This window comes from Calypte anna, chromosome 2, assembly GCF_003957555.1.
Source record: "Calypte anna isolate BGI_N300 chromosome 2, bCalAnn1_v1.p, whole genome shotgun sequence".
Taxonomy (NCBI): Eukaryota; Metazoa; Chordata; class Aves; order Apodiformes; family Trochilidae; genus Calypte; species Calypte anna.
The window spans coordinates 27,953,453-28,097,631 of NC_044245.1; the positions used below are offsets into that span (position 1 = coordinate 27,953,453).

A 144,179-nucleotide genomic window follows, 5' to 3' on the forward strand; every position below is an offset into this window, starting at 1 on the left:
TCAGTACCCTTCATCTCTGTCACTATCTGACATTTCAGTTTTCTGAAATCCTGGATCACTTCAGACCCTCCTGTTCTTTTCTTATATACCTCTAAAATTGACAAAAGAAGTTATACTACAGACTGAAGTTGGAACAGGACTGAGTGCCAAGGCTGATTTTTTTTTTCTCCCCAATGTCTTTTTTTCATGCCTCCTGCAAGATTTTCTTAATAGGTCCCTATTAACAGACAGACGAAGTCCTTAGCTGAGGGAAAGTTTTCAGAGATAAAATAACATTAAAAAGAGCTGAATGGATGGTACGTCTTGCACTGACACAGTCCTACAAGCACAGGATATGTTGGACCATGCAAGATGAGACTGACTGTGGTGCTGAGGGGAAAGATTAAAAAATACTGAGGTGTCATTTGGGTTGGGAATGAAGAATGGATCAGCTGGGAGGAGCGGCTCAGTGTCACAGAAGGAGAGACTGATGCCTGCTGATGGACTGGGAAATTGTTATATCTTTTATTTGCTATCTAGCAGGTTTTAAGAAAGTATCTAACCAGTGGTGAAGTGGTATGTAGCATGTATATGGAGCAAGTAGATGGAATGTGCAATCCTCTTGGATTGCATTTCATATGGATTGCAAACCTAAAGGACAATGATGGCATGAAAAGCCTGTGCTTGGTGTCATAATCTTTTAATAAATACATATAGAGCAAAGTTTATTTGGAGATGCCTGAGGACTTACTTTATAAGCTTTCCTGGAGTATTTATTTGTTGACCATTTTTTCATGCTTCTGCATATACTCTTTTGTGACTGTATTTTAGCTGAGGCTTGTGTGTGATTGAATCAATTTTTTTGCACATTCTATCAAAATAAGATCTTACTAAAGATTAGATCTTACTAAATTTAAGAAAAAGTGTTTGAATGTAACTCTGTATCATTGGTTGTGTGTAATTTTTTTCACTTTTTATTCCCTTTCACAAAGGATTAGAAAATATAAGATTAATTCAAAGCACTTATGGGAAGGGGTTACACAGAAAACAAGAAATACAGATTGACACTATTTGGCACTATTTATAAACAGAAATTGAATGATAGTCCTCCTGTTTTTCCAGGTGAATGTTAATTTATCTAAATGACTTATTGTAGTTTTTAAACTATGGTAACATATCTGTTCATATATGGAGAAGAAACATACTTCATACTTCAAGTACCATACTTCATTTACAGTGTAAATATGAAATACCATAAAGAAGTGTCCTCAGCTTTGCAATTCCCTCAAAGTTTCTTCTATCCAGTAGATATCCTAAAGATACATTAAGAATGTCCATGTCTTGAAACATTAGAGAGAACTAGAAATGAGTGAGCCTAGTCCTGGAAACCCTGCAGTAGCATTAGTGTAAAGCTCTGCTCAATCATGTTATTTGCACTGTGCTCCCTCTACCATGTACCATTTACTCTTAAAAGGAAACAGAAATTAAAATTTGAAAACTAAATTTAAATTTCCCAGTTCTTTCTTGGACTTGCTGCATGAATTTGTGTTAGTCTGATCTGTAGTTTATTTACAGTATTTATAAAGGAGGATGTTATGTTTTTTTAAGGCAGCTCACTTTACAGCAAACACCAAAATTCCCTCATAGAGAATTACAAGCAGTGTAAAATAATTTTATAAACCCTTTGTGTGAATAGGTGTCACCTTTATCCTGGCCCAAACCAGGACAATAGGCTATAAGAAAACAAGGAAGATCTCAAGACCTACTGATGTAACAGGTCAAATCAGAGTGGCTTCTCCTTGTGTGAAAACATACAAATAGATCAGTTTTGTAAAGCAAAGCCAGAAAAATAGCCATTAGAAAAAGCAAAGTATATTGTTATACTACATAATTAGGATAGAATTAGGGATATATCAGAAAGTATTTTTCAGGAAATCACTATTTTATACAAAACTAAATATGAGTATTTTATGTCTTAAACCATGTTTTTCTTGGCATACTCTGTCTGCAGCTTTGTTAACAAATCAAAATGTGGCCACAGGAAACTGAAAAAAAAAATCACAGATACATAATTATCATCACAAATAAAGGTCACTTTCACAGGTGTTTCAGGTCAGAACAGGCAGGGGTGTTGGTTACTGAGAACTGATTTTTGAGGTGCCCTTTGCCAGGGAGCTGTAAAAAGCTTTCTGATGTTCACCAGGCTTAGTTATGTGGATTTCAGCTATGGACACGGATACGTAAGAACAGGAACTATTCAGCTGTGAACTGAACTCAGATGTGAACCATGTTATGAATCTTTTCACCAAATTAGTTAAACTTAAGCCTTTGACACTGGGAAGCTTTTACTATTCCACTGACCATGATATTCCTAAAACCTAACTTTGAAAGGTTATACTTTATGTATTTTTCTAGTTTTCCATTCAATTCACATTGTGTAAAAGAATTACATTTAAAAGGAATGGAAAGATTGTATTATGATTTCCACCTTGATAAACATATCCTCCAGGACTTGGGTTTTGCCATGGAAATGAAGAGCACGATTTTAACCATCTACATGCACGTAACTTGTCCATGTGAGTATTCAACTGAAATATATTCTGTGTAAAATTCTGGATTTATTAGTCAGTAGAATGGAAGCTGCAATATGTTTGACAGGAAGCAAGTACTCTTTTTTAAAATAATCAGATTAATTCCTGACACAGTGAACCATAATTTCATGATATGTTGACTTAAGAAGTTCTCATCATCCATTCAGTTGTGTCAAGACAGCTGTTCATGGGATCTGACAGACTATCTTGTTTGATTCCTGTACATCACTGACTGATCATGTGGGAGGCACATTTGACTTAGAAGTAACACAAAGTCTTGTTTGACCCGGAATAAAGTGGTTTTGTTTAAGCATAAATCTATAAAGAGCTTCAGTTATATCTCACACATTCTTTTTACTGCATTTTCATGTCTGGTTGGGATAGACACGGGAGAAAGAACAGGGGCAAGTTGTGCTTTCTGGTGAAGCTGAGTAACAAGCATAAAAAAAAAGATTTCTCCAATGATTCATATGGAGCAATGGTCTCCATAAGATGACCCAGAACTCCATCTCCCTGGAGAGTTGCATTCACTGACGGATGGAGTCAGCCCACTATTTTTCATTCTGTAATTCCTGATTATTCCATTCCTGGTTTCTCAGTGGTCCAAATAGGGTACTCACTTCCTCACCCCAAGTATGCTGCAGAGTGCCTGGGTCTGGAGATATTTTACACTGGGAATGCTGAGGTATGTGAACAGGTATAACTGTGCTTAAGTTTCTGGAAAGGTCAGAGCCCTTTAGCTTGTTTAATTAATCCCTGGCTTTGTGCCAGGTTCAGCTCAAGACACGAATACAATTGCAGATGTGATGCTGACCTGCACATACAGAGCAAATGCAGCCCTCACCATAGAACTTGTTAGGCACCCTCTTCATTCTGAAGGAGGAGGCTTTGGGCAGCATTCTCTGCCATACCAATCACTGGTACAGAAGTTCTGCATAAAGCATGTCATGAATTTCCAGATGATTTTTGACATGTAGTGGCTTCATCCTTTCTTAGTTTTAAAACCTATTTTTTCAAGATGCAGCACTTAGGGAATATTCCAGAACATCTGCTAACTGGACAATATCATTTGAAGCCTCCCAGAACAGGAACTGTTTATATTCTAAAGTGAGGTATATTTGTAATTTGCTTAAAGAGCAGCAGTTCAAATTATGTCTAGGGAGGGATATAGACCCCAGATAAGCCTTGCCTGTCAGATGACACATCCCAGTCTGGATTTAGGGCTTATTCTCTGTGGTTTCACTCCTAAGATTTCACTGAACTCTGCTCTGCTGCCCTGGCTTTCAACATCTAACCCTCTACATCAACCCTTATCAAAGGAAGTTAGTCTATCAGTCAGCCATACAAGAACTAAACCTTAGTACAACAAAAGAATCCTGATTATTATTTGATCTCCATTAGCATTAGCATGCATAACCTCTTAGTTTTCAGTGTAAGAATTCAACTGTTTTGTTTTTTTTTTTATATATAAATATGCAGTATTCTGAGTGAAAAAGATTATCTGTTTTTTTTAAATAGCTTTCATAAAATTGTAGAAACAGGGTACATCCTTTCAACAGGGAGTGCACAACTAACATGAGGTAAAAAGCAGTGTCAGGAAGAGAGAAATACAACATGAAGGTGCAGTAGATACACAGTTTTGAGTACAAACCAGTATGTTCTAGTTCCACATGACTTTAACATCATTGAGATGATACAAGAAAGCATCAAAATTGAACATTTCAGACAGAGGAGGATGTTCACTTGGGAGAACTGTAGAATCTTTGATAGAATCTGTAGAATTCTTTGAAAAAAAGGTGTTGATTAAGATAAAGTAAAAAAAAAAGAATGGCTTCCCTGAAACTTACTTTTCCTTCCTGCATCTGCAGCAGTCCCTGTACAGTGAGAAATAAAAACACACATTCAAGCACACTAAGCAAAGCTGTGCATCTAATTTCTCAACATTCATCTTAGCCAAGAAAATAGGTGCCCATCCTCTATAGAGCCACCGACTGATGCTAGACCATCCTACCAGTCCTGTGGTGAAAGAGAATAAAGTAAAAGGAAAGGAAAAAAGGACCTAAAACTAAAGCAAAAGGAGAAATAAAGCCAAAAATAATGACCAGAGATACAAGTCAAAATTAGTATTTCAGCAAAGGATAGTAGAATCTATCTGTTTTTCTAAGTTCTGTCACAAGGGAACTCTAATACAAAGATCTCGTTCCTAAGTGTGAGAGTGCTTATCCCAGACACTTTTTCCATGAGAAATAGGTTGTGACTATAAGGCAGAGAGATAGATAAGAGAACAAAAAGAACATTTGAATGTTATTAGGTAAATATTTCCTTTTAAAATTTATTGAATTAATAACATTTATATAATTTAATAAGTAATAAATTTACTTTAATTATTAAATATAATTTAATAATAGTCAGGCTTCTTCACACACTGATCCACCTACATCAGTCTGAATAATTATTGTTTTCCATTTTGGGGGACTGAGCATATTGAATAATGAACACAAATTCCACCCACCTTCATGTGAATATATTGTAAGTCCTACAATGTGACACACTGTTGTAATATAGTGGTTGAATTACTGATTTCAGTTTATTAATGGATTGGTGATTTAGAGCTCTGCATCTACACAATCTATCTGAGTTGATATTAAGCCTCTGGAAGCATTGTATATTTACTAGCAACTTTGTAGTAATGCAAATTGTACTTGATATGGTTTCTGAAACACTAAACAAAGAATCTTGGGAATTCAAAATTTTTAACTTCTTATTGTACAGCTTACAACTGAGCATGCTGTGAAATGATAAGTCACTTTGCCTCAAAGAGTCCTGGCTGACTGAAATAATATCCAGCCTGTAATGCTAAAATTTGCTATTTAGACTGTAAAGCATTCTGGATTGCAGATCTGCATTACAGAGACAACGTTCATTTGGCTGTTTCATGAAACTATGCTTAGCTAAAGGAATGTAATGTCTTAAAGTTATTTATTTAGCAGAGCAAATGTAATTATTCTCATCCATTAGACAAATATGGGGATTACTGGAAAATTAATTTGAAAGATTAAAGGACTTATTATATAATGAAACACTTGTCTTTATGAAGCAGTTGTTGAATTCTAGTAAAGTTTGTCTGCTGTTTAACTTCCTACTAGGAAAAAACATGATACAGAAAGTTACTTTCATCTGTATTTAGCAAATGAGGACAAGGTAATGACTTGAAACTGTCTTTCAAGAAAGGTTTGCAGGTAACATTTATTAGATTACTACTTATTCATGGTAGCCAGAAACAGTAGATTTTCTCTTGTTCACTGTCTGCAAGAAGACTGAATACAGGGCTAGTCAAGACTGGTCTCAGTTCCTCTTCCATATCATCCATCTACATACATGGTGCTCTCTGAGAATAGTCCATTCCCCTTCCCTTCTCTTTAAACTCACACTTTCCCCCGTTTACATCCAGTTAAATGCACTGGTAAGGACACCACCTGTGTCTCTGTCATATGTGTTGGTATTCAGATACCTTCCATCAGAACTGCATACCTTTGTAGATATAAGAAAATGTAGGAAAATAATATACGTAGAAGCATTTTATATATACTTTATGAATACTGAAGAGTCAGCAGGATCTGTATCTTAGGACTCACATTTCATACTGCTCTAATGCTTCCAGATTAGGTACCTGGCTATAAAGCAAGTACCTGAGGTAAGATATATTGAATGAGGAGAGTTATGCACCCAGGATTCAGTTTGCAGCAGTCCACTGGGCTCTATAAACACCTAATTCAAGAAGAAGTATTACCCATTTCTCCCAGTGTATTATCTCTTCTTTTTAAAGGAAATACCTTTCTTGATTGTATTTCCATGAAATTATGAAATTTTTCTGCATTGCTCTCGATTTGCTGAAGCTGGGCTGTCACAAAGCTCTGATACACACTTCTATAAAGTTCAAAGAAATCAAAGTCTGGAAGGAGAGGTCAGACCCTTGTAATCCTGTATACTTAGGGATATTATTTCCTACCCCTCCATTACTCAGTTCAGGGGGAAGGGATGACATTACAGTTTTTACTAACATACAGCCCTCACAGAATTGCAGGTTCTCAGGATATTTTACACACAGTTCATATGTTGTGCTTAATAAGCTTTAGCAATAGCATTCACAGAATCAACTGGGTTGGAAAGGACCTCTAAGATCACCAAGTCCAACCCTTGATCCTGTACTGACATGGTTCCCAGACCATGGCACTGAGTGCCACATTCAGTCTCTTCTTAAAAACCTCCAGGGACAGAGAATCCACCACCTCCTGGGCAACCCATTCCAATGCCTGATCACCCTCTCTGTAAAGAATTTCTTCCCAATATCCAACCTAAATCTCCCCTGGCAGAGTTTAGGTCCATGCCCTCTTGTCTTACTGGTAGCTACTTGGGAGAAGAGACTGACACCACCACACACCACCCCCCCCCCCCGGCTCCAACCTCTTTTCAGGGAGTTGTAGAGAGTGATGAGGTCTCCCCTGAGCCTCCTCTTCTCCAGACTGAACAGCCCCAGCTCCCTCAGCCTCTCCTCACAGGACTTGTGCTGGATCCCTTCACCAGCCTAGTTGCCCTCCTTTGGACCCGCTCCAGGACCTCAATCTCCTTCCTGGACACAGTACTCAAGGTGTGGCCTCACCAGCGCTGAGTACAGGGGCAGAATCACTTCCTTGGACCTGCTGGCTACGCTGTTCCTGATACAGGCCGGGATGCCATTGGCCTTCTTGGCTACCTGGGCACACTGCTGGCTCATGTTCAGCTTCCTGTCAATCCAGACTGTAGTGAAATGAGGCAGCCAGGTGCCACTAATTGTCAGGTAGTGGGCATGAGCTTGTGTTAAGCCCACCTGTGCCTGGTTAGGGCGGACCCCCACTGTGCATGAGCAGGATTAGGGGGCCAATAAAAGGTGAGGCCTGAGATACAAGCTCAGCTCATTCCTGAGCAAGCCAGCAGAGAGGTTGGCTGGTTCTGAAGCAATAGCACCAAGCCAGGCTAATCAGCCCTGAGGGCAATAGGCTTAGAGCACCATTTGTGCACTTCTGCTGGAACACCTGGTTGGACCTCAGAGCCCTGTGCCCTAAGAGAGGTTTCATCTTGCAACACCAGGCTCCCAGGTCTCTTTCCGCCTGGCTTCTTTCCAACCACTCTGTCCCCAGCCTGGAGCTCTCCATGGGGTTGTTGTGGCCAAAATGCAGGACCTGGCACTTGGACGTGTTGAACCTCATCCTGCTGGAATCAGCCCAACTCTCCAGTCTGACCAGGTCCCTCTGCAGAGCCCTCCTGCTTTCCAGCTGATCCACACTCCCCTCCAGCTTAGTGTCATCTATAAATCTGCTAATGGTGGACTCAGTTCCCTCCTCTAAATCATCAGTGAAGATATTAAAGAGAATTGGGCCCCACACTGATGCCTGGGGGTGAGCGGCCACTTGAACTTGTTAAACCAAGTCATCGCTTATGAGTGTTGTGATGAAGCTCCAACAATCATATCAAGAAGTCTTCTCTGAACAGAAACTTCAGGACCCCAAATTTATGGTACGGATTGAGGTGAAAAAGCGTCCTGCCACCGTTCTGTTTGTTGGCTCCCCTAGCACAGGGGTAAGAGGAGGTTTTTTTGATGTATTGTGATGTACTGGACTGCATGCTGCATTTTTACTGCTAGGCCTGAGATCATTAGAACATGAGAGTTTATATATAAAAAGCTTTCCTCAGTGTTGGTGTGTGGGGTTGGCTGTGAGGTGGCCTCTGTGAGGAGAGGCCAGGGCTGCCCCATTCGGGTCACAGCCGGTTCCGCCACAGGTCACAGCTGAGCCAAGATGGTGGCACCTCTAGGAAACTTTATTGAAGAATAAGCAGACAAGCAGAGGAATGAGGGGTGAGAAACATCAGTATGGATTTTTCTAGGACACACTTTTAAGAACAAATTGCAACCTCAGACATCCTGTTCTCTCCCCCGTTTAAACTGTTTCCAGGGCTTTTCCTCCTATCCCTCTGTAAAATCTCTCTCCTCAGTCAAGACTTTTTTCCAAAGTGAGCTCTTCCTGCAGTTCTGTAAAAAGTGCCAGATGGTTCCTACTGACTGAATAATCTGACTTGATAACATCAATTGGCTGCTTCAAATGTTTCCATTTCCTACTTCTCTGCCATTGTGAGGTATTTGCCTACAAACTAGCAGGGCATAAAAGCTCTGAAGCAGGATTTTGTTGGTAGGAAGTGTGCAAGTACAGACTAAAAAGCATGTTCCTGTTGGGAGAATTTATATACCCCAGCTGCAATACTGAAGTACTTTCAACAAGGTAGCAATAAACAGCTAATGGTAAGTATTTATTTTTAGATATAATTTTTATGACTTTTTGGCTCCAGACTTCATTATCAGTGTAACAAAATGGAATTTCAACCACTCAACATTGCCATTCATGACAGAATCAGCCTTGTACGAATTATTAAGAAAATGTTTTGTGAATCTCCTTTCTCCTTTATTTCCTAGCAGATGTTGATGCATTATGTCCTTCAGCTGAGACAATTTATCCCACTCATACCATCTATACAAACATAAAGGTCCTGGTTGCAGTGGTTATTTTCCAGCCTCCTAGGTGGATGGCTTCCAGCCTCATGGAGATCATAGAATATCTAGGAAAAAATGTCTGATTTCAGAAAAATTGGGACTAAAATTAAAACACTTGAAGAATGGGAACAGCAAAATAAAAGCATTGTGTATGATGACAAAGTTAGCTAGCTCATTAGAAAAATATTAGTTATTTAACCAAATAAATATAAACTCTATATTCTCAGTCACTGAACCTGTCTCAATCTTCTCAATTTTGATAAATTCAAAATTCAAGGAATCCTATCCCACTGGACTCAGAATTGGAAAAGGGAACATCATTACTTCATCAGCAATTCATGTAATGACTCAAATCCACAGCAAAGTAGATTCCTTCTTTTAGTTATGTCAGGAGTTTGGGTAAATAAGAACCTGTTAGTGAGGGATGTAGAACTTGGTGATAAAAACTAAGGCCATAACTTGACTTAAACTGCATCTGTGGAGCAGTAATTGTTTTAAGGTGTAGGGATACCAAATATTTACAAGCTATTTACAAGATCTTCAGTTCTATGTTATTTGGAAACAGCAGAATGAAAGATTGCTATCAGAATGGATTACAAAAGGCAAAATAAATTTTGTCAGGGTTTTGGGGTTTTTTTCAGTCACTTTCTAAATGTTCCATTTTTGTGGTGATTCTCACAGCAAAAGTGAGAGATGAGGCTTTAAGTTTCGTGTCATACAATATCTAATGTAAACTGTAATGGAGATGTTAGAAGGCATAACAAGATAAAGAGAAATTTATCAGAACTGAGATTTGACAGCTGTGAGAGTTGGTTTTCAGGTTTTGGGGTTTTTTTGTTGTTCTAGATATCTCAGCTGTTTTCCCTGACTATTACAATTTAAAGAAATAGCAATGCCCTTACCTAGCCTTTGAGACTGCTCTCTGTTTCGTTCATCTCTGTGGAAGGAATGATGATAAGGAATTATCCTCACAACTCCTAGTGTAGTGCAGAGAAGCCTAAAATATCTCTGAGCTGGCTTGCATTTCTGCACATTGACACTTGGCTGCAACAGAACTGTTTACATGATGCACCAAGGCTAATTAGCAGAGATGGATGTGTCACCTTCACCTGGACCTGCAAACATTGATACTGGAGTGAGCTGTAATATATCAGAGTTTTACAGCACAGGGTAGACATGCCTTTAATTTCTGGGCTTGATGAACAGCTACTCAGAATAAGGGAAATGAAACAGGTTTTTTTTACTATAAACCAGGATTTATTCTACTCAGTCTCTAATAAGATTTCAGAAGGAAGAAGTGGATTTATGAAATCTGTGGGCTTGTTTCTTACGTAAGTGCAAGGAAACACCAGGCCATCATTTGCCTTCAAGCACCACTCTATATCCTATCCTACTTGAGGAAAAATTAAATATTACCTTGTTATCACATACAGCTCAACATTTTGTGCAGTAATGCAAATCTCTGTAATTTAATCTTTCTTTATGTTGCTCTGACAGTAGTCTTAAGTAGTTCCTTTTGATTCACACTGCTTTTATGATGACTTCAGTGGACACACTCAAATTCTGCATGAATTTAAGAGCTAAATCAGACCTACAAAAACCTAGTGACATCTTTCTGGGTGTTTTGAGTTACCACTGGAGCAGTGCTAAGATGTTTCCCAAACAAGGGCCTTGAACCTATTCAGTTCACAGAAATACAGGAAAAAAATTATGTGACTATCCCAAATAGCTGAGAGCCTGGGGAAAAGAAAGGTGCTATTGTTAACAGAGGCTGGAAACTGATGGTAATTTTTAAAAATCTGTTTTAAGAAGTAAATCTCCTGGGTTTTTTTACTCTTCAGAATCAATACAATGTAGAACAATCCAAGTTTAAAAAACCCACAGCATGCTCCAAAGGTCATATTAATGGTCCTCTTAAGTGATGTGGTTTTCTTTTATATTTTGACAAATAAAGCTTCTGTATGATACAATGATTGAACAAAATATTTTTAATCCCATTCTCTTTTATAATTTATAAACAGAGAATAAGCAGGTTGTCTTCCCCTTCCTTTCTCCCTTCTTTTTGAGTTAGAAAGTATAGATACCATTGGTTATGGTTTCCAAGGATATTCCTTGTCCCTAAGAAGATTCTGCACCTCAGACTAGGATCCTGACTGGCTTTACTGCTTTTTCCAGCTTGCACTCTTAAGGTCCCCCTAATCTTATTTCAGTCTACAAAGGGCTTATATTTAGCTGAAAACATGAGGTAGTTTTGTGTAGGAAAATTTCAAGCCTTCACGCTATGCTGCTGTAGAGCAAAAGGATTTACTCCTTAGCGTTCTGGATGTCATTGCTCCTTTATCTTGTAAACTAAGTAACATGCTGCCATCTACTGTCCAGGCAACATGATTTCATCTCTTCAAGTGATAATAGGGAATTTTGTTTGCTGATACTTTCTCATCAGTAAAAAGGTAGGTATCTCAGCAGCATAAACTTGCCAAATATCATCCAATTGTATCTTATAATTTACTCCTGCATCACTGTGAGATCTTGCTGCATTTCAGCTCATACGAAGTCTCATCACAAATCTCATCTACAACCTCCTCTTCCTGTTCAGCTGAAAGCCTTAGGAAATGTTAATTTGTTTAAAAATACATAAAACACATCAGTATACAGTGCACACTCTCAAAGGATTCTGAATGCCATTCAAAATCAAGCAGGGGAAAAAAAAAAGCAAATGTGTTTTCCCTGGTACTTTTTTGGACTCTGATTCTGAGCAGTTGATTACATCAATATAAATATTGGAGGAACTGCATGGAAGTGCTTCAAACTTAGAAACGTCTAGGGAAAATAAGGTTTTAAAATTCTTTTATCTTTTGGGAATAGTGTACTTATAAGAAAAAAAAACAATGGGAGAAATGAATGTGAAAACTGTTCTCATAGGTCTAGGTGATTTGTCACCACTGAATTTTTCTTCCTCCTTAGTCTCCAGTTAAATCCACTATGTACACTGTCATACCACGCAGATGAAGAATATCTCCATGATTTTATGGTAAAACATCAAAAAAGAAAAACAACTGAGCCTTGTTTATTCAGCTGAGAGCTATAACTCCATTCAAACTTGGCCTACTCTGCTAGAATCTTTTTCAGAAATCTTTTTCAGCTGTGTAGTAAGTTCTGCAACCAGAAGGAACAAATCTTTCAATGGAATAGTTTCTTGAACCAATGTAATTTCCAGTGGCACATAGTAACCATTTGTTAAGGTGAAAGGGTGCTGTAACATATTTATAATTTTAATATATTTGTGCTGTGCTATTATTTATGTTTCAGTTGCACATAAGCAAATATATAAACCACTTTATGTGTATGTGATTAAGTAATTGTTCCAAATTATACAATCCATGCTATTTTAAGAGTGATCATTTCAAAGTGTGTGTAGCAACTATTAAATTATTCTGTTTTAAGAGTCCCTCCCAGTTCCCTCCCAGTTCCCTCCCAGTTCCCTCCCATTCCTCTCCCAGTCCCTCCCAGTTCCCTGCCAGTCCCTCTCAGTCCCCTGAAATGCAAGATGTAAATTAATTCTGCAATCCTGACTCTTGTGTTGTCTCTTATACTGCCCATTCTGGGAATGCCCATTCTTATACTGAGCGTTCTGGAAATACTGGTGTAAATATTGGTCCTGGTTTCTATTTGCTTCTTAGGGTAAATACAAACCTGCTCAAAGCATGGGATAACAGAGCATTAGGTCTTAGAGTTCATGAAAGCATGCTTAGTAAGATGGTTCCATCCCTTAGGATAACTGGTGATATACCAGTTCTGTTTTGTTTTCAGATTACTGTTATCTTTTCCTCAGTCATATTTTCCTCCTAATATCCCTGTTTTCTAACATGTAAGAGAATCACATTGAACTTGTGGCCTTGTTGCTAGGTTTCAAGCTGTATTTATCCAGTCTACTGAGACACTATTTTTGTTTTTGAATTCTGAATCAAGTCCCAAGGCAACAGCGTCCTGTTTCTTAGCAACACAGATGGGTAAACTGTATATTCTTGCTCTTCTGTACGATGGAGGAATAAACAGCTCCCTGAATAAAAGTGTGCTGCAGATTCATCCCTTTGCCTAATTTCCCCTAAAAGAGAGGAAAGAGAAGGCTTCTGTGATGCAGCATATGAAATTTGTCAGGAAGTACCTGCTTTTGCAGGGTGGTGAGTAGTATGTCTCTCTTTCCTGTTCACTACACCTCTGTGGGATCCTTTTTTGTCACTGTGCACATGGATCTGTAGGTATTTTGAAGCAGTGAGTTTCAATTTCCAGGTTACAAACATATGCATGGAAAATCAAGGGTAATAAAGCTGGAAGAGGTGGGATGTGTGAAAATACACAGACTTCATGCTTTGGTTAAACTAATGGAATCACAGAATTGCTCTAGAAGCTGTATCTGGAGGCAAAACCTTGGTTTTATTAAAAAAAAAAAAAAAAAAAAGAGTGGAGAAAACAGGTGGACGACAGAGAGAAGGAGTAAATAAGTAGTCATGCAACTAAGAAATTAGTGGTGTATTTTATTCAGTGTATGAAAAGGAGAAGAGTTGCCCTCTTTACACAGCCTCAGCAAAAGGTTGCATAGGTTTGAGACTTCTTGGCACTGAGTCAAAACCTGAATTTTGCTGTCCTGGCTGTAGGACTGATGTTGCCACTGAGGAGGGAGGAGTGCTAGGAAGAGGGATCAAGACAGAGAGTTTTATGCAGCTCTGTGGGGCTGAACCTTTCTGCTCCTGACACCTGTGGAGGGACAATTATATACATAAAGTTTCCATGATGACAGCAGCAATGACAAGTCTGGGTTATTACCATTTTGGCACAGTGTAAAGCATACATACTATAGATCATCCAACCCTTCTCAGATACCATGAAGAAAGGGAAAATGCAGACTGAAGATAAAATTACCTCTGACCCCAAACTGGATGATTACAGGCAGACAGTGTCTGGCAAACACACTGAGATAAAAAGATGCTCAGGGCTCAGTAAGTGAAGCCACTAGATGTCAGCCTCACTGGCCAAGAAACCAGAAAACTCAGCAGTTAGTACTGCAGCTGGGATCTAACTTTGATAAATAACTGTTGTAGTCACCAACTATTTTCCAAAAATACTTCCATAGGGAAAGCTGATAAATACAGGTTTATATCTCTATGTTTAATGTGCTTTTATCTGATAAGATGATTTTTATCTTGGCTGAGCAGATTGGAGTATGGACATCAGGCCTAAGCAGTTCATTTTTACCTTGCTCTCTCTGACACATCTGCCTGTAGTTTCTGCTTTCCCCAGATTAATAGGTAGCAGTTCAATCATAGAATCATAGAACTGGCTGGGTTGGAAGGGACCTCAGAGATCATCAAGTCCAGCCCTTGAACCACTACCACTGCAAATTGCTTGACACACAGAATGGAAGGATTTTTGTGGTAATTACATCATCTAGTAGCTCTAACTCAGACCAGAATCTCATTGTGCCAGCTGTTGTCTATGATATATGGAAAGAAAATACCATTTTTTCCACAACAGCTGAAAATAAAATTATATACAGAAAGGCTGCAAGGAAAATTTAAAAATCCAAAGTACATTTTGAATTAGTGCATCTCTCCAAAATCCCTGTGTGTTACAGAAAAACATCTAAGGAAGAGAAACTTCCAATCTAAATGGGTTTTATTCATATTTTTTTAAGATATATATATTATTATTTTTTAATTCATTTTTTGGTGGCTTATTGTGTGGTGTTTTTTTTTTTTGTTTTGTGTTTGTTTCTTTTGTTTGTTTGGTTTTCTTATAAGATCTTCTAAAATAAGATGCCTTAAAAATCCTTATCTTGTATTAAGATTCAATTTCTGTCCATATTCAGTTAACCTTTAATTACAAAACTTCCTATCTTCTCTCCCCTGAACCCCTCAAAGAATCTTGCCCAAACAATTCATCAAACTTACGATTTCTAAAATAAGACACAAAACCCCTTCTGTTCTCCAAAGCAAACATTAATACCTGGATATGGAGTTTATTGAAGACTCACATGAGTGGCATTAGCCAATGTTATATTTTCATGGGAAAAAAAAAAAAAGATAATTTTTTCCTCCTTTTGTCTTCATGAGAGTATGAATCATGTCTTCATTTGTTTGCCAAGCTGGTATAGCAGGAATTTAACTTCCCTGTTTTTGAATTTACCTAAGGTAATTAAAAGCAAACTTCCAGTTATCTATTAAAGCCAAAATAAATTTGTCTAAAAATATTCTGTTTCAAGGAAAATTTGTTTTATTTCAGGATGATCAAGTTTCCATAACAGTAATTAAATGCCAATTTCTCTAAAACCTTCTGAACAAAACCTTTCTCTTTAAGTAAATGTCTTATTTTTTCTCAGGTCTTTACCAGTAATATAAATTTGCACTAACAGTGGAAGGGGAAAAAAAAACCAAAACAAGTCTGGCCTGCAACTCTTAATTTTCTTTCTAAGGTCACCACTTAAAAGGGCCTGAGTATAGCAAGATAATCTATAGCATCCATATTTTAGGAAATGTTCTCAAGGTTTCAGAACCTCCCCTTCTCCATTTTAGGGGAAAACTAATGATTTAATAATCTGATTGGCTCCAAAAGCTAATTCTGGAAAGTTCAATAACTACATGACCAAGGTATTTAGCTGTGAATGTGAAATCAAATTTCAAATCAATTGCTCTATTACAAACCAGGCACTTTGGGGACTTCTGTCATCTGTCAGTGCTCTAATGGTTTCCTTTAGTGAAATTCTACCTGAGTGAAACAAGTAATTATAAACCAGCACATCTGAAAAGAAATAAGGAAAAATCAAAACAGCAAGTTGCAACCAAAAATTCCCAACTGAGTTCCTGATAACAACAAAACATTCTGAGAGTCTCTTCAGTACCTGGTCCAGAGGCACAGGGGGATCTCCATTGAGGTCTGGAGGAAAAGGGTAAATATTTGTCTAATTGCTTCATCATATTAATTTCTCAGCCAGCTGACACTTCAGGCTACTTAGTTCTAGCAAGATACATACTTCACAGTGATATCAATTCAGTAGAAGAAAGGACTTGCTTCTACAGGAGTATTACTCTTTATTTATTCCAGTGAAAGGTCCCCAGGGGAAAACCCTGGGTATATTGTTAGGAACTTAAAAGGAAGCGAGCAATCTCAGTGCAAGATCTCTGAATAAAAAATGTACCTTAGGACTAGCTGAAGTGGTCCAAAATTCTTAGGAATAGATTTGATCTTACAAACACAAAAAAGAGGCTATTTCTGTGTTCACTTTGATGAGGAGTCCTTTTTTCATCATTCAGGCCAGTGGGAAATGCGTCATTAAATGGAAGTCAGAATTCTGGAAAAAAAAAAAAAAAGGTAAAAAAGGGTGTATTAAGAGAAAGGCAACAAGTAAAATCTGTGAAGTATTAGTGTACAGTGTTCCCTTCTTTTTGTAGCATCCTCTCCTATACATGTCTGATCTGCATCACACACATCAGCCCACAGTTAAACGTTCATCACCATCAAGTTTTCAGTGTGTAACTTCATGCTCCATTTATGTTCCCTGCTTGATTTCACAGGGTACTTACTCATCCTGCTGCCTAACCACACCATTTTGATTTTATCTTGTCAAGCTAATCAAAGAAACATATCTTTCTATTCATGTAGATGATACTGATACTTCCAGAACTTCATGGTTATCAATTTTACATCTTGTAGCTCACAAGAAATCAACTGTTTTATGGCAACCATTTCAACCTGTGAAGATCAGAGAAAATTCTCAGCTTTCTACCTAGCACTGTAGTCTAATATAAATGATCTGTAGGAAGAAGGAAATTGCTTTTCAAGAATAGGCTGATGGTGTGTACTCACCCTTTTAAGACACCTTGTCTCAGAAATATTTTAAGACAAATGAGCTGGTGTCCTATCTTGTCCTACACTTATCTGACTCTGCAAAATGTGGTTTATTGAAGAGCAACACCACCAGCAGCCAAACTCAAAAGTTCTGGCAGAAAACAGTATCAGTTATTTTAAATCCTTCCGACTCTGACTATCTCATTGCTGTTAAATGACCCCCTTTTTTTCAGCTCTCCTTTTAACCCTCTCACAAGTTCTCCAGCTCTTCAGCTCATTGTAATGCAGATGACCACAGGGTATGTTACTGATTAGTTCAATTCACTAGGAAGGTTTGAAAAATAATGCAAATAACTCCAGGCGAGTAATTCCAAGCCATGTAACGTATTAATTCCAAGAAACTGAATCCCCTGTGTTTTTAGTATCACAGTTCCTTTCTCTGGAAGGATGTTCTGTTTCTGTTATTATTCCTCATCTGTACTGTAATAGGAGGGCACTGGACCCACTTGAGATCAGGACCATGGTGAAAACTCCTTTCATAAATGTATAATAATACATACATGTATAAATTAACTCTGGGGTAATGGAAAGGCTTAGCTCTTGTCAGCTCAACATCTTGACTTTTTAACAACTTCATTAGCAGTTAATTAAATCTCCTAAACTTTGCATTTTATTTTTACAGAAATGTTACAAGTATATTTCTTACCATACCTAAATCCAAGACATAATATTTATTCTTCAGTTAACTTCCATGTTCTTGATTCTAGCCATGGAAGCTTACAATGTATTTTCCTTTTCAACCTCAGCCTGCAGCTAATTTACCAAATTCTGTGGCAAGGTTCTCCAGGGATCCTTCAAATGTGAAGTTGAAATCACAGCGTTTAAACACAGGTAAGACCTTGATTTTAACACATTGACTGTGTTACAAAAAAAAAAAAAAAAATTAGAATTAGTACATAAACAGTTGGGAGCAGGAATAAGAGTGTAGAATCCCTTTACTGCCATGTAGCTGGCTGAAGTGGCCCCAGAGGAAGATAAGCAACCAAACAGCAATACCTTCCCCTAAGTTTCAGTGTCAGATAAAGTCTGCTTCCTAGCTCTAAACACAAGACTCAGGTGACCAAAAATACCCTGGTTCCTTTGTGCAAAGACACTGAGTTTGAAGGATGCCTGATACAAACAGGATTATCAGCTCAAAAATCTGCCTGCCAACGCAGATTTGCTGAGAAAGCTGCAATTTCAGCATTGTAATGGTGGTTTATTCCCAGGCAATTGAATCAAGTCCAATGGCTGCTGCCCTCATTGTAGGTAAAATAGTCCATATCCATATTCCTACTGTGCTGGATAGCCTGGAATGAGATGATGGCCCTCTTAGTTTCTACAGCTGCACCTCTTACAAGGACAGCTCATTTGAAAATAATTAACTACACATTAATTAGTACTCACCCACACATACCATATAGCATAAACCACTGTTTTCTTTGTACTTCTACAGCAAGGAGATTAACAAAACATATTTTGCTCATAATGTTTACCATTTATGTATGGGTGATCCTTTTTTTGAATCATATCTGATTAACAATAAACACAGCTTTTAAAATTCTAGTGTCCAGGCAGTTTGTCCTCTACTGTTTGCTTAATATTTTCAAATCCTGGACTGGTACCACTGAAAGGAAAGCTAAAGGACTCCGATTGATTTCTTACATACAAGCCTTATGAAAAAGCAAATGGGATCCACAGCTGCTTCTACCAAGGGATCCCTGGACATTTAAATCTGCTTCTTAAAGTTAGTCAGATTAAAAGATAACTTCCTGCTTTTTTTCTGCATCAAAAGCTTTAAAAAATGTATTGTTGCTATTGTTATTACTACTACCACTTCTGAGTTAATTTCAGAGTGTTTTGGATCACGCAATAGCTGAACCTGAGGGGACAGCTGTCATGTCCTAAGGGAAATATTACTGTTTCCAGCTTTTGTTGACTTTGATGGAGTCTGGAAAGGTATTCTCTTGGGGAACGTGTTTCATTTCAACCTGTAGTGGGAAATTATACAGCATTGCATGCTCCAGTTCATTTGTAGGAATTAAGATGTCCATATTACACTGTTCAAAGACACAGTTTCAGAATATGCAGGCACTAGGTGGATGCTTTTATAAAGGATCTAGGTGCACTAGGTGGTGCACTTATAAAGATACATCAAACACTTAAATACAGAGATCCCCAGAAAGAGAATGTCTGTATTTTAACTATAAAGCATCTGCCATTAACATTACCAAAAATTAATAAATTGTAAGTTGAGGATAATTGGTATAGGTGATGACAAGTTCTGAGTCATGAACATAACTCTACTGAATAGTGGCTAGTCAGAATGCCTAGTTGTAAAACCCATGAATTGGCTGAACACAAATATCCCTAGGCATCTGGATGTTTTGTGCTCTGATTCAAGTCTGAAACACATCTGAGAATGAGTTGTTTTATGAACTTGTCAAAGATCATTCTTCTGACAGACACTCCTGGTGTATGGAGCTCTGGTGTATGTCTACTTCTTTGCTCTTGCAGGCCCAGATGGTGGCACAGTGCCCTCACTGTGGTCTTTGACTGCATGGAGGAAAAGTGGTGCCAACTCCAGCAAGGAGAGGCAGGTAGAGATGTGGATGTTCATTCTGCTAGAGGAGGGACACTGGATCTAGTCTCAGCCAGAACCAAACATGATTTTGCTCTCCTGTGGTCTTAGATGAGAACGGATTGATGGGTGTTGGAAGGACTGCCACTGATTTGGGAGGGTCAGGAAGACATTGACACCAAATTAAACTGAATAAATCCAAGACTTTCTTTGAGTCCAGGGCAAAAAATGTAGGCAGCTTGGCTGATCTTTCCTTATGCTGGCTTGCATTAGGAAAAGTTTATTGCTAAGCAAGGTTCTTGCACCATTCAGGGTGTCTCTGGCTCATATGGGTTCAGTGTATCCATGCAGGCATTGCAGCATCAACTGAGTCTGCTCTGCAGATAATCTGAGTGAGATGAAGCAATGAAATTGTGCTGGTCATAACACTGACACTGGAGTAGCTTTTGCTTCTTGGAAAAATACACTTGTCTGCGCAGAGCCCACTGCTGCTGTGGCCAGGATGATTTATGTTTCCATTTGTTAAATATCTTCAGTGAGAATACTCTTGGGGAGTATTCCCCACTTTACCATCCCCATCAATGTAGCCCACATGCCTGGCTCTCAGAGCCCCAGGATGAAAAGAAAAATGTCCGCAAAGTACACGATTTTCTGCTTCCATCTTATCCAGAACAAACTTCTCCCAGGGTAGAACTTTATTTTCTCCCATTATGTTTGATATTAGCCTCCTGTGACCTTGTAGGGTAATGACTGGATTTAAATTACAATGTCTGTCTTTACACAGGAATCCCAGCCTAGTCAGCACAGTGCTGGGAAGAACACATTTACATACGCTCTGGAATACATCAGTGGTCTAAAGCTGTGTCTTGAGACAGTCTTCTGAGGTCAGATATGAGCTCTCTGAGAGTCCTGGCCCACTGTAACAAAGCAGGCCTAGATCCTTCAAGCAGTACAAAATCTGGCACAGAGAGCCCCCTTCATCAATAAGATTCACATATATTAGCAATATTTTTATTTTATTTACTTATTTTTTCTCTGTAGATACCAGCATGGAATAGAAACACACTTTTTCTGAAACAGAAATACCCAGATGCACTTTTTTCTGGTTAGCCAGTAGTATTTGACCTCTTTTCCTTAGGTCCTGATTTCTGAAATATCACTGAAGGCAGCATTATGTTCTCTTTCTACTTAAAACATTCCTCTCTATGTATGTATCTTGCTGTATTGCTAAAAATTACCTACCAGTTACTCCAATTCATTAATTCTTTTCTCTAACCAGTCCCACAGTTACCTGGAGGTAAAAGAAATGGCAAAGTCCATCACATTCCTGAGAGGATGAGAGCCATCATGAGCTTACTTTGGAAACTCCCTGCCTTCTCCACTCAAGAACTGGTGATCAGCAGCCTGTACCAGAATGAGCCCTCCCACACTTCTTCATTCCACAGAGCAGCTGCTTTGCTCCTGACTCTAATTATCAGGAGTCTGACTGCTGAAAGCTCAATGTGGTCAGGTACTTTCAATTCCTTTTATAAACAGTGTGCATGTGGGGTGCTGCATGTAAAAGGGGGAAGCACTTTTTAGTCGTTGTCTCCATTGCTGAACGATTTAGAGGCATGTAACCCAGAGCTAGATTGGGACTCAGATCTCTAGATTTAAACTGTAAGTGTGCTGCACAGTAAATGCACCTCATACAGTGATTTAGCATTAGAAAATTGCATATTGGATTGTTTTGCCCTTTCTAAAAGATAGTGAGCTACACACAACTGTGGAAAGCTTGAGGCACAAGTCAGGATCCCTTAGGCCATGGTCTCATAGCTCTGTTTGCACTGCTATCGAATTTGGTGTTTCGCCACCATTTCCCAGATGAAACACTTAGTGGAAAGAAAAATTGTGTGAGATGTTTACACTAAAAATACTTTTTGTTGAAGAAAGCTTCCTGCCAGTTAGGGAGCAATTGTACTGCATCTCCAGGTGGCTGTTTGAAATTTGGAGTTTCCCAAATTTTGCTTTGGAAAGAATAAAATCCCCAGTCTTCCTGGAAATTCACTATTTTCTGAATGCCAGGCAAACCCATCCCAGACCATGGTGTGTTCTCTGTGCATGGCAAATGCAAGAGTTTAGGCAAATTCAATTTCAGAAGTTGTAAGGATCTGGACCTCTTGACAGTAAGCATAATTATAATATAATATAATATAATATAATATAATATAATATAATATAACTGTATCTGTGCTAATCATGGATAATGATAGAATTTTAGCTGGACAAGTGATGCACATAATCTGCTGAAGGAAAGCTATTGACTTTATTTTTTTACAGATGGGAAAAGGAGGCACAGAGGATGTAAATGAAATGCCCCAAAAGCAGGAGGAAAAAGTTCAGGCAAACTCTTGCAGGTATTCTTGATCTCTTATAATGCATTTCCAGTGTTCCTGAGGAAAAAAAGGAATTTGTCTTAAACCTCCATGCATTACACCTCTTTTTTAAAATGTGTATGACAGAGATAGCCCCTTGTGTTTGTGTGCAATGGGGAATGATACATGACATGATGCAGGCATTAATTTTCCATTTTAGGCAACTTAGTTGTTTCATTAGAGGAGCCTCTGCAGTGAGGAAAGTGTAAGTTTCTAGAGCCTCTAGGGTGTAAAAACTATTAAGGAAATTAAGGTATCTGCAATAAATCTATGCAGGGATAGTGCTCTTTACTTCCAAATATACAGTAAGAGATATCATAAGAATCTAAGATGAGAGTTGTGAATATAAGAGTTCTTTCAAAAAGCTGGCTCAGTTTGTTCACCTACCTTGATGTAACTATTACACATGCTATATACCTTTACCATACACAATATGTATAAATAAGAAAAAAATACCAGTTTCTGTTAAGAACACTGAAGAAATATAGTTTACTTTTTATCCAATATGGCACCCTTGCTCGGAAGCAGCTTAAAGAACATTATTGTTACTGACAGGACAGATATCTTGTTCCCATATTTTCCAAAGGGTATGACACTGAACTGTATCTATTGTGACACGGTGCCTCCAGGCAGCTGTGCAGCTGGACACCCCTGTTACCCTGCCAGGCTTACCAGTACAATTCAGTGTCTTGGGCTGTCAGAGATGGCAATGCTGCCACACAATGTGGAGATTTCAGTGTTCTCTAGAGAGCAGCTCTGCCCCAATGGCAATGTCAGCCTGGTGCACCCCAGCATCCACCAGAGCCCCTCAGGAGGGCAGTGTCACTCACCAGCCTCTTGCTGTACCTCTGTGCAACACTGCCCGTTGCAATGGTTCATAGGTGCATGTGGAAGAAATGCCCACTCAAGAAGAGTGCTGTGGCAGCTCTTCAAGCTACCCCCAGCTTAGAACTTCCTTGTGCCTCCATTTCACACCCAAACTCTTTCATAGTCCAAAGAGGGACTGATAGCCCCTTTCAGCAACACCATTCAGGCTGATCTCCATGTGATGTGCTTCACAAAGCTCTTAAATCTCAGAGAAAGCAGAGCATAATTTTGGAACCAAGGACAGGCTAAAAGGATGTTCTCATGCCTCAGCATCCTTTTTACTTTTGCATTCTCATTGTGGGAGTGCAACTGCATGGTAAAACCTTGTTGACTGCTATGTCAGCAATTTGAGCACAGTCATCTGCAGTGTGGACACCCATTAGTGCAGCATACGAGAAATCACCATTATCCATTACCAAAAATGTCACTGAGCTAAAATCTGTTCCAGTCAGTCAGCATTTTTCCATTGTCTTCAGTGCATTCTAGAACAGACTTATGGACTTATCCTTTTTTTTTTAGGCAGCAGTATTGGATTGTTCCTTTACATTAGCTTTAAAATAACTTCTACAGCTTAAATACATGCAGAGAGTGAATTTGGATACTTTCTGAAACACTGGAAGGAAGAAGCATGCTTACAGTTTATCTGTGAATACCATGATCTCATAAATGACCAGAAGAAGCATAACACGTAAGTATGTTTAGGTCTGCCACCCATGCATACTAATTCTATAAAGAGAAATCAATAGATACTGTACATTATTTATACAGATGTTTTGTGTAAGTCTAGAAGTTACCTTACATATTTTTATTATAAAATAAACAGAAAAATTTCAAGGTCTCTGTTCAGGACATCCTCTGCTCCCCTACCTCCCCATATACCCCAAATTCAGTATCAAGCTGTTGTACTTCAGGCTAGATTAGCTACATGTCCTGTGATTTCTTGAACTGAAATACTGTTAATGTGTGTGACTACCATGCAGTTTAAAATCAATGTTTGAATTATACACAGGACTCCCAGTTCTAATCTAAGATTTGTCAAAAAATCTATATCTTTGTTCATATTTTATATGCCATTAATGTATGCCCAAGTTCAAATAAAAGCCACTTTTCTGTATCCTTCCCCCATGACAAACCTGTACTTTTGAAAAAAAACCAAGCACATCCACACGGAATACTCAGGTGGTCAGCAAATTTTAGGTACTGTAAGTGGTCCCAGGACCATACTGGTCACACTGAAATGTTATATCCTTGTCATACTAAGCCTTTGAAATACCAAATGTTATGCCTTTCCTGTGGAACAAAATCACAATAAGAGAGAAAACAATCAACATGAATAACAATAGACAAAAAAATCTGAAGTTTAATTAATTATTACTGATTTGTTAAGATCTTTCTGAGACCTGATTTACAGAAGCTGGTGAACATAACAGATTTGTTTGCTATAGAAAAATCTTGTACTGCCAGATACTGTTATGGCCCATTAAACATGGCTTTGAGCATTGCATTGTACCTTAACACATTCTAGTGATAGCAGCAGGGTAATTTTATTACCTTAATAATGCAATTACAGTTAGCTAGCACTTTACAGAAATATGCTGTTTAGTTCATATAAGGAAGAAAAATATTAATTTGTTTTACATAAGGGACTGTTTTTAAAAAGGTACTAATTGCATCCAAAAAGGCATATAGAAGAGCTATGCAAAACCAAATACAATAGTGAAGTCCAAATGAAAAATGCTGTGGGATACCTCATTTCATTTAGATGAGACTAATAACCTCTTTTACTTTGCCCCTAACCACTGTAATAGCTCAGAAAGTGCTGAAAAGGTTCTGGCTAAACTTTGTGCACCATGTGGTGAGGAGTAGAGAGGAGACTGTAGAGAAGGGAGTAGGGAGCTATAGAGAGAGGACCTCAGAGGAGGCAGCAGAAAGGCTGCTGTTGCTGCAGGACATCAATACATGGTTCTTTTAATAGAGTCATTTTAGTTTTAATACCATGGGATTTCCTCAGAGTAGAAAACCAACAGGCAGAGCATGAAACACACAAAGTCTGTTCTGTGACTGTTTGGAACATAAAGCATTATAAACATTGAAGTGCTACTTTTCCTCCACAGAGGCCTTTTCTTAGTTGGAAAAATAAACCAAGGAAGTGCCCATCATGTAGGTTGTGCTAAAATTATACTTAGCACAGTAAAATTCTCTGTAATAGCATCCTCTTCAGCTAACTCCTTACCTATCATCATTTACTTTGTAAAAAGAAACAGTTTATTTTCACTTGCTTCCTACGTAGTTGAAAAAGATAGTGGTGATATTTCTTGACCATACATCTCAAGAGATGGACAGGAAAACTGCAATCATCTGGCAGCCAGTGGAAAGTCAAAACATGGACCCATAAACAAATGTTCCTGTGCGTGTTTTCCTGAGAGGATAATTGTTCTTGTTGATGGTTACGTACCTTCGAAAGTAAAGAACAAACAGTGTTAGTAGTGAAAATAACAAGAAACAGAGAAAGTCCAAGGACGCCAAAGGGTTTTTTTCTTTTCCCAACAGGGGAAATTCTCTGGCCTTGTGGAAAAGAAAAGAAAGGAAAGGGAAAACAATGGTTCAGTTGTACAGTAAAGTACCCTCACTAGTCCAGGGTACTTTAAAATCATGTATCAAAATGCACCTTTCCCACAAAACTGGTCTCTCAAAACGGGTTGGCATGCCCTGTGTGAAACATGAGCCCAGGTTTAGAGGGGTCATGTAATCATATGTTGGGTACCTTCCAGAAAAAAATTCTGGAGTCCAGAAAACACTGGACAAAGCCTTAAGTAACTTCCAGATCTGGAATCTCAAACACATAGTTCATGTGCATGGTGTATTGTTGCTGTGTCATTGAAGAAAAAAGAGCAAAAAATCTATCAAATTTATTTGTTTATTTTGTTGACCTAGTTTTTTTAGGGGATGGGAGGAGAGAGTTTTTTTGTTTTTCATAGCACCACACAATTTATCAGTGTTTCACAACATGGTGCTTTTACTCAGGCTTTTATTTTTAGAAGTAGAAATTAGAGATATATACTTCCAGAAATCAGATATGTAAAGCAAGGTAAGATGAATGGTGGACAATGTGCATGCTGGGCTTCTAGACAAATTTAGTCATGAAGGCTCAGGAGGAGAGCTTAGAAACATAGAAGAGGGGAGTACCAAAGGCCTCAAAGCATTGCACCAGGATAGCAGCATGGGATTTACATTATCAGGGTAAATATCAGACTCAGGGAAAAGAGGTACCTAAACTATTGATTGGGGAGAGAAGCTGAAGGGTGCTTTGTAGCTGTTCAACTCTCTTATTCTGGAAAGAGTGAATACTGAATTTCTGTTTGGAAGCACAAGGATACAGAGTATTATTGACATGAAGGAAACGAGGGGATGATAAATATTGAAGACATTAGCTCTTTTTTACAGTCAGAGAATTCATTTATTCTAGGAACTATGCCCAATGGTAGCTGGGATCGAGGGTGTGTAAATAATCTGTCTCACATCAATTATGCATTTTACCTCCCTCTTCATTTTGTCTGGTATCTGCCCTTTCTCAGTGGACAAACAAACATCAGTGGAAGAGGAGTCAGGAGAACAGACTCTAAAAAGACAATATATTTTTGTCCCTGAGGACACACCTTCTCTAGAATTATAGGTTTCTTAATGTAAGTCATTAAGGAAATGTATTGATTCCCATAAGAGAGCTGAGAGAGTTGCATGATTTGCTAATTAGGCTGGAGTTGATGTGAAATATGTGTTCTTCAGACTCTAATGAAAAAATTGTTCCTGATAAGTGGAAGAAAAACTAAGAAAATATTGCTTCTTGTCTTTCCTTACCACTTAGATTTATTACTTTGAAGTAAACATAATGTTGACATTACAGCTTTTAATGTCAAGGCATCTCAGTGCTTTCTACAAATAGTGCTAATTGGAAAAGAGAGAGCATGAGGCCTTTTCCAGTAAGTATGTCTCAGACTTCTGAAACAGGAATCAGTCCCAAGATTTCATTTAAAATAGATCTTTATGTAGACCTCTTGAGCAACATCAAAACCCCTCTCGATCAGGTGCTACCAAAATATAACTATTTTAGAAGCTGCCTCCAGCAAGTTTGCTGATCTCAGCAGCTTTTTAGTGATTTAGTATACTTTCTGTATTTCAGATAAAAGGAAGAAGTTAATTTTATAAGTCTGGTGACCCTGATGTAGAAACAAATTGTTGGATGCCTTTGTTCTCCTTCTGACACCTTTCTTTTTAGACCTGCTAAATTCAAGGGCTAGAGCCCCAATAAATATCAGTGGTCTTAGAAACTACTCACATAATTTGGAAAGGCTCATCAAGGAAACTCTACTGCCCTCTTCAAAGTGAAGCAGTACTGAGCATATTAATTTCAAAATGCTGTGACAGGGCTCTGGTTAGTGATTTTAGTGTTTTGTGATGGCATAACTAAACTTGTCCAATGCATAAAAATTGACACACAATTAAAAAATTCATAATTCTCAAAAGTGTTATTCTCTGAGAATTTTAAACCACCTTAGCCTTTTGTTAGCTGAAGTGTAGTAATACACTTGTGCTTTAAGAATAGAAGTGGGAGGCACAAATACTCTCCCCTATGGACATGGTAAGAACTGGACATGTGGAACAATCTATAAAATGTTTATTTTCCTAGGTTGGTGAGCCAAATTCAAGAAACCTTCTTCAAAGAACAGCATGATTTATTCCTGGGATAGATGAAATGAGAGGGAATTGTGGACAGCAGGACAGTGATAAATCATTGATGTGAATAATGACAGAACTTTTTTGTGTAGATAGCCAAGGTGAGTGAAATGACAAGTCTGAGATTGTTTTTCTGAGTCTTGTTTACTCCTGTGACCATGCAATGAAATGCCATGTCAGATAATAAACACAAATGAGACCTTCTGTCTCTTGGAAGACAGAGGATTGCTGAAGGGGTGCTTTAATTCCCTCTCTCTGACTCCTTAGGATGTAATAGACTGTGTAGAATTATAACCAGAATTTCTTGATTGAGCTTTTATGCAGGTCATTGAATATTTCAGGGGAAGAACATTAGAAAAATGCAGCCACCTATGACATACTTCATAATTAACACTTCACTTCTCACTAGCCCAGGGTCAAAACTACTTTCCCTGTTTCTTTGACATTCAGATTGCTTCCTCTGCATGCCTGACTCAGGCAGCACCACAGCTAAAGAATGAATTCAGAGTCAGAGCACCTCAGCTGCTGGAAATGTGCTGTCCTTACCTGCAGAGCTGAGAGCAGTGGGTGCCACTGAAGAAGCCCTCATTGCCTGCACAGGGAGCACTGACACTACCACAGCAAGTGAGAGGGTGCTCACTCAGGCAGAGCTGGGTGTAGGTAGGAGTTATCCAGTTGTCAAGTGGAGCACATATCCTAGCTGTGTTCCTACCCTTTCTATGCCCTATTTACATGCCTCAGACCAGGCCCTTTATTTGCTCTGGCCGTGGAGGATTAAAATCAGACTCCTCTCTTGAAGGTAAAGGAGGAATTAATACTTTTTTGACAAGGGGACTGGTTGAGATTCTGCCTACCTCTCATCTGGTAGCCTTGTTACTCAGACTTTGCCAGTGAGGATGAAAGGTAGTCTTCAACCTGTCTTCAGCATGTTCTGGCTTTGCTAAAACCTCTCCTATTGAAGCTGAGCTACCGAGCAGAATGGTTTGAGGCACAATGAGAGAATGGAGGGAATTAGCAAGTGGTGGTAACAGAATTCTATAGACTGCTTTTGATAACTTGGCTTTTAAAGCTGCATGATCTAATTCTTCTTCTCATTACAGTGTCCGTGGTTTATTTTTGGGGGGAATGTATTGGAAATCAGAGTTTAGCTCAATTTTTTTAACTCAGTGTATTTGGTATAAATGTGAAATACCTGCTGATTCATGATTCAGCAACACAACAGGTGAGAACAGGCTTGACCTCTGTGACTGTTTGGACAAGACCATACTTTTGACACCCATATTTTGTGTGCAGCAAACTTTGTACTGTGTTTAGGAAAAACTAAACATCTGTTTAAAACTAAACATCCCATTATTGTGGTATGGTCACAGAGTTCAGGAGGGTATTGGCCTATGTGGTGAAGTAAAAATGAACTTTGTAGAAGGAAACACTCGTGTCATTTGAAAATATTATCTTTTCACATACCCTTTTCATTCCTTACATTTTGAGTTCCTAGCACTCTAATTCAATGCAGGGTATCAGTCTTATAGAAGGACTTAAGCCTTAGATTTAAACAATCCATACTGAAAGTTATTCTTACTAGGAAAGATGCTGGAGGCTTTTTGAAATGTGTGTGCATCACCTGGGAACATCCCCTTGTTTTGTTGCCACCCTGGTAGGTAGAAAAATCAGAACCCAGTTTATTGCATTCTGCTTTTTCATATGTACATACACACCCACACGCTGCATATATGCAGTCTATGAGCACAATACTATAAGGGAAGAAGGTCTCTTAATGAATATATCAAAAGATTATGGAAGTGAATTTGCAAAATTAAATGGCAAATTTTTTTTAAGTCTTCAAGTGTTGTTTTGTTTTCATATCCAATTACTACATTGAACAATATGCAAAAGCACTCAAGAAGCAATTCAAAATATTCTTTCTGAATGTGGAAATGCTAGCATATTTCTAATTTTTCTCCAAAATTTCACTTTTGAATAAGTGCATGTTAGAAAGCTTTTGACACTTTGAAACATTATGAAAATCTGTGAAATGTTAACAGTGTCAGTTCTTATTTTGGCTTCAAAAAATAGATGGAAATGCATCATGACAAAACACTATGACTTTCAGAAAATAACAGATGTACATAATAGCAGTGAGACTGCAGAAGCAAGAGTTGAAGACAGTCAAAAATTCATGTTTAAGAGTGCAAACAAATATCCTGGCACATATTATGCAAACTTCAACTTGAGATTTTCTTTACTAGCAGCCAGTAAGTGATTACATAGAATGTAATTCTAGTTCTCATGAGAAAACCTTGTCCTCAGTGCTAACATTGTTTGTGCCTTAGTAGTGCCACAAACTTCAAGAAAACAATTAAATGTCTCATGTCCTTAACCTCTGTCCACTGGTGTGAGAAACTGGGCACAGTCAATGCTGAACAAACAGCTTGAGTGTGCATCTTAAGAAAGCTGAGAACAGCATTTGGTTTGTTGATTGAAAACTTAAAGCTAGAATAAGAAGATGTGAATTTGACACAATTGGCCTGTGCAGTCTGCACACAAACAGTCTTAGCTAGGCAAGGACAGGCAGAACAGGTAGGAGACATGAAGTTGCATAACACTGGGCTGGTTTGAGCTTGTATGGGTAAAAGGCAGCAGGCTTCCAAAGTGAGTGCAACTTGCCAAATTCAGAAGAAAGAGTAAATACATAAAATTATAGAGTTTGTGTTAAGTTCTACTCACACTGACAAAAGACAATTAATGCACAAGAACCCAAAAAGTCATGAAATGAGAAAAAAACTGTTTGGTGTAAGTAAGTGAGTAAAAATGACCAACTGGTGTAGATAGAGAAACTACTTATGAATATTTCAAAATATCTGATACCAAACTGAATCTGGAACTGCTGTAAATTTTTAGCTGCTCTTCCTAAAGCTGGTTTGTTTCTTTGTTTCATTTTTTTGTTTGTATATTTGTTCGTTTGTTTGTTTGATTTGATTTGTGTTTTTTTTTTTTTTTCACATGCTGAACAGTCTGGAGAAAAGTATTTCATTGGAAGGAATGGTGGGGCTTCATCAAGCTGGCTCAGCCTCACCAAGTCCTCAGCCCTGGCAGAATGAGGAATAAAATGCTTGGCCATGAACTGGTGAAGGTGGTCTGCAACATGTTCAGCTGGACCTTGGACAAAGCAGAGCATGATCAGGTTCCTTTTTAAATGGTAAGGGTGCATGTGTTCCTCTGTATGGCAAGCTGATAACAGGATGCTCACCAAAATGGGAGGTGGTAGTAGGTATAGATTGTGCAATGGCGTCTCTTCCCTCAGTAGCTAAACTGTACACCAGAGAGTATAAAATGAAAACAGGAAAGACAGTTAAAAGAATTTCATAGAGGTGGTTCTCTTTTTTTCCTAACTTTTTGCCAGAGAAGATGCTCTACAGCTGCTCTGCTGCATTTAGCTCTGCTCACCTGACTGAGGTAGCCCAGATCCACACACGGGTGGGCACTTGCACTCTATGCAAGTGGAGAAACAAACTAGTGGGGAAATCATGAGCCTCAAAATTATTCTCAGTTGATAAGATAGTGGAACTAAATACAACCCTCTCTGAAATGTACTTTTTTACATACTGACAGCTTAAGCTTTACATATCTGTATCCCATACAGATTAGTCTACCCCCAGACAGTATGAGATGAAAACAGTGATTTGCTATAATTTTCATGTTGTAATGATCTGGCAGGGTATCATACCAACCATTTATAAAGGACAAGCAGGAAGTGGATTTAACCCTTTTGGGTGGTTGTCAGAGATTATGGGCTTCATCTGGAATCTTAAAAAAGAATTAAATAAATACAGGATATTTTCCTTCTCTACAAGAATCCTGGCAATAGTGGATAAATAAGATTAAATTACTGGATAGTGAATGAGAGCTGTGCTCTGCCATTCCAATCTGTGGTAGGAAAGAAGACCCCATCAGGAAGCATAAGGTATGTATAAGCTTTATATTCTTGTACCAGCAGCATACAAAAGAGCAAAGCAAACTTGATAATTATACAAACAGGGTGCACCCCCATAGCTACTGGATTAGACCAGTTGAGCTTTTGCTTTCTTGATTTTTTTTTTCCCTTTTTTTTTTTTTTTTCCTTTACTTCGCACTTTAAAATAGAGGAAAAATATCTCTTGGTAGCAAGGCGGGCTGATTATAACATCTCAGCAAAGGCTCTGGGGTCCAGGAAGGTGTGCCGGTCACTTTGGGGGGAGGAAGGGGGGGGTGTTAAAATCTAATAGACAGAACCTCAGCCGGGTAGGTCCGGATCCGCCAGGTGGGTCGCTGGAGCTGAGCGGGGGGGGGGCAGCGGGGCTGCCGGGATCCACACCCGGGCGGGGCGGCTGCCGGGCGGGGCTCTCCCCGCTCCTCCCGCGGGGCCGGGCCCGGCCCGGCGCTATAAAGGGCGCTGAGGAGAAGCCAACGGGCTACTTCTCGGCTGATTAATATCGGCTATGGCTCCCGATCGTCCCCCGCCGGCTTTCGCCGAGGCTGGGCGGCAGAGCGGGCTGCAGGTGTGGCGTGTGGAGCAGCTGGAGCTGGTGCCGGTGCCCGCCAGTCGCCACGGCGACTTCTTCGTGGGGGATGCGTACCTGGTGCTGCACACCGCCCGGCCCACGGGCGGTCCCGCCGCGTACCGCCTGCACTACTGGCTCGGTAGGCAGTGGAGCGGGGTTGGGGTCTGCACGGATGGAGGGTCTTGGTGGGCTCCAGGGGATCGGGAGCTGTATTTTTCCTCCTCCCTTTTCGGAAGGGCTGTGTCTGTGCAGCGTCTGAGGGCTGAGGTGCTTAAATAGCCCCAGCTGGGCTGCAGCCAAGGAGCGGGGCGATGCTGACCATCAGGGCTTTCTGATCTGGTGGGGGCTAAGAGGCTCTGGAGGTGAGAAAATGGGCGATGACGGGAGAGTGAATATTTCATTGCTTTGTGATACTAATTTGGAAAAGGGGTGAAGGGTTAAAGTCAACTCTTGGGTTGACTTTGTTCATATGGAGAGTTTTCTTGTCATTGTTTTCACTAAGGCTAAAATTTCTTCTCGGCCATCTCCCTGTAGCGGTGTTGCAGTGTTTTGTGTCTAGATATTGCCTCATGCAGTTAGACTGGTTTTATTTTTTGATCATACAGAGATTGGAGGCAAAGTCACCAGGTTTTCTGTAAAACCTCTTGATAGCAATCTAACAGCCTACTAAAACCCCTTCTGAAACAAGGGAATGCTGGAGTTGGGCTGATGTATTTTGCCTTCAGTCTTGACTAGCATAATGTATACTGCAAAACAGGCATCTGACATAAGATGCATTTTGGGTGACTTCCTGGTCATTTGGAAGTTTCTTGAGACTCCCTTGTTGGGTCACCAAGTCATCATAGTGGGCACTGTGTAGCTGCCTGCAATCTACTCTGTTCTTGTTTCACCATCAGGTTTGTGTTTGAAGATGTTCCTCTCTTTGAATTAAAACAAAGAGAGGCCAATGTGTGTATTAACATTAATGTGTTTGAGTTGCTGTGGTTCTTGCTGTAGTCTTGAATGCATTGAAAAAGAATACCAGATAAATCTGGGATTGTTTCTGCATAAATGCCTGAAGCTTGTTTAGTTTTGCATGTGTTATGAGTTACCCAGCTGGCATGTAAGATAGTGTCCATCTCTGACAAGAGTATAATCATAGATGGCACCGTAAATGAATTTCTGGCAGATGCCCTTATGTCAACAGCATTGCTGTTTAGTAACAGGGATTGGCTTGTTAGACCTTTTTTTAATGAAGTTAGAACTATTTATGTAATAGTTAAGGTCGAGTAGACAGTGCTCAGGGAAAGATTCAAGGACTATTTGCAAGTGGAAGTGAAATCAAAGCAGTAACTGATACTTGCCCTAATTAAAACTTCATTGTTGGCTAAAGAGCTTCGGCTGTACACACTGATGCACATCTTGTGCTGATATCAGATATTGTAAATAGCTTAGGTGATCTCTTAGGCACTCATTGTTCTGGAGTGGGTGGCTGGTTGGCAGCAGCATGACTACGTTCTGGGAAATCCCTTCCTGCTTGTAGGTTACTCTTGTAGTGGGGTGGAGATGCACAAACACTGCTGCAAGCTTAAAAGAGACAGCAGACCAGAACTTCATACACAGTTTATAGGACAGGGCAGTGACACCCAGGGCAATAGCCTGAATGATTTTAGTATTTTTGCTGAGTGATTATCACCATGGTTATGCACACTAAACCTTTCCCTCACGAGCAGAGAATGTATAACCTGTAGACTAGGAAGACCTCAGTAGGATCTTTCTGAAGACTTCCCATAAGCTGTCTCTGACCAGAGACAGCAGTCGTTATCAGTCAGACTTTGGGATGGAAATGACTTCTGTGAAATCAGGTTGGTGGAAACCCTACAGACTTTGAGCTTAGATACATAAAGGGCCTTGCCATTTGATGACATCTTTCTGCTCCTGCCTATGTCGTATGTTATTGTTTGGGCCTCATACAGTGGCTTTGAGTCTGAATGGATTCCAGCTTTACCAAAAAAGACCCCAAATTCAGAATAAAGGCAGAGCATTGAATTTTCTTATTTTACAGTGGCAAGCTTCTTCCTAACACCTTTTCTTGAGCATATACCAGGTGTTAGGAGGAGGTCTGGACCATGGACGGATGGTCTGTGACCTTGATGTGCTGACACTTCTCTACTGTGACAGTGGCCAAACTTTTTTTCTGTCAGCCTCATGCCTCCTATCTCCAAGCCACTGTTTTACCCAACATCTTGCATCCAGTGAAGTGCTGTCCAAGTTGGAGAACTTGGTGCTGCAGTGGTGTTGGCAGGACCATGTAATTGTTGATCTGTCATGGTAGTTGTATCCTTTTTTTAAACTTTGCTCAGAGATCCTGGCTTGGTTGTCTGCACTGGTACTTAGGGGATGTTTTGGTAGCTAAACTGCAAATCCTAAGGGAACTAAGTTTCAACTTATATCTATCACTAGTGGAAACAGCATGTACTGTGCCAGAGTGAGGCTACTTGTGGGAGCAAGACTGGCTGTGCCCCACTGAGGATCTTAAACACCATGCATTATTTTACTAAAGTATTTTTTAACCATTGGCTCCAGAGATCAAGTGATAAAGCCTATCCACATGAACCAGAATATGGTCTAGTAAAAATTCTCTTCTCTTTCCTGTATACTCTGGCTTTGTTTGTGCCCCTGACTGAAGGCAAATTTGTTTTTCATACAAACTTGAATAACCTACTCCTGGATTGATGTTCACTTGTGTTGTTTTTTTCCTTAAACAGGGTTTCATTGAGTATTTTATTGCATAGCAGCTGTGAGACCGAGCCTGGTAATGGTTCTTAACTCTAACACTGTTCCAACAGTTGCTTTTTTTTGACTCTGAACCCTGCTGTGTAATTGCAAGCAATAAATTGGAAATGAATAACTCTTATTTGAAAAACAAACATAACTTTACTGCCAACTTCAAGCTGGTACCCAGGTCTTAGAAGGCATATTGCCACACAGCAAGTTGTATCACTGAGTGATGGGATTTTTTTTTTCCCAGACATTTTTGTTACATCCTGCTTTCAGTATTTTTTTTTTTTTCTTTTGTATGTGCAGATGTCACGGTCTTCTTTTCCCTATGCCTCTGCTATGCTTTGGATCCCTTCCCTATTTTATAGTTGTTGCTTCCTGGAGGCTTCCTCTGCACCCGTGTTCACACAAGAGCCATGGTAGTGTCAGCAGTGATGCTGCTCCCGTGGGCAGAGAGCAGCTCCCTTGTGTGTGACATTTGCACTGCTGGGCAGTGAACAGGGCACTGATTCTTCCGGAGACAGGAGTTAGATTGGTGATCCCTTTAGACACTGTCCTTCCCCCCATCCACCTACTCCTCCTACACTTTATTCTTTCCTAATACCTTACAGACAGGCGTCCTGTGACACTGGTGACTCACAACACCCGCAGGCGACACTGAGACCTCACTCCACACTTCCCCTCTCCCAGAACCTGAGGGATTTTCTCTGTGGGGTTTTTCCACTCAGTGACTTAGAAGCAGGGAAGTGGTTAATCTAAGAAGCTGCTCCTAAGAGCTGTTGCTTGCATTCTTGCACCTCCCTGTTATTTAGAAAAAAAACACTAAAGGGAAAAACCTTGCTTTTCATTACTCATCAAAAGTTCTTCAGAAGCCAATTTCTTGAGACTTGATCCTACTTGCTCTCTAAACAATCATGACTGCTGAAAATGTTCATCAGAAATGTGTGGGCCCATGCTAAAAGTCTTGTTTTAATCTACAGCCTACTTTGAAGTGTGATTAGGCTGTCAACACACTAGTTGAGGAGGCTACATTGCCACGGTCTAGGAAGAGTCTGATTTCTGAAAGATACAGATAAAAAAAAAGATACCTGAGCCCCAAAGATGCTTTTCTTTCTCTCAGATGTACCAGGCACTCCAATAAAAGACATCAAAGCTTGCATTATAGTGTTAATAGGACTGCTGTTATTTAGTTTTCTGGCTTGGCAACTTGCTCTTAGTATAAATATATGGTTTACATCTATGACCTTTCTTGGTCTTGTACTTCAAGTTGAAGTCCAAAAATCATTACTGTAGACACTTCTCATGGTAAACCCTCTTAATTAAAATGGTCTATTGTTAAAATAAAATTGAGAAAGAAACTTGGTTATTTATAATTTTTTTTTTCTTTATGTTGGCAGTCCTACAAGTTGTTAAGAATGGTCTGGATGGTCACACATTTGGTGGTGAGCAAGGTTATGATGTAGTGCTTTGTTGTAACATACACATGGGTTCTACAACTTGCTGAGAGCAGTGCCCCATTGTCATGAATAATTTATGCACCAGAATTTGAAGTTATATTACTGCTTTATAAACATAATATTCAATCTTTTTTCAGGGAAAGAATGTACTCAGGATGAAAGCACAGCTGCAGCTATCTTTGCTGTTCAAATGGATGACTATTTAGGAGGAAAGCCTGTGCAGAGTAGAGAAATTCAAGGAAATGAGTCTACTGAGTTTGTGAGCTACTTCAAAGGAGGAATTAAATACAAGGTAAAAGTTCATCTGTCAAAATAAATTCTAAAAATATATAACATTGTTCACCAAGTAAAATAAAATCTGCTTTTTATCTATTACTGAATGTTTAAAAAATATTTCTTAATGTTTAGATATGAACTACTTATCTTAAGGTAAAGGAGCCCCAGTACTTGTGCAAAAAGAAGCATCTTGTTTACCAGTGTCTTGTCTGATAACTGGAAATCTGCCCCTCTAAAACTCCTGGCTTTCCCCTCTCCAAATCAAACTATCCTGGGGTTTCATCCTTATGTGTCTAAGGGCATGCATAGTAGGATCTCTCCACAACTGGGAGTCAGTAAATTTCACAGAAGCTGTTTCTGTGTTGTAGACTTAATCATCTTGTCAAAATGCAGAACCCGATGTGCTTAAGTGGTTTAAAACATGATCAGAGTGGAAAACACTGAAACTTCACTTTAGTCTAAAAATGGTGCTTTTGTAGTCCTACTTCAGTTTCTTTCTTTGAGGTAAGTAAAAGAAAAACAACTTCCCAGATACTTTTCATTAAGTTGTCTCTTTAAAACAACTTTGATGTTATCCTCCTTGATGTGTCACTTTTTCAGAAGCAGTCTCTGTGGAAGGAAATTTGAGACATCTGTGTTTTTTAGGAGTAAAGTAATATATTTGCTGAGAATCTTGTAGTTGGAGCTCTGTGAGAGCTCATTATGGAGACTTGCAACTTGTTGCAGGCTACACAACCAATTTGAAGCTTTTAACCTTGCTTCTGTAAGAGTGCTTCACAGTGACTTATTTATTTAGTTTTAAATATTAGTTAGATAGTTTGTAATTTCAAGAGACATGACCCATCCCAATCCAAGATTTGGGTCTTGTGGAGTACTGGAGAACGCCTCACAGAGGCAGACAGACAAGACAGTTTACAGGAATAAGTTGGGCTTAAATTTACATTGTGTAGATTTACAATCAGTAGTGGGGTCTTGCTTTCCCTACTTGAGTGTTCTGTGCTAGGTTGTCTCTGAAGTTGCAAATATTCCTTTCAGAGGAGTACAGAGCTGCTGTAGGATGATTCTTCTCTACATATAACCAGGCACTAAAAATGCCCAGACCTCTGAATTTAAGGAAATTACAAACTTGTACAGGAGCTGCATATTGCTCTGCTCCTTCTCAGTCCTTAGTTGATATCCTACTGACTTTTGTCTGGACAGTGTGGTTCAGCATTGCTAGATCTTCTGGATTATGTAGGAAAGTGCTGCAAATCCTGTGCTTTCCCTTTCCTTATTCATCTGAAACCCCTTTGAGGCCGGGTGACATCAGCTTCCTCAGATGAAGGCTCACACTTAAGCTCACTGATTTTTTTATTTTTTAGTTTTAAATTTTTTTTCTCTCTGCTAGCTCCTCAGCTGTAGAAAGATGTAATTTTGCAGAAATCAAACTGAAATAAAGCTTTTTTTTTTTTTTTTTTTTTTTTTGCTTTGTTTTATGCAGGCAGGTGGTGTTGCTTCTGGATTTAAGCATGTTGTTACTAATGATCTGAGTGCTCAGAGGCTTCTGCATATCAAGGGCCGGAGAATTGTGAGAGCCACAGAAGTTCCCCTGGCTTGGAGCAGCTTCAACAGAGGAGATTGTTTCATTATTGACCTGGGAACTGTAAGTCTGAGTACTGCAGCAAAAAACCCTCAAAAATGAGATACAGCATCCCTCCTAAAATCTGAATCATCCCCTAGAATGTGCAGCTGATTTTGTCACTCACCCAAAGTGACAGAAAGACTCTTCTTTAGTAAATCAGTTTTAGTGTTTCAACACTTTGAAGGTTCAAAACTGCCCTAACTGTTTTCTGGAGTTTTCTTTAGGAAATGGTTGTCTTTCACCCCCAAGGCACTGGGATTGTTTTGTTACTGATGTTAGAACTTGAAATTGTTCACTCTAAGTCCTGTCTGACTTTGACACTCTCAGCTGAAAGGAATCAGTGTTGGATTGTGAGCAGAATGCAGACTGGACTGTTTTCTTGCAAGCATTTCCTCATATTCATAAAACTTTGATCCTGGCAATTAATCATGCAAAAGTAGTTGTAATAATAAAATTGTTGCACAATGTCTTATAAAACTACTTAAATAGTTCAAGACTTAAGAAAAATACCTTAAAGCTTTCTGCTGAGGCCAAGTAGAGAGACACAAGTCTATGGACAAATTATCTAATTTTGCTTAATTTTGCTTTGGGTAACTTAAAGTATATTACTGTTGCCTTAGTATCAAAAAATCTTAAAGATGAATTCTAAAAGTAGCAGCTGTGATATGGTGCATGCTAGTTAGATGCTGATTATCAGTTTGAAATTATTCCCATGCCTGATACACTGCTGTGTAAAACTAAGAGCATATGAAAGAAAACCATTTATCTGCAAGGCAGCAGCTGCAATTGGTTTTAACTTTTGTGCTTTACAAGGAAGTGGTCAGATATTTCAGCAAGATTTTGGAGCTGTTCTGAACTCATGTTACTGGTTTGGCTGTTTCTCTGAAAAGCATCCTCTAGTGTGATAATTGAAAATATGGGTATCAAGTAGCTGTACTGATTATGTCTGTTAGAATTCTATCATGCTTAGCAGCCTTAAGATAGAAAAATAACCAGTGTTTTCCTAACATTTTCTGACTCATCTCGTGGCCCTGTGGTCTAATCCTATGAAACATCCAAGTAAGTGATCAGGATCCAAACAGCAATCTCTCAATCTCACTTTGTAATTAGGATGTGTAGAAGACTTCCTTTTCAGAGTTAACCTGTGGGAAATAGGAAGGTTGGAACTAAACATTGGTAGAAAGTGCTGCTTTGCAGTCAGGCTGTCACAGGACTTGAGTTTTCTGGTTTGGGGTTAACCTCCCATGGACACCCTGTGGCTCTGGGTACACTCCATGAATTTGACTTGTCCTTACCCTTGTATTGCCACAGTTACCCACTTCACCTGAAGTTATTTGTCAGTTTACATTGCTGACATGGCAATGACACTGCTGAAATACACTATGGGTACATAGTGGTGTTATATGTGTAGCCCTTTGAGGTTTGTTGCATTTTCACCAAACAACTTAAATGTAATATGGTGTTAAAGGCTTGATTTCCAATACTGAATGTACATCATGAGCCATTTACAACATCACTTTGGGCTCCGAGTGTTTGGCCAGACAGATCAAGTAGCAATGCAGTCCTTTGCCTTTGTAAGAAGAAAAGTTGGACATCTAAATGTCTACAACAGCAACATCTAGAGCTCTTCTTTACCATGCTATGGGAAATGACAGGCAAATCACATGGCTAAGAACAGTTCTTGGGCTTGCTGTGACAGTGGTATATAAAGGATGGGTTTTCTTGGATATACTAACAAGTTAAGGGAAAAAGTGTTTCAGCATCCAGACCTATGTAGTAACTTACATGTAGGTTATGATGTAAACCAGACCTTTCTTATGGGAGATGGAAAGGCAATGTGTGACATATTTCAAAATGCAGTCTACTGAAGTGCCCACTGAGAAATAGGTAAGGTAGAAAATAAGAGTCACAGTGGAAATCTTAAGCAGGTTTTATAAGAACTATATTTCAAGCTGAAACAACTATTTCAGTTGGTCCATTGTAAATGGGCAAGTCTTTACACGAGCTCTTAATTGAATTAAGGAGTACTTCAAAAGAAAGAAGGAAAGGATTCAATCCTTTACTTAATTGCAATAAAATCAATCTTAAATAGGGTTGCTCTTGAGTCTTGGGATTCATTACAGGGTACTACTGAATCACTGTCTGAGAATAATAGGCAGTAATTGCATAAAATAATGAGCTTATGGTCAGTGCTTTAATATCAAATTATTGTAGCATGTCAAATAAGATTAATTTCCAAGACTTACTTTCCCCGGTCTCTTTGCTAACCAGAAGTATGGTCTCCATGCCACTGTAAAACTTCATGCAGTCCATTTCCTTTTACATTTTATCAAGCCACTTATCTAATGTAATGCAGAATCATTTCAGTTTTCCCACTGAGCTCAATTACAGCAGTACTTTAAACATGTGGAATGAGTAGATAAGAAAATTAATAAAGGTAATAATTATCAGGAATAATAGCAGTAAAGTTCCTAAAGGTTTCCCTCCCCATGATAATACCTGAAGTAGAAAGAGTCTGTGTGCATTTCCAGCTAGGTTCACATATTTACAGTTCAGGTTCTGATGGATACCTCATACCTATATATGTTACTGAACCACATTTACAGCACTTCAAATATCCTGCCCAGGTCTTTGCTTCCCTCCTTTGAACTATCTAGGCTGGAACAGAAAATAGCTGCAGATAGCAGAGAAGACACTGTCTTTGATAGGAGGGGAGTCATTAGCAGTGGGTAAATGCACAGACTTTTTATTCAAACAAGATTCTGTAAGACTGTGACATGAGTGTGGTGACCACCAGACTGATGTTTGAATAAAAGGATTAATCCAGGAGGTGTCTGGTGTACCAGACCTTGATATGATTTTTAAAAATACTCTTTCTACAAAAGATTTTCATCTCCTTGATGAACCTGGGACTCTGTCTGTAAGGAAGCCTTTGGGGCAGGGCTGGCAAGACAAGTGCAAGGCAGTTGCTGAGAAGGCTTTGTACTGGCCTGGAGTAAAGCACACCTAATCTTGTCTGGTGCTGCTTAGTGGCCTGAAGCCATGATCTGTATACTGCCTGTATTTCCTATCCCATCCTTTTTGCTAGAGGATTGCTAGACACTCCTAACAATCTCAGGTGCCCTACCTGAGAGGCACCAGGCTGGGTTTGTCAGCCCTTGGTGGCCATACACTCTCTGACCTATCTGTGCTATCCCCTTTACCTCCAGCTGCAGCTCTACCTGCACCACCCCATCTTCCAATCACCTTTCTTTAGCCACTTCCCTATTTCTTCCTCCATCACCAAGACAAATTCTCAGAATGGCAAAGGAACATGAGACGGCATGGAAAGTAACTGTGAAAGTGAAGGGAAAAGATCAATCATTGTGCCATTCAGTGAATAACATACATACTGTTTCCCAGAGTATTTTAGTATTATCCAGATGCATAGGTTAATGTAGCTTTTGTGCATACCTAGTTGTGATAACATGCTAAAAACTTTAATCAATTGTCAATTTTCTTAGTATTATGAACTTCACCCTATGTACATTGGTAATGCAGAAAAAGTGAATTTTGAGATGTGTTGATAATTTATCAAAACATGGAGTAGAAATAATGGGAGCAACAATACAATGAAGCAACACAAAGTGATTGGCTGACTTTACTGACAGCTCCTCAACTCAGCTTGCAAAGCCCTGCTATATGAAGGCTGTCTAAAGTTGTATCCTTAGTGATGAGCAAAAATATTCTCTACGTGTTTGTTCAGATAGAATTTTGTAAAACATAAGACTTGGTTCTTTCTTTTCTGGGCTGACTTCTCCCTAGATGGGAGGCAGCAGCAGCCCTGTGAGCCAAATGAAGTGACTGCAAAGGGCAGGGCAAGAGCTGTGTACCCCTTAGCCTCCTGGAAGTAACCAGGAAACAGTGCTTAAAATAAAGGGAGGGCAGGGAGTGATGACTGTGTGATAAGTATCAAGCAGTTCTGAGTGTGGGCCTGATTGTAGTGACAAAACTTGCCAGCCTCAAAGGTCTGCCAGTGAAACATTACCCTGCTTACCAAAGGAAGAATGTAGAAGGTGAGATGGTAACTATATCTCAAGTGAAGACTGAAGGTAAACTGCATTCAGCTCTCCATCCTTTGCATTCCTGTAGGGATCCTTGGAAACTTAGAAATGGCCAACAGGTTGCTGGTTGGAAATTGAAGAGCCTTCAGTGTGCTTAAAAATAAGTTGGGCCACCCAGCAGTAAATGTGGACCACAAGTGAAAATGATGATGTTACAACTAAAAAGTAGGAGACTGAATGCATCTGTTGGGATCATGGATCTGTTAGTATGCTCTTACCAGAATTCCTGACTTAACAGGTATGTCAAAAGGAAAAAGACTTCTGGCTTGCACAGACACTAGAAAAAATATATCAAGCAGAAAGGCTGATTTTTCCATAAAAACTATTAACGTGCTGTAGATTTAATTATTTTTACAATCAGGAAGTTAACTTCTGCTTTTTAACAGTGACAGACCAAGAGGACAGTTACTTCCTTTATGATTATAACTACAGGACATGATGCAGCCTCATAATGCAACCTTATGCAGAGTTGTAGGGTAGTTTTGATCACTTCTGTAATCTCTCTGCCTGCACTATCTTCTAGGTTGCTTTGCTTCTCTTCCTTCAGAAAAATCGTGTCACAATCAGCATATCAGTTGCATTAATAAAGTCACTGTTTGGGTGTAAAGAGCCTTTGAAGAATGGATCTTTGAATGCTGGAGTGAATAACTCTAAGTTTCTCCTCTTAGTTGCTTTCATAGGCACTAACAACCAGCCAGTCATGTCCTTTTCCTATGTTTTTCATTCCTCATGTTCCTCCTGCAACTAACCTCTTCCCTAGTTTCCCCCAGCTGGGAGTTTAACAACTGCTGTAGCAGGGTGTTGCCAAACAGGTAGCAGAGCTTGAACAACCTAGCTGCTTTAGTTCTTTATTAACTTTATGGACTTGTTAACAGCTTCAAAATATGGTTATATCTATGCACAGTGTAGCATAGATATGTAAAGGTAACTCAGAGTATTCTGGGGAGGTAGTTTTTGTTCATATTCCATGGACTGGAAAGCATCCCAAAGCCCCTATTTTTAAGAAGAAATGTGGCTGAAACAAACCAGCATTTAGCTTCAGGTGGACAGGCCACACATGTATGCACAAGGATTCAGATGACTTTTCTTCCTGTTGCTGTGGGAAAAGTGGATATTTTGCTGCTTGAGCTGCTGTTATTTACAACAAACATCCTCCTGGTGCTCACCCTTCAATACACTGTGGTATAACAACAGCTATTCCCAGAATATACTAGCAAAACAGGTGTGAGAGGAAAAATTAATGTAATAAGTGTCTGACTGTGGTACAGCTGACTTATTTTTGTTCTGAGAGTTTGTTCCAGTTGAATTAAAGGGGAGTCTCCAAAACTGATTACAAAGACACTATTGTAATTGTACCAGGGCCAGGCTTGTGGTGGCCTCAGCAGCATTCTGGCTCAGTGAATCCAGAGTTTGTTTTGGATTATCAAAACTCCACAGCTTTCAATGGTTCACTGTATTACAGTTTTGACAAATAGAAAAGGCAGATTGGATGAATATGTGAAATGATTTTTCTTTTCCCTGACTGTATCAAGAACCAAACACTCAAGACAGAAGAAAACTGTATAATTCAGGGAGAAAAATTTCTGCAGTAGGCTATATTAATGATTAAATTCAAACATTCTTCTCAATCTGTATGGCAGTTCCTAGAAAACTAAATGTGTAAACTGACAAAGTGGGTTTTATCCTGGTAATGGTTTTACTGTTAATTTATTTTCCCCACAATTTGGACTTTGTTTTCATGATTTAGCACTCTTTTTTTTACTTTACTTTTTTACTCCACTAGCTTCTAAAACCTCAGTGTTTGTATAAACACCAAGGTATTGTGCATTTGTTTTACAAATACTTGTCCTGAGAACTTAAGGCATGGGAAGCATTTCTGTTGTTTGCAGTTTGTATGAGAACTTGTTTCCAAGTCCACTTGTGTTTCATATTGGCATTTTTCCTTTAAATCTGTTGAGACTAGATTTAACAAAAACCAGTTTCAGCAAAAAAGTTTCAGCTCTTGCCTTATCAGAACAGCTGTTTATTAATGACCATGAGAATGGAGTGCATGTCAATTGTTTTGATGCAAGCCTAGGAGTATGATAAGGTATATATAAAACCTTTGTCAGGTCAGTCTGCCTCTAGCTTTGCTAGTTTGTTGGTTTTTTTTTATACTTCCCTCAAGAAGTAGTATCTTAGGTTCACTCACATGTGAGCACTGGGAGTGCAGCATCCTTTGGGCACTCCTGCACCGCAGCTCTTCTTTTCCTGACCCATCTTTCTTTACAAGCTTCATCAGCCTCTCTTCTACCATTTCAGGGACCTTCTGTGATGTGTTTTTTTGCACAGGCTCTGATCTAATTCTATGGAATAAGCAGGAGCAGTTAATCCTAAGAGAAGACTGGAATTAAAGCAGTAGTACCTTTACAAACCTTATTTTCTTGCGTTTAGGCCTTTTGTATGAGTTGTGGGAGTCAGGAGAACGTGGTACAGTGTTTCATGTGAGCAAGCAAGTCTAGCCAAAGATATTTTTTGCACCAAGACCCTCTGTTTCATAGCTGTGTTTCCATACCTAATGTTATGGTTCTGAGGAACAGGAGACAGTATCCTGACTGACATAAATTAAGTTAGCTGTGTCATGTTGACCTGACATTATCCACATGGTAAATTTATAGAATCATAGATTGGTTTGGGGTGGAAGAGACCTTAAAGATCATCTGGTTCCAGCCCCCCTGTATGGGCAGAGACACCTCCCACTGGACCAGGTTGCTCAAGGCCCCATTCAACCTGGCCTTGAACACTTCCAGGGATGGGTCCTCCACAACTTCCCTGCGCATCCTGTTCCAGTGTCTCACCACCCTCAAATTAAAGAATTTCTTCCTCATGTCTAACCTAAATGTCCCCTCTTCAAGTTTTACCTGCCCCTTAAATAAGAGGAGTAGGGTTTTTTTAATTGAGATGCAATTACATCCTGGGAAAATGTTCTGATGCACATGCAGGCAAAAGTGGACAAGTTTACAATGCATCAGGGCCTGCTAACCAAGAATGGAGGGACATCAGCCTGTGATACTTGACTTAAGGTCCTTCCTTAATGAATTTTAAAAAATTACATTTTTATTTCAGTATTTTTAAGATTAGTGAGACTAAACAGTGAATTGTTTAAGGGATTATTTTCTACTAAATTTAAGGGATTATTTTCTACTAAATTTGAAGTTTTGTGACAAATTCGGTTTAAATAAATTATAGAGATTTCAGACTTCTGTTTAGCTTTTCAATGCCACTTCATGTAAGAAAATGCAAATCAGCAGTTACGTTATGGGCCTGGAGATCAAGAGGTACTTCACCAAAGATAAAGGATTGAAACCCTTATGCTGTTCTAAGGCTATGTTTGTTAAGGACATGCTTGTAATAAGAAAAAAATTGTGAGTTCTTCACAGATTTTTAAGCTTTTTGGTTTTGCTTTCTTAGTCCCAGCTAAGATTCATAGAAAAGACACCAGGACACAGTATGTTTTCATTTGCCTCCAAACTGAGCAGGCTGCCAGGTGAATACAGAGGTGTCTGTGTGTTAGGAAAATTTGTTTTCATGTCGGTTCTGAAATAAGCACATTTTTGGGGTGTATTTTTCCTTCTCTTGCTTGGCATGCCTTTGGGGCTGGAGCAGGAAGATGGGAGGTGTACTTTTACAATCCTTCTCCATACAGAGGAAAGTGCTGAAGTGCTCTTAACAGTTACGCAAGCCATGCATTATAATTCTGCCACACACTCTTGCAGAGAAGCTAAAGGTCAAGTAATTTTTAATATTCTGTAGAAATCTCATGTGCTCAAGGTCACTCTGCAAGCCAGAAACTATGGGGAATAAAAGCAATGAACCCTGCTGCTCTACAACTACAAGACCAAACCCCAAAATGTGTAGGTGAGGGGAGACCTTGCTGTGACCACAGTGTGCGTGGCACAGACCCAGTTTGCTTTCCTGACCTGCCCCAGGAACTCCAGGGAGCTCATGGGGTTTATTTATCATAACAGCTGCCAGTTTCCCCACTGGGATCCAGCAACCATGCTGGTACCAAGAACCATTAATACAGGTAGCAGAATAGTTCTATAGCATCTCTCTCAAACTTTCTTAAAGAGGTTAAAAAAAGAAATAGTGCTAGCACAAACTTCTGAAAATAAACTGGGCTTGGCATAGGAATTACTGGTGAATGAAGGCACTTTTTTTTTCCTGATGGGAGTGAACACTTAAAGTCTGTTTTCATTTTAATGGAAACATTTTGTCAGGCTGGCAATTCAAAATAAGGTTAGCAAAACAAGGCTAAAAATAGGGAAGGTGTAGTACAGCTAACAAATTGTGAAAGGACTCAGTGAGCTAAAGCTAAATACCATATTATGGCCCTAGCTGAGCAAGTTTTATATATATTTGTGTCTAAAAATAAATAATGAATTAAAAAAAAAGTCAAAAGCTCAGTGGTCTGTTGGATGTGATTAGATAACTAGCTGACTGTATTTCAGGTAAATCCAGTTCAAAATATGAGCATTGTCAAGAGTGGCTTTAACTTTTAAAAATATGTTGTTTTAAATGGTTAAAAAACCAGTTTGGATAGAGATTGAAATGGGTAGCTTGCATCAGGAAGACAAGCTTGAAAATACTCAGGTTAACTTCTACCAGGAGGTAGTGAAATTAGATACATTTAATAATAATTGTAATGATTATTTTACCTTAGAGCAGAAATTTAACTAAATCTGAGCTTCTGTAGGCTTTTAGCTTAAATGCTTAAGATACAGTGAAATATTATATGTTTTGGGACACTTCCATGATTTGTGGCTGAATTAAACAGTATATGATATTTAGCTTTCAGGGTTTTAATAAAGAATACTGTCTTTAGTGCTGAAGAGAACTGGATTGTCTCTCTAGCTTTTAAAATCACAATTTCTTTAAATAAACAGGGAAGATGGAGCTTATATGAGTGGGATGGCTTGTCCATGTGAAGTCCAGATCAAGGATGTTTTCAGACACTGCTTGTTGATTCAAGTTTTTTTTTGTGTGTTGCAGGAGAAAACCTTACCACATATAGTTTCTCTAGGTTACACAGCAGCCAGCCAACAAACATGTTTATTTATTTTATTTTAGGACAAAAGTATTTAGGCCAGATGGGGGACTGTTTCTGTAGTTTAGGACTCTGTAAGAAAAACAGTGAAGTCTTCAAATCAAAAAGCTGAAACCATTACTGTAGATTTTTAAAGGTCTTTCTCTTTCCTTAGGTTGATTTAAAGCTTAGAGCCAGTACTGTAAGCTCAGTTTAGTCACTTGCTTATTTGAAGGCAAAGTGTGAAAATATACTGTGAACGTAGGGTGCCCAGGGTGCATTGTGCAATGGGGCCTTTAGGAGTTGCTAAGAAAAGAAAATGTGAATTTATTGTCTTTGTAATTTGTAGTGACAATTTAAGTCTCACAGTGTCCTTTGTGGTCAGTACAGTACTATTCATTTTGTGTATGAGAATATGTGTTGGAGGTTGCATGGCCAGTTACAAAAAGCCCAAGAGAAGGCTGGCATGTACAGCTGGAACTGAACTTTTAACCTTTCTGAATGAGTAATGTCCGTGAATTGCAGCATACACACTGAGATAAGGCAATAGCTGCTTATCTCATCAGCAAATTCTCTATGTATGTCTCCTTCCTCTTCCGTATTGTTTCTATAGGCTGTGGAAAATAAAGAATCCCTGTTTACTGTGCCTAAATCTCTGTTTTCTCACAGTTTCAAATAAATTTGATCAGTAGGAAGTAGGCCAAGATGAGAATGAGTAAGCTTGAGTGTTGAAATTCTCAAAAACTAAAGGAGTCTGGTGTTTGGGAATTCCCAAAGTTTGGGAGAAGATGGCTTAAGCAGTGCATAGCTGTAATAACTATATTTTAATATCTGCTCAAATGGAAACATTTCACTTTCTGCACGATCAAGGCAGTTATCCATTAATTATTTAGAAAATTCTGTTTCCCTGAATAAGCACAAATACATTTTTTTCCCTGTGGAAATGTCAGAAGGCAGATTTAAGATAAGGTTAAAGCCAAGATTCTGGATACTCAGTAAGCTAACAATATTAAAAGCAGAACTTGGAAGCAGAGTTTTTTTGTTTGTTTGTTTGTTTTTTGTTTTTCAGTCTTAAGACTATAGTCATATTGGTAAAGGCAAGCTGAAAACCTCATAGCTTTTATTGCATAACATCTGAAAGGCATCCAGTTCTGTGAATCTGTGCCATCCTGACATAAGCTGAAAACTTTGTCTTTGAAGAATGATTCCAAAGGGAAGGGAAAGGAACTTGGCAGTGAGATCACTGAGTTTGTATTTTTGTTGGGGTTTTTGGTTTTGCTGTTGTGTTTTTGCTTGGTTGGTTTGTTGTTTTGTTGGGGGTTTTTTTAAGTGAAAAGTAAATATCAGATGTTACTGGTGATGTTTCACATGCAGAAAGTGTCAATGTTAACTGTCTTCTAAAAGCTATCTGCCAGTACTGAGAAGCTGTGCTTTACCTCTCACCTGTCTGAAGCCACCATTTTAATTACTATTAAGTTACTATTAAGTAGTGGTCAGAAATAGCTTAAAAGGCTTTTTTTTGTTTTTGTTTTTGTTTTTTTTTAGTAAAACAGGTTTTCATCTGAAATCCAAGTTCTGTATCATTGTATTGGCATTGTAAAACTATGACCTCCCCCAGTAATCTACTTAGTGAGGGTTCTGATTAAATCTTTGTTACTTGCATTGTAGATGAACACAAATCAGTTCAACCTTTTTTGAGGCTGAAAATGACCATACTTTTATTGCTGCGCTATTTGGGCTATTTGATAGAATCCTGTGAAGGAGGATCAAGTGTGTTTCTTCAGAAGAAAGGATAGGAGAGGGAAACAACCAGACAAGCTGATTAATTTCCTTTGACTCGTTCCTTCCAGCTCAGCCTCAAGCAGCTCTGCAGCTTATGTTCTGCCTCTTAGTAATTTTCATCAAGACTGAAATAGAAGTGCTTTAATCTGAAATGCTTTGCATTAGTCTGAAATGCTTTGCATTGAGGATGAATAACAGGACTTGCCAAAGCTGGGGGTTCTGGCATGCCTGGATTAGGTGACTTGTTTTAGGCTGGCTGTAGTGGCCCTCCTTCCCAAAAGGTGCCCTGGGAACATGCTCCACTCTGCTCGAATTGCACTTTTCCCTGCCAGGCAAGGGGCATACCTAGGTGCTACCTATCCAGCCAGATGAAAGAAAGGCCCTGCAGTGCATAAAATAATATCTAGGAATGGGCTGCTGCTTGCTTACCAACATGAAGAACCCCAGCTGCTGTCTGAGGAGTTCCTTGCAAAGGAACACCTTGCAACCACTGTGGGGTGGAGTGTCCCTGGGGTAGCAGCTTAGTCCTAGTTGCTGTGTTTCCTGAATGGAGACATCCTTTACAGATGTGTCTTTTGTATTTTTTTTTTTTTTTTAATTAATTCCTGAGGCAAGAAGAGGGACCAGGTGTTTGTCCAACTCCTGCAGGGAAGGAAGTTGGTGGTTTAACTAACCAGAAAAATTGTATTCCTGAGCTGCAAGTCTTTAGAAGTAATTTATAAAGGCACTTCTGATAACTATAGTTGGAATGACTTGCATTAATCTGAAGGTGATAAACTTTTATGAGCGTTGTATCAGCTGTACACTGAGCAAAAATCTTCCAGTGCAGAAGACTTTTTTTTGAGAACACCTGAGTCATCTGTTTGTGCTTGATCTGGTTTTGTGGCTTGGTGGAGCAGAGTGCTTGACAGATATTATTATAGAAAAAAAAGTTGCCAAAATAAAAACTGAAAGATCTAACTTTACTATTGAGTAGCTGATACAGTCAGGGTTTTCCTCGGGAATGTGCAGTTTGTTTCTTGCCACGGATGAGAACCAGCACTGCTGAAGTACCATAGAAAAGGAACAGCCAGATAGAAAATAAAAAAACAACTAGCAATAGCAGATTTAGGAGTTTGTTTGTTTTATATAACTAGTATCTTCATTTGGGATAAAGCTCAGTCAAACAAATACACTGACTATTCTGAGATCAAGCAATCTCTTAAGATGTGGATGCTAAATCACATTACATAAATATCTTGCCTGTTACAAGTATCTATGTGACTTAGCACATCTTTTCTGCAAAGTATTACTGAAGATGTAGCCTCACTGATGTTTTGGTCATTTAGATCTAGCAAGATAATTATTTATAAAATATTAATTTAATAATTTTGACAAATGTGGAATCTCATTACTAATATGTCTGTGCTTTAATTATTTTAGGAAATCTACCAGTGGTGTGGCTCCTCATGCAATAAATACGAACGGCTGAAGGCTACTCAGGTTGCTATTGGCATTCGGGACAACGAACGAAATGGAAGGTCGAAATTAATTACTGTGGAAGAAGGGAGTGAACCAGACCAGCTCATAGAGGTATTGTAGTATGTGTACCAGGTACTGAAATAGCTGTAAATAAAATGTTTTTACACCTCAGGAACTAAACAGGATTTGGTTGAAACTGTATGTTTTTCAGGGACTCCAAGAAGTCAGATTTAGGTTGTGATATGCCAGTTTATACTTCTTTTCACTCCCTATCAGAGCAGTGTTTATTGAGAGGCAGAGTGAAACAATCTGAGGACACTTTTTCAAGCTCTAAACATTTTCTTTTTTGAATTAGCAGTAGGGTGACTGAATCAACAGTATAGCTGATACCTAAATCACACTATCAGCTCTCTATGAATAAAGGACAGTGTTAAGGTGGGACAGGATCAAAGAGGAGAAAAGACATGGAATGAATCTGTCTAGGATGTAAGAAATGTAGCAAATTGCATGGGGGCAAGCACACTGCGTTGCAAAACCACTTCTGTAACCAACTCTTATGCACCTAGCCTCGTGTAACTCTGCTGAGCCCCTTCCTTTTATGTTTAGAAAGTTTAACTGTTTACTTAAAGAAAAAAAAATTGATTTTTTTAACTGACTTGATTAAAGTGGATTGAAAAAAAGATGAAGTTTCTAGAGCTTGAAAAAATTAATGAGCACTCATGTTGCAGGCCACATACTAAGAAAAGCATTGTCATTTGGCATCTGTGTTCTAGACTAAGCTTTTTCCATTCATTCTCTAAAAATAAGGAAGAGAGAAACAGGGTCATAAAGCAGTCCTTCAAAAAGAAAGGAAAACATACAGTTAGAATATTATCTTGTACTTCAGATTAACTTTGGGAAGTAGCACTAGTGGTGCATGCAGGTATGCCATTATTTTGGTGCTTACGTTTGGTTTTGTCACATGGGCTGTAACAAGCTAAAGCAGCAAAACGTGCCAGGTGCTTAGCTGCCAGCCCTTGGTCATGCTAGCTCATGTGACCTTTTTGGATGATCTGTCCATCTGCCTGTGGAGACTTTTTACCTCTGGGTATGATTACAGATGTGCCTTTGCACAGAGGTAGGGGAGGTGTCACTGTGTGCAGCAGATTTTTTTCAAGGAAATAAAATTTTAAACAGAGTCCTCCATCTGGATTTTTACTTCTATGTACAGACTTCTTACACTGGCTCTGATGTAGCTCATATTTTACACCTACAACTTTTAAGAAAAGAACACAGGTTGACCATCAGAGCCCCAAATGGATGAACCACTGTGGCAGGGCAGCATGGTGCCATTTGCTTGCCCAAGGGGAAGGAAGGTGGCTAGGTAGTTGAGTAGTTTCAACAGCAGCAAGCCCTTTTTTTCATCTGCTGTAGTGACCATGTCCACTTGGGAACACACAGTGACCATCCTGCACTCACACTTGAGAAATGCAGCACATCTGGAAAGTACAGCCCTGCAGTGAGTGCACAGAGGTCCCAAAAGGTGCTGCAGGAATCACTCGTTACCTTTGTGAAGATGAGGCAGACATTTCCTGTGCAAGCACCTCAAAGGCATTTAACCTACCCAGTTTCACTTCTGTGAAACTTCTGCACTTTAGGTGAGGTACTGACTGGCAGGTTTAAGTAAGCAGGGCTGTATATTACTGCCTTGGAAATTTAAAAAATAAACTGACCACCTTGGACAATTGCTGCTGTTACTTGCTCAGTAGCTGTGACAGGTCTCCACAGTTGCAGCTGCACATAGTAAAATTCACCAGATGCCAGCTCTGCTCTGATTTTCTTACATAAACAGCTGAATAGAGTTACTCATTCTGCTAAATCTTAGGACTGAATGTTCAAATTGTGTTATGGGAAATTTTTCATCTGCATGGGACCACTCAAAAAAAATTGGTCTTGGTAATGTTTGATTCAGTGTGGTTGCTTTAAAGTGACCACATTAGGGTTAAAGCAAATTACACAAATTACACTTTTTTTTTTTTTTCCCTTTGACCAACGAGAACACTGAATATATAGTTTCAAAGCTCCCTAAAACCAAAATCATCTAGGGCCAGTTGCTAGCCCTGTCAGAAATCCCTTTGAGGCAGCTGCACTGACACTGATTCTTGTCCTGATGGCTTGTGGTTGCAAGCTGAGATCTCACAGCATCACATTTATGATGTGATTTGGCTATCTTCTTTAATTCTGCACTGGGGACAAAAGTGGAAGAGTTGAATTTTAAAAATAGTTTCCCATGATCTCATTATTTATTATTATGGGGAATAGGGAGTGGGATGAATGAATGACTGAAACCCACTTTCCTTTCTCCAGTGAAGTTGTCCACTGCTTGGGTAGCCAATGTGTAAGCTGTGCCTCTGCTTTCAGAGTAATGGCAAATTAGACAAACAGGGAATAAGAAATGTCTTCTGATTTCTAGTTTGTCAGCAAGCTGAAGCTGCCTGCAGTAATTCAGGAAATGCAGAAAATCAGTTTTGAGTCACCCAAGGAAAAGGTGCAAAGCCTCCAGTACTCCACACATAGCACCTTTATCTGGCCTCGTAGCTCTAGACATGATAGAGGAGAGGAGGAAAAAAATCTTAGTGTAGTTGATTTACTACTTTTTTGTAATTTGAAATATTACATGCCCTAAAATATTTTTCAGCTTGGTACTACTGTTCTGACTACTTAGATTTACCTCCCCTGTGATAGATTTTAAGTATCTGGGACAACTGCAACTCTCTGTATGCAGGGTTTATGACCCTATGACAAAGTAAGAGAATCTGAATTTTAACTGAACTGAACTGAATTTTAACTAAACTAAGTACTGAGTCTGCATCTGCATTTAGTCAAGAAGTGTTCAGCTAACATCAGGAGGGTTCTAGTTCTTGTTTTCTATGCAGTCCAAACAGATTCTTGTGACTGTAAGATAACTTCACCACAAATGGCTTCTTTAAAACTGTAGCTCTTGGTAGCCTGTGTTTGCTGCAGTTTTTTCCTCCAAGGCTTTTGTATCATTTTTGTAATGGTTTTTGATGTCATGGCTGAAACAATAAAATCTGAGAAATGTACTGCTGAGGTCCAAAACCACAATAAAATGAAGGTTCATGCATGTTAGTACACATCTTTGAAACCACTCTTCTGCCTTAAATAAAAAAAAAAGCCATGACTTTTGTTTACTCAGCATTTGTAGTTGTCATGTGTCTGGTTTTGTCAGAGTTCTAGTGGCCTTGAAACAGATGAGAGCAAACTCACTTCTTATGTGTAAATATTCACCTAGTTTATATCTGTTTACTTACTGAGCAACAGAAGGAACGTCTTCCTCCTTTCTGATAGCTCAGCCTTTCTCTTCCCTTCTTTTTCTTTCAGGCTCCTAAGAGATACTTAATCCTGGGAATTCATGAATGTCATTGTGTTCAGTGATAGTTTTGTGTGTGGTGTGAATAAATACTACACGTGGAGTTATGGGAAGGGCTTGCTTATGTTGCAGTCAGTCACACCTTTCCACCTGTGTGAGTGGAAAGGGACTGGTGGGGCTACAGAATGCTAACACAGTGCTGAAATCTCAAGAGCACAAAACTAAGACTCACCCATCACAAATGCAGGTTACAGAGGCTTTTCTTGACACTCAAATAATGCAAACAACACTAAAACATTGAGCTTCTGTAAACCTTAAACTAGCTGGGTAGGTGTCTGGGCGTAGGAATGTAAGACCAGGACCTCCCCATCCTTTCTTGTTAAATTCAGGGCCCTATGAATTGCTCCAAAACAAAGGTGATTTGCAAGGGCAGCACAGAGCACAGTGAAGTAGCTGGAAAAAAACTAAGGCTTGCTGTGGCTGGTGAGTAGTATAAATGGGTTGGACAGTGCAAGGGCTTGCTTCTGTGAAGGAGCTAGGCAGGTTCCTGCAGTCTTTGGTTCTGTCACATGGATCATTGCATAAGGTTCCAAGAGCAGCGTGTGATTTGGAACCTTTGGATTTGCTGCGTGCAGCAGCAGATGGGTACCTGCTCCATTCCCAGAGCCAGCAAAAGTGGGATTTGCCATCACAGCTCTGTAAAAGCAAAAATTGCTATTGCTGCTCTCATAACATTTGCATTTCTTGTTGTTTTCCCCTTGCTTTTGGTTGTGTTACAAGGTCAAGTCATGCTAAGAAGTTTATTTGTTTTGTATACAGAGGAATGCAGGAACCAGGGGGGTGAGGGTGACTCAGGAGGGAGGAGTAATCAAAAGGCATTTGTTAGAGATTAAACAATTGTTTAATCATGTAACTTGTAAGCAGTTTTACTCAAATCCTATGAATTTGGAGGCTTTAAATTGCATATAAGTTATGGTCCAGCCTGACCTGTTCACTAGCAAGAAAATGCCCACTATGAAAATACACTAATGAAGTCATGTTAGGCCAAAATGTCCATGGCTTTGGGAATATGTAAGCCAAAGTAGTATCTCTTATTATCTAAAATGAGGCAGTTGGAAAAAATGGACAAGTGTCCAGGGAGTTTTGTGAAAGAAATACTACAAATTAATTTCAGTCCCAGGGCAGAGGCAGTATTGAACGTACACGTAGAAAGAAGAATAAATGCCTTGAGAAGAGGGGTGAGGACAATGGAAATTGTACCAGTTCCCAGTGCAGAGTCAGTGATTCAGTCAAACACATGCACAGAAGTTAACTACAGTTTCATGAGAGTGCAAAGACTTTAGAAAACTAATGGGCAAAAAATAGCTGACTAATAGCTGTAGTTGCATATCTATTGAGATGGACAGACAGTTCTCAGGCTGCTTTGAAATAATGGGTCAAATTTATGCCTCAGGAAAACAAACAGACTTCTTCACTGGAATGGTTTTGGATATATGCAGGTGTCAGCAAAAACAACATTTGGATCTTCAGATTTTGAGCAGTTAGAGTTCATAATAATCCAGGGGGAAAAATACTACATGTGCTCATGTGCGTTTCACAGCAACATCTGTCCAGTCTGAGAAGTGGAAGTTTATGAGTCATTACACTGCTTAATTAAAATTTTGATGGGGTGTGAATGTGGACACAAACCCCTTGCTCTACAGGGAGCCAGTTTCAAGCTGTCAAAACCAGGCGTCCGGTTTTCTTTCTAATTACTGAGTGTTTCTACTTCATTAAGGACAGTCCTTTTTCTTGATGCAAATTTCTATTTAAGGGACTTAATTATGCAGCCTAAACTCAGACAAAACCCCAGTGGCTTGGATTTCAGTATAGCATAGCTGCTTTGCACCAGATGATCATTTGGCCCAACGATTTCCCCAGGCCCAGGCAGAAAATCATCAGGGGTTTTGACTGAGAATGGCAGAGGGTAGTAGGACGACTCAGCAGCAGCATCACGAGTTACCCATAATGTTCTTCCAAGGTGCAGTTTTCACTCTTGGCTGCCCAAAGCCAGGTATTTAAATGACAGTGAACTGAATAAGAGCTGCAGGTGACAAGTTCCTTGGAAAGTCAGGCTTTTAATTAAGTCTCTAAATATGAATTTCAGGGCATGCATTAGAAATTTACTTTGGGAAATGTTCAGGCATATTGTATGGCATGGCTTGAACAGCCCAAATAACAGGTAGCTGAAAACCTGATTTCTTGTGCTACGAGAGAATACCTATGCTAGGTATGTCAGTGAATTTCTAAAATCATCATGGATTTTTGTGTGTGCTTGTGATTAAATTATAACACGTCTCATTTGCATGCTTGTGAGTGAGAAAAGCACTCATCTTTGTTAAGTTTCCTTCTTCAGCAGCTTTAGAGCTCGCAGGGTTACCACATTACTCAGTTATAATCCTATAATTACATAATAGACTATTAATGGTTTTGCAATGGCTTTTTTCCTTTCTGTGCTAGACTATCACGAAATCTACTGATGAAAAAAACCCTATAATTTTCAGTTATTAAATGAGCATAATTAAGAAGACAAGGCCAAAGAAAAGAGTTGTTAGCAGTTATCTCTACATGGAGTTGTTAGCAGTTATTGCCATGTACTTTCCAGCAACAGGAGGATTTTGTGGAGAAGAACTTAAATGGCAGTTTCTTTGCTTTATAAAAAACTCAGAGATATGCTGTTCCTGGAATCCCTAAATGCATCTCCCTAAAACAAAATACCTTGAAAGGAATTTTTTTTTTTTTCCTCCCACCAGGTCTGCCTTATCCCAGCCCCTGTTGTTGAGGGATCTATGCTCAATGTTACATTTTAATTTACTTCAGTGAAAATTCTGCAGAGCAGGAAGGGCTCGGGGAGCAAAATTTTGTACTTTACAGGGGAGTCTGCATATGCACATATTGGTGTTCCCAAAACGGGTGATGTAATGAAAAAAGCCATAGAAAAAGTCCTCTCACATCTGGGGAAGAGTGAGCAGCTGTGTAGGAGAAACTGTTCCACATGCTGTGGGATCAGTTCAGTATTTCCACCACTGAGTATGTAATGCTGAAAAAATATGTAAATATAATTACTGTGTTTACTGCAAAACATGTTATTAAGGCCAGGCTTTTTGCTTACATAACTGCCTATGACTTCAATACTGTCTGACTTTGCCTGTAAAAAACAAGAGGTAGATAAAATTACATAAGATGGATTTAAATATTGTAGTAATCAGTGCTGCAACTTTTAATTTTTAAGAGCTGTAAATCGTAGCCCCTATTTTGAGCATTCTGGCTCTTTTACACAAAATTTGAGGAGATGTAGGAACTTAAACCCAGGAATCAGTTAGTAGAGGGAACCTAAACTGTCAGGAGGAAGTTACTTTCAAAGGGTTAAGTAGGATGTTTTCTCCTGTACAACCAGCTGAAAGACACATTCTTGCTCTCTCTGTTTCTGACTTAATAAATATTTAATATATGTAAAGATTTAGCCAGAGCCTTTAAGGAAAACCTATCAAAAATAACATCTAATCTGCTTTTTTTAAACATTAGAATCCCTGTCTTTGCCCTGCCTTGGGTGCTAAAGTTTGGGTGTCATACCAGAGAGGTGATTCTCTGACATACCTGCTCTGTTGGGCTGTGTAGGACTGGAAATTCTGAGCTTGTGAATACAGCCAGTGGTGCCACTGGGAAAATATTTCAGTGCTCTTAAGTAGCTTTTCCCATCTTCACATCTCATGGACTGCATGCTGAAAACACCTTGCAGAAAACATCTCCCTCTGCTCACCCTGATGCTGCTGTGTATCAGTGCTGTCTGCCTCTCCCTCTAGACCCTGCAGATCCTCTGAGATCACTGGTTTTATAGCAGAGGCTCTGGCTGCCCCATCATCTGCTGCTTCCTCCAGCTCATTCCTTGCTGTTTCAAGCTTTGCCATGCTCCTTTTTTTTTTTACCCAATGTTGATGTGGTCCAGCCTACCACAGCCTCGGGACCTGCCTGTGTGGTACTGCTGCAAAAGTGAAGGCACTTCAGGAGCAAAAAGCTGGGAGTTTTGTGGATTTTAGCGGATAAATAATCTTTGTGTCTGAGGCTCTGTGCTGGAAGTAGTTACTGATTTATTTCCAACATTTTCTAAGACATAACCATGCACTGTCATCCAGTAATTAAGTTTTTTAATCCACAAGGCTTTCAAGTCATGATCTGCAAAGCTACAAAGGCTTCAGTGTGTGCCAAACTGTATGTCCCAACAAGGCAGAAAACCAGGCATCTCTAGCACGTGTTGGTCCCTGCAGGATTTGGGTCTCACTTTTAATGCCTCTCCTGATATAAAAAAAAAGATTAAACAAAGGAGTAAGATACCAAAAAATGAGTAGAAAGGATTAGTGTAAATGAAAAAAAAAGAAAAAGATGTAGGGGTGGCTACTTCATGTATTTTTAATCAAGCTCCACTGCACAGCTCAATTCTCAACGTTCAGCAGCAGTAAGGGTTACAAAAAATCTGCATTTGCAGTTACTGCCATTCACTCTCCTGGTTTCTGTAGTGTGTGTGTTCACAGTTCATCCTGGGGGCACCCTAAAACCCAGACATTTGAAGGTAACACAGGCTGCCAGTTTCCTCAGCTCACTTCATGCATACCTGATCTCAGTGTAAATAGCTACCTCAGATACTGCCAGCTGTGCAGTCCCAGCAGGACAGAAGGTAACTTGTTTTACCTCAGAGGCACACTACTGAAAAATATTGAATTTATAGCCTCAGGATGAGATCTATGTACTTTTTTTTGTGAACATGTTACACATCACCTGTTTCACATCACCTGTTTAATGTTAGAATATTGTTATCATGCCACTAAAGGTTTTATATTTGAATTAACCCAGACAGATATGCGAAGTTGCAAATATTGTCCAAAAAGCTGACAAAGCCTAAAGCCCTATTTTTTAGGAAGTTAAACATAGAGCTGTGAATAAAATTAGGATTTGCATTTGAAATTCCTGAGACAGCAGCAACTGACTAAAAATGTAGGCCATAATTTATACATCAAAAAGCGCCAGGAGCAACTGATTGGTTTTGCTATTTTATAGCAAGCAGATCAGTCTTAGACCTTAGTACTTAAAAGCAATTTTGATAAATTACGTGGTAAAACACAGCAAACAAAGAAAAGTGAATGTGCTGGAACTGTTTGTTAGCATAAAACATCCTTGTGTCCACTTCTCAGTACATTATGGCTGTTCCCATTTTCAGTCTCTATTCACAGAGGTAGGAGGACTCCTGCTCAAGGTGAGCATGTGATGACATCTGTTGTTGCTGGAATTGCTATTGAGAGGCAATTTCAGGCAGAAATATAGTGAAAGGATTTTTTTTTTCCTGTTGGGAGTGTAATTTTTTGAAAGACTACGAATTTTTGCTGAGATTGATGTAAAGAATGTGAAAGAAACATATTCGGCTGTTCATAATGTCAAAAGCTTTTTTTGCCTCAACCAGAATATCCTCTGCAGTGGTTGTGCTCTGGCAGGATAACAAGCAAGCCAAAGTTATTAAAAATTAGGCTATGGTTGGCTATTTTAATAGCAAAGCCCTAAAGCTACCTTTGCCTGATGATCCTCTGAGCACATGTCTGTGCTGGTACCCAGAATAAGATAGGTGGTTACTGACCTGCATCATGTACATCCCATCCTCTCTCTGTTGGATTTTTTTCTTTTACTGGCTACTGGAGTAGATCTATTCTAAATATTTAAGTAGTTATATTCTAAATATTTGAGGCAGCATTTCTTTCACAGAGACATGCCCTGTAATGTTGTTCTCTGCTTTGAAGGTTAATAAAAATCTACCAATGAGTTTACACTAAGCCTGTAGTTCAGAGGTGTTGCAGAGAGGATTTATACTTGTCACAGCATACATGTGTACCTTGAGTTTGCAGGAGGAGGATATACTTGCTTTTGTCAGAATGTGCAAGAAAATAAATGATGAGCTACTAATCCTCTAGACAGCTTTAAGTTGTCTAAATGTCTCACTTTTTTTTTTTTTTCCCCTTTGGGTTTAGCATATAAAGAGGGGACTTGTGGTTTTGAGATCTCACACTTGGGATCACAGCCACAACAAACAGCTCAGTTTCAGACCCAGAAACCTAACCTAACCTGTGCTCAATAAGAAGAAACACAAACACAGTGCTAGTGTACACAAGTTGAACTGCACAAAACTCCTTTTCTCTCTTAATTAATCTTCACCTGATGTGTTCTTTGAGACCTGTTTTCCTAGTTGAATTTTTGGCCTCACTGAACTCTTCAAACTTCTTGCTCCCATTAAATATCAACTATTTTATGATGCAGTGCTGGTTTCTTCAGTTATGAAGACAGTATTACTAAATTTCTTATTTCAATGAGTTTATTTTAAATTATTTACTTTGTCACATCTCTACAGATTAGAAATCATTTGTCTGTTTTTTTCTATTCTTTTATAAGGACAATGAAGTGGAGTTTCACTTGTCAGTGAAGGCTTTGACTCTGTATTTTACACTTCTCTGAGGAGGTGATATTTATTATAGAGAAAAGCTTGGGCAAATGAAAAGGGATTATGGTTTTGCAGACAGAATAAGCTACATTGCATTTACTGCAAGATAAAGGTGCACTTGGGCAGTTGTTGTAGAGGAACTGATGTGTTCTGTTGGTTTCCACTACAATATTCTTGCAGAAACCTAAACATGTCAACAGAAAGGTTTAACAGAAACTAAAACCCCAGAACTTTTAAAATTAATACATGTTTACTTCCTACTAAACACCCCATAGGAAAGATCTAAAGGTGTGGAATTAATGAGTAATTTTGATAAATCAGTGGTAACTCAGCTGTCATTGAAACATAAGCTGGCATTAGGCTACAGCCATATAAAGCAAGGGAAGCTCTGCCACAGCCAGCTGTGGATATTTCTTATTCTGAAATAGCTGTAAAGGAGATAAAGGCTCCAGTGGTTGAACAACTTCATATATACCAGGAGTCTAGACTATGCACACTAGGTCACTGTAGGTCACTGTAAGTCACTGTAGGATAGCAGCACTGCGCCTGTGTACACCTTCCCTGAGCAGAATTGCTCATGTTTGTCTACAGGACTCTGATAAAACTGCATGCAGGAAGCAGTGGTGGGGAGAGGATAAGCCTCAGTCTGTAGCTGATCAGCAGAGAGCAAAGGAAAGGTGGTTTGACACCTTCATCTGTCAATGGCAGATGAGATGAAGTGATAAGAGTTTCCTGTTTGGAAATCAGTAGCTGCAAGGAAAGATGCAGCTCAAAGCATGAGGAAGCTGTGACATGGATATGGTTTCAGAGCCTCTAATTATTACTTAGATTACTTCAACCACAGTAAATAAGAATAATGATTTTTAAAAGTGGTTACAAAACCTGTATGTACACCTGTGTGTGAGGTGTACCTATGAGAGGTATCATTTGGAGTTGCCAATATGGTTGGATGTCCAGCAAAAAAATGTGGCTAGGCTGTGTATCTCAAAAAAAGGCATTGCTATTTTCTGAAGTCTAGAGTGGGTCTGTGAATCTGAATTCTTTGCAGGTTTGTGAGTTGGGGTCCCAAACCTCAGAGCACCCTGGGAGAGCCAGGCTTGGGCTGTCGGTACACTGGGTCATAAGATGTAAAGACCCAGTGGAGCAGCCTGACTGTGTCTATAACAAGAATTACCTGAGCAAGACCCTGTGGATAGCTACAACAGGATTCGTGTGAAACTAAGAGTATCTGGAAATAGGAAGACTCAGTGTTCTTTGAACTGTTGGTTTAAATATTTTTATTGGGAAGCCTTGCTGAAAAGCTGTGGTAGCTTTTGGCTGCAGTCTCAGCTGGATGATGTGTTTCCATTTTTGATGGATCATATGGGAATTCCCTGTATAAAGGTGAGGTGCTCTGGAGAGCTACAGCTCAGCCAGTCGTATGCTAAGTAATGACACAGCTCTACCCCAGCATAGCAGTTTGCTGCCGTTCGGTACACACTTCATAACCTTACTGATAAAATGATCGGTTTCATAACATCCAGGTGTAAGTGTGGCTGTGTGAAGCCACATGAGAGTTTGCTTTAGAAGGAGGAAGGACAACTTCTCTGTAAGGCACTTCTTTGAGACAGACTTCTTTTTCAGCGTAAGTTGCTTTCTGTTTAAGCACAGAAGTTTTTTTTTCCTTCTGGGATCTGTCTCATCCTCCAGACTAAAAGAAAGACTGGCTGAAATTAGTGCATGTTGGGAATGATGTCAGTTGTTCCTAGCAATACACATGGCACTGGCTATATGCATTTCACACTCTATCACACTCTATCACTTAATGTATTGAATATGTATATTGTATACTGCATTTCTTCACAATTGGTGTCTTCACATGCTTTAGGTGATTTTAACCTTGTATGATCTGGTTTTGATGCCAACACACACAGAGGTATACACAAGTATACTTTGCTTTACTTTTAGTATTTTAGTATATTTTAAGAGTAGTCATTCCAAAAATTGTAAGATGGGCCTACAAAAAGTTTTAATTACAGTTACTCAGAGGAAAAGGGGAAGACAGATATATAAACACAGAGAGAACAGGATCACATAAACCTTCTTACTCTGTGTATCTGCGTGTGTATGTATCCTTAGAAGCTTTTCTCTATAAATCATTTCCTATCCTAGGCTAAAGATGACCAGCATGTTGGCCTGCAGGAAAGACAGCATGCAGGTTTAAAGCTGTTGGGAGGTCTGACACAGTTATTTAAAATTACCCCTATGTTTGTGAACAAGTCACCCATGTGTTCGGGTTTAGATTGGATTAAATGTAAAGAGGATCCCAATTAATAGTTACTGTATCCAGGTATTTATACTCCAGCACCTACTCTCTGTGCTGAGTTTGTTATTCTCTGTTGTACAGGTTTTAGGGAGCAAGCCAGAGCTGCCAGAGTGTGATGCTGCTGATGATGAGCTGGCTGATATTACAAACAGGAGAAGTGCTAAACTGTACATGGTAAGTTATTTATTTCTTTACTTGCTTAGTTACTTTAATTAGGTACACTCAACAACATTGGTGCATTCATTCACCCCTCATATATGGAGTTGTGGCTTCAGTTACAGAACTGCAGTTGTGTTAGTGAATTTGCATCTAATGGACAAGTTTCTCACAGGATGCCAGTCAAGACAGATCAGATAATTTGAGGGGAAAAAAATTATTGTAGTTCTGCTTACTCGGGAAATAAGTTAAGCATGGCCTATGAACCACTCAGTGCAGGATAAAGAATTAAATGCTCTTAAATCAAACCGTATTTCCTGTCTTCTTGATTTTAACAATGAGAGTTTTAGTAGTCATATAACATGTAGTTATTCTTAGCAAAGTTTGAGAGATGGACAGTATATATTTTATATATAAATCCAAAGGAATTAAAATGAGAAGCCTTTTGCAATTCCCTTTTCCTCCTTTCTCACCTGCAGTAGCTGAGCATTGACTAGGATAGTGCCACTGCCAGAAAAATTGCCTATAAACAAAATAGATGAAATATTTACTCCATTGAAATCAGTAGAAGTTTCATGACTACATTCAGTAAGGTTATGATTTTTCCTCATGTCATGTTCTTTTCTAGAAGAGGCATGAAAATTATTCTTTGAAATAGCAATATAACAATATACTATCTTACCTATGTCCAACAGCTGTTTTGTTTTCTGAAAACTATTTCCAGACCTGCATATTCTCTCTTTTTTTTCTTCCTTTTTTTTTCTACAGCTCCCTCTTTTTCATATTCTTCCACTTGAGAAAAGAATTGAGAGAGTATTTAGACAATGGGGATGTTTTTAATGAGATCTACAAAAGGCTTTATCCTCCCCCTCCCAATAAAAAAAGATTATTTCCTCCTGAAGACTGCAAGAAGAGTGGGGTTTTTTTACTAGCTCTCATTGACACTGAGATCTGGACCTTTCTCTTAAGCACTTTGTGCTTTGGCTCATGCAGTGAGGTTGCCTTGTGTGACAGGATCTTTCTCTGGCATGCGATTTATTTTCTTCCCTTCCCCTAGTCAGTTGACAAGAAGGGTTTGGTCAGCAAGTGGCAACACCCTGGCAGCACTGAGTGCTCCTGGATCCTCAGTGTGACATCTACTGTAGCTGTGAAGCTGCTGTGATGGGTGAAGGGTGAGTCAGTGCCTCCTCAGGCCTTGCATCCCACAGACTGAAGCAGGATGGAGCCACCTCTCTCCCTGTTTTGTGTTTTTAAACCCTACCCGTATGCGTGGCTGGGGTTTACAAGAAGCCTGTATGAGGTGATCATTCTCACAAGGCCATTTTTAGACCTTGTTGTCTGTGTGCTGTGTTTAGTTCCCATTAGTCATTCCATACTTGCCAAAAACTCTGGTGCTTATTTATCTTTATAGCAGGGCTTTAGGAAAAACAAAACAAAACAACAACCCCCCCATATATATATAAAATAAATATAAATTAGAAGAAAAAGAAGCCCTGCATGTATGATCAGCATTATAGTAGTGAGACAATACTTCAGAAAAGTGCTTGCAGTGAATTTTGGAACCCTAAGAACTCTCAAAAAATGATGGGAGTAGCTAACAAAGTTCTTTAAGTACATGGGTCCTACCAGCAGGGCTCTGTTAGCTAAATCTAAATGTGAGTGTCAGAGTCAGGAGACAGTTTTACAATGAGCCTTCGCAGTAGGTATAATAGTTGATTTTTATTCATTGTATACAGTGGTAATTCTCATCATGTTCTTCCATAATACGCGATTTAAGATATAATGGTGTGTTTAAAATTAATACCTAATTATGAAAAGAAATAAAGGCTGATATAAAAGGTATTAAAATAGTAGTAACTTATTTTCAGTAGTAATACCTGGTCTTTTCAGCCATGCAGGAGTGAATTTTAAAAGGTTTTAAAGGTCTATGTACAGTGATAATTGAGATTACAAAGCAACTTCTGCAGCAGATCTTATATTACAGTTTCCAGTTAGAGAACTGTAGGTTATAAATGTGGGTATTTCACTTCTTAGTATCGGCGTAGGACTAAATTATATTCATATAATATAATTCATTATATATTTCATTATAATTTTAAATGCTTTTGTTCAGCATGTACATGTACCTGTGGCTTCAGTGCAAGTTCCCTGGCAGCAGAATATGACACAGAGGGACTCCACCAGTTCAGCTGAGCATATAGTAGAGGCTGAAGAAAATACAGAATTTAAACTGTTGGGAGTTCACTAGTAAGCACTTAAATTGCAAGTGGAAGATAAATGGATGTATTTTAAGAGGTTGTGAGGCAGGGATCCAGCAAACTCACTAAAATTAAAACTACATCTCCCTCTATTGGATATAAAGTGAAATGAAGGAAAAAAAACCACAACTTAGCCTACCTTACCTTCCAACAGCACACAAACTTCATACAGCTATTTAAATAGGAAAGGCAACTGATTTTTCTAGTAACTTTGGGAGCATAAATGCATTTGTTTATAAAAGTCAGAGTTGATCTAAATTTGAAATTATTTCTTGCTTAGGTATCAGATGCAAGTGGATCCATGAAAGTGTCCATGGTAGCAGAGGAGAACCCCTTCTCCATGGATATGCTTTTGTCTCAGGAGTGCTTCATTTTGGACAATGGTGCTGCAAGGAAGATCTTTGTGTGGAAAGGTAAGAGATCACTTCTGTTGCTAGTGCTGAAGCAACACGGACATATCTAAAGAGCCAGCACAACACCTTTGAGACCCTGGCAAGAATTTCATACTGGATGGACAGGGTACCCTGCACATAGTTCTTCCTTGGTGAAGTCAGGGCCCTAGAATTCCTCGTGTGAATAAGGGCCTCAAGACCAATTCCTGTCTATGGATCCTGTCAATTTTTCAGACATCTGTAAGCCTGAGGTGCTGAAATGCTTTTCTAATTGCAGTTACAGAGCAAACATTAAAATTCCTACACATTTTGTATATTGCCATCAGATCCCTATCTCTGGGACAAAATCTGGGCATTGAAGGTTTGGTAATGGGTAGGTGCTACATTTCCATACATTACTCCACAGAGGTGTGAAATTGAAAGCTGAGTGTCCCAGGAATCAGATAAAAGCATCAGCTTGCAAATGCTTTGATGCTTCTTTTTTTCATAGGAATATTTCTGTGTGGTATCATCAATATTTGAAGAAGTGTCTGCAATTGCTTTGACTGAACATTTCCATGGGGAATACTGCTATTGGTGAATTAGGTCTGTCCATCTTGCAGCTGCACTGTTGTGGTGCTGACATTGCACCCAGAGCTGAGTATCTGCCCTTTTTTTGTCTAAGGCAGTGGATTCATTATTCTGTAGTATTTTTATTTCTTTTTTACAATGTGGAATAACAATTAATTGGTACATTTTTCAAACTGCTGAAGTCAATCCAGGAAGCATTGTAAACATTTGGCTTGAAAACTTCATTTGCAATCAGGTAAACATCCTTTAAATGAGAACATTTTGGGAGAACTTTGCTCAGATGTCCTAAAGTCTACCTGACCTCCTGATTCCTGGTTTATGTTCTCTACTTGATAGCTCCTGGTAGAATCAACCTGATAAGATTAGGCATGAAATAAATAAAATGCAGCTTAGGCCCTTTGAATGAAGCCCTTCACACTCCTTTGTGCATCCTCACTTTGCTGCTGTTGGTAACAATAATGTGTGAGGAAAACCCATCAGTCTGTGAGTCTCACCCTAGCTGCAGTTATCATCTCAGCTGGAAATCTTCAGGCCACTAAGCTGAGAAGTGTGAATTACTTTGCTAATAGTCTCATTCAAAATGGAATACAATGAATAGCTTATCAGAGCTTCTTACTAAACCAAGAGGTCTTTAGAATATAGTCATTGACAGCCAGCTGAGTCACAGACCTGATACACAGTATCAACTCACAGAGATTTTCAGAGATGTTTAGGAGGGAACAAACTTGAACAAGTTGCAGTGGATTGGGAAGGGTGGTGGTAAATTGCAAAGCCAGATGAAAATGGGAATTTCTTTTACTCAGACTGTGGCATTGCCTGAAGAAGTGAAGGCAGTTTTGGTCAACAATTTTATTTACCATATTGCAGCCCAGCAAGGGAAGATTGAGAGGAAAAAGCTAGGATGTTCTTGTACATGCAACCAAACAGATATTATGAACATAGTTTTTCGATAGAAACAGACAAGTTAGACAGAAAACAACGCCCTTTCCCCCCTCCCCTTAAAAAAAATAATTAAATGTTTTCAAAGTCACTGAGTTAAACTGTCTTGTCCATTCAGCTTGCTGTGAATACTATTACTCATGTCCAGTGTTTGTGTTCAATACTGAGGCGAAAGGAATGTCAAAGAGAATCTGGCTCAAGGAGATTTTGTTTTTGCAGGATCTGTGAGCTCATTGCTCTTTCTCCTGTATTGTTATCTTTCTGTTTTAACCAGGCAAGGATGCTAACCCACAAGAGAGAAAAGCTGCCATGAAGAATGCTGAACAATTCATACAGCAGATGAATTATCCTGCCAATACACAGGTGTGATCTGTTTATGAGATGAGACCAGGAGAGCATGAGCTCTGTTAAAGAATTTGTTTTCAAATCAGCAAAAAAATGTTTTAAGGCCTTATAAGACATAAGGGCAATGTTTCACTAACACATAATTCTGTTCAAGTAACTGTGTCAGGTTCTTTTTCCTACTATGTCATGTGTCTTGCTTCATTTCAGATTCAAGTCCTTCCTGAAGGAGGTGAAACGCCAATTTTCAAACAATTTTTCAAAGACTGGAAGGAGAAAGATCAAAGTGATGGCTTTGGAAAAGTATATGTCACAGAGAGAGTGGCTAAAATTGAGCAGATTGAATTTGATGCTACCAAGTTACACGAGTCCCCACAAATGGCTGCCCAGCATAACATGGTAGATGATGGTTCTGGGAAAGTAGAGGTAATTTTTGTGTTTTATTAAATTATATCCCACCTATCTAATTTAGTTCATTACTTGTAACAGGATGAGCTGCTACTCTATGTTTTGCCATTTACCTTGTTGTGTAGAGTAACACTTACATTAGTTGCACAGTTACTTTTGACAGCCAAAAAGGTACTTTGAAGTGGAAAGTGAATCTCTTTGTCAGGGATGATATGATAATTCTATGATCAATCATAATGTGGTGCCATTCATGTCATATTATCACCTTATGGTGTTAAGAAAGTAAGTTCAACATACATGTTGAGGTGATCATGTGGCATTAAAGCATCGAGCCAAAGAAAAGCACACTGCAGTTGGTGGTCATTATTCATTCATTCAGTGGGTGCAAGGTGTATCCATCTACTTCATGAGAAATCCTTCCTGGTATTGTTCTGCAACATTTGAGAACAGTACCAAAGGTCACTCCAGGGATCTGCAATTGCATTGTGGAGATTTTCACAGTGAAGTTCAGCATGAAGTTCATTCTTATGTTTTCCCAGATCTGGCGTGTGGAAAGCAGTGGCAGAGTTCCTGTGGGACCCGAGACCTATGGACAGTTCTATGGTGGTGACTGCTACATTATCCTCTACACTTACCCTAAAGGGCAGATCATTTACACATGGTATGTTTGGTCTCCTTTGCACTGATTTCCAACATGTGGATAGTGTTTTTATGCTGACTTTATGTCCTATTGAGTAGAACCACATGTAAGTTTGTTTTCATGTGTGTTATGCAGTGTAAGCTCTGGATTATTTTGAAACCTGACATAAGCACTGCCTTTCTCTTGTCTGCCTCAGGCAAGGAGCTCATACTACAAAAGATGAACTGACTGCATCTGCATTTCTGACTGTCCAGCTGGATCGGTTACTGAATGGTCAGGCTGTGCAGGTGAGTGTCTTTTGGACAGCATTCAACAGAACAGTAATACCTCTGAAAGGAGGAGGTAATATTTGAAGGCTGCTTCTGATCTGCATTGAACCAAGCACTGTGGGCTCCTTTTAAAGCCAACACAACTTGAAACTGCCTTGTCTTTCCTTCAACTTTCACTGGCTAAAAGTTATAGTCCTACCTGCCCTTACAGACTTCACATGGGCAGTGAAGACCAAAGGGTAAGATCCTCCCAGGGCAACTCACTCTGAGTAGCCTGTGTTGAGCTTCCCTGTCTCTTTTTGATCATATAGGAAGCTGTGATGTTTAGCCCAGACAAGGCACCTAACTTTTGAGGGCCAAAGCTGGTAGACTTGAAAGCCACATGGAAAACAGAAGGGGAGAGCCTGCTGGATCTGTGTTTCAGGATCTGGCTTGTCTCTGCTGCAGTAAGGAGCATAACCTGGGTTTTCCCATCCCTTAGACCTTGCAGCTCAGTGAAAGCAGACACATTGTCACTTCCAGAAATGGGCTGGGCAAGGCAAGGCTCAGGACATTCCTCAGCAGCTAAAAGATGGGAGGAGATAAGTTAGTCCTAGTATGATTAGGGTGTATAATTTCCTTTCATCACTAGTGAGGAGTGGTGGGAAAGTGGAGGGGTGAGAGGTTTGCTCTTCCCACAGAAAGACTGGACCTGGAAAATGACTGGGAACGGGGCAGAGATTTTATAGGCAGCAGGAGGTAATTCTGTGCTTCCCATTTCTTAATTACCAAAACAAAGGACTTCCCCACCCACCAAAGTGCAGCTAATTGAGACTGCAAACCATACTCTTAGCTATTAATCATTTATAATTTATGATTGAAACTATAGTGGAGAAGGATTAAAACAGTTCTGGGTAATTACCTTTTGAACTATTCCTAACCCATGTTCTATATTTGGACAGAGTTCAGCACAATATGGTCCTGTCTCATAACTAAGGCCAACACTAACACTGTTACTGCTTACAGCTGCAATAATAATGTGCTTTAAAAACCTTTTTATTAAAGCTGGAGGAGATCCATCTTAACTCCAATAGGCATGGTACCTAAAAGTACTGTAGTCCTGGAATGAGTCTAGGAATATACATATGTGAATATATAGGTATGTGTATATACACACATATGTACATATGCACGTGTCCATTTATATGCATGTATGTGGCTACCTAGAATATATTATCTATGCTTGACATCTGTGCTAGGATTATTTGAAAGGTTTAAAGGCACCATTTTGTGGTCACTAGATGGCACTGCAGTACAAATTACTATTAAAAAGTAATTTCCCCCCCCCCCCCATTACTTGTTTTGTAGGAACGTTTCCTTCGGTGAGGCTGTTTTTTCTTCTGTGTTTTGGTGTGGGGTTTTTTTTTTCTTTGTTGTTTGTTTGTTTTTAGCATTTGCAAAGTCCTGCCACTGTTTGGCACCTAAAAATACATATGTTCTAGGGTATCCTTATCAGGCAACTGTATCAGTCTGTCTATCCAGCAACAGCACCTGCTGCACAGAATGTCCCCTGCCACCAGGCCACCCCTGCTTCAGCTGTCCCAAGCCTCACCAGGAATAGCTTAAGGGACTTTCCACTTCTCCTTCCTTGCTAGATATTCAGCATGCCTTAGTTCTTGTTTTTCCCCTTTCTTTATGGCAGTGAAAGCAGGGAGTTGCAGCCCTCCACCTTGGCGCGTGGTACTGTTATAGAGGAAGAAGAAACACTTGTATACAAATAACTTTCATCATATGTTAATCTAAAAATTATAGTTCTTCTATCCATTCATAGCTCAGTGTTTTTCTGAGAGTGCAATAACATCTGCATTTTTAATGGAAGTTCACTTCTGCCAATTATGTTACCCTCTGCAAGACAGATTCATGCTTATCTTTTTCATCTTCTTGCAGGTGGAATAACAAATTGAAAAAACATTCTCTTCCGCTTAAATACAGGCATCTAAACTTTCAAGATAGTTTTTCAGAGGAATTAAGTCACTATAAAATTGTTCTTTTGAAAAAAGAACAGTTTTTTTATTACAGTAGATAGCAGCCATTTTAATCAGCTAAACATTATGTTAGAAGTATGAATCTTGTCTTTGTGTCAGTGTGATTGACAAAAAAAATCTCACAAATGCTCTAACTTTAATGTGTCTAGAACTATATTTTTAGATCTTCTCAGCTTGGCACTTCTCATTTTTGCTAACATACTTAGCATTATTGGCTAACATCCACTATGCTATTCAACAGAGACCAAAAATACCCATGTCCTTTTGTTTCTTTTAATTCCTTTTTAAACATATGTACAGATCCGAGTCAGCCAAGGTAAAGAGCCTGCACATTTACTGAGCTTGTTCAAAAACAAACCACTGATTGTCTACAAGGATGGGACATCCAAGAAGGAGGGTCAGAAACCTGCCCCACCCACACGACTCTTCCAAATCCGCAGGAACCTGGCAGCTACTACCAGGATTGCAGAGGTAAGGTCACCTGCTAACTAAACCAACTGTTCCCCATGGGAAATGGTACAGCCATAAATACTGAGCCATGAGCCATAACACTAAGCTTGTTGGGTAGTCACATACCAGGCAGGAATGCAGAACTCCAAATCAGATCCATTGCTCTGTGTGACCAACCCATCTAATAAATCAGAGAGAATATGTTGTAACTGGCTGCAACAAATCTACATCTTTCAGAGGATCGTGTAAGAAAATCTGTAGTGAACAATCAGCTGACAAAGAAGAGACAGCAACCCTTATGAGATACTTTTTTCTTACTGCCAGTTAGTCCTAGCTTCTGCCCTTCAAGTCAATTCCCTGTCTCAAGTTAAGTTCTTTTCTAATTTATGGCAATATAAATCCAGGGAAAAATTAAAAAAAAAAAACCCTAGGTGATGACCATCTATCTACATATTTTATATAAACACACAAAATAGTAATGTTTTATTTTAAAATAGTAATGAAACAATTTATTTCTTGATTTAGGTTGATGTTGATGCAATGTCACTAAACTCTAATGATGTCTTCGTTCTCAAACTGCCAAACAACTCTGGCTACACCTGGGTAGGAAAAGGATCAAGCAAAGAAGAGGAACAAGGAGCTCAGTACATAGCCAGTGTTCTTAAGTGCCAAACTGCTAAGATTAATGAAGGCCAAGAACCTGGTTAGTATAAAACCATGTTTATGGTTTATAGGCAGCTGAGAATACACAGCACTGCATGGAAATATGGCCTGAACATTTTTTTGCAATGATATATTTGTAAGCAAAGCATATGTTCACTTTGTTCCTTTGAAAATCCAATCTGTCATTTTACCATGGAGATCTGTCCAGAAGTTGCCCATGCACAAGCAATGTGATGCCCTGGAAGTCTGTAGGACAGCAGCAGAAGCTGCAGAGGAATGTGGTCCTTTCTGTACCCTGAGTGCCTGGGAAAAGAGAAAGAAATAGCACGTTCCTCTTTCTAGATCTGCAAGAGATATCTTTACTGTTACTTTGTCAAACTGCAGGAAAAACTCTTAAGAAAATGCGCCCATCTTTGAGACAGAAAATAAGATAGGGCTTGAGGATTATTGAGCAATGTCTAACAAGCTGAAAGAAATGTTAAATCTGTTGCTGAATAAATGGTATATTGTTTATTTCAGAGGAATTCTGGAAAGCACTTGGAGGTAAAAAAAAATATCAGACTTCATCTCGGCTCTTGACAAAGGTTGAAGATCACCCCCCTCGCCTGTATGGTTGTTCTAATAAGACTGGCAGATTTATTGTGAGTAAATGAGGGATACTTTCCTCTCTGTTTAATTACATATTTTCTGTTATTTTTTGCCTTGGGAATCATAGACATGAAATGAATTTGTGGATCTGGCTTAATTAGCCAGGCTTGACAAGAAGTAGAGAGTTTGGGTTTGGTGCTTTAAAACAATCCAAATGCAAAGGACAGACAAAAGAATTAATACTGCAGATGTTTGCATGCAGAACCTACTTCAGCCTGGGACTAGAAGCTTGGAGATGCAAAAAGATTTGCCTTGTCAAAAGCATTTGTGTTCTTGCATCACCTGATTGCTGTCATTTCACTGAGAAAATGCAGGTCAGTGCCTTGCCCCGTATGTGTTTGATAGGGGTTGTGAGGAGAAGAAATGCCCCTTGCTAAAATTCCTCAGCAGTCTGAAATTTTCCACAGAGAATTAAGACATATAATTATGCCTCCAGGGTATTTGCCTGTGCTCAAAGAAGTAGGAAGGCCTGTTTCCTGAGCAGAAATACCCAGAGCTATGTGCTGGGTAATAATCCTGTGATTCAGGCTTAGTTACTTACTGTATTCTATGAGGGCAATGCTGTGTCACCAGTTGGCATGGATTTAATATTAAACACTAATTTTAAGGTAGGGGACATAGTTGGTTATCATCTCTGCAGTCTCCTTAAGGCACAGACCGTTCATTTGGAGAGGAATAAATTAAATAGGATCCTTTAGTATGGACTTTAAAATCTTATGAGAGTAGTAAAATGTATCTTCTTAACAATCTTCTAAAATAATCCTGTGAAATATAGTAATAGGAACCAACCTATTGGAGCCTCCTGGGAGCTATGCACTTGTTTTGGGTTTTAAATTCCCTCCAGCTTCTGTGAAATCCCCTCTTTCCTGTAGCATTTCTCTAGTAGTAGAATCATCACCGTTAGAGGTCACCACAGGAGGTAGGTCAGGTCACTCTGACCTGCTGGCCACTGTGACACAGGGTGGGGAAAACAAATGTCTATTGCACCATCTGCTTATCATCCCTTCTACTCCTACATGACCAACCATAGCCAAAAGTCCCTTAAAAGTAGAGGGCTGACAACTATGCTATGGTATTCTCTCTTCTTCACATACAGAATAGCATTAAACTGCTTTCCTCTCTGCCTGCATATCCTTGGAAGCAGCAAGCAGTCTGCCTTTCCTTTGGGACTTACTCCTCTGTGGCTCAGTCAGCTGTAGTATCCCAGTGTCAAGTGACTGGAAAGCTTTCTTGAGTGTGCATTTCATTGCTGAACTCACCCACTGCAAACCAAAGCAGTTTCTTTTCCTTACATAGGAACATAAGCTGCCTGAATGTGTGTCAGCTGATGGATTTAGTTTGCTTGGTACAAGGTGCTCTGTAGAAATTTCCTTGTCTGCTTCTTCTAGTAGATTGTGACCCCACACAATTACAATTAATTACACTTACACTTACAATTACAGTGTAAACCTTTGTATCTCCAGGGGATATCCTTATCAATTCTGACAAAGAGAGCTGATTTTCTAGGACCTGCAGTTGCCTGATTTGTTTCTGTTTAGTGAAACACCCTTGACACATTCATCAAGTCAGCTTAGGGTTGACTGTCTAGGAACAAGAAGAATTACACACCAGCTTCTGGACTTAGTCTTCCAAAAATATCCTTGGTCTGTCAAAAATCAGAATATTTTATAAATATTAAAAAATAAAAAAACCCACAACAACAAATCACAACCCAAAACATAATATATTTTTTAGATTGAGGAGGTCCCAGGAGAATTCACTCAGGATGATTTGGCTGAAGACGATGTCATGTTGCTTGATGCGTGGGAGCAGGTAAGCTGTGTAGTTGACCACTGCTTTTTATACTAACAAGGATAATTTATTCCTAATCACTTAGATCCTAAGATGGGAGGGAAAATCATCTCTGTGAGAATGGAAAAGCTTTTGTTTTCTTTAAATTATACCAGAGAGAGCTATATTTTTTGAACTATATGATGTGCTAGTGTGAACATACAGGGTTGCATTTCCAGGCATAGTGTGAGGCTACACAGGCATTTCCCATTAGAACCAATAGAGGCTGCAGGAGTATAGGCCCTGGCAGTGTGCTAAACAGCCCTCAATAATGCTCAATAACTTTTATTATTTTTTAAAAAGTAAGTTATTGCATAGAAGGTATTCAGGAGCCACGGAATCCATGTAGCAACAATACCTTCAAAAAGTCTTACAAAAAACAGGGACAAACACTAAACCTTTACACAGATTTCTTTGGAAGAACTGGGTGGAAGTTTGACAGAAACAATCTATGCCGTGTTCCCAGGTTGGCCTGAAAATGTTGATTTTGGATGACAGGCAAACTTACTGTGAGTGCAGAGGGCACCGTGCTCAGGGGTGGTTGGACTAGATGATCTTTCAAGGTCCCTTCCAGTCCCTAACTTCCTATGATTCTATGATCTGTTTCTCACAGTACATTCTCTCTGCTCCTCCTCCTCCCTTTGGAGGCAAAGAGGGAAGAGGCCAAATTGTCTTCTTCAGCCTAACCCTTAAGGGAAAAAAGGCTGAGGTTTTTGGAAATGAGAAGGAATGTCCAAGGTCCATGTGGGAAGGAGAGATGGGGTAAGGTGGGTGGAAAAGCTGGATGGAAAGTAGCTGGAACATAATGACTCAGGTAAGAAGCCTAGGATGTGGAACTGGTTTCTGAAAGGATCCTTGACAAAAAATTAAAAAATGTGTGGATTGCAGGAGGAGGCTCTGGCTGGTTATCCAGCAGTTACACCTGGCTTGCATTGATCCCAGTGCACAAGTGTTGATGTGCACGCAGAGTTCAAACCAGAGACAGCTCCTGTGTTTCAGTGTTCTTCCTGCTCCTAAAGAGCAATTTCCTTGGCAAATTGTGAAAGATATCCTGGAAAAAGCAATTAAGATTCCTTTCATCAGAGTGCATAAAGGTCCAGCCTTCCAGTGTCAAGAGAGGAGAGATTTCAGAGGACAGAACTACAGTTTTTTGCAAGAGGAAAAAAACCTATCAGTTGTGGCTTGTATATCTCTGCATTCTTCACAATCTATGTGCTTTCTCCTAGTGGAATCAACTATTCTGTACTTTACCTGCTGTGCACAACACACCCATAACAACACTGGAGCTGTATCTTTCTCTTCTCTGCAGGTTTTTGTCTGGATCGGGAAGGATGCCAATGAAACCGAGCGACAGGAATCTGTTAAATCTGGTAAATTAGATCAATTTGGCAGAATTCTGAGTGAGGTAGTTAAAGTAGAAGTGAAAGTAGTGAAAAAGATGATGTAGAAGAAATCTAGTTATGCTTACAGTGATTAAAAAGGTTACTGAGCTTATTAGGATTTAATACTGGAGAAGATTATTTTCCCCTTTAAATGTGCTGAAAACTCATTGTATCTTTCTTACCTGTAAGTCTATGAAGGGTAAAATTAATCAAGAGAACATTACTGGGCTGCAAAGCCATGTAAAGAATACATAGGAGAGCTCCACAAAAAGAAACTGCACTGAAAGAGTTACTTACTGAGCTGTACTAACATATAAAGGCAAAGGAGTGCCAACAAATCCTCCAGTCCTTGCACTGCCACCCTTCACTGAGTTAAATCTGGAAGAGGGAATCTCATTTATAGAACAAAAGACCACTCATGTGGAGTGCACCTTCCTGAAAAATTATGTCATCTCTGGTGTAATTTCATGTAGCGGAGCTGTTCTGACAAAGTTTGTGCTACAAACACTTGCAGATATTTCTCTGGAGCAGTCAGGGTTCCCTAGCTGCATTTCTGATGTGTACTGATGTCACATTGCCATGCCCAGGGACACTGTTCTGCCTTTTACACAGGACAAACAGGAATGAAGCTTGTGCAGCAGTACCAGCAAACCCTTTCTCCTGTTCAAAGAGTCAAAACCCATTCGTATGGCAGCAAACAGATCCCTCTTTAATAGCACTGGTTTCATCCACTAGGGGTTTTAATGTATTTTTTACACCAAAAGAATTAACTAATAGATTGCATATTTTATTTCCTCTCTGTTCTTAGCCAAACGCTACATTGAGACAGATCCTTCTGGCAGAGATAAGGGGACCCCCATTGTTATTGTGAAGCAGGGACACGAACCCCCAACATTCACAGGCTGGTTCCTGGCCTGGGACTCCAACAAATGGAAGAACTGATCTATCCAAGGAAGCTTCAGCTTCAAGAAATATCAGAGCCCAGCTACTTTCTAGGATTTTTAAGCATAAGCTTATGCAACGATATGATGCATCTGTTGTTACACTTTGCCAAGCTTTGATATATTTTGGTGAATAGCCTAGAAATTCTTAATACTGGAAAGGATAAATTGGTCAAATGGGGTGTGTGTGGGTTTTTCACGTAGTAACTGTAGGAAGTGCTGCCAGTACTGTGTTTAATCTGCTGACTGTTCAGGCAGAAGTTGTGGATCAGTTTCTTTTAATGTGCTAAAATGGGCCAAATTCCGCCTTCATTTAAAAATCCAAACTAATGCCAAAGAAACTCCCTCAGAATAAGGTCAGCATAATATTGTGCTGAATTTGGCCTGACAAAGGACTCATTCTACATCTATTGCAAGGGTAGAACTGGACTCAATGTACTTACAAGGCCAAAATATTGCCACAGTCACTCACATAAAAGTTCAGATGATGCCTGATCCAGAGCGAGGACTTTGTCTTGCAGGGGGCAGATAAGGAATGGGCATTTTGAGAAAGCTGTGCTTGACATGTTTGTCTTGTTGTTACATATATTTGGAGATTCTGGATTGAATGGCTGTAAGAATATGAAGTTGAAGTTGACAAAAGTTTTTTTTGAGGAACTGTCTAACTCACTGTAATGAATTTCTTTAAATTTCTCTCTGTGAACCACCTCCAGCTCCATGAGGTCTTTTTAACCAAAGTTCTTGAATATATTCTAGTTAATGCACTAGTGCTTTTAAATGGAAGCGGAAGAAGTAACAGCTTCAAAAATACATCCTCTGCCTTAAAAAGATTGCACTTAAGCCATACTTTGTCTTGGTTGCCTTACTAAGAAGTACTTGGTTCTTTTCCAGCATGAGAACTGCTCACCTTTGTCAGGTGCAGGATGTGTTTCTACTAATTTTCTATACAGGTCTTACTCAAATACCAAGTACTTTAAGCACGAGGAAGCCTCTTCTTTCAGTAGCACTCTACATCTTGAGAATCTGGAGTGTGAGCAGACACCATAGATTATGGCCTCTTTTCTCTCAGGCACAGTTATTTTGGAATTTTTTTAATCTGCTTAATTAAAGAGTACATTTTCAAAGGATTTTTTTATTTGTAGTTTAGCCAGGAAAGACTACATAAGGGCAGTGGGAAAATCTGCTTCAGATCTGTAGCACGGCTTTAAGCAGTTATCCTATAATGATTGTTTTAAGCAACAATCTGTACAGCTGTAAATCATGCCAGTGTGGCTTTTTAATGAAAGCATTTTAATGGTTTTTATTATTCTTACAAAGTTAGGTTGGGAAGAGAAATTTCAGACATTTTTGTATTTTTTTAACATTAATTGTGGTTTTGAATCTGGGTAATATAAACAAGTGAATTTAGTCTGCACTTAATGTTACAGACAGAAGAATTGTAAAGCTAAGAAATTAAAGCTAACAAACTCCTATAGTTAATCTAATTAAACATTTGTTTAAATCTCTGCTAATATAACTGGGCTGTATATTAACGTAATGTCATTTGAAATAAAATTGCAAATAGCAATATTTTAAATGGATCTGCATTTCCTTTCTCTGCAATACTGTTCTTCAGTGATTCCATTGGTGTCTAGAAAAACTTCCTACAAACCCTAGTAGGTGCCTTCCTTTTTAGATGGACCATGAGAAGGGGTTTTTTTTGTTTCTTTGCCTGTTTGTTTTTTCACATTAGTGCCATTTTACCCAAATTAACTCTTCCCGACAACTTTAAAGTTACAAACCTAAATAAAGTTTAAAAATCTGGGTACCTACTATATTAGGATTTCATCTTTAAGAAAAACTACCATTGTTGTTACCAAACACTTTGGCTTTTCTGCTTGTGAAAACGATTGACCGTAGAAATAGCAATTTTATAAAAAAGAAGGAAATAGGTGTATATTTGTTTTTAAAGTATAGGCCTTGCTTTTATTTGTGAGAGTAGATAAGGTGTCACCCTGCTGGTAGGAACACAAAGACCTTTTCAGTTCCTCAGCAACTGCATTTCATACAGCCACTGAGCAGCCTGTAGTTATCTCATGGTTGTCTTCAACACATAAATACAATTTTTTAAAAAACAATAACAGTTATAGTAACTTCTTAACCCAGGATTAGACAAGATTTGCCCTCTTTGTACATAAGCATCTTCCAGAACACTGAGGGTTCTGAACCCAGCACAGTGCCAGCATATTCTGCAGCACTCTGAAAGCCTCTTTTCAGTTCCCTCGTACAAGACAGAGGAGCTTTTGTGGTCTCCTGGCCTGGGCATTGGGGTTTACAATGCATTGTCCTGGCAAGTTGATTACTGATGTTGAGAAGAGCATTGAGAGCTCATAAGGGAACACTGTTCCCAACTGAGCTGGAAGCACAACAGCTGCTGGCAACATTGTTCTTGGGTTTACTTGCTAGGGAGGAAGTTTATTTTTCATAGGCACATGTGCAGTACACACAAAGATACATTTCTTCCTCTCTGAAGATGAGAGAGAGGGAAGGAGGACAGACAGGATGGACTGTGAATCCTTGGAAATATTAAAGATTAAGCTGTTTTCAAGAAGATACTGAAGCACGTGGCTTTATGAAGACACATAGCAAACCTATCTGCCTTATTTTCAGAATAAACAGAAAAAATATGGAGGAGGATGCAGTACAATCAAGTTCAGTCAAGAAGAAGCTGTATCTTGCATTATTATCAGACAGTAATAGTATGTTCAATGGATTTGTAATGGCACAATTAGACCCTGAGTTAGCAGTTTCATTATGCTACCAAACAGCAAGTATTCATATATTCTACTGGTTGTACACACAACATAATTTTTCATCTTTATGGAGTTTCATTTCATTTCAATACTAGAAATTCTTTGAGCCAACAGGGCATCATAATGCTATATAGTACTGGTAGTTTACATAAAATGCCATGAACTTAGAATATAAGGACATGAGAGGTGCCAGCCTAAATATTCATTCTGAGCATAGCACGTGGTGCTGTATAGCATCAGGTCTGCTGTAATTTACTGTGTTAAATGTAGCTAAACTCAGTTGAACAGTTTGATCTCTTGCCAGTTCAGACTCACACAGGCTTCACCTGCAACAAGAAAATAATAAAGATGGTAGACAGTGGGACTGTGGTACTGTCACAGGAGAGCTAAGGAATCAGACAGAAATTATATTGCTCACTGGGTTATAGCACAAGGTGCTCTCACACCTTTGAAGGCTACAGGAACAGTTCTTGTCATAAACTTTGCAATATTCCAGTATTCTTCACTAAACCAAACCAAGCCTATTTTTTTCCATAGACTGAAGTTGCTTTTAGAGACCACTTCTCTGTAGGAAAGCTTGAAAAATAATCTTCAAACTTCGCTTTAGTCAAGGTCTAGAAGCAATTCACTTTAGAATACAATTGCTTCTAGAGCAGCCCACTGAAGTTGTGCCTTTATCATAGAATCATAGAACTGGCTGGGTTGGAAGGGACCTCAGAGATCATCAAGTCCAACCCTTGAACCACCATTGCGGTTGCTAGACTATGGCACTGAGTGCCACATCCAGTCTCTTTTTGGCTTTACTAAGCCAAATGTAAGTATATAAGACAAAAAAACCCAAACCTAACCAAACCAAAAAAACCTCACAAAACTAGAGTTAGATAATACCTTAATGTGCTGACTTACAAATCCTTGCTTTTGCTCTTTTAAAAACAATAATTTTATCTTCGAATAATAAAAAAAAGTACACTTTTTCCCTTCTTATAGCTAGGACTTTTGCTGCTAAAATCAAAGGAACATTTCATTTCACTGAAAACACAATCGGAATTTTTGTTCACTACATGTCCTTAAAGTCAAATTACATCCTCTCTAGACCAAACTAAGTTACTTTGACCTCCTCTGATTATTAACACGTTGCCTTCTGCTAAAAAATCAGTAAGCTACACTCACTTCAACTAAAGCTAAAGCTTTCAAGGTGCAAGAGGGAGAAAGGCAGACCAGTTGGATCTGGAAGGCCCAACATGCCTTAAAATCAGTCTGTGACTGTTCTGGCCCTTCTTATTCTCCATGTCTTTCTCCTCTTTACATTAAAACATATTTGCACAACAGGAAAAAAAAAAAAAAAGCACAACCAAAAAGCTGTGCCAACAGAACAACTGTGCTGTTCTTTATTTTTCTTATAAGTAATAAAAACCTGAGTCACTCCAGGGGAGCAGGCAGAAGGGGATTAAGCCTGTACCAAGTTTCTTCCTAAATGCATCCACACTTCCATCATGCAAGTGCCCTGTCCTCAAGAGGATGCTAGGAAGGTACTGAGATCCATGAGGTTGTACCTTTTACCATCACATTTAATCAGACAGCAGTGAAATGTGAGCCTCCATGCACTTGAAATGAAAGCATCAAGTGAAACCGTGGATTTTTATTGTTAGGAAGACAGATCACTTGCTCAGAAAATGACCAGGATGGGGATGAATAGGGCCAGTGAAGCTATGTGCAAAGTTTCCTTGCCAATTTGTCAGGAAACCAAGCAGTGAGGTCAGGACAATCTGAATGTTATCGCACTGGAATGCCCAGAGCTAGGTATGTTTGTTTTAGCAGCAGAAATCCTTTGATTAATCTAATGCTCTAATCTAATGATTAGCATCTTGATCAGAGTGCAGAAGGCTCTCCCTTGCTGCTGACAGATTTCAGAGAGGTAACTTAGGGTGATTTCACAACAGTTGGCAACATGAACATCAAGGCTGAATGCAATCAGGTGATTTTAACACCTGCTGCTTTTTGACAGATTTTAGAGAGGTGACTTAGGGTGATTTCACAACAGTTGGCAACAGTAGCATCAAGGCTGAATGCAATCAGGTGATTTTAACTTCGTTTACATGACAGTTCACACTGCTTTGTGTTTTCTGATGCCCTTCAGAAGAGCCAGCTACAGCAACAATCCTGAATAAAAAACAGACCATTTCTAGGAGGAACTTATGACAAATTTCCCCCTGGGCTTAGATTTTTACAGCAGAACAGGCACAGCAGCACAGCTGAGTCCCCAGTTAACCAGCTGAGTGGGGCTACAGGTATCAGTTGGGAAGAACAGCCAAGGATTGTTGTCCTTCCCACCATTAACCAGCTGCTTTCCTGATGGACTTGGGCAAGAAGTCACTTGTTTTATCAGGGAGAAGAGCTAAGGGTGTCAGTGGGGTGTTTAAAGTATTATGAGGGGTAATGGTTTTAAACTGAACAGGGGTAGATTTAGACTGGATATGAGGAAGAAATTTGTTACAATGAGGGTGGTGAAATACTGAACAGGTTGCCCAGAGAGATGGTGGAAGCCCCATCCCTACAGACATTTGAGGTCAATGGGGCTCTGAGCAGCTGGATCTAGTCGAAGATGTCCCTGCCCTATGCAAGTGGGGGTGGAGTAGATGGCCTTTAAAGGTCTCTTCCTACCCAAACCATTTAATGATTCTATGTCCTTCCATGGACAGGTAAAAATCCCCCTTTAACAATCCTTTACTTTCTTGCTAGATAGCCCCAGCTAACACCTGCAGACTTCTGCTGCCAGGCTGTATCCCAATCCCAGCATTTGCAGATGCACCTCAGCATCCACTAACCAGATGTCCCATATGTGAGTTCCCAAAGCTCAAAATGAGTGCTTTTAAGATTGCATAAGGAAAGGTGGTGGAAATTCGTCCTGTATTTAAAGCAGCAAAAAAAAGGAAGTGTTTCTTGTAGTCCATACATCTTTGTGTAACTTGAAGTAAATAACTGATTTTTGGTGCTTTTATTCTCCATCTATGAGTATTTCTTCTACCTTTTCCCTGTTTATTCAAGCTGTGTCTTTTACCATGTGTTCATACAATGCTTGAGCCAGGGAAGTCACTTCTCAGCACTGGCATCTTGTAGGTAATCCAGGGAGCTGCCAGTGGTTACAGATTTGCTCAGAGCAGGACTGGACAACAGGACAAGGGTGATCCCTTGGAGACTTGCTGAAGCATGGGTGCAGCTCCACTAATGGTGGCACTGGGACAGCAGAGAAAGAGCTGGACACAGCTCAACTGAGAAGTAAAGCTTGTACAGTGTAAGAGGATGCAAGCAAAAGTAACTGCCCCCAGCAGTGCAGTTCAGGGTTGCTTTGTCAGGTCACTAACTACAGGTGCCGCTGCATCAGGTCCATATGAACTCCTCTCAGCCTCAGCTGCTTCTCTGGGGATAGTGTAAGGGAAGCAGCACAGCCCAGCTGTGTTTAGAAAGGAACAGCAAAATCCTCAGCTGCTTCTTTACTCACTGGAAGGTGAGAATTTTTGCATTTAACAGCTGTATCACTTTGTTTAATTTCCTCTGTCTTTAAATTTTCCTGTTGCTGGTGTTAAAGACTTGAGGCTTCTCTGCAGAACAGCCCCCTGTGTTTCTAGCAAGTGGAATTTTCTGGGTGACTCAAGGACTGTGGCTGCTGATAATTTATTGGATATTTCTTCTTTTGTTACTGAATGATACTGGGTAACAGAGATCTGCTGACATGGCTTCAGTCCCAGAGGCTGTGAGATGCCTTGTCCACAGTAAAGCATATGAATCAAGAGGACCAGAACACATCTGCTGACTACAGGTGGAAGGATGAAGATAACTGCCAAATATCTTGTTAATTTTGAAGCTTTGTTTTTGCATTTTATAGGGTATCCCCCCCTTGAAATGTCTGCTGGCTGCTGCTATTGGCTATACATAAAAGGAAGAATGGAAGCTTGGAGTCAGGGCCTCTGTGGCAAGTACTGCTGGCTATAATTTTATCTCAACTCTGAATTATTATAGGTCAGAAAAACACAAAATGAATTTGCTTTATATGCTACACTGCTGGACCTTCAGTCACTCTTCAGTGAGGACTCAAAGATCAGTGATTTGAAGGGAGTGCTGTGGTGTTCATCTAAAACAAACTGAAATTGTGCTGAGATGAAAGACTGTGCAAATATTTATGTCCCTAGCCCAAAGGGCTGTGCTCTGAAGTGAGATTCAGCAGGTAGAATCTCTAAGACTTAACCAGGCTTTTGCAGAATGACCTGCAGTTTCAGAGGCCTCCATCATTCAAATAGGAGGAAGGGATCCAACCATGTGTCTTCTGTATAACGTTCTGATGCTTCCTTTGAAGATTCAGGTTGGGGTTGCATATCCTGCTGGATGTGTCATGTATCTGTCATGTTACTTGCCATCTGAAATCCAAAGACTTCAAAGCATGAAGAATTCCTTAAATAGTCCATTTCTCCTCACAGTATATCCATGTTTATTTTTTACTGACATAGAGGAATTATTTATTTTCCTTTTATTTTCCCACACTATAGTAGCCTCGAGTGGAGTAAGTAAACTGGAAAAAAAAAATAAATTACAATACCCCACCACTGCTTCTGCTTCCTAGAGTCCTGCCTGGAGTCTTCCTTAACCTTCTGTGTCCTGTCCTGGTAGAGGTGAAGAGGAAGACCATCAAAGCTGAGATGAAAACTGCAGAGCTTACCCTTCTCTCAACTACAGCCTCTTGAAGTATTGTCTCCATTCACTGGACTTAAGCGATGAGATTAAAATCTCAGCAAAACAATCTGTTCCTCCCTAAGTTTGTTTATCTGCCTTCCTTGCTTTGTTTAAAGCCTGCTAAGTTGTGTGATGTGGCCATGAGAGGCAGAAAAGGGGAAACCTATATTCTGATAAAAAGCTGCAATAACAACATAAGGCTTAAAAAATGTATAGGTTTAAAACATTTGCAGGCTTTTATTGGAATTTACAACTCTAGTGACAACAGCTGTTAGGTGCCAGATTCTCTGCAAGACTTCTACTCTTTTGCAATATTATGAAGCTGGAATATATAACGTGGTTTGTTTGAATCGTGTTCTCTGTAAGATGAAAGCAAAAATGATTTTGCAGAGACAGCTTTTATAAGGTCTTCAAAGTGAGTTTACTGTTGTTTCCATCCAAGAATTGAAACCTAGCAGTGTGAACAAAAGCTTTCTGCCTAGCACACTTATGATTAGCTTTGAAATTAATTTTCAATTGATTTAGCTTTTAAACTTTAGCAAAGAGTAGGCCAAATCTTGCATTTATAGAAGTAATTTAGAGATTTACTGTTAACTTTAAAAGAAGACATGGTGAGCTGATAAGACATAAAAATTCTAGACTAGAGTTAGGCAATGAGCTGAAATTACTGTTCCCCACCCACCCAATGTTTGTCTTCCCTGAAACCTTGTTCTTTCATCCTCTTTTCTCTGGTTTGTTTCTTCCTTCTTTTTCACCTAAGCCTAATACAAGCTTGTGAGTTCCCTGAGAGAGGGGCTGGCTTTCCTTTTGCTATGTTCATATAGCACACAATATTAGGCTTGGATTTCTCACTGAAACTCTTGAGTATTGTGACTGGGAAGAGTGCTTTTTTTGTTTAAGTTTTAGGAACTGCAACAAATATCCAGTACTACATAAGTGTCAGATACCCACCCTGCATCTATATAAAAGACTGAAAACTTCATCTATCAGTAGGCTGCCTGCTGAAACTGTCCATGAGCCTGGGGGAAAAAACTCCTCTGATTGCACTGGAACTTTGTAGTTTTCATCACCTGCAGCCAAACAACTCTGTTTAGGTTTGAGAAAAATCCAATCTAGGATGCTTAGCTCTGCTTATATTCTGCTGACTGAAGTCTACTTTTAATGCTCGAAATCAAAGAGAGGGAGTATTTGCTTTTTCCACTCCCTAGATCCTCTAAAGCTGATTTTTAAAATGCTGTTATGATCCAAAGCAGAAATTAATGCATTGAGCAAAACCCAAACATGTTTAGAGGTTGGATGCAACTGCCACACACCTGGAAATGTTGTGGACCTGCACAGCTGCTACTAAATTACATTTTGTGTGTGCTACATCTTCAGAGTGCTCTTGGCTTGGAAGAGGGGAAAATGCAAGTAAGCTTTAGCTCAAAACTCCTCATCCCCAGTAAAACTGTTAATGAAAAGCCAGTCAGAGTCTCTCCTTCCTTGCAAGCAATTAATTGGGCCATATATCAGCGTGCAAATTTATGTCTTATTTTTCTAGGCCAGATTAAGTATTTCTCCTGTGTATTTCACATGGCTACAGACCAGAAGACAGATGAGAAAATCTGACCAGTGACAGAATTTTTAAAACTTTTCATAAATGCCTCGTAACTATAGTGCTAAAATGAAGTGACTGGGAAAGACATCTGGTAGAAAGGGAAGTGAGCACTAAGAAGATGAGGTTAGTGCACAGCACAATGCTCAGTGAACTTGATCAGGTTTCTGTGGTTTATAAAACATCAAGTTAATTTGTCTTTTAAAGTATATATTGCATTGTTTATCTTCAGAAACATTTTTAATCTATTAGTTGTCTTGTTAAAAAAAAAAAATCAAAATTACACCTGAGTTCTGTTATGTGACTTAAATAAGAAATTGTGCCTTATTTAAAAAATAATAATGATCTCCCCTGCCCCATACCTAAAGAGCTGGCATGTCCTTTTTTTCAGTCACCTAAGAAGATGGTTTTGGAAAGCCAAGGAGAAGCTGTATTCCATACATATTTGTTCTGTAGGTGCCCAGGAGTTATAAGGATCACTAGCAAGCTCCTGTTATTAGTAGCACTGATAAATCATAGAACAGTGGTTGGAGAACATCAAACAAATTGTGCTCTATTTCATTATCTCAGTAGGGACTCGTATGAGCTGTTGCTGCTAAACACACTGCTCAAGGAGCTGTGCAATTATCACTATACTAGCTACAACATTATACACTGAAGCAGATACTTTAGCTTTTTCACAGCCCTCCTGGGAGTTAAGGAGTATCTCCCATAAAATTTTATCACCATCCACTGTAATCTCTGTGCAACCTTTTTTTCTATTGCTGCTTTATCTTTTTTTTTTTTTTTTTTTCTTTTTAGGAGAGATGAGCAATTGAATTTTGTCTTCAAAGTGTGCACTTAACTTGATTTACACAAAGTTATTACAGATCAACCACCTGCTTGTTTTACAGTCAGTCCTCTATATTGGATGGGCAAAGCCAAAAGGGTGAGAAGACATCCAGGAGCCTGCTGTGTGCAAGCCATGGGGACAGGTTGGTCCCTGCAAATCAGTGGAGCTGCAGCACTTTTGTCTTTTGTGACTCTCTGAAATTCTCTTTCTGCAGGTTCAGGGCACTGTACTTGGCAGGTAAGCATTTATCCTGTGTCCTCCTCTGTGAACTAAGTGCTATACATCTTCCTCTCCTTGAGCTACCTTGTGGATTTATGCAGTGCCTGAAGGACAAAGCAGAGTTTCTAAATAAGTAACTGCTCTAACTGGATTGGTTATTATGAAATAACTGGTTTAAATTAAAGTTTTCACCCACAAACACTTATCAGAAATCTCTCACAATTTGCATCTCTTTTTCCCCTATGGTCAATCGCCCGAGAAACAAAATCAACAAAAAAATTAAGCCCTCTTAGTTATGATTTTTGAGGTCTGTTTGTAAATCCTTTTGTCACTCCAGCAAGTATCATCACCCTTGTGTTAAATATTTGTACAATATTTAGAAAGTTCTCTATAAAAGCAAAAATTAAACTGTATTCTTCTCTTCATTACTCTGGGCTTGCAATATTGCAAAGCAAAAAGTGTTTGATATACTTGTAATACTTAAATTATTATTTTAAAGTGGGGAAAAGACTTGTAAATATTAAATCTAGCTATGCTGGACAAAGCCAAAATAGATGCTGCCTCTGTATTTGAAACTGTAGTACTTTTAATCTGCTTGCAAGTTGCTTCCATTGTTTTAAAGAAAAGTGATCTAATAAAAAATTGTGCAACCCTCTTCAAAGGAAGCATTGTGAAAAGAGGGGAGCTGATACTGAAATCTCAGCTTGACAACATTTTAAGCCATTTAGAATAATTCTGGCACATCAAAAAAAAAGGTCTAAAGTGCCCATGACTTTTCTAGTGCAAAAAAAACTTGGGGGAAATTGAAAGTTCTTGGAACCAGTGCTGCAACTGGCAGGATTTTTCAATGGTAGTGTTGAGTAGCCCAGCATTCTCAGCAAAGAGTGTGTTTGACTTAAGCCAGTAGTTCTAGAAAAAAAAAAAAAAAAAAGTTGTCAAACTTGGGGTGGGGAGGTGCAGGGTGGAGAACCTGTTGCTGTGGTGAATGATGACAGATGTGTTTGATTAGAATATAAACCACTGAAGAAAATACAGAATCCAAGGCTGTAAATCTCATATCCTATCACACATTAACCACTTCTGATTTCCTCATGGTGCAGACGTCTTACCCCACATAATGAATGATCAAGGTAGGAGGTGTTTTTTCCATTTATTAAAGAAACATATTTACTGGTTTTTGTTTGTTTGTTGTTTTTAATGCCAGATGCTTAGTGAAGTAGAAATAATGAAGTTGGAAACCAGTGTACTTGCAATAATAATGTTTTTTTTCCCCACTCTTTAAAACTGCCATGTAACTAGTTGTATGTCTTGGTTAGGGTTTTGTGACTATAAACTTTGTATTAATGCACATAGGATCTATGTTTAATCTTTATTAATTACATGCTGCTATTAAATGAAGGACTTGTGATGCAAGTCCTTAACAAGTAGATGGTGCTGGGTGTAGCCATTTGGCTGCTCCCCCTGATCTCAGGAAGAATTTGTGCTGCTGACACAACAACAGGTGCAGAAAGTGGTCAGACTGTTACCTGTCAAGGGCAAACCTGGAGTCACTCACTGTCCTTACAGCCACCCTATTAGAGGATTAAGTAACCAAAATCCACAGACTTTGGAAAAGTGGAGATGATCATGTTAGTCACTCTGAAACAACACTTTCTCCGTACATCTAAGGATATTTATAGGTTAGTAGCACTTTTTTTCAGCTATCGGATCTAAGCAGCATTCAAGATGCAACTCAGTATGACTATCAGTATCAAAGAATAAGGCTCTGTGTTTGTTACCCTCCTATAAGGCATAATGTTTCTTTATGAAAAGGAAAGCAGTAAAATGTAAATGTTAGACTTCACGTGAAGATACATATGAAATGAGAACAGGCTTAATTAGCTGGCCTAATCAGAGTGGTAACTTAAACTGCCCCACACAGCAACTCCATCTCCTACTGCTCTAAGCTTTGTTACTTATTGAGAGGAAATAAATTAGACCTGACTACTTTTTAATAATAAAGAGCAAAATAATTCATGCAGCATGTAAGTTTAAAGAATTCAGCAGTCATAGCAAAGATGATAAAAAGCTTCTTAGTGCAAAACATTTTGTATGTCGGTTTAAGAGATGATCTGAAGAGCAAAACTTCAGGTGTTGCAATTTGCCAGTGACTGTATTGTTACTGCTTGTTTTCAAGGGGATTCTCACAATCCATAGTGCAACTGCTATAGTATTTTATGCAGGAACATATGTAGATAAAATGTTATATCTAGGGTATAGGTGAAGAGCAGTAATTTAAATTTTTGAATGCACAACCAAGATACAGTTGGTTACTGTAATAATAATAATAATAAACATTCATATCATTACACAAATATTAATACGTACTACAGCAGCCTGGGTTTGTCATGCCACTGAGCTGACACATACTTGATTTTCTCATTCATACACACTGAGGAATCTGCTCAGTTTCTGCAAGGAGCAGCAAGCTTTGGTGGTGTGAGGTGGCTAACATGTCTCTTTCATGAAGACAGAAATGCTGGGATACAATGATTGTATGCCAGCTACCTGTACCTGGCAGTGTGTTGTCCTTGCAATAATTCCATCCTCACTGCTTGCTTTCTTTGTGTTTTACAGCCAGTTCAGCTCCATGATGCAGCTGGTTTCTTCCTCTCTGCCCTTCTGAACTGCTCGTCTTTGCTTATCCTTTACTGTTCAATAGCTGTGGCTGTATCCCTCTGCATCTGCACTGCAAGGCATTCGGGTAATTTGCTTTTTGTTTCACTTTTAATTTGATGTGCATGCTACTCACTACACATGTTGTTATTAAAAAAAATAACTGCTAAGGTGAACAGATCTTGAAATGGATAATAGATTTTATGAGCCTGTTCTACAGAACAAGGGTATTTAATCAAAAGGAATATTTTACTTTTCTGGCTAAGGAAATTCAAGCCCACTGGCCTCACTTTGGAATGAATTACTCCTCTGTTGTGCCAGTAGATGTGACTGTATAACGAGTCATATCTACTTGAATAGATTTCCCTTTAAAATGAGCAGCACTAAGTGAAAGCTCAGGTTTAATGTCTTGCTACAGTGAACTTCTCATGAACTGATAGCTTTTAATTTCCATTAATTGCTATTTCCATATAAAGGTTTCTTGTGAAGAATGCATCAGCCTTACAAGTGGATGCTTGATGATCCTTTGCATTTTTGTTGTTATTTGGGCACTATGGGACAGCTCCTGCAGCACATGAGCTGATGTGTATTAAAAGGTAACCTAAATCTCTGCTGGGTAATGATTTCCAGGAGTCTTCTCTTTCTACTCTATGCTGATTTCTTTTTGGCAACATTTCAAGCAGTTTCATGGTCCCTATCCTTAATACTGACGATCTATGTTTCACAAAGGTAGTTAATAGCTGCAACTTTAACCTGCTCTGAACTAAAGTTATTTCTGGACCATTCAAGAATTTTAAAAAATCTTATTTTATCATAACGAAGCAGCCACATTTGATGCAGGCACTGCTTCTTTTCTCTTGAAACACAAATATCTGTCCCAGCCTACTTTTACATACATGTAAAATACAATATATGTAGACCATACATATGAAACAGATGTAGAAAATAATATGTTGCCATTTACCCTGGTAAACTGGTATCTGTAGAGAAACAAGATAAACCAGGTGCCTCGAGTTGCCAAAGAGTGGGTGTGAGTCCACCTGTGCCTGGTCAGGGCAGGCCCCCTATTACCAGGGGGCCAATAAAGGTGGGACACACACCCACAGAGAGGAGCTCACTCTGGTGCGAGGCATGGAGAGGCCAGCAGCTCGTCGAGCCTCTGGAGCAAGAAAGGCTCCTCCTGCTACACTTCTACCCTGGAAGCGCTGTGTGGTGGCTGGAGTCCTGGAAGAGACCAGCAGCTCGTCGAGCTTCAGGAGCAAGAATGGCTCCTCCCGCTACAGGTATCAAAGAAACCAGTAAAGCTTTTTTAGCCCAGAGAAGCTGAAGTTGCAATTGTCCTCATGAGCTAATGAATGCTGAGCCAGAGAGAACTGAGACAAGTCAGATAGGAAGTGAAAAAAAAATTCAGTAGGCCACAGTATATAAACAACTTCAATGCAGAAAACAGGCAGGTCCTTATTTTGCATTACAAAATCAGCACAAGGCTCCAACACTATTCCGTTCAGTCTCCCCACCCATGCATCTTGCAGTTATTGTCACTTGTCATCTAATACCAGCCCCTTCCCTGCCACCTGCCTGAGAAGCAAGTAAGAATACTTCTTGCTGTGCACTTCCTTCATTCAAGACTTCTGCAGGGTAATCAAAGCCTTGCTTCACCCTTACCTTCAGTTATCAGAGGCTGAATGATGTGTCAGCTTTCTTCCACTCCCACTAATTTAGATACCAGTCCTCCCTTACCACCTGGAACACCTGCCCAGTCTGCACGTTTGACTTCTAAAGTAGCATGAAGTGCATGGGAGGAGTTGATCAACCTGGATTGTTATTTAATAGCTGCTTTGCATTAATGCCTACAGGCATTAATTAAGATCAAGGTGCTAAGCACTAAAAAGACTTACAAAGAAAAATAGCCCTTGCCCCAGAGAGTTTGTAATTCACTTAGAGCAAGTTACAACAGGTGGATGAGATAAATTAACTGCAGGGAGGGAAAGAGTAGAACAATCTACTTCTCCAAGCATTTTCTGGACATTGTGGATTGTTTTCATGCATGTATTTACAAATAAAGATATGCTTACTTTGCTGAAGATATTATTTTCTCCCTGATCTTTAAATGATCTCCCTGACATCATAAAATTCTTCCAAAGAAACACATTACCTCCGAGATTCCTTCTTCACCTAATGTGTTGGACATGCTATACTCCAGAAAACCATCAGTTCTGTATCCCTCCTTTTTTCAAGGGCACCAAATCTGTTATTACATATTGACTGCTTCTCAGCAGAGCAAGAGATAAAGACAATCTTTCCTCTTCATGTTTAACATTAAAGTACCTCCAATAAGAGCAGTACCTGTCCCATTTCCTTTCCTGCAGAATTAATTGTCAAACATGTTATTATAAAGCTGTGGTAAAGTGTGAACAGATCTTGGTAACAATCAGACACTAAGGTTCAGAAGACTGTAGTATCTAATACATTTATTTTTCCATTAAAAATAGGGAATACATAATTCTGTAGGTGGAGAAAAAGGCCAATTTGATTTATTTCAGCTTGTCAAGTTTTATGAATGTATCTATTACCTTTAGTGATATTCCATAAAAAGGTGCTTCTATCTAGTTTCCACCAATTTTAAATTACTGAAAACATGAAATAACTAAGGCTCACTTCTACTGTTACTATAAACACAGCTCTGTGCCATACAGTTTTTCATGCTATGATTCTATCAAATGAGGAACTTAGTAGCTGGTTGTAGTAGTAGTAACTTACTCCTACTATTCCACAGATGTAAAATCACTATCCTATACAAACAGGCCACTTCCTCCAACCAGATCCATTTGCAAGATCAGGATGTAAATAACTCACAAAGATAAAAGCAGTGAAACATTAATTTCAGATGTAAGCAAATGAGAATTTTGCTATTTTTAGAACTATAATGGGTATCTTAATGCTTTGAATCCTTGCCTACAGCACACTGTGAAGTTTTGTTGCTACATAATGTCCTTCTACTACTACTCTTTTATACATCATAATTTTGTCATTTAAAATACAATGTACAACTCTTTCAAAGGGGAAAAAATGAAATATTACTGCCATAATATTCTTTAGAAATCACTCCTTTTCATCAGCCTCATCAATAAATTCAAAATTCCTCTAGAAGAAAATGCAAGTTAAGTATCAAAAACATCCCCTTTTCAATTTTATTGGAGTGCAGCCTGTCAAAAACTTGGATGATTGTGGTACCAAACAGAAAAAATACACACTCAGAACAGCAGACCTCAGTGGCATAACAGCTTTAGTTAGCAGTCAAACAAAAAGACTGATTTATTTAATGAAGGACTATAGATGAATGCTCTTCTAGATTGCCCTGCTCTTAAGGCAGTGTAATCAATCCTTTTGTGTGCTACTGGTGTTTTACACTGAGCTGGTGTAGATCCAACACAGGCAGAACTAACCATTTACATTGCCACAGCTGTATAAAACCCAGAGTCAAATACAGAAGTGTAAAGAACTGTGGGAAGGAGCAGAATGATGGGAGATACAGCAACAGTATCTGGGACAAATTACTCCTCCAGGCCTCTTCCAAAAACTGTATGCTCTGGAACCAATCACATACAGACGTGCCTTATGAGATACTAGTAATTAGTTCTGACTTTGAAAGATTTCACTGTTCTAATGAAGCTTAAATATTGAAACACAGGTTTACTTATGCTAGTGATGTGGAGCACACTCCTTGTAACTCAGCTAGATGACATGGATATTTACATGGTACATGGAGGTACTGCTACCTCCACATGCCTGGTGTCTAACAGAATGGTCTCATCCGCCCGGATATTGCCAGACCCTCCCGGACTATTTCTCTGCTGTTTCATGGGCACAAGGGCAAGTACCCTAAGAACACAGACCCGGGGCTGGGACTTTGGACGGCTCTTAAGACAGCACCTTCCCCACCCTCTAATTTCACCTGTATCTATGTCTGCACAGATCCCGGGGGGGGGGGTGGTGGTGTGTTTATGTCAGGCAGCCAACAAACTTTTCTACAGCCGTTGGGGCTCGACGGCGGCCTGCTGTCCGGCATACTTGCTGCGTCACTCCGACAGACCAGGAGCTGTAAGGCCATTTACCGCGGCTCCAGCAGTACGCCGACCTCATCACAACACCCCAGCCTCCCTCGGCCCTGGCCTTCACCCGGGTCTGCCCAGAACCGCTCCGACGAGGCTGCCAGGGGTACCGGCAGACCCTCCACGGCGGCACCGCCTCAGCACCGAGTGAGAGGGGCGGGCGGGAAGATGGCTCCGGAGCTGCGCGTTGCTAGGCGACGGGAGGGCCCGCGGCGCCTGCGGGAGCTGCCGCTGGTAGGAGAGGGATGACGCAGTGGAGGGGCGAGCGGAGCAGCCTCAGTGGCCAGCACTTGCCGTCCCGCGCCAGGAGGCTTTCCCCAGGGTGCTTTCAGCGGGAAAGTGTGGCCAGAAAAGGGCGTCGCCGTCGCCACCGCCGCAGGGTGCGCGCCCCCGGCAGTGGCGCAGATGCGCTGCGAGGCGCTGCCGAGCCACCTCCCGGGCCACTAGGGTGCGGGGATAGAGTGACAGCGCTCACACCCAATGAGAGCCCGCGCCTCTGCTGAGGGGGCGGGGCGGTAGGGCCGGCGGGGCGTTGGCGCCCGCCCGCCTGCCGCAGGGAGTGAGAAGCTGCTGGCGCCGCCCGCCCGTTGGCTCACGGGCTTCCCCCGGTGGGGCCGTGTGAGGGCGGAGGGCGGAGTAGAGGGAGGGCGGAGTAGAGTAGGCTCGCTCAGGCAGAGCGTGGGCCTGCAGCGATGCGCCCCCGCCCGCTGCGGAGGCCGCGATGCTTTCCCCGACGGCGCTCGGCACCCGCATTCGGTACGGATCGGTTTTCCCGGTGAGTGGCTGCTGCCGGCGGCCAATGGGCGAGGCGGAGCGCGCCCTCCTCCCCGCCCCCCGCCGGGCGGCGAAACCAATGGGAGCGGCGGGGCGGGGCGCGCGGGGCTAGGCGCGGGCTGGGAGGCGCTGGAGCCGCCAGATGCGGGAGAGTCGCAGCAGCAGCAGCAGCAGCAGAAGCAGCGGAAGCAGCGGCATTGGTGGCGCGTGCGGCGGCGCGCGGGCATGGGGTGGCGGGCTGCGCTCCCCTCCCCGCGCTGAGGGAGGCGCCCGGCGGCGGCGGCGCCAAGCGGTAGGTGAGGGGCGGTTGGTGGCGGAGGCGGCGAAGGCGGCGAAAGGCGCCGGTGGCCGGGCAGCCGCAGTGTCGGGAGAGGCCGCCACTGCCGCGTCGAGGGGCGGCAGAGCCCACCGGGCCGGGTGGGGGACGTATGGCGGTTCTGCGTCGCGCTGCCCGTGGCCGCCTGGGTAGTTGGGGCGGAGGCGCTGCCCGGCGGACCGTGGCCGTGGAAGCCCGGGCGAGGGTGGGGTGTGTGTGGGGGGGTCAGCCGTGAGGTAACGCCGCTTGTGTCGTTGGCAGGATCGGAGCTTAGCGCGGCGGCGAGCGTAGCGGTAGGAGCCGGCCCCTGGTCGTGGCAGCCTGCTGTCACCTTCCCGCCTGGCAATGGGGAATGGACTCTCGGACCAGACGCCCATCCTCTCCAGCCTGCCTTCTTTCCAGAGTTTCCACATCGTCATACTGGGACTGGACTGCGCAGGAAAGACGACCGTGCTGTACAGACTGCAGTTCAATGAGTTCGTCAACACTGTCCCCACGAAAGGATTTAATACGGAGAAAATCAAAGTGACGCTGGGCAACTCGAAAACGGTCACTTTCCACTTCTGGGATGTGGGCGGCCAGGAGAAGCTGAGGCCGCTGTGGAAGTCGTACACAAGGTGCACCGATGGCATTGTGTTTGTGGTGGACTCTGTCGACGTCGAGAGAATGGAGGAGGCCAAAACAGAACTTCATAAAATTACTAGGATATCTGAAAATCAAGGAGTGCCTGTCCTTATAATTGCTAACAAGCAGGACTTGAGGAACTCTCTCTCCCTTTCTGAAATTGAGAAAATGTTAGCAATGAGCGAGCTGAGTTCTTCGACCCCCTGGCATTTGCAGCCTACCTGTGCAATCATTGGAGATGGACTCAAAGAGGGACTGGAGAAGCTACACGATATGATCATTAAGCGAAGGAAAATGTTGAGGCAGCAGAAAAAGAAGAGATGAGTTCTATTTTGACCTTTCTATTTTAGAGTAGTTACATACGTGGTCAAAATTTGACATAAGAGCAGCTTCCAAACCCAGGCCTGCTTGTTTGGATGCCGTTAAGCTTAGTTTCATTAAACAATCAGTTGCACAACCTTGCCTTGTGGAAGGCTGTGTAGTTATGGAACTTTTTTTTTATACTAGTCTCTTTTGAGTTTTATGGCTCTGCGTTATTTCAGAAGTCCTAATGATGATGTAATACTATCAGGAAATGGATGGGTGGGTATATGTGACATGGATGTCTAAGTGGCCAAATAAAACGAGGGGTTTCTGCTTAGTGTTGTATTCATATGTTTGAGGGTGCCCTCTGCAAGCAGTTTGCATTGAAGGTGTTCTGTGTTTTTAAACTTCTAATGCTCGTACGTGGAGTGTTTAGGTGAACATTTTACAGCTTTAAAAACATGTATGAAGCTAGTAACCCTTTTTTTTTTTCAAGAGGCTGTTTTTAATCTTGTTTGGGGATTTCTATGAAAGCTTGGCTACATGAGTAGTTTTTTTTAATTTGGCACCGTTTGAAATTGAATTATGTTCAGTTCAGATATTTGAAATTTAAGTGCTGTGGGTTCTACAACTGATAAAAGAGACTTTTTGACAAGTATAAATTGTAAACAACATGCTGGAGCACGAAAAAATGGTCTCTCAACACATAGGACGTTTCTGGTATGTGAGATTTTTTTAGAAGTAGCCATTCATCATTATACAGTGCTAATCAGGTTTGAGCTGTTACTCAAAATTAGTAACTTATTTCTGAATGATGAGTATTATGTCGTCCTCCTGTCAAGTTAAAGTGAATTGCAGTAAAGGAGCTGTAAAGAACAACTCTGGCTGCTGTAGTTCTAACCAGTGCAGCATTCTTTTTGCTTTACTGGTGACTTTTCTGGCAATAAAGCAAAATTATAATGAAGTAAAGATGGAACTAAAATTAGCAGAGCACATCTTGTATCTCCCCAAAATACCCCATTTTATTAAAGTGGTATTGCTATGTCACTTTCAACGAATGCTTTTTTTTTTTTGTTATTGTGACTCAAAGTATTTTGTGGTCAGGAATGTAATAATGCTTTATACACTCAAACATTTGGCATACGGGGGGGGAGGGAGGGGAGTTGGGGGGAAAGGGAGGGGAGGAGTTGGGAAAGAAGCTTTTCAAGATGGGCCTGTGTTCTGCTTTAATTATGCTTTAAGCTGTTCTTGTTTACAGAGTGTGCAAACAGTGTTAACTGGGCAGGATAGTGCTTGATGGAAAAGGGAGGGTAGTTTTTCATACTGGTACAGAGCTTCAAGTCACTCTTTAGATACTTGGCTAGCAATTACAAGGGCTAAAACAGAGCCTGGATTTTTAAGACTAACTTAGTGGTGCTGTAAAAATTTGTCAGAATGTTAGGTTCTCTTTAAACTTTTGTTGGAAATACCAGATTAAGAATAAAGAAAAGGCAAAATTTACTTCCCCTCCTCTTACAGAACCAGCAAAGTAATACATTTTTGTTATCTGCTGCCATGTATCAGGAGGATGACAACCACAAACTGGAATGTCAATCAATGTAACTTAGATATGTGTAAAAAAAAAAAAATTAAACTTTTTAACCAGCAGCTGTTCATCCAGGAGGTAACCAAAAATGCACTTTAGTGTCTTCAATAACTGAAAGTGACAGCTGTTGTTTTGGTTTTTTTTAATCTTGGTCCTTTTTGAATAAACTGAAGTAGCTTCCAGTGGAGCTTTTGTATGTTGGTTATATATGTACCTGCACTGGTGACATTGTAAGTCACTTACTCAAGTAATGTCTATATTTATAGAAATGTGGATGACTTCTTAAACCTCAATAAAGAATTCAAAACAAGCCTGCAGAGAGAAGGTGTCTGACTTATTGTACTGCAGCAGTACATTCTCAGCCTCTGTGCATGTATTGATTCCAGTACCAGCAGAGCTATTTCTGTTGAAAACCAAAGTCTTATAAATATGGTGAGGCCCATAAAAGCCACAGGGTTATAAATTGCAGGTATCTCATTAAAAACTTTAAATCAAGAGTATGTCTGTATATTCTCAGAAGATACACTGACTGCAGTGACTCCTTTCTGAAGTGGTGGATCTTGCATAATTTGAAAAATCATTCCTGTAGCTGAACCTATATTGTGTTATGTGCAGTGTTTAATAGGGGATGTTGGGCATTTATCACATGTGCTCTCTGGTGGTACTTAATCTGTCTCCAGGCTCACATGTCTGAAGCTGGCTAAGGGATTCACACGTACTTAAGCCTTGGGACAATCTCTTCTTTGGATTTTATGGCAGTGAGTAGGATGTGGCAAGAGATATGGAAGCTTCTAATTAGTTTCAGGACCTGAAAATAGGCAACACAGACCCCTTTTAGAAGCCTGCAAATCAGAATTCCTAAGTTTGAATAAGACTGCATACCTATCTCTCAGAAACCTGGTATTTTAATTTATGTAATTGATAGCACATCAACATTTAGGGTACTAACAGTCTTGAGCTGTATTAGTGATGCTGAGCCCTATGAATTTGGGGTGTAATTGGTATATTCTGGATACCATTTTCCTTCCTAGGAGGTGCATAGGGTGAGGAAGATGAGATGACAGGCTGGCTCTTTATACCCAGTAAACAAACTGTGCAATAGCAAGTAATAATTGCTTCATTTTGAGTACTCATTAGGCTTCTACTTGAAAAAGTCAACTGTATTCTGTCCTTTATATTAAGCATAATAGTCTTTATCTGGTGGCAGTCTCCCTAAGCTCTTCTGTGTATAAAAACTTCAATGAATGTGTTGAAGTACAAAGACAAGCTTGACCTATAGTCTGTCACTCAGGAGGAGGAAAAGAAAGTGGAGAGCAGTGTTTCTAAAATGTCATGGTTGTTATATGGTTTTTAATAGTACCTGAAAACAAAAAAATTTGAGTGGGGGATGAGTTTTACGTTCGAGCTCTACCTTTTATCTGTACTAGGACAGTTTTGCTGGAATATCACAGTAACTTCTGAGTCAAAAACTGTTTTCTGTTACTGTGATAAAGTCTTCAGCTATGAACAAAATGGTGATTGCAATAGAGCTTTTGGAATCTTACTGAGTTTCTGCTATCATATTTCTGTCAGCCTGGGATCACTGTTTTCAATACAATGAATTGGCAGTTCTGGCCTAAATACTATTGTGTTCAAGAAATTCTTTAGAGCAGCTAAATAAGCAGGTGGAATTTTGTTACAATGCTGAGGTTATATTAAATTCTTAAATTCTAAAACACATTTTGCTACAATGGGCTACAAATAACACACTGTTCTTTAAGGTACTGAACAGTTAAACCTTAGACTGCTACTACCTTAAGGGAAGGATGGAATTGCATTCAAATCAGTGCAGTGCTGTTGAAAACGAACAAGCCAGGAGCACTTGTAATGTTATCACTGTTTTAGTTTACAAAAGCTGGTATGGTATTGCCTCAGCTGGTTATGCATGTGCAATCATTTAAAGTTAACCAGCCTACAGGATCTGGGCTCTGTTTTCTAACTGCATTTGTGTAGTTTATGACTGTTTCAGCTATAAGGGGTGCTGTAGGATGGTGAGACTCCCCCAGGCTCTTGGCATTGCTTTTGTGAATATTCCCTTAAATGTAAAAATAATAATAAATAAATAAATAAAATACCATCTTTTAGCCGGGTGAGAGGTGAAAATTTTCTCTCTCCAAATTTTTGTGGGTTTTTTTTTTGAGCAGTACCCACAGCCAGTCCACAGTTCTTATCCTGACTTGGAGATTCATTTCTGTACCACCTTACACAGCCCTTTGGTTTTGCAGGAGTTTATTACTTAGGACTCAGCAGTCAAAGAGCAGCGAGGAGCTGAAAGCAATCATTCTGGAACTCTCCCCCCCCCCCCCCCCCAGGTCTGTGGGAAGCCAGCTGTGCCTTCCTGGGGGGATTTATCTTCAGGTTGGACCATTTGTTTACAGGTAAGAGGGTGCTAATTATTGTCAGGCTAAAACTTTACAGAGGAGAGCAGCTTTCTTGGCACTGGAGGAGGATTTAGATACTGATTTGGTAGTACAAGGAAGAGCTTGGTAAGGCAGCGGTGGAAAACATCGACAATCTGGATACACTGTATACAGGGGATCGACCTTCATGTGCAATCTTGATGCAGCTGTGCAGATCCCAATGCATGTCAGCTGGTAGGCTGTGTGCTCATAATGTATCTTCCTGGAGCTGCTTTTGAGAGAGAAATCTCGGCATTAATTGGTGCTTTTTCGATCAGTGTTTGCACTTTAATGTTGGGTGACTCATCTTTCAAAAGGGTCACAGTTTACAGCTCTGCTCTGACAGCAGAGAGTTTTGTTTCCCGAAGCTCAAACTAGTCTTGCTGCTGCTGGAAGGGATGTATAGGGAGCTGTGAATGGGCATCCTCTCTCATTTGTTTCATCTGGGGGATGAGGAAACCATTTTATTATTCTATTATTTTTTTAATCCTGAGTGGCATAGGTATGTGAGGGCCTGGCCATTTCATGCTGCTCTGCAGGCTGTGTTTATTTTTAGCAGCAGTACAGAACTGCAGGCATGTGTGGATAAACTTGAATGTGTTTTTAAACTGAGGGGAAATACCCAGCAGGGTGACACTTAAGGTTGTCATATGGCCTCCCACAGCCATCCTACCTATCTAAAAACAAAACAAAGGAGTGATACGCAGCTGATACCTTCCTTTCTTTAAAGGATTAATCAGTCTTCTTAAACAAGCAGGAAAGAAGCAAAAAATGCTGTTTCAGAAACCTACATGAAACTAACCCCAATCAGCAAATTAAGGATTTGGGGTTCCTCCCTGGCAGTGTCCTGTGCTATTGGTGCTGGCTGGGAGGGATCTGAGGCACCTGTGCAGTTGCTGGGCTATGCTGCCTGCAGTCTGCTGGGAGCTCCATACCTGGAGCATGGCACAGTTGCTCAGTATTCACATCTTGATTCTATTCAAAGGCAAACCCAAAACTGAAGGAGAAAAAGTAGACAGGGAGGCCAGACAATGCCTCCAAAGTAAGTGTCTTCTGGCAAATGGCTCAGAAAGGTAAGAGATGATAATCCCTGATCTGTGGAGATTATGATTTCTTAGCCCCAGCTATATTTACACAGCTGCTCCATTAGAATTAAGAGCTAAAGATGATAGGGTAGTTAGAAAGGAGGAGGTCGAGCACAGTTGTTGGCTGTGAGGTGTGTGGAGGGAGAGATTTGAAACCACTGTGTTTTCCTTGCTTTTCAAGACACATTGAGCCCTAAGGGAAATAGATATGCCTCTAGGCTGCTTAATTGGTTTAAAATCTTTATTATTTTATGCTCTGTCATTTTCCTATTGCTGAAATGAAACAATAACTTGTTTAAGAAAGCCACTTAATCACTGCATTGATCTCCAGGCCCTCTGACAAACTAGAAGGTTAGTAGGGGTGCTGAGCCTTGTTAAACATGCTGAGAGCTCCTGGCTGGCTCACAAGCTGCTGCATTTCAAGGTCTTTTCTAAGAATAGCAGAATGGTAGAATTTAGGTCAGGTGAGGTAAAAGTGTGAAGCCTGATACCTCAGACACCACACACAGTTCTGAGATACCAATATCTGGTTATCTTCTGTAACCACTTTATGGTAAAGTGGTATGCCACTTATGATCAATAAGAATAATGTCCTTTGGAGTATAACATTCTCATCCCATTCCAGTGTCATTTGCCCTGAATGCTTTAACAGGAATGTTCTGAGTTGGGTGTCATATGGATAAGTTTGTGAATGATGTGGGCCAAGAAAAAGTGTTCACCTTTGCTGTAGTGACTTGACTAGCTAAAACCAGTCTTTTTGTAAAGATGGCTTAACATGGACAAAGATGACTTAAAAGAGAGAAATTTTCTAAAAATATTTTCTTGTTTCTAACATTAGCTGAACACCACTGCTCTTCTAATAATTGGATGCTTTTGTAGGCATGGGCTGCTGCCAATTTTTGGATACCAGTTGCAGAATGATCTCTAAGACGCCTTGAACCATTTGCAGACCATGACTGTAAGATCTACACAGTAATACTGAGTTTATATATCCATAATGTGTGTTTTCAGCTATTTGAGGTGTTTATGTTTATTTCTCAAATAAGCTTGATTCTTTGTGAAATATATATTAATTTCTCAGTGTCCCTGCAAACACAGTTTATTCCTCTTTGGTTTGCTATAAGTGATACAGTAAAATGGCCAATCTGTGGATTGTTAAAAGCACTATTTCCCTTTAATTCCAGTTATTAAGTTTATATTTGAATCAGACAGATATATTCAGTTTTTCTTGAGACTGTATTTTGTACAGTATCTGAATTGTGCTGACCTTAGAACTGCTAACTCCCTGATTTTAATTAGCTTAGAAAATTGACTTGTACATTTAAAGTCACTGTAATTTGGCTGTAATCAGTCATGTTATGCTGGAGACAAATGGGATTCACGGTCTGAGCCCACACAGATGCTTTTTGACAGATCTCCTATTGCCACATCAATACTCATCCCTCACTGTGTGCTATGGTAGCACTGGTACCAGCAAACTGTATTTCTGCATGGTTCAGCAACTGTGTCTCTGCCACTCTGTCATATAATTTACTTACACACAACGTTTGCTTATGTCCTGCTATGGCTGCAACAATGATAGAGGACTGTCTGAAAAGATCTGTACAAAGACTCTGATGTACATTGCAACTTAAAAAATTTAAAGTACTGGAGTTAATGCTGAAAACTGGAAGTTTAAGACTCAAGGCTGCTACGTACATCCCAGCTACTCAGTGCTGTTCGTGTTATATTTGAAGTCTCTTCAACTACGTGTAAAACAAGAACCACACAGCTGCTCTTACATTCAAGTTAATGCTTAAAAGTGCTATGAGATATTAAGATTTTACAGAAATACCATGTAATCAAAAGTAATAAAAAACCTGCAATAGTAATTTGGATTTTTTAATTTGATTTGTAATATATCTGTGTTCAATATTTAGGCACCCGAAAATGGTACCATTTCAAAAGTAATACATTTCAGGGTTTAAAAATACAAGTTCAACAAACTGTATATTATCTCTGATTGCATGAGTTTCAGCTTCACAGAAAAGTATTACCATAGTGGAAAATATTAATGAATTTCATATTCATCAGTCAATAAGTACTCACAAACTGGATAATCTATGCCTGATTGTTGTTTGCATTTGACTAAAGCTATTAAGCAAAAGTGCTCAAAATTACTCAGTTTTATGTTTAAATTAAATTGAGATGATATATGGTCTTCCATAGCAGGCATATGAAAGTTTTCAATAAAGTTGATTTGCAAAGATCTTGAGTTGAAAGAGCACATTATCTTAAACAGAGCTTTCATTGGGAATAGTAAAAAAAAAAAATGGTTGGAAGTTCCTTGGAAAAGATGTCTCTCACTCTACTATATAAAATAAAGCTGTATGTTTGAGTGATTTCAGAGCTCAGGATTCAGAGGGTCTCCTGTTCTCCCTGCCTTTCTTGGCTGTAATGAATCAGTCTGCACAGGATGTGGCTGCTAACAGATGATAATGCAAAGTGAAGGGCTGGGCCATGAAAAGCCCCAGGGTGGCTCAGCGTGGTGCTGAGTTCTCACGAAGAGCTGATTGCTTTCCAAAAATAAGAACAGGAACTAGGGCAGATAATCCATGTAAAATGCACTTTCCACCCTTACACATCCACAACAATTTATTATTTCCAGCACTGTGGAGCTTTACAGGTTGATTACATACATAATCCCATTTAGGCACATACAGCTACCTACACACATTTCTGGTGTATTCTTGGAATATTCTGGTGAGAATTTCTCTGGGATCCTGTTTTGTGGGTGCAGTTTGAGAATATATAAAGAGATTTCCTATTGTCTAAACCCAAATGTGACTTGCAAACATGACAGCATCAGAAATATGAATCTTTAATATAATTTCCTCTGGTTTAAATCCTTTGTTTTGTCAGGATAAGGTAATCTAGGCTGTTGACACTGCCTATGAACCATTTTTGGTGGCATACCACTGCTCACAGTTCAGGTTGTGTCAGCATTTCTTTTACAAATTTAAATCATTATTTCAGAAGCTTAATAACCTAACAAACCTTGGAATTTCACACTTGTCTGCAACTTGGCACAGAGTGTTAATTTTGCCTTTTACCACATTAAATAAAAAATATATGAGTGGAATGTAAATAAAGCGTGTTTTGCTGCCTGTTTCTATCTCAAAGTTAACTTTGTTTACTGAAATGAAATGGCATGAACTCACGGTTCCAAATGAAAACCTTTGAAAAGTGTTTTTTTTTAAATTGAAAGTTGAAATTGTTAGCATTTACTAATCAGAAGTACACACAGGACACAAACTTGCAGAGCTCACTCATCATGAGTGAAATTCTCTTATCTCTTGTCAGTAGAGCTACTTCTATGCAGTAACAGTTGTAGGGTTGGACACACATAATGAATAGAAACATGTACACATCTTTCTTTTGTTTCTTTTACAAATAATTTAAAGTCCTCTCATTTGCGAAGTACATTTTCTTAGGAGTGATGTGTAAATCAAATGTAGGTTCTTTTCTATCTTGTGGAAAAGCCCACGCTTGTAAAATTTCCAGGCTGTCTTCTGAACAATAAAATAAAATAAAAACCCACAAATAAATAAAAGTCATATTGGACAAGACTCAAGTCTCACTAAAATTGCTGATTCTTTTGTTGTTTGCTCATTCTATCTAGATAACCCTCATTCTAACTAGATAATTATCCTGAAAGTTACTAAGGGCATAGCTTGCCTGGGCATAGTATCTTCTTGCACAGAAGGACATTTTTTCTTAAAGGTAGAACTAATACAGGAATCCTTTATTAATGATAGTTTTAGTTTGACCTAAATAAATAATTTCTGGCTTTTTCCTTATGGATTTACTTAGGCCTCTGTGCAAGGGGTGTAGAGTCTGACTGTCTGAATCTGCAACATTTTATGCTCCCTTTGCATTCATTTTAGATGCTTGTACGTGCCTGCACAAAACAGCTCTTGGACTACCTTGCCAGGCAGCATTGATCTGCTCAGAAGACTAGAAATGATCTTTACTCTTACTTTACCCAGACTATTTTCTAGATAGCACAAACCCTATTTTGCCAAAAAGGAAAAAAAAAAAAAAAAGAGCAGTGTTATTTTTTTTCCCCCTCCTCCTTCCTTTCTTTCAAATAGCAAACTTCCACTTTCTGCAGGATGACCATAATTACTTATATTGTTTATTTATCAAGTTTAGAGTACTCTTCTACCAAACCTCCATTTCTTTTCCTTATTTACCTCACTAAGGAAAGTTTTACCATGTCTATAATGGCCTCTCAGGAGCAGTGCTGTGGGTTTTTAGTATAATACAGACACAACAGTCAGGTTTCATTCTACCTAATATTAGAGCTCTAAGAATTGGGCATTCCTGTTCATTCTTTCAGCATTTCTAGACTTTTTTTTCCATTCACAGAAAGAAATGTGTTTGTTTAGGATATGATTCATCTTAGTTCAGGAGTGATATGTAAGGCAGGTCAGATAAATCACCCTGTAGCGTAGCTTGCTCTCTGCTCTACAGAAAGCGTAAGCTGATTAACTCAAATATAGACACCTGCCTTTTCCACCAACTGTCTATATTTATATCCTAAATGATAGCCCCAAATATGTGCCAGCTACTCTGCTGGAAAATGCAGGTGTCTGCCATTTGAAATCAGTGCCAAGGAGCAGCAGCTGAGAGGCCCTTGCAGTGCTTTTCCTTAGCAAAGCCACCCCAGTGCTTCTGGGTGCTGTTCACAGAAGGAAAACATGAAGACTGGTATATTAAATAATACGTATTAAGTAAAGGGAAGTGAAAGATTTTATGTACAGTGAACACTACATTTCACAGTCCAGATATTCTTGATGGAGAAATCAGTAAACCAAATTACTTCCTCTTAAAGTGTTTTATGGCTCAGTCAAACTGCTTTCCTATGCAAAGGTAGCTTTTTCATTGAGTTCAGTAGGAGCAGGATAAGACTATAGGACTGTCCCACAAAACTGCCATCTATAAAATCTTTCAGATATTAAACTTTATGTTTCTTTTTTGAAAATGGAAGCAAATCCCCGTCTACTCGTTGATTCTGTAATTGAGCCTTGGATCACCTGTGTCTGCTCTTGCATGTGTTGGCAATTGCAGTCACTCTGAGGTGACCCCAGAAAGGCTGTCAGCAATCAGGCTGAAATTGTTAGAGAAAGAGAGGGATTTGCTAAAAGAAAATTTGCTAGTTGGTACTTAGGGCTGAGCTGAGTGGTGAAACAAAATGCAAGAAGCTCTGTGAGGTGAGGAAATTCTGGACTGCTCTGGTGCTTCCAGGTCTCCTTCTGTGTAACAAGGTACGAATGTTTGAAAGCTTTTCTGCTGAGAAAACCTTTGTTTAGGAGAGGGTATGAAAAGGGGTCTTCCTTGTACTTGTGTTGTGGAAAACTGCAATAATTTCATAGTTTTTTAAGTACCAGTTCTGGTTAAGCTTCTTATGGATTAAAGGGTTCAGAAGCTACTATAGCTAGTGCTCTAAAATTATATATAATTTCTTGAGAAAGTCAAGCTGAAATGCTGGGAGGTACAGGAGAGAAAGGAAAAGACCTAGAAAGTAGATATTTTAAAGTATGGTGCTATGTGCTTTTCTGTTTAGTAAGGGATTGAACTGAGCTTGCAGGGGAAAAGTGTGAGACTTTGTTCTGTTGAGGTATTGGCTTGATCTTAAAAAGAAAACTCTTGTGCAGAGTTCCTGGGAGATCTACATCCCCTAAATCATCATATCACCATGTGAAAGAACAGGGAGGGTGTACCTCCTGAAGGCTTGTTATCTCTGATGTCAGACCAGGTGCTGTGATGTCCTATCAGTTATCTCTAGTGAGAAAATAACTGTACATAGACTCCAAAGCAGATATTATCTGTTTCCCTAAACATCTTCTTCGCCCTGTATACTCTGTGGATTTAATGGTGAGTTCTGAGGACATCTAAGCTGGAACTGAGGCTGCTGCTGGAAAGCTCTATTGTGCCTCTTGGCTTGATTTATCTCTTCTACAACAGATGTGCATAGAAAGTATTTACCTGTTGCTTCTCAGGCCTGTGGCTGTAATTTAGTGATGCATAAAATAGCGCAACCACTTGCTAGTGATGAATTCACTGGAATTCAGAGAGTTTTCAACCCTGAATCATAGAATCATAGAACTGGCTGGGTTGGAAAGGACCTCAGAGATCATCAAGTCCAACCCTTGATTCACTACCACCACGGTTCCCAGCCCATGGCACTGAGTGCCACATCCAGTCTCTTTTTAAATATCTCCAGGATGGAGAATCCACTACTTCCCTGGGCAGCCCATTCCAATGTCTGATCACCCTCTCCATAAAGAAATTCTTTCTAATATCCAACCTAAACCTCCCCTGGCACAACTTGAGACCGTGCCCTCTTGTCTTGCTGAGAGTTGCCTGGGAAAAGGGACCAACCCCCACCTGGCTACACCTTTCTTCCTTTTTCAGGTAGTGAAGAAGAGTGGTGCAGGGATATAGTCCTACAGAGGACCTGGTTTTGGTCTAGGAGTTTCTCTGTTCTGGGGAGGGGAATCCACAGGGGTTCATCTTGTTTATAATGTATCTCATGATGTGGGTTTTTGGGACACTGATTTTTATGAGCCTGTTGTGATTATGATCATGAATTGAAATACAGGGATATGTGACCAAAACCTAAACCAAACAAAACTCCAAAATGAAGTTTCAAAAACATACAAAAGTGTTTGGGGTTTTTGTTTTTTAGCAGTAGCTTCCAAACAATATTGAACATAGTTGTAAAGATTAGTTGGTAGGCAACAAGTTAAATATAATTGTATAATCTTTTCTTATATATGCTTATTTGGTCCTAATATCTGCTTTCTAGTAAGAAGTGACTCCAGGTTTTGTTTGGTAATAGTAACACATAGGGTGGGGCATGTGTGGGGTTTGGTGGGGTTTTTTGGTGATTTTTTTTTTAATTTTGTGTGTTCCAAGTGAACTACAGTAGTACTCCTATCAAACCATTCAGTTCATGCGCTGGCAGCAGTAAGGCTCTATAGGTGCCCTCTGGAACACAGCTGGTGGACCAGGCAGCAGAGATGGGAGATCTGCTTTTATTCAGCATGCTGAGTTGATGTGGGTGTTAAGGTTACTTCTGGCAAAGCCAGGGTTTGTGTGCTAGCAGCCCAGAACCCTCCTTCTGACTAGCTCTGGACCTGCTTGAACTCTAGGGGTCTGCCTTACCCAGTTTGGTGGTGGGAATACCTCCCACACAGGGTGTTCTATGCACTAAAAAGCTCTTACAGTGACAACAGCAGCTCAGAGTGACTGAGGATTCAGTTTGTGTATTGCTCTTTACACCTTGGACTCCTGTCCCCTCCAGTGATGGTGTCTGATACCAACAGATTTCCATCCGTGTCTTATACTGTGATTCTGAAAAGCTTACTTTAAATCCTGATCAAATAATATCCTGTATCCAAGAAGTATACTGAATTTTATTCTTCTTTCTTGCCTTTAAGTAATGCCAAGAGAACACTGAGGATATTGCAGTAAGCTCTCTACTTTTCTGTAAGGGATGTAAAAACAGGATAAGATCTCTTGAGAAATATTTTGTTGGGGAGACTAATGACTAATGTTATTGTGTTTGAAAAGTCCTTTGCTGTATTTCTTTGCTCTTTCTATCTAGAGATAGAAACTCAATGTTGGTGTCCCTGGGCCTGCAGAGTGATGCCATCCCCATTGCTCCCCTCTCCCTGACCAGCCAGAGGATCTGTCTGACTTCTGTGTGCTCTGAAATCTGCTGAGCTACTCATAAAATCTCTCCTGGGGCAAGCAATTAAAACCACTCTGATATAGGCTATTGCATAATGATAAGAGCTGAACAGAGTGATGTTTCTGTCTCTCTGAAGGGCTGGTGGTGGAGTGGCTGTTGCTGCCAGTGATGCCAACACTTAACTTTCTGGGGACTTCAGGAAACCTCTGCCCCTGGATGACTGATCTTAGAGATGCTGCTCTGCCCTAGGGTATATCTTGGTAACACTAGTGTCACCAGGCTCTACTGCCTTCCCTCTCCTAAGCAAGGTCTCCTGACAGTTCTGTGCCAACATACCAGTGTGCAGTTTTGGTAGGCTGCAGCTTGAGGAGGTGGCCCTGTGGTACAGACCAAAACACTATGGCAGCTTTTGGCTCTGAAAACATTTCCATGGGGCAGCTGCCTCCTCATCTGCAAGCTCAGGGCACCATAGCTGGTGTGACAATTTCCCCAAGATTCTCTTGAAGAGAGGGGAAGATGGGTCTGCTGTCCCTTGCTGTCTGCTCAAGGCATTCTCCCAGTGCTTTGACAAAATCCAGTGCTATGTCTTTGGTTTGTAGAGTGTCCCAGGTCTTGTTATGGCAAACTTCTTCAGTGTCTCCTCTCGGAAACTTTTCTGTGGCTTCCAAGTATTAGCAACTTCTAAATTTCTTCACTGTGGTGCAGCAAAAAGGATACAATCCAGAGGAATGCTGCTTCTCCCAGGGAGAATGTTGTCTGGATAAATGCTTTCCTGGAGCCAAAGTTAGCAGTCTTTTAAGAATGTTATTTCCACTATTATAACTTCCTTAATTTTTAAAAAATTATCCTTAGTAGTAACTTGGGGGTTTTATTAAACCTTTGGATTGTGGTCTATCCTTAATATCAGAAGAAAGCTTAATAAATAAATCCAGATTATTATTTTTGTTTTAAAAGCGAAATCTTGGAGTCCTTGGATTTATAGGATGAAGCAGAAGAGTTTGAAAAATGTAAGCAGCTATATTCTTTGCCTGTGTCTTTATGGTATGAAATAATAAAAATGTTGCTTCACATCCTATAGTTGCGCTGGCATGACTGCTTTTGCTTTTATGGCCCTTACAGAACGGGTTTCAGTAAAATCTTTGGGTTATCTTCCAGTTTATCAGTTCTGCAGCTGGCTGGGGTTGTGTGCCAGCACTACAGGAGGGGGTTGTGCTGATATTCAGAAAATGGGGCAATACCTTAAACTAGTGCTGTTGCTGTTGAATTCTGCATCATGAATTAGAGTCTTGGTGTTTGCTAAGTAATAACCTGCACAAAACAGAATTCAATAAAATGGTACTTTGTTTTGAAAAAGTACCAAGAAATATTAGACTTGAAAGGATTCCTAGGTAGGTCTTACAGGTCTCACTGGCTGCCACCACCAAAATAAAGAGCTGTAGCTGCTTTAAAAAGGACTAAGAGGTGAGCCTCAGTTCTTAATGGTGTCTGCCTTAATCTACAAAGGTTTCTTATGATTCCCATTTTGTATTTTCTAACATTTTCACTGTATGGTGTACTGATAACTTTTTTTAGTTTCACTGCAACAGTTCTAAGGTTTTGAATTTTTAAAAGTATGTGATTGCTTATTTATGGTGATTTTCTCTCATTCATTGATCAAAATATAAGCTTGTTTTTGGATAACAGGAAAGTTTTGTGGGATACTATGTTATAAGCCTGCTTTAAGCTTCAAATGCATCTTGAAATGAAAAAAGGGTGAAATTGGAGGGTGAAAATTCATTGTTAAATTTTGGGCCACTAGGATGTATGTGAGGCCAATTACAAGATATGGTGAATGCCAAAGAGTTGGAAAATGCCTGGTGGCTTTGGGTGGTTTGTTTGTGGTGGTTTAGTTTTTGTGGCTTTTCTTTTTCCAAACTTGCAAGAAAAGAAGGATGCAATCTTGATCCTCCTCTGAAAGCTGGCAAATAGAGCTTGGAGACCTCATGGTGGCTCAGAACAAGGAGCTGTCTATATTGAGGGCCATCCTACAGTACCTCATCATGCTTGACTGCTTCTTGATGAGGAGGGTAAGAAACGCAGGCCTTGATCTTAATGGTACCAACGCTGCTTGCTTTCCTCCTCATTCCTCCCATCAGTGCTCTAAAGAAAAAGTGTGATACCTTAGAAGTGTCACAGTTCTCTAAGTTTTTTCTTGGTACCTTATCTTTAACCTTTGGTTCTTCAAATAGTGTGGTGTTGCTTAACATAGGCAATACCTGACTAGAGTATTAAACATTATTGCATCTTAATTTCTGATGTGAAGTTCTTTGCCTTCAGATTTCATATTCAACTTCTGAAGTGAGGTTGTTTGCTGACAGCTTCTCAAGTTATCTTGGTCAACTCAGTTCTTGGCTAGAGAATTGTAGACATGTATGAAAGATTGTAATGATAATGAAGCAAATGTTGCTTTTACTTCTGTTTTCATTACATTTTTTTAATTGAATGTCTGAAGTGAGACATTATTTGCTTGGCTCAGACTGTGTGTATTTTCCTTTCAGGAGGAAATGAGCTGTAGCTTCTTTTGAGATGGATTTAGACTCTTTTGAAGACACAGTAATGGCTGAGTTAGGGGGCTGTCAGTCTGTCAGATTGCTAGATTGGTAGTCAGGTCACCAAATAAAACCAGGGAAAAAGATGCAATTGATCTCCCCTGGCACAACAGCCTTGCTGCCCCCCTCCCTTTCCCTGCTGACTGGATAGGCAAAGGGAAGTGGTGGCTGCTCCCAGGGCTGGGAATTACCTAGTTAACTGGAATACTACTGCATCTGGGCTTCCAGACAGGCCAAATACTTTACAGGAAGCTGTTCTTTTTTGTGAGGTGCCTTGAATGGTCTGGGTGCCCTCTCTGTGGCATGAGGAGGTGCTCTGGCAGAGAGCACATCTCTATCTTTCTGGTCCCCTCTGACCCCTGGGAACTGCTGAGGCTGCTCCAATCCTGGTGACTACGTACACTGGAACTTATGCAGACCAGCTCCCTCTTCCATGGTAAACCATCATCTGCTTCCTTCGTGTGGCTTTATTAGGGCTTACAGGGGTGTGTGTGTACTTAAGGAAGTTTTAACTGCTTCTTCACTTCCTTCTAAATTAAAGCCTTGTTGCAATAGGAGTTTGAGCTGTCCCTGGTGGATGCTGCAGGTCTCCTCACCTCCCTGGCAGAGCTGCCAGGCAGGGAAACTGCCTGCAGCCCACAGGGTGCCTCTTCCCCCTGCCCAGCCAGACCCTAACTTGGGACTCACATCATTGCATCTTGTAGTGCTGCTTGTATCAGGCCAGAAAACTGGGCTTACGTGGGGAAATGTATTCACTGTTTAATAAATGGCAAAAAATCCCAGCTCGTATTTGGTCCTCCACAGCCTTTTTGCCAGTCTTTCTTTTTGTCTATTTACTTAGACAAAAATAGATTATGATATTCTACTGTGTTATTTAAAGTTAAAACAGTCTTAGCTGAGGAATGTGACTTGCCTTTAAATGTGGCCACCTCTACTGTGATCTCTAGCTCTTTGGGTAGCAAAGTGACAAAAGATCTTGAAACAGCTGAAAATAAGCCTGCTGAGACTAAAAGCGTAATAATAAAAACTGGTATGATTCCCTTTAGGATTCTAATTGTCTTGTGAGGTACAAGCAAATATCTTACAGTTCAGTTGATTTATGTTGCACATTTCTGCTATTGTATTAGGTAATTGTTTGGGTTTCTTTTTTTCTGTCACACTTTATAAATCAGGAATTTATCCTCAATAGAACAGATTAATAGAGGTCAATCTTGTTACACACACAAGTAGCATGTCTTAAGCACAGCAAGAGAAGGCTTCACCACCGTCTGTATGTACAATGCTATGAAGGACTGAACTTATGACAGTGTGACATCATGTTAATAGTTTGGTAACTCTCTAGTAAAAAGAGATGTTCACACATACTTGGTGAAGTATGATAATTTCTTCAAAGCACTCTACTTCCTAAAGCAGAATTTTTTAATGATAAAAGCGCATATATAAACGGGGTGTCTAAGAACTGTCTAGTCACCAACAATATCTTTGGGTTTATCATAATGTAGGTGCTCTCTTGCTTCCTATTAAGACCATGCTTGGACATGAAAAAGATGCAGTACCTGCTTTGGAGTTCACAGACTACTCTGCTAGACTTGAAGTTAGTGGGAGGGTTTTGAGGAAAAGCAGAGATAGCTGGAGGAAAGAACAAAGGCTAAGCTTGTGTGGTTGTGCAGCTTACGTCACTTTGTTAAGTAAACAGGGTGGTTCTGCTAAGCCTTCTGACTTTGTAATTGTCAGGATACGTGCCTCTTGTACCATGCCAAACCATCCCACTGATAGAGAAGTTAACTTGCTCTCCAACTAACTGTCACCTTGCCAAAAAACAATGTGTGGATTATGATGTGGGGATAAGATCAAATGTAAGGAATCGGTACTGCCTTTGGGAATGTTTCCCTCACTCCTTCTCGTGGGAGACTTTTCTGCTTGCTGTCCCCAGCTGTTAGTTTTACTGTTGCCCTGTTCATATTTCATAGACCCGTTCTTCTTGTAACCTCTTCTGCAGCAATCCTTTAGTGAAGGATGGAGGATATTAAAAAGGCTGATCTAACAAGGATGTAGTTGTATCTCTGTATCTGTTGTTTATCCTCTTGTATGCTGGGCTTTGCACTTCCATTTTTGAAACTTTTTCTGGCAAAGCATTGATGCAAGATGACACCTTGGCAATCTTACCTGTGCTGGTGTTCTAAACTTGATCAAAACAGAATGAATGCTTGTCCTGGCATCATTACACTGGTGAGGTAAGTGAACGTAAAGCATTACACCACAACAAATGCTTTTGCTCAGAAGGTGAAGCTGCAGATAAGGAAGGACCTTCCAGTTTTACTCGTCTATCTTGGGTATGTCTGTGATCTTAGTGCATTTTTTCTCATCGGACCTAATCTGAATCTGATAATATAAATGAACGGTGATAAACAGTTAGGATTAATTTCAAGGGAAAGATTGTCACTTATGTTTGAAACAAAATGCTTATCTGGAAGTCTTTTTCTTTCTTCAGTTTGGAGGTGTATGGAACCATTGATGGTGCATCTTTTAGAACAGCTATAGCTGTTTGTATGTATGGAGAAGTCTTTGTCACCACCTAAGAAGTCAATGCTTTCCTTAACCTGCCATCTGCTGTGGTGACTACAAAGATTTTTCTCCCCTGAGCTGTTATTCTTGACATCACTGTTCCACTGTGACTGCTTGCCTCCTGGCTGCATACAGTAGATTTGGGACTTACAGAATGATAGAATTTTCAGGGTTGGAAGGGACCTTTAAGATCATCTAGTTCCAAGCCCCCTGACATGAGCAGGGACACCTCCCACTAGACCAGGCTGCTCAGAGCCGCATCCAGCCTGGCCTTAAAAATTTCCAGGGATGGGGCTTCCACCACCTCTCTGGGCAACCTGCTCCAGTGTCTCACCACCCTGATGGCGAAGAACTTCTCCCTAACATCTAATCTATATCTACCCTCCTCTACTTTGAATCCATTCCCCCATGTCCTATCACTTCCTAACATCCTAAAAAGTCCCTCACCAGCTTTCTTGTAGGCCCCCTTCATATGCTGTAAGGCTACAATAAGGTCTCCTCAGACCCTTCTCCTCTCCAGACTGAATAGCCCCAACTCTCTCACTCTGTCTTCTCACAAGAGGTGCTCCAGCCCTTTGATCATCCTCATGGCCCTTCTCTGGACACACTTCAGCACATCCATGTCTTTCTTGTAAAAGGGGCTCCAGAACTGGATGCAGTACTCCAGGTGGGGTCTCATAAGAGCAGAGTAGAGGGGAAGAATCACCTCCCTCAACCTGCTGGCCACGCTTCTCTTGATGCAGCCAAGGATCTGGTTGGCTTTCTGGGCTGCAGGTGTACACTGATAGTTCATGTTGAACTTCTCATCCACCAGCACCCCCAAGTTCTTTTCCTCAGGGCTGCTCTCAATTCAGTCACTGCCCAGCCTGTATCAGTGCTTGGGATGGCCTTGACCCAGATGCAAGACCTGGCACTTGGTGTTGTTGAACTTCATGAGGTTGGCATGTGGCCACCTCTCCAGCCTCTCAAGGTCCCTCTGGATGGCATCCCTTCCCTCCAGTGTGTCAGCTGCACCACACCAGTGAACTTGCTGAGGGTGCACTCAATGCCACTGTCCATGTCACCAACAAAAATATTAAACGTGGTTGGTCCTAATACTGATCCCTGAGGGACTCCACTGGTCACTGGCTTCCACTTGGACATGGACCCGTTGACAGCCACTCTGGGTGTGACCATCAAACTAGTTCTTAATTGACTGAGTAGACCATCCATCCATCATTAGACTTGTCTCCAAGACTCATTTGTTGGACTTGTAAGTTCACTATCACCCTCTGAAATGCTCTTGGAGTGACTGACACAACTAGGAGGAAAGGGTTGCCACCTCCCTCCATACCATGCACTTTAAGGCACTTGCCAGGGAACAGTGAAAGCACAGCATGTTTCAGATATGGGGCCAGTAAGGAGCCTGAATGAAAACTGGTAATAACAGCTTGATTTTAGGAATACTGTGGGCTTCACACATTTTTTTGGTTAGTGCACTTAAAATAGTTACCATTTCCTTCAGACAGCTAAAAGCACAGCAAGTTTTTGCTGCTGAACTTATATTGACTTCTGAGGCAATCTGTCTTTTCCAAACATCTTGAAGTGTAATGTGCTCTGTACTCCTTATAGTAGGAGCCTTGGACTCCTGATTGGTCTCCCTGATGCAAATAGTATCCAGCACTGTGTGCGCAGGGAGCTTTAAATTGAGCAAATGATTCTGCAGCATCTTAGCTGGCTAAACCTGACAGCTAGACTATATGAATCAGCATTCCTTGCTCAATGAAAACTGAAGGGAGTAACTAAAATATCACTCACACTGCCTGATGCTACCTCAGCTGATGTGACCACTTCTTTTTGGATGTGATCCAAGAACTCCGCTTCAGTACTTGCCTGACAATCATTCTTATTTTTTTCTTAGCTGCAATGAGGTACAAGTATGTACTACTGTTACTACAGTAACGCTGTAATTGAATATTCTAGTAGGAAAGACAACCTTAAAAACTACATTAATTTTTTTCTTTTTGTGAAGAGCCTCAATTTAGCAGAGACCCTTTGAAACTCCAAGTTTAATTTTGTTATGCCATTGCATTCTTGCAACAAACTTGAAAATATATTATGAACAAATTGTGTGTTTATCTAGAAGGGGTGATGTTTGAAGAATGGTTTCTAAAATTGAGCGAGGTGTCTGAAATAACTACATACAGCAAGCTTTAAAATTAATTGGTATTTTTCTCTGGTTAGGAAAACAAAATTAATGAAATGGAAGGGTCAAAACTGAAGTCCTGCATTGGATTTGATGTATGGAGCACAAAGTAAACCATATTGTCTTCTTACTTGCATATGCTCGGATAAAGCCTTGAATTTTAAATGATTGAAATGGGGAAGGGGGTGGGAGATTAGTGAAAAATCTCAGTGGGTGTTGAATGTGATTATTGCTTCGATCCTTCCTAAAAGAAAGACACTCATGTCAGCTAAGGAAAACCAGATCCTGTCTCCTTCCTTTCAACCAGTACAAAGAGTCTGGGCCCTGCTACAGCACAAGCAGAAATAAGCAGTCCCACTGAAGTCTGTGGGCTGCCTCCTTGTTAGTTAGGTAAATGCTGTCTATCACAGTTAGAGCTATTAACCAAGCTTGTTGAGCACTGGGAGTACTAATGAACAACCATGGATGACAGTGATGGAGACCCAGGAGGATTCCTGAGTTAGTGAAGGCTTAAGACTACCTTTCCTTGGAAGGGATTTTTGACTCTGAAATCTCTTGTCCTGTGCTGGCCACTGACTGAACCGCTGAATTTTTCCAAGCCGGCCCCCATGGAGAGTGTTCACTTGTAGAGTGTGGGAATATTATTTTATTGCAAACTGATATTATATTGCTGATGACTGTTCCTAGAATGGAGAGAGCCGTTGGATTACTCTTGCTATGTGATAAATTAGAGTGAGTGAAGCACTGAAGAAAGCATGTCAAAACTTGTAATGGGAGCAGTGCTCTCCTAGTTGGTAGATCTAATTGGTCTAATTTGTATGAACATTGCTCTTAAGACCTACTTACAGACATGCACATAGACCAAAACGTCAGTACTCAGCCTTGTCACTTAAATGAGATGAATAGGAGGGAGAGGAATACAGGATGATGGAAAGTGGGAGGACCTAAGAGACAGAGTCCAGATGCTGGTGTGCTGGATGGTGTCCTGGAAGCCTAGTGTCCTTCAGAACTGGGATGCAAATATAGTATCCTGGAAATGAAACTAAACAGGGGGGCAGCTCTGACTTCTGAGGTTTCTTAGTGTGGTCAAATAGACCTGTTTCAACAGGAATACTCTACTTTGAATATTAAAGTGATATTTTTTTAATCATAAATTTAAAATGCCTTAGAAATGCCTTAGAAACCATGCTGAAGTCTCTTTATAGTTTTTGTCCCTTGGAGACTGAAACGGGCAAGATGATTCCAGAAGACATATTAGAAAGAAATAGGGCATTATTCTGCTGTTAGCTGAATGCTAATACTGCTGACTTGGAAAAGAGGTGTTTAGTAGTCTGCAAATTCATGCAGGTGCAATGGCTTCACTCTCTCCCCTGGGAAATGATTTATCAGCAGCTTAAAGCAGTAACTGAAGGAAGCCCCAGAAGTTGGTAATAATGCTACCATGTGAAGTTTGCTATAGGTGAAGAGAGGCCATGGTCTCTTTCTATCCTAAACAGGAAAGTACTGCTCTGAAAGCAGAAAGTCTCTTCCTTGCTCTTTGAAACCTTTAAATTCAGGATTTGACTGGCTTGCACCTAAACTGTTCGGAGATGACCTTGAGTTGATCTTGTTAAACTGATAGGGCAAGAGGGCTCTTACCTCTCCTGCTATTACTGTTTATTTAGGTGCGTAGGTATTTCCTGCAAAGCTAACTCAACAGAGAAACTAGAGCCTGGCCACAGAGACATCTGTGATTCAGGAAAGCTAAAAGTTCAAGCTGTTCTGCAGTTTGCAGAGATTACTTTTTTTAAACTTGGCAGTTTATAATCTCTTCTGTCTGTTTGTGGATTCTGTTGAGAATCTCCAAGATACTGGAACTTTCTATCTTAAAAATAAAGCAGGGAGAACTGGATACCTCTGAAAAATGCTTCAAGCTATTTTTTCCCTTTTTCAGATGAAAAAAACCCCCACAACCTCATGCAGTTGTACTTGAGTGTCTTGTTCCCTGGAAAAAAACCAGCTTGGGTCTTGGCACTCAAGATAACTGAGTCAAACTCTTGGAGTATTCCTTGTGCAAATCCCTGCACAAAGGAGGGCCAGCTCTGAAGATGGGTGCATTTGCTCAAAACATGGCCCAGTCAAGTTGTGAATACCTCAAAGGATTGAGATTCTACAGGCTCTGTGGGCAGCCTGGTCTAGAATTTGGTCATCCTTATTTTGATTCCATTACTTCAAGGAAACCAAGGTTTTTTGATAACTGCCCCATTCAGCCTAAAGGTCCAAACAGTAATCTGCTTCCCTTAAATGTCACCCATTCGGCTTTTACCTCTAGGATTTGTCTCATCTGGAGATAGAGCCTGTTGGAAGATTGGCCAAAGTAAATGGTAACCGCTGCTTTTCCTTTTTTCAAAGTCACTCTTCCTAGCAGATCATGTCAGCTGAGCATTGCTTCCCTTTGGAAACTCCCTGTTGCCAGTTTCCCATGATCCTTCTCATCCCTACTCTGCCTAGAAATGGCTTTGAAGACTTGCTCCACAGTCTTTCCAGGGACTTCATTAAGTCTGTGGTTTCCCAAGGTCATCCTTCTGGAAGAGAAATGGAGCATTATTTTTTTTCAATTTCCTATAACTATCAGGGCTCTTCTGAAATTGCCATGCCCATTCAAAGGTAGTTTCGAGTGGCATCTTAATGGTGCTGGCCAAGAGTCTCATGGCCCCATTTGTTGCATGGGCATGCAGGACCAGGAGGATGTTCAATTTGCTCTCCCCAGTTCTTCCATTAGGCAGAGGGACCCAAAAGGCCTTAGAGTAAACCTTACCAGTAAATGATTTTTGTGATTCTGTTACCACCACATCCCCCAGATCATTCAGCAATGGAACCATGGCTTCTTTAAAACTTTTGCTAAATCTGCACCAGGAGAAGCCCTTGTTGTTTCCTCTTGTGTTTTCATTAATTTTTGCTCCAGGGGAATTTCAGCCTCCCTAGAACCAATGCTATATATCCTGGCAATGTTCCTGGCTCCTTCATTCTTCTACTCAGCATACTTCTGTGACATCCCATCAACTCATTGGGTGGTTGTATAATTGTTTGGGTTTTTTTTAACTAACAAGGTAGAAGAAATGCCTTGGGATTTTGCTTGGATAAAGGAAATTTTTAAAGCTTAAAAAAAAGTACCCTACTAGAACATATGAATACACATGGTTGATGCAAGCTGCAGAGCCTGAGACTGAAGTCTTGTGTGGGATGATAAAGTACTTGCAGGTATTAAAAGGGACTGCTAAAGGTGATTTTAGTTTGATGAGAACTCATGAATATTCACTCGCTTCCTTCTCCGTTTTAGTAGCTCCTTCCTCTTGCAGCCTGCTGTGCTGGGGACATATTCTACACCCACTCTTCAGGTGTTTCCAACTCTCACAAGCATGCTCACTCTGAGAAGAATTGCTTGGCTATGTTACCTGCATTCTTTTGGTCTTATTCATACTAGCCTGAAGCAGGACAAAAAAAAAAAAAAAAAAAAAAAAAGACACATAAACTTTAAGTACTCCAAGTCAGAAGTCAGAGCACTGGCAGCTTGTACTAGTGTGGTATAGAACAGCATAAGGGTAGGTGTTGGACCAAGTTTTGGGTGATAAGTTCTGATCCCAGTCTCTGCTCTGCAGATGCTTCTTCCAGAACTCACAAGGGGAGGGGTTTAGCCTGTGTGTTCCTTAACCCACTAACTTCATTTTGGTCTCTGTGCAGCTTGCTGTGTACAGAAACTACTGTAAGTAGAACATGACAGAAATGTAGAATTTCTCTGAGCAAGAATGAGCATCAAACGAGGCTGTGTGTTATGTGACAGATAGCTTTGTTGGAGCTGAATGAGAGCTTGGAACTGTAAGGTGACTCTTAATGTCCAGACATGTTTCTCTGGCACTGACTTTTGCTTTATTTAGCTTAGGAAAACAGACTACTCTGACATCCATTTTATAAATATATTACTTAAATTGATTTTTTTTTTTCAACTACAGCTGCCTTCAAGGCTTCTAGAAAGCCACATGAGGAAGCCAGAAAGAACAATCTGTTGAACTGTGATGCTGAAGCACATTAGCAAACATCAAAAGTGAAGAAAATACTCTGCTTATAAAACGTAAATCACTACAATTTCTGAAATAAACTACTATGATAAAATGGCAATGATTTTTTCATGAAGTATAGCAATAGCACCAGATGGCTAGTGGACCTGTGGGAGAATCTCCCATTTCACATTCAATCTGAAAAACAGTGAAAACTATAAATGGCATGCAATATTGATCAGGTCACCCACAACGTGGTGAACATTGTTAGTCTGGACCTAAAATAAATGTACCGAGTCAAATTTGTTCTAAACTGGCATATTTTCCTGGGCTCCTAACAGAGGAATGGCTCCCTGGGTTCTTGTCTATACAAGCCTCTTTGCAATGTGTAGGTGGGTGATGTTTGGCTTAAATTGCTTTATGCTCACACAGTTGTCTTCTGTCCTTTTTTTTTTTTTTTTAACTTGTCATATCTTGCTATAATTAACCTGCCTTCTAGGAGAGATTACTGCAACGTGGCATGGGGGAGACCACTGTAAGGCTGACTTGACCTTTACCCATGTCATCTGAGCTAGAATGGAAGCCTCAGCAGAGCACGGCCTGGCCTGTTTTTAGGAAGTCATGTTTGGCTTTGTGGTTTCCACTGCTGAAGCAACACTTTTATTAAATGTTGGCATGTGCCCAGCTGTGTTTGTCTGCTATTTCAATTTATGGCAAATTCTAGCCAGGAGTACATTATGTCTTGCACCCTCTGTGCTGCTTCTTGCCATGGGTGGTGACCTGGTTTGTCATCCCTACATGGGATGACAAACTAGAAATCCTAGAGTATAAAATTTTTTGTTGATGCAATATACAGGGCAGGAGTATTTCAAGGCTCAACTCTGATCTGTCAAAACTGAAGAGGACTGCTTGGTTAATAGATTCATCAAACAGAAAATTTAATTTTCCCAGAGCCCCCCCCCCCTTTTTTTTTTTTTTCTTAACAAACCCAGATCACATTTTGGCTTTAGATACCATCAACTTTTTGTTTGTTTGTTTGTTTCTTGTTTGTATTTTTTTTTCCCATAGTGGCATCTGGTCTGGTTTAACAAAGCCAAAGCATGGTCTTATCTGTCATTGTACTTCTGGAAATGAATTTGAGTAAGGGCCTGGGGTTTGTGTGAGGTGTGTATCTGTGTGGATGTGACTCTACCTTAAGACATTGCAGATTAAGATTTAATACATGCTTATTCATCAGAGGCAACATTAAAGCTTGTTTTTTCTTAGTCTTGTGATTTATATTTTAGTTATTTTAAGTACCCTCTACAGTTTATAACCCCAGTGAAAAAGCTTGGTGGATTCCAAAGCCTTTCTGTAGAGAATTTAACTACCTACATGTACTTTGCCCTTACCATTCTGTAAACAGGAATTCTGTGCAAACACATGGGTGTATCCACCCTTTGGAGTGAAGTTCAGAGTTCTCATCTGGCTTTGAGGTCACAGATAAATCCATGTGTGGCACAGTAGCCACATTAGCCGTTTTGCCTTCAGTGACAAATGGCACAGCTAGATTAGCCCGATTCTATTCCCCAGGTACTGTGCCTTCTCTCTCCAAAGCTAGCCAGGCTGACCCTGGTGAAGCTGGCTGACAGAGCTTTCTAACTAGAGATACTCCAGTTTATCAGGATATGTGCTACTGAATATATTTCAAGAGCTACACCCACCCATGAATACATATGAAAGCAAGATATAGTTTATGCTCCTGTTTTTAGCAGGACACCATCCTGGAAAATAATAAGAGTTTGTATGTGTGTTTATGTATTTATTTTTCCCTTTTCTATTTAGGTGTTTCAGTGGAAAAACACAGTCCGGTATAAAATGGATTGAATTAATCGAGCCCAAATGCTAATTTATAGTTTTGGGACTAATCTAACCATGACTGTATTAATCAGGTGACACTGTACTCTCCTGGAGCAAGAAATCAACACATGTGGCTTGGTGGGTGGAAGTGAAAGGGGATAGAGATCTCCAAGCCCAGATCTGCAGCATGTGCCTAGGGTTGGGCTGGGAGGCAGGAGGCTTGCACAGCCCCATGCGTGTAGCTAATCCCCTGTGGGGTGTGCAGGCACCACACCAGGGAGCAGAGGCAGTTTTGCAACACCAGCAGCTCAGGGGGAAAGTATTGAACTGTGTTTCATCATGGGCTGTTTCTGGCCACAGACTTCTGTTTCTTTGGGGGATGTGTGTAGGGGAGTTGTGTTCTTCATGTGTTTTCCAGAGTATTGTATTGCAATATGACAGGAATTGTTTTTTTATAAGCCCTTAAACATGCCTTGTGCTGTAGAGCTACTCAGGCTGGACGTCAGAGCTAAGATTATGGCAAGAAGTTCATGAGTTGCAGTGAGAGTACTGCCTGTCCCTTTCCTTTCAGGAAGATGGCATCATTCATGTGGTGATGTGTGCTGTTAGCTGAGCTGTAACGCCTTGTTCCTGACTTCATAAGCAAGTCTTCCCTGAAAACAACTGATCTGTAACTCCTGGGTTTTCTTTTGTTTTAAATTAAACCACCTCAAATATGACCTTGAACCAAAATGAACAAGAAGACTTAGCAGTGGACTTGACAAAGCCTATTTAAAAAATAAAGCGAAATAAATAAAAATGTGGAGGAGAGTTGAAACTGTACCAAATAGTTGTGGACAGGTAACTAGATGAAAACTGGAATTGTCTGGAGAAGAGGAAGCTGGGTGTTATGCAGGAGCTGACTTCTGAGGTAGGTAATGTTACTGTAGTGCAAATACATGCAATGTGCAGCTCCAACCCAGCTCTGCAAAAGTCTTGTCTGAATGCAGGATTCAGAGTACTTCTGTACAGCAGTGTGCCTGAGCAAAAACAAACAAAAAACCCAGCCCCTGTCAGTCATGACTCAGTCTATATATTTATGCTGGTCTTTAAGTCTGTGTTGTAACTGTCTTGAAATGTATGTTTAAGATTTTATTGTCTTTAACTGTATAAAAAAAACTTGTAACAATACAACTGTTCTATGCCAAAGTCATTCCACCTTAAACAGAAACCACTATCTTCTCCTGTCAACCTTCTCAGAGTATAAACACAGGGCTGCTTTTGCTGGCCAGAGAACCTCTCTGGCTATTCATAGCATCACAGAAAACAAAACAAAACTTTCCGGGTTCTCAAGGTACCTATTAGCAGGCCTTTCTTTTTGATAGGGGACAAAAAAAGTTCACAAGTATCAACTAGAATGAGACAGGTAGGGAAAGGCTAGATGCTCCAGGGAGAGGCAGCATTTCTGTTGTCCTTTCTTCTTTTTTACAATCATTCTGAAGTCCCATTGCTGATCTACAAGATACTTGAGAACAAATCTCTTGTCTTGTGAAAATATCCACTGAAAAGCTTTGTGATTCAGAGAAGAGGAAGATAAACACCTCTAGGGCTCTCCTTGCTCTGTGATATTTTGTTTTACTGATAAATGGTGATTAGCTGGAGCTGAGAAGTGGTGTTTTGCTGAGCAAAACAAATGCAGGTAGAAGAAGACCTGTGGTTGTGTTGCTCTTTTATTTCATGATCCTGTTTTTGTTTTTTGTCTTTTTAAGTCCCCTGCAAAATTATGCCTGTGTCTGCTTGTGTAACAACACAAATGATACTTTAGTGCAGGAACAACATAGCCGAACATCTTTAAATCGGTCTAAAAGTGAAATGAGACTTTTGGAATGACATCGGAGATGGTGGAAATATTTTGGTTTCATATTCCTGAACTCTGGCAGCTGTTTTAAATACACGAACAAGTCCGTGGTGCAGGTGGCTCCGACCTCTTAAAAGCAAATTTCTAACCATGGTATGCATACATGCACATGCAAATACACATGTATCTTTTGTGTGTGTCATGTGGCTGACCCTCAAGACCATCCTCTTCCTTGGCCCGTGCCCTACAGCTGCTAAGACCAAGGAAGCAGAGCTGTTCCCACTGCCTGCATGGGGCTGCTGTGGCTCTGCTTGGGGAAGGGAAGGTGTGTGGCTTCATCCACTCAACTGAACCAGATGAGTGTTAGTGTGAGGTCAAAGAAAGTCAAGTGCTCTGCTGCCATGCTTTTTTTTTGTTTGTTTGTTTCAGTGTTTTGTTTGCTTTGTGGTTTTTGTTGTTGTTGTGGGTTTTTCCTTTTTTTTTTTCCCTTTTCCTTTTTTTCCCTTTTCCTTTTTTTTCCCTTTTCCTTTTTTTCCCTTTTCCTTTTTTTTCCCTTTTTTCCCTTTCCTTTTTTCCCTTTTCCTTTTTTTTCCCTTTTCCTTTTTTTCCCTTTCCTTTTTTTCCCCTTTTCCTTTTTTTCCCCTTTCCTTTTTCCCTTTTTGCCCCCCCTTTTCCCTTTCCCGCCCCTTTTCCCTTTTCTCCCCCTTTCCCGATCTTGTCTACATTTTTTTTTTCCCCCTCCTCTTACTGGCAGAGCCCCTTTCTTCTTCTGCTGTGACAGCACGGAGGAGGGAGGGAGAGAGTGGCTTTGGTGGGATTTAGAAATCTCCGAGCGCGTTTCCTTTCCCAGTGCTTTCCGCTGAGTCAGAGGAGCGCAGGGCTGTTCCTGACATCTGCCCGCACTGCTGGGCTCTCGCCCTCTCCCTGGACCGCACCCGCCCGCCAGATAAACAGAACGCTGTCTGCTTATGAATTCTCTACTTTGGCCGGTTTGAAGCTTTTTTTTTTTTTTTTTTTTTTCAAAGCCGTGCTATTGTAGCTTTTCCTTTGATGTGCAGGGCTGAGCTGAAGCATGAGCCGCCTGTTTTCTCCAACCCAAAACTCGGGAGATAAGAGTGTTATCAGAGCATGAGATGAATCTCCATGTAATGTTGTTAATATGCAGATAGCACTGACTTTTAAGAGATAACGGAGGACTTTCTGTTTGCAGCACGTAGGCTGGGCTGAGAAAAGGGGTGTATATGCAATTTCTGACCTTTATTTAGGATAGCTGTTGAGAACAACCCAAAACAACACAACAACAAACCAAAGATCCCGCTGTACTCCCATATTTAATTAGGCAGGTGAAAGAAAAGGAAGTTCCACATCAAACAGGCTTTTATCACTGCCCCCAGCTAAGTAAAGCACATGGAAGCAGAAGGAATTTAGTATTCTTTGGAGGAGGTTTCTTCCTCATGAACAGAGAAGCTGAGGAAACTGTTGTGGACAAAAAAAAAACCTTGGAAGAGAAAATGGCAATACTGTTGTTTTAATTACAGAGGGGCAGAGGGCATTTTATTCGTAAACTTTTTCACCAGTAGGATTGGCATGGAGTAATGTGGGCACAACCTCAAGAGGTAATAGGACCAGCCTGCTAAATTTTTAGGCTAAACTACACAGCCTTGCATTTATTGGGTGGATACAGCCCTTGAGAAGGACATGTTGAAGATAGGGGGAAAAAGCAGACATGTTCTGATTTATTTATTTTTTTTAATATAAATGACACAAAGATGTTCAAATGCCATCTCTGCTTGTGGAAACCACCCAGGGCTCTGGAATGAGTTTTCAGACAATTTTTTTTTCAAATCCTCTGTTTTCAGACAATTTTTTTTTCAAATCCTCTTAACTGGTTACTCTGGTTCTGTGGACAACTTGAGAGCGAGACAACCACTTTAATCTAGATGTGTATAATAGGTACATGATCTATATTTTTCACTACAACCATCAGGAGCAATTGGGGTTAACTGCAGGGCTAACTGAAACAACAAACTTACATCCAAGATCTGTATTTGATGGTAAACGAGGCTACTGGTGCCTTTGTAGTTCTCCTGTCCTTTGGTTCATAGAGCAAGGGAATGAACTGGGGACCCACACTACACTTTCCTGCACACACTGTAGCTAAATCTGCAACACTTGAGTCTCTTGAATGTCTTCTGTGATCCTGAAAAACCAAACCTAAACCTGTAGAATATCGCCCTGTTAAGTGCACACAATAGTAGTATTTAGATTTCTGAGAAGTAAATGAGGTGTTAGGACTGTGAAATCAGCCTGTAACAGCTGTTATCATTAATAATGTATTAAAAAGGTTTCTAGCCTCAGGGCTATCATCTCAATGATGCATAATCTCAGAAATGTCAAGGTGACTCAGGGTGACATGATGGACTGTGGCATCTCTGGACTGCTCTCAAACGTGCTGTTTGGAATAGCACGTGTCCTGAAATGCACACGGAGCTCAGATGCAAAGGCTTTGTCACCTTCTGAATCATAAACACACTCCTTGGCAAGGATTCAGAGCAGCAGCAGTGTGCATTGCCTTTGTCTCCTAAAAACGTTGGCTAGTTCTCAGTCTGTTGCTGATTTGGGATATCAAAGATTCAGTAAGATTCTGCACAGAAATAATAATCTCATTCCCTCCCTTTACTGGGTTAAAATACTTTGCTCATTTTCATAATGGGGGAAGGTATGGCCCCAAAATATTGTGGATCCAGTAGGGACTATTTGTTATGTTGTTGTAGTTTAGCTGAAAGTTCTTGCAATTAACAGTGCCTGTGTGTGTAAGTGTTCTTCTGTGTCATCATTTTTCTCAGATAACATTATTCTTTTTATGAGCACACTCTTTTCATACAGCAGGTTAACCAGCACAATATTCTTGTTTGTAAATTGCATTAGAGCAGCTTTGAGGACTTTCCTGGGGAAAAAAAAAAAAAATTCACTATAAATCAAAGATGAGCACTGATGCCAAAACCTTTCTTACAGCTCCTCTGTGATCAGTTGTTTGTTTGATTTGATACTTTTGTGATATGGACCAATGCAGTGACAAAAATAAGTTATTTGAAGGGAGTTGTAGGAAAAGGTTGATGTTAATTCTTCAGAGTGTCATCAAATAAAGGGCAGTTCATCTGAATTTCTGTTGGAGTAGGTAAATACAAAATCTTAGGAAACAGCATTCCTAGTAGGGACCAGGTGGTGTAGCCACTCCTCCCACCCCGTGACCTGATGTTTTAATTTTATTTTTATATGGTTCCTTTCAACAATAGGCTTTTATTATGTTCAGAGGACTGTTTTTCTTATAATGGGTTGAGCTTCCTGACCAGTAGAACATCTACCTCCCTTGATAATTACCCAGAAGTTTATCTCAGAAAGCTCTTCTCCTTAAGTGCATTATTTTTACTCAAGAAACTTGCTCTGCACTTGGCATTCTGAGTGTTTTAGCACAGGCTGGCTTTATAAATTAAAATAGCCTTGCTGGTATAACAGTGCGTGTGCAAGTTGATCGGGTATTGAACAAAAGTGTGATGGACCTGTGCCACTTCTAATTTTTCATGACAGAGGATTGAAACCTGAGTTGTTCTTGGGCTCTAGTGTGGATTCAGGCTGTGTGCTGGGAAATTGGTCTGGACTCATTCCATGTCATACCACAAAGTGACTTTGGCAGGATGAGGCTGCGGTAAACACCGAGCTTTAGTCAAAACAGGAGCCAAGCTCCCACTAATTTCTATAGAGTCAGGTTGGCAAATATTTTTTTTAATTCAATCTTAGATGTAGAGGCAGAGATGAGCACATATCTTCCTATTTACATTTTGCTTTATAACCAGGTGACCATGTTAGCTGAGGTAGTGCCATGCCTGAGGCTACAAAGTAATGGTGAAAGGCTTTCACTGCTAAGCTGGTCTTGGTGCTGTCCTAACACGTTCATACAGACACACTTTTTTCCCAGCATGGCACATGAACTGAAAAAATTTGAATCTGCTTGGCAGAAGCCTGCAGTATGCAATGCAAACAGATCCCTGCCTGACATCCAACTGAGTTATACCAAGTGTGCATTCTTCAGTCCTTCTTTGTAAAGTGAGAGTAATTATTTCTTCCTTCTGTAAGATGCTTGGGATGAAAGGTGTTTAATTGATGTGAAGTGTTAACTGTTAGGAATGTACCTTATTGCTTCCAGCTGCTTGTGGGGCTGACATACAAGCCAATTCTTTTCCTCTAAGACATAACTCAGGAGAAACAGAATGAGTTTTGACTGGTTTTTATGCAGTGATATCCCTGAGTTCATGGTATTGCTATTGTTTTACCACCCTAATGATCAGCCTTGATTATACTAATGATTTTCCCAACCCTGACAAGAAAACTTTTGCTTGTGCCCAGCAACTCTATAAATGTGTTTGACTCCCAGTAAAACTGAGGCTTTTGTCATTAGTTAGGACTTTTCTTAATGAGAAGCAGAGCTGCTGGTAGCTGAAGCATTGTCAGGTTTCTCTGCCTGGTGGTTTTGTCTCATTCTGACACTGATCACCAAGTTTGGGGATGGGATCTTGTTCTAGAGGCCATCAATCTCTCCTTGTCTTCAGCTGTAATTAAAGAGCCTCTTCTGCTTTTTTCTTTTTCCCTCTTCATTTTTGCTTGAGGGAGATCAGATGCTGCAAATTCAATAAGCAAAATCCTCTCAGACAGTATGTTTAGAGGGTATGACTGCATTTTTAAGTGTCTATCAGGTTTAATTAGCTGGTTTTAGTTGGTGGCACAGATAGCTCCAGGACTCTTTATTTCCTATGCATTCCTTTATGAGAAAGGTACTGATGGTGAAGTCAGAGGGCTTGGGAGTGGTAAGAAGGGATGTTACCTTCTTTTGGAGGAAAAAAACCCTCAAACCAGAACAAAAAAATCCCATCCCTAAACCGAAACAAAACACTTCATAACCAGTCCTTGCTAGTTCTTTTTTCTGTTCTTCTCTGGCCCTGTGGCTGCATCACGCTGTCATGAGAGACCTGTTAGGATTGCAGAGCAGCACTGTTGGCAGGTCCTAGAAGAGTCTGATGAGAGGAGTCATTATCTAGTATCTGCCAGCAGCTCTGAGAAGAAAGAAGTGGTATTTGGGTCTCCCTGAAGGCATCTGAATTAAAAGAAATGCAGCCTTCAGGTTCTTATTATGTATAATCGTGTAAGTAAGGGTTAATTAGGAAAGCCTCTGTGGTATTTCAAATGTTTGAGGGACCTCTTAAAGCTGAGTAAACCAGGCTTTGGGATGGAGACTGAAATCTTAACAAGTAATCCTATGGGGCTTTTACAGCCATAGGTGACTCTTGGTTTCACTGGCTCCACTTGCTATTTTATAAGCTGTGACGCAGATGTTAAAGCAAGAATAAGGAAGTATTAATGCCTGATAAGTACTGCAGCAATTTGCTAAGTTGCCAAGTAATTGAATTTGAAGTACGTTTGCATATTCATGGTCTGAATGTGAGGACGTATATTAGCACATATACAATCTTGTATAAACAGTCAAAATGGAGCTAATTTATTATATATTTAGCTTAGGGTGTAGATTGTTTCCTCACTACTGCCAAACTGCAGGGTAGCTTTAACAGTGTAGGATGTGTTAAAAAACACAGATGAGTCTATGAAAGTCAGAAAAGTTGAACCTTTAGATACTAGTAACTAACCATGAGGAGTCTGGTTGCAACTTAACATACAATTATGTTGTGAGCTATGGCTTGATGAACTTAGAAATCCTGATTTAATGGCAGCTGTTAGAATAAATCTGTTACAAAAAAGAAAACAGTCCATTTGTAGGGATATACTTCAGTCAGTTGTGAAACTACTAGGGAAAGAAGCTACAAGGTTCTCTTGCAGAAGGGTTTGGTTTGTGTTTGGGGTTTTGTTTGGTTGGTTTTGGTGGTTTTGTTTTCTTTTTAGACAATCTTGCCAGAAAGTCCTTGGCTCATTTATCTCATAACACAGGATAACTCAAACAGCACAAGGCACTTTAGTTATTTTTGCCTTGCCTCTAGCTGGATTCCAGGAGGGCCCAGGTCCCATGCAGTCTGATCAAATATGTAGCCTTAGATAGGTTTCTTGGATACCCCAATGAACTGAGTCCAAAGATTTCCAACACAAATCTAAAGCTTTAGGGAATTCATTTCCTGCATTAGTACAGTACTGTGGAAAACATAGAGCAAAGCTGTGCTTTCAGTTTCCTAAAATATAGATTTGCTTAATGTCTCTTCTTACTGGGCAGCTGAAAACTGTCTGCCCTCTCCCAAAGCTGGGAAATGGTGTGGTGTTTTTTTTTTTTGTTGTTTTTTTTTTTTTGTTTTGTTTTTTTTTTTTGTTTTTGTTTTTTTGTTTGTTGTTTGTTGTTTGTTTTTGTTTTGTTTTATTTTGTCAATACCAGATTCTGTTCAGCACCTGCAGTCATAAATTTCAAACTGCCTAGCACCTGATATTAAAAAGTAAAAAATTCCCAAGACCTAGTAACTTAGTTTGATCTTGGTTTGTTTAAGTTTTAGTAGGGAGCAGATCAATTTAATTTTATTTCACTTAGATTCTTGTTTGAGATCTGTATGTGTTAATAAAAAGCTACAGCAGGCTGCAGCACTGGCTTCCTTCCAGAGGTATCTGAGGGCATGTGGCTGGGAGCACAGGGCTGTGCATTCTGCCTTGCACTGCTCTACAGATCATAGCAGGGCTCCAGTATCATGGAGCTGCAAATCTGGGCAGATCTTCTTCAACTGGTTTGATGTGTAGTGTTTATGACAAGAAAAAACATTTAAACTTGTGTTCAAAGTCAGTTGAACTTAGATCATACAATTAAAGCTTTACTGTACTTTAGTGAGTCTCCTTACTGTCTTCGTGGTAGGAGCTATTTCTAAAATGACTGACATAAGCATTTCTCTGACTTTGAGTGAATGGACCAGACATTTACCATTATTTTATGATTCCTTTTTTGTAAACACCTTTGAATTTTTTTTTTCCCCTAACCAGTGTTGGTGCAGAGTCAAGATTATTTTCAGAACTTCATCAGTTATGACAAACTAAGGATCTTACTGTTATCTCTTAGTGTTGAATAAAATAAGGCTATACCCACTTTGCCACAATAGAAAAACACAGCTGTGGGAGGTGTAGGCACAAAAAATGAAGGATAGTAAGTTTGGCTGTAGTATAGTTTTGGCTATTTGGTACATTTGGTCTCAAATGTACTAAGCTCTTGAACCTAGCCCTGCCAAATCATAATATGCAGGGGAGTTGTGCAGACAGATACTCAAACCTATCCCTGGGCAGGATGAAGATGTAGGGAAAGACTCTGAAGTTCAAACTTAGTAAAATCTTGCATCTTTGAAAAATGAAATTGTGGGGATTTACGCTACAGATTAACAGCTGTGAATACTGTGTTTAAATCAAAACCAAGGGACAGCTATTTATAGTCATTTATGAGCAGGATCTACTTTGAGAAGGATGATTGTCAGTGTAACTGCTTTCCTGCAGCTATTACTATGTTGTAGCTTGGTTTCTTATCCTCAAAAATAAATAAAAAAAAGAAACTACAGCAAATTATAGTCATAAATCCAATGTGAGCTTATTGCCTGGAACTCTGTAAATAGTATGGCTATATCCTGGGCTGCATATAAAGATGTGTGGCCTTCAGGGCAAGGGAGGTGATTCTCCCTCCTACTCTGCTCTTGGGAGACCCCAGCAGGAGTGCTGGGTCTGGTTCTGGAGCCCCCAACAGAGGAAGGACATGGAGCTCTTGGAACGAATCCAGGGGAGGGTATGGAGATGGTTAGAGGGCTGGAACAGCTCTGCTATAGTCAGAGGTTGCTGAGCCTGGAGAAGAGAAGGCTCTGGGGACACCTTCTAGTGGCTTTCCCGTAGCTGAAGGGGGCTTGGAGGAAAGCTGGGGAGGGACTTTTTGTAAAGGCATGTAGTGAGTGATAGGATGAGGGGTAGTGGCTTTAAGCTGGAGGAAGGTAGATTTAAGTTAGACATTAGGAAGAAATGCTTTACTGTGGGGGTGGTGAGGCACTGGAACAGATTGCCCAGGGAAGCTGTGCATGCCCCCTCTTTGGAGGTGTTCAAGGCCACATTGGATGGGGCTTTAAGTAACCTGTTCCAGAGGCAGGTGTCCTTTGCCCATGCCAGGATATTGGAACTAGGTGATTTTTCAAGGTCCCCTTCAACCCAAATCATTCTGTTGATTATGAAGAAAATGATGCATGCTTTTCTGCAAAATACTGGGCTGCATGGCCCAGTGCCACAAGCAGAGAGTGATGATCAGGCAAAGCAGGTGCAGGATGTTGCCATTAAAACTTTTTGTTAATTTCTTGCCAGCAGGGAGGGACTTCATACGTCTCCGTAAGTGCACAAGTACCTGGTCAGATCTCCTGTCTGCTGGCTTGGGGAGCAGCACTTTTTGCTCCTGGAGAGACCTCGTGGTTCTCTGGATGCCTTCAGAAACTGTTGGCTGCTTTTTAGTGCTGTTGAATAATGATCAAAATTTTTTTTTCTTTTTTCCTATTTTCTCTTTTCCTTCTTGGGTTGCTTCCTCCAAGATCCATGACCCTCTGCCTTTCCACCTCATGTACCATCTGTTGTTCTTCATGTTTGATCCCAGCTCCTAAGATGTCTCTGTTTTGGGTGGGAACTTATGGTTAGGATATGTCTGTTTGCTTTTCTCCTCTGTATTTTCAACATGGACAGTAGCCAAGAACAGAAAACTAAGGGAAAATTTAAAGACTATTGTAGTATTCCCTGCAGCTCTAAAGGAAAAATCATTACTCCTTAATGTAAACCTCCGCTCATCAGTTTGGTTTTTACTTTGCCTTTTGCCCAGTTTGCTTTCCTAAGGGCACTGCCTCCCACTTGATGCAGGTGTGGAGCAGGTGTTCCCTACGACTGAAGGTGGTCTTTTTGGAGTGAGCATCTATCAGCCAAAGTCCCCACCTTCTTGCAGAGTGTCTGCTTCAATGTCAAATTCAAAAGATGGCTTGAAGGTCAGAGGGAAGGGGAAGTACAGGTAGGGAATTCTTGGCAGCTGATATAGTTTGAATGTTGGCTGCCTTTGTGTGTTTATATATGTGCAAAAGGAGGCAGTTTGATGAAAAAATGCAGAAATGAGCCTATGAGGAAATGTATGTACTCCTTGAGAGCCAGCTGTCATAGTTGATGTTGGATAGATGTAACTGGCAATTTCCCATTCTTATACTGGAAATCTTTCACTCGACTGGCCTGGGTTTTCCTGTAAAAATTGTTGGAGCAGGAGAGGTGGAGATATTGAATTTTTTTTTTTCTTTGTGTGTGTGAATGTCAATGTCAGTGCTTGTATCCTCTAATGGATCAATCTGGGGGGATATTTTAATATGTAAAAATGAACACACTGGTTCCATGGGTCTATAATACTGTAGTGTACTGAACTTTTTCTCCTTCATTCTAAGTCTATCTCTGACTGCAACACAGAAATACAGAGATCCTCCTGTCTATTTCCAAACTCATTCCTTTTTTTTTTTTTTTTTTTTTTTTTTCCCCCCAGGATATCAGCATGCATTATTTCACATATGCATACATGCTACCAAGTGTATGAATATGTAGTAACTTTTGGATAATTTTCAGTGGAAATTCAGGGTCTCTGAAGAGAATTTATTAATAGGGCTGAATGGAATTAGAAGCTGAAACACAGGAGTGCTACAATGAGGATAACTTTATACAAAGGGCAGTACCAGAGTGATTTGCATAGCTTTAGTAGTTTTCTGCTACCTGGAAACCTCAAGAGGCTGAATAATGTTCTTTCCTACTTAAAATTTATAAGGGCTATGGTATCTAATCCACAGCTTGCTCTTCATAGAGCTGTTTTCTATCTTGGAGTTTGGCTTCCTGCAATATTTGTGGGGGTAAGTAGGGTTTTTGCCTGCAATGTCTTTGGGTGTGTCTGAAAAGTGTTTTCTTTTGATAAAGAATTTGTTTTTTGCAGAACACCTCTCACTGTAGAAACTTGTTTTCAGTTTAATACAGATAGAAAGCTGTTTATTTTTAAAAGAAGTTACAAACAAGCCATACTATTTATTTTTTTTTAATTACAAGCCACAGTCTTTATTAGATAAGTTGACTGAGTAGGAGCATAGGGTCAGGCTGACAGTACTGCAAATTTAGAGGTCAATGTGCTCCCTTCCTGTGGCCCCTGCTGACAGTGCTATTCCAGTGGGGTTTCACTGAAAGCCTTTCCTTGTGTTTCATGCAAACATCCTACTGATGAATTGGTGGTGAGAAATGTTGGTGTTGCTGAAGTGCTCTGTGGATGGCACTTTTTAGCCAGTGCGGTTGTGTGAGCTTTCTGATGTGGTCCCAGTACCGGTCCCAGTACCTCATCTCCTTTCTTCCACCCTGGGCTGGAGCTGCCTGACAGCTTTCCTACCTTATCTAGTTATCCTTAGAGTGAGGAGAAGGCCCACTTCCCTAATTTTTCTGTCTATTTATTATACAGGGAAAGAGCAAGAGGGTGGAGATGAAAACCTTGCTGGAGAACCTGAGCAGGGCTGTGGTGCAGCACTTCATTTCCACTTCCATCTTGCATCCCTCCCACCTGGCTCCTTAAAAATGATTCTGTGGGTGAGCTGGCCCCAGACAACAGTTACTGTTCCATCTGAGAGTCCTCTTGTTACTGGTTTTGATCTGCTGCTGGCTGCATGGAGCCTGGCCTGCAAGCCTCAAAGTATGGGGCTTCTTCTTTGAGATAGCTCCCTGGGCAGCTTTTCAGGAAAAGATCTATTATGTGAGGTATTTTCTCTGACTTCATAGGAAAGACCTTGGTCTGCTTCTGCTTCATAAGGAATGAGCTGAAAGCCTTTCATATTTGAAAGCTGAGCTGCTATGATCAGATGCATAAATCACATGGGTAGCTCGTCAGAAGTGTTCAGTGTAAGATAATGTTGCTGAAAAATGCTTCATTTTCTTTTTCTCTGCCCTCTTCAGCAGGGCTGCTAGCCTAGTCTGTGTCTTCTGTTTTGGATTAGGTAACTATAAGAAATCCCATATGTATTAGGTTTAATGCATCAAAATTTGCTCATGAGTTGTTTTTCAGTGTTTACTTTTACCCTGATTTTCCAAACTGGCAAATGGACTCTGCCAACTATTTATAAAATATTAATTCAAACAATCAACCTCCTCTTGATCAAACAGAAAAGTTTCTGCAGATTTCACTGAATTATGTTTACTTTATAGTTGCCTTGTATTGGTTTATTCCCTTTTATTAAGGTGCTTGGGTAGTAGCTTGAAGCATTTTTGTCCACTTACTTATTTCCTCCCTTCTGCTCTGCAGCTCAAGAACATGGGAGAAAACCTAGAGGAACTGTGACCAAAGAAACCAATTTCCTTTTCCTTGTGTTCAAAGAAACTGAGTTATGAATTTCATGAAAATATGAGCTGCCTTGTGCTTGCTCCTGTTCCAAGAATTTATATGGGATCCAGGGACTCTCTTTGTACCTGACCCTGAGATACCTAAGTAAGAATTAATGAATTAAGAGCTCTGAATCTTTGTTTTATGAAAGGAAAAGCAAGGCAGGTGTAATGAGAAGTCCGTTGCAAACAAATAACCTTGCTTCTTAGTCTGGAAGGTTGAATAATTCTGTATGCATTAGCAACCTAAATGACAAAGCAAATGTGCTCAGGCAGTGAATCCAGAGGGACTCCATTTTGCAGCTAATTTGTTACTTGTTTTCATGTTAGTGGCCTGTCAAAAGAGCTACTTATCTCCTGTGTGAGCTGTTATTATTCTTGCTAGATGCTGTTCTCTGCTAACAGAAACATTTTCAGAGTTGAAAAACGAGACACTGTAAAGCCCTTAGAAATGAACAGCTTAGCACTGGGCGAACACCATTTGCCTAGCAAACAAGTGAGCCTTTTCAGTTTTATGTCACTGGCTTGCCTTAAATTTTCCCCCTGCCAGTTCATGAGCAGAAGGTGTCACCATTTTGCATAAAAGGACAGGAGCAACTAAAAAGCAGGGTGTTAATGAGGGACAGCTCTGGGGGCCGTGGGCAGCGCAGCTCTGCACTGGATGCTTGGACCACTGAGTCAGGAGCTGCTCGGGTTTTGTGCTCAAAGCTCCAGCTTCCTGAGTCTGAGGAACATATAATTAGCACAGGGCTTGGTTTTTGTCTTGTGCTGTTGAAACCCGAGAGCTTTGCATTGTTTCAGTACACCTCCCCGATTTAAACTCTGGGCAATAAATCTGAAATGGTGTCAGAGGGGGGTTTCCTCCCACCATCGCCATGTGTGGTATCTGGGGCTTAAAGAAAAATACTGTACATTCCTCAACTTACTGCAAAATCCTCAGAGCTGGTGTGTTTAGTGTAAACAGCCCTGCAGCAGGGTGTGGTGGGGGCCGGCTGCCTTCTGCTCCCAGCATCACTGCTGCAACCAAAGCAAAGCCCACGGCTTGTTGCCTTACCCCATGCCAGAAATGCAACAGAGCTTTACTTCAAAAATAGGCCTTAATCCGTCCCCTTGGCAGCTCTGTTCAAAAGGCACGTTTTGTTTTGGTTTTGGTTTCTTTTGTTTTTTTGGTTTGTTTGTTTTTTCCCCAGACATCTAGGATCAGTATTTAGGCCATACTGGTCCGTTTGGGCATCTGGATTGCTGCAAGAAGCCACCCAGGAAGCTTTGGAGCCAGGGTCTCACACAAACCCTGTGTATGAAACTGAGCTTAGTTTGCATGGTGACTCTGTCAAACTCTGCTGATTAATTAAAAAATGTAGTAATTGGCAGCAATTCACTGGCAGCAGTTCAGGCTTAGAAGACCATCCAACTGTTATTCTTTTTTTTTTTTTTAATTTCTAATAATTTCTGGCATAGTAAAAGAATGTGGATTCTTTCTTTTGTTTTTGCCTCATAGCTTTGCAGACCACTTGGCATAAAAGGTACTTCTGATTTCAAGTGAAACATTGATGAATGAAGTGATGAGAGGTATAGACATAAATACATTAATCCTGAATTTCCAATTTACCATCATATACACTTTTGGTTTTTACACACTCGTTGGCAACCCTCTTTTTGAGTTCAGGCATTCTTCTTGCAGTTGTTTTTGACTGCCCAGGAGTTCCTGGCTTAATACCTGTCAACAGAAACCCTTGCTCAGTGTAGGCACTGTAAGTTATTAGTTCCTAGACTGGCTTAGATGAAGGGATAGTCTTTAACCTCTTTTCCTCTATTAATTATAGGGCTGGGTAATAAATGATCTAGAATGCTGTTACAAGAGGTGGCCTCTCCTCTAGGAATGGAATGCTGTTTGTCCATCATTCTGAAATCTTTTTTTGCGACTTGATGGTTAAGGTTAAAAAATATAAATAAAGAACTTGCACATCCTGAGTATGGATAGCAGAGATGCCCTACAGAGGAATGTGCAGAAATCTTTATTTCTGCATGGATAATTTTAATATTGTCTCCCCTTTCTATATGGTTGAGCTACAAAGTTTTTGAAGATGCTTTTGAAAACTAGAAATGCTTGATACTAATACTTGCATTTGTTAAATAGAGCCCCTTGATTAAAAGGTTGCATGTCTTCCTTAGTATGGAAGCTGGATATTTTGTGAATATTCAACATACTTAATTCACCTGCTCTAAATTCCTTGATCAATTAATTATTAGTGATACTTGTTTTAGTCCTCTTCCTACCAGGTCATTGACCTCCAACCTTTAAGACTTGAACAGCTGATGCCATTTGGGTTGGAGTAGAGCTCCCTTGGATTAGAGTAACTATTTGCCTGGTGCTTACCAATCTGAAAACAAAGCACAGGTTCTTTCTGCTTAGCAGGAGCTTGTAGAGGCAGGTGTAGAAGCCCAGTTTGGCGCAAAAGCTTTATTACCATATAAACCTATAAAACAAAAGTTTTAGTGAGTGTAGGTGTTTAAACCAAACTATGACAAACCTGCAATGTTAGTGAACTTCTTAAAATGTGAAGACTGGAACTTGGGAATCTTAAAGGGGGTGTTGGTTGTGTGGGTTTTTTATTTTTTAAAAAATCCTCCCATTGAAGAGGGTATCCTAAAATATATTACTCTAGGACTCCCTAAATTACTAGGAACCAAGGAAAACAAGTTAAATTTTAAAACTTTCCTCATATAATATATGTAAAATATCTATTTAATAGAAAAGTACAGGTACAAGTGGACTGTTGTGATTTTTGGCCTTGCACAGGTTTGGCATACTTTGTGCTGGTGGTGGGAAAGGTGTGGGGTTGGACTGAAGCTTACAGTAGGAAGTATAATGTGAAAGAATTTGTCAGAAGGTCTGACTTCTAATATGGGCAAAGAAGGTGACCTGGAGCTGAAAATACAAAAGAAATGCACATCATCTGGGCAGGTGGTCCAGGCAGAATGAAAATGGCAATAAAAGGGATGAAACCACAGACAACACTTGTTAATCATTAAAGCTCTGGGAATTCTGCACACAACAACATTGTTAAGCAAATGTTCTTGATGATCATGGTATAAGCAACAAAGAATATGAAGGTTTCACTGAATAAATTTAGGCAAGTTTGATGTTAAGTCCTGTTTGTAAGGATAACTTGAAAGGTCTGGTTTGGGTGATATAAAAAAATGCATTTGGAGAATGGAGTAGCAATTGGAAATGCTATGCAAGTACTAACAGAGATCCACAGGATCCACTTCTCTACATAGGCTAAAGGGTACATGGAACTTCAAAATGAAGTGTGTAGAAGAGAAAGGGAATCTTTCAAAGAGAAACTTTGATACCTTTTGCTGCTTACAAATAATGACCTCAGTATAAAGCCTGATTATCTTTGCTATGGGCCTGAACACTTCCCTCCCAAATACAGTTGGTCTGTGTAATATAAACTATTTCTGTTTGTTCTTCCTTGCTATTGGCAAGACAAATAATTCTTTTTTATTGTTGCTTTTTGTTTTGTTGTTTTTTTTTGTTTTTATGTTTTTCTTTTTGTGTGAAAGAAAACTAAGATTAATTTTTTTTTTCTTTTCCCTGTGGTCTCACCCAGTTTAGCTCTTGTCTTTATATTCTCAGAGAACAAGCTTCAGCCCTGGCCCAGCCCTTCTATACAATGGAAGAAGACTGAAATTCACTGACTTTTCAGAGCTTGTAAATTAAATAGATCCCTCTGAAGACAAACTACCTGATGCCTTCCCAAAGTTTCTCTGTAATGTTTGTGAAAAAGACTTGAAGTTTACAGTATGTGTACACTGAAGCTCTTTTAATGTATTAGAGAAATGTCTGATAGAAAATATGACTTGAAACCATAGCAGAAATTTCCATTCCCTTCTTCAGCAACAGTGTTGGAAATAGTTGTAATTTGGTGACTGCATTAAAAGGTAGCTTGGTTGCAGACACAGGCAGATTGTCTTCCCCTGAAGAAAAGGGAAGAACACAAACTTGCCTAGCTCTTCAGATTAGACAGTTTCTATTCTCTGTCCTTAGACAAAGTCTGGAGCTGTGGGCTGGGAGGAATCCCAGGGACCAGTTAATCTGTGCCTGTGTGCTGATGTGAGGTCAAGTGTACTCAGCCCTCTCTAATGTGTGTTCTGTTGGTATCTGCTCTGGAAAAAAACCTTCAGGGATGATTTTCCAGCCTCTCTAGCCAGTCTAACATTGTGTTTCAGCTCTTGCAGTGACTTCAGGATTTCTTCTAGTGTTTAAGCTGAGTGTTATTTATTGCAAGTTAAACTGATGCTCTTGCTTTTCTGTTTTAGTTGTCATGAAAAACAATTGCTTGTTATCTTATTTTAATTTGAAAATTGATATTCTATCTGCTTCTGGAATAAGGTTTTTGAGTTTGTTTTTTTCCCCTGAATCAAATATGGTAGCAGGTTTTTTTTCCAGCACTTCTTTTGGCCTTTTCTAAATTTACCAAAATAATTTTTTTGCAGAGAAATGGGGCCTACCAGAAGTTGATGTAGCTTCATGATATACACTTAGAGTGTAATTAATATATTTACATCTTCCATTCCAGATATCCAAATTCTACTTAATTTCACTCTATCTTTTCCAGAGCCCTGTTGCATGCTTCTCACTGCACCCCTCCCAGAGTTGGATTTTCTTTTAGTGTCCTTCTGGTTTAACATCAACAGTGGCTCAATCAAGAAGGCAGAGGGAGAGTTTGCAAAATGCTGAAAAAACCCCTAAATTCCTTAGCAGCTTTTTGACTTCAGCATAAAGTAGACAGGCAAAAGTGCACCAGACTTTCCTGTGGGTTGCAGGAGGTGTTAAGAGACCAGTCAGAACACCAGGCAGACTTCATGATCATCCAGATATCACCCCGTTTTTCCTGCAGCCACGCTCAGCCGTCTGACTGAGGTAGGGCAAGAATGTTTCCCTTAACTTTAGATCTCTCTATCTACAGACTTCAAATGATTGTAAATGGGATTTTACCTGTGTGGATTACTTGATCCAAATATTGCTGTGGAAGAGGTGTAAGTGTTAGTTCTAGTTTAGGATCTCCCCTTACTTCGTGCCTTTTCTTCAGCTGCTTTCCACCGCCTTCTGCTCCAGTTTTCTGTGCCCCGTGTCTGCATTTGTCAGCAAATGTTTGTTTTGTTTTTTTTTTTCCACCACAGGTATTTAGTAAACCAGCCACAAGACCAGGAAATCCCCAATCATATCTGAGGTCAAGTTTTATCATAAAGTTTTATCACTTGTTAATGATACATCTCAACAGATTCTAAGAGATGTCTGCTGTAAGTAAAGAAAATTGACTGAAATTATGTTAAGTGGCTGTCTCTTCAAAACATCATCTCTTGCTTGTTCATCCCTGTGTTGCTGTAGCTGTGAACAGCAGCTGTAGTGAGAACAGAATAACATGATAATTTTGGTTGCACTCCTAAGTGTTGAACTGAAGGAAATATTGCATTTTTTTTGCTGTGTGAGTGGAACAGCCAGTCTCTCTCACAAGGAGAAGAAACACAAAGCTGAACTGAAATTACTCATTGTTCATTGCATTTGCATTCAGCAGGAGAGCCTCTGCATGGAGGGCTTGCCTTGCTGAATCACTGATTGCACTTTGCTTTCCTACAATAGTGAGAGGTGATGGGTATGAATAATGCTGAGGTCTAAATGTGTATAATTCTTATGCTGCCTTTATTCTTGTGGATATGTGGGAGCTTGCCATGTCAACAGCAATTCCTTCCTCCCCCTTTTGTCCCCATCAGTCATTTCTAAAGCTATTTGCATGTGAATCCCTATGGGCATCTCTTGCAACACTGGGGTTGACCTGCTAAAAGTAGGTCTCCTAGCCTTTCAATCATCTTGCCATACATAATAGCTAAATAATCCTGTCTGCCTGCAAGAAAATGACCTGCATGCTGAAGGAAAGGGCAGCTGAAGGTTCTTACACTAACTGCTTAGGCAGCACACTGGTTCAGAGCAACAGACCACAAAAAAAGCAGTGAAACTCTTGCCAACATCCTGACCTCCACATCTTACCTAATAACCTGCTCAAGGTATTGACTGCACTCACCATGGTAAGAAAGGTTGCACAGTGTCTACTACACCCCTGGGGACTCTTCTGTATTACCCTGCTTCCTAGCATCTATCTGCTGGCAATCACAGCTGGTTAATGAAGTTAACACAATAAGTTAGATGTGTTACTAGGTCTTGGACATTAGATAGCATCACCTGGAACTGTGCACAGGTATAACTTCAGAAACCTTGTCTGAAGGCTCAGTTGGCAGCATTGCATGCTTTAGTGTGGCAGATGCAGGCTTTGGATGGGTAGTGTTGGACTGTCTCTGCTAAACAATCGCTGCCAGGGACTGGGAGCTCTTGTTTCTGCAGAAAGTGGAATTTCATCCACTGTCTGTCATAACTATTCTATCACAGACGGCAATGAGAAAGCAACACTGTGGCATTTCTAAAGCTGTTTTCCCTTAGAGGATGGTGCCATGAGTGCAGCTGCTGCTGGCAACTCGAATGACTTGGCATTATGCTGGGCAAAATGGCATTCACATAAGGAGTGGGGAAAAAACAAGCTATGAAAAGCAGTTGTAGGAAATAGTGTTTGGAAAAGTGTGTTCAGATTCATTAATGTCAGTAATTATTACTCTCCTTGTGCTGAAGAATTTGGGATTTACTTGTGGCTCTATAACAAATAGAGGCTTACTTGGACATAGTGTGACCTTAGCAAGATGATAACTCATAACATGGAGCAAAGTAGCTAAGGACAAGCTGATAGTTTCATATGCTGTTCTTAGCAGACTTCCTAGGCATTGCTCCGTGCAACCCAGTCAATAGTGTAAGAAATTAGGAGCAGTAGTAATTGTATTTTTTCACTTTCCTTTTAATCAGTAGGGTTAATGAGTTCTTGAAAGTCTCTGTAGTGGTGCCCTCCTGGTCATCTTCCAGTTGAGCAAGTCAGCAAAGCTTGGTTTTCAAAGTGTTCACATAAATGTAGCTTTAGTATTGTATGAAATATTATGACAGAATGCTCCAGAACATTTTTGTCTGGGTGTAAATGATGTGATGCAAAGATAAAAACAAGGGGAAATAAAACTCACTTGACTTTTTCTATGCACATTTACACTTCATCTTCTCATTGAGAAGCCTGTACAGTTACACACTGTGTAAAGGCAAGCACCTAAATTTGGAGGTTACTTAACCTGCTATCGCTACACATTCTGATATTAAATTTTCTTAGATCTGAATGCTGACCCTTTCTTTCTGAGACTTGCTTTTCTGATGGGAATCCCAGAGATATTTTCATGACACAATTTTCACTACTATATTTACTGAAGTAATTGTAGATGTTTTTTTTTTTTTTTACCTCTAATTCTCCCACCTCACCCATTCATTTTAAAATATTTTTAGAATTTAAACCTTATTAGGAACCCAATTGGTTTCTCTAAGGAGCCCTGATAGTGGCTGTAGAGACCATTTTGTTTCTGTGAGTTGTTTGATAAATTAGTCATTCATGTCAGCTGAAGCTCTGAAAGTGTTCTTGTAGAGTTCAACAGATGCCTTTGACTTCAGCTCTAAACCTTGTCATTAATGTTCTCTTCAAACTATTACCTTAGTAATAAATTTTTGATGGAGTTTATTGTGTTTTTCTTTCCATCCCCACTGGGGCATGAGGACAGCTGTTCTGATCTTCTGAAAGGCAGACTTCTGAGAAATAAATAATTGGAAATAAAATCATCAAATTATTAGTAATTTACTAATATCTCCTCTTCTGAAAAATAATTATAGTACAGTCCTGTAAATAAATGGTAATGCTTCTGGATTATTTTTAATGATAATTTGACTGCTAATTTTCTGTTTTTCTTGCTCTGCACATGAGTTGGAAGAATAGACACTACTGACCTTTTAGGGCCTCAGATCTCATGTGCTTTATCTTGCATAGGACGTGTCTCATGTCTAGATGCTATTTTTTAGCCAACAGTGGAACAGAAAAGTATATAACTGTTAATTATTTTTAAAACTAGTGAATAAGAATTAGAGTGAACTAAGAATTTTTTCCAATCAAGACTTAGTCTTTAGAGTATTCTTTTTTAAATTCTTTTGAGGATTTAAATCTGTGCAGGAAAACAGAGTAGGTAACAGTTGATACAGCTTTATGGTGTGTTTGTCTCTGGCAATAGGAGAGAGAAGTCAATGGATCTAGTCCTGAATCTTTATATTAGGTGTAGCAAAGCTTGTTACTCTTTCTCACCACATAACTTATCTCTTTTATGGTTCCCTTGCAAACCCTTGGTGCCTTGTGTAGGAGTATAGCATGAGAGCAGATTGTAGCCATGTCCTGAAGGACTGTTGTCTCTTGGTAATGCTTTGGAACTGTGGTTAAGAGGAATTCTTTTGAAGAGAAATATGTGAAAGGGCGATGCATAGCATGGGTATTATGGTTATATATGTCTCTTATAATAAATAATCTAAAAGTCAGAAATTGCAGGCAAAACCTCAATACCAGAGGACCATGCTTATTGTTGGTAGGTAGGAATAAAGGATTGGATCTTAGAAGGAGAATGAGTAGAAGAAGGATCAGCTATTGCTGTTCAGAACTCTTTAAAAATCAACAGCTTTTCTTTATTAGAACCATAGAGAAAACAGCTACTGTTTGCCATGAATGCCAGTGTTTTGCATCTGAAGCCTGACTCCAGCTTTGCCTGCCCTTTCCCAGCATGCTGGAGGACAAGGGTCTTTTGTTTTGAAATACAACAATCTAACCCCTGCTTTAAAAATTGTTTTCATTCAACTTCAGCCACTGGGGTTATGTGCCATTTTTATCCACCTATAATGTCATCTCATCAGTTTCTTGATGCAGAAAAATCAAAGGTCAGGCAAGGTCTCTCTCTCACTTGGTGTTCAATCATCTAGTTGATGTGTATTCATTATTAAATTGTTTTGTGCAAGAAAAGTGGAAAGCAATTAAATACAATACAATGAAATCTGTTACCCCAAAGAATGCTGTGCATGTAGGTTTTCCCCTCTCCCCTTGTAGTGCACTGTGAAAGTATGCTTGAAAACCACAGTGATGGGACACAAAAAAAAAACCAACTCAGG

The 144,179-nt window shown here is 40.0% G+C and overlaps 2 protein-coding genes across 4 annotated transcripts; both read left to right on the plus strand.

Moving 5' to 3' along the window:
• The first annotated feature begins 32,072 nt into the window (after positions 1-32,072).
• Positions 32,073-78,365, plus strand: SCIN (scinderin). Its single transcript, XM_030446125.1, has 16 exons — positions 32,073-32,304; positions 36,520-36,674; positions 38,139-38,300; positions 50,652-50,801; positions 62,964-63,056; positions 65,577-65,709; positions 67,472-67,560; positions 67,750-67,965; positions 68,487-68,608; positions 68,784-68,874; positions 71,181-71,351; positions 71,856-72,033; positions 72,513-72,634; positions 74,376-74,453; positions 75,781-75,841; positions 76,662-78,365. The coding sequence occupies exons 1-16, from the start codon at positions 32,103-32,105 to the stop codon at positions 76,793-76,795; spliced, it is 2,157 nt and encodes a 718-aa protein (XP_030301985.1). The 5' UTR covers positions 32,073-32,102; the 3' UTR covers positions 76,796-78,365.
• A 16,049-nt stretch (positions 78,366-94,414) lies between these two features.
• On the plus strand, positions 94,415-97,635 carry ARL4A (ADP ribosylation factor like GTPase 4A). 3 transcript variants are annotated; one of them, XM_030445533.1, is made up of 2 exons: positions 94,415-94,498; positions 95,075-96,794. In XM_030445533.1, exon 2 carries the CDS (start codon positions 95,159-95,161, stop codon positions 95,759-95,761), a length of 603 nt encoding a protein of 200 aa, XP_030301393.1. In that variant the 5' UTR covers positions 94,415-94,498; positions 95,075-95,158; the 3' UTR covers positions 95,762-96,794. The 3 variants fall into 3 exon arrangements, with proteins under 3 accessions (XP_030301393.1, XP_030301391.1, XP_030301394.1); XM_030445531.1 differs by lacking the exon at positions 94,415-94,498 and adding an exon at positions 94,638-94,789 and having other exon boundaries at positions 95,075-97,635; XM_030445534.1 differs by lacking the exon at positions 94,415-94,498 and adding an exon at positions 94,945-94,962.
• Positions 97,636-144,179: the final 46,544 nt, after the last annotated feature.

Coding starts and splice junctions, on each gene's coding strand:
- SCIN (XM_030446125.1), top strand. CDS start 32,103: ATGGCTCCCGATCGTCCCCCGCCGGCTTTCGCCGAGGCTGGGCGGCAG. Junction 68,609..68,783: donor GGGCAGATCATTTACACATG/GTATGTTTGGTC, acceptor TGTCTGCCTCAG/GCAAGGAGCTCATACTACAA. Junction 75,842..76,661: donor ACAGGAATCTGTTAAATCTG/GTAAATTAGATC, acceptor CTCTGTTCTTAG/CCAAACGCTACATTGAGACA.
- ARL4A (XM_030445533.1), top strand. CDS start 95,159: ATGGGGAATGGACTCTCGGACCAGACGCCCATCCTCTCCAGCCTGCCT.